Here is a 144,179-nt window from a genome sequence, read left to right as displayed (position 1 = left end):
TCACATTGAATAGCCTTCATTTCTCAGAACAAGAATAAACTGACAAGATTCAGAAGAAAGTTATTTGTTTCTGACCATTTTAAGCCTGTAATCAAACCCACAAATGCTGATGCTCCAGATACACAACTAATCTAAAAAAGGACAGTTTTATTGCTTGTTTACTCAGAACAAACATTTTCAGCTGTGCTAAAGTAATTGCAAAAGGTTTTTCTAATGATCAGTTAGCCTTTTAAAATGATGCACTTAGATTAGCTAACACAACTTGCCATTGGAACACAGAAGTGATGTTTGCTGATAATGGGCCTCTGTACGCATATGTAGATATTCCAGAAAGAAATCAGCCTTTTCCAGCTACAATAGTAATTTACAACATTAACAATGTCTACACCGTATTTCTGATCAATTTGATGTTATTTTAATGGACAAAAATGTTTGCTTTTCTTTCAAAAACAAGGGCATTTCTAAGTGACCCCAAACTTTTGAACGGTAGTGTATAAAGAGTATTCAGACCCCTTTACTTTTTCCAAATTTTTATGTTACAGCCTTATTCTAAATGTATTTATTTTTAATTCTCATCCATCGACACACAATACCCCATAATGACAAAGTGAAAACAGGTTACTAGACAGGCGCACACCTGTCTATATAAGGTCCCACAGTTGACAGTGCAATTTTTCAGTTTTTGATTTGTTAAAAAAGTTTGAAATATCCAATAAATGTCGTTCCACTTCATGATTGTGTCCCACTTGTTGTTGATTCTTCACAAAAAAAATACAGTTTTAAATCTTCATGTTTGAAGCCTGAAATGTGGCAAAAGGTCGCAAAGTTCAAGGGGGCCGAATACTTTCGCAAGGCACTGTATATTACAGTTGAAGTCGAAAGTTTACATACACCTTAGCCATATACATTTACATTTAGTTAGGATCTCCACTTTATTTTAAGAATGTGAAATGTCAGAATAATAGTAGAGAGAATTATTTATTTCAGCTTTTATTTCTTTCATCAAATTCCCAGTGGGTCAGAGGTTTACATACACCCAATTAGTATTTGGTAGCATTGATTTTAAAATGTTTAACTTGGGTCAAATGTTTGGGTAGCCTCCCACAAGCTTCCTACAATAAATTGGGTGAATTTTGGCCCGTTCCTCCTGACAGAGCTGGTGTAACTGAGTCAGGTTTGTAGGTCTCCTTGCTCGCACACACTTTTTCAGTTTTGCCCACAAATGTTCTATGGGATTGAGGTCAGGACTTTGTGATGGCCACTCCAATACCTTGACTTTGTTCTCCTCAAATCATTTTGCCACAACTTTGGAAGTATGCTTGGGGTCATTGTCCATTTGGAAGACTCATTTGTGACCAAGCTTTAACTTCCTGACTGATGTCTTGAGATGTTGCTTCAAGACTGTTGGAAAAGCATTCCAGGTGAAGTTGGTTGAGAGAATTCCAAGAGTGTGCAAAGCTGTCATCAAGGCAAAGGGTGGCTATTTGAAGAATCTCAAATATATAATATATTTGGATTTGTTTAACACTTTTTTGGTTGCTACATGATTCCATATGTGTTATTTCATAGTTTGATGTCTTCACTATTATTCTACAATATAGAAAATAGTTAAAATGATGAAAAACCATTGAATGATTAGGTGTGCTAAAACTTTTTACTGGTAGTGTATATTCACATATTTTTTAAATATATTTTATTTTATTATTTACCACTAACCATACCACCCCTCCCCTAATTGTAGTAAACTAATTAACCACAACGCTTATGCTTCTACTTCCAGCTTATACATACCATATACATTTTACGTACACAAGCTATTTTGCAATAGTTGTCTTTTGTTTGTTTTTAACTCTCCAATCCTTCCGCTACCCTCAACCCCTCCCATCTATTTTTGAAGACCATCCAGTTTGACTTCTAACTGTACTGTTTCAAAAAAGTTCTGAACCTACAGTATGTGCATTTTATGGACACATTATATTTTACATTAGTTATCTTGTTGTTATTAGTCCCACCCTTCAGCCCCACTCAACCTCTTCCATCTATCTCTTAACACCATACACATTGGATTTCTATTTGCCATATATTTTTCGACTGTGCTGTGATGTTTCACATACATTCTGAACCTTCTATTCTCATGGTTTCTACAGATTGTAAATTAAATATTTTTTTTGTTGCTAAAAGTGTTATTATATTATTGATCGATTGACTATGACTTTTCAAATGACCCATTAGTGCTATCTTCAGCGTTAACTCCAAGTAAATGTTGCGATTATTCAGCCATTCCTGGATCTGTGACCAAAAACAAGCTACATATGGATGATACCAAAACAAATTATCTAATGATTCTGTCTCTTCGCAGCAAAATCTACAGAGCTGGGATGGTTGTATCCCCCAAATATATAACATTCTATTGATTACAAGAATTGTGTATAATAATTTCAATTGAAAAAGTCTGTTTTGAATCCAGTATCTTTTTGCGTTTCGGTTCATAAACCATGTGCCATGGAATCGGTACATCGAAAATCTCTTCCCGAATATTTTGCAATATACAGTGGGGCAAAAAAGTATTTAGTCAGCCACCAATTGTGCAAGTTCTCCCATTTAAAAAAGATGAGAGAGGTCTGTACTTTTCATCATAGGTACACTTCAACTATGACAGACAAAATGAGAAAAAAATCCAGAAAATCACATTGTAGGATTTTTTATGAATTTATTTGCAAATTATGGTGGAAAATAAGTATTTGGTCAATAACAAAAGTTTATCTCAATACTTTGTAATATACCCTTTGTTTGCAATGACAGAGGTCAAACGTTTTCTGTAAGTCTTCACAAGGTTTTCACACACTGTTGCTGGTATTTTGGCCCATTCCTGCATGCAGATCTCCTCTAGAGCAGTGATGTTTTGGGGCTGTTGCTGGGCAACACGGACTTTCAACTCCCTCCAAAGATTTTCTATGGGGTTGAGATCTGGAGACTGGCTAGGCCACTCCAGGACCTTGAAATGCTTCTTACGAAGCCACTCCTTCGTTGGCCGGGCGGTGTGTTTGGGATCATTGTCATGCTGAAAGACCCAGCCACGTTTCATCTTCAATGCCCTTGCTGATGGAAAGAGGTTTTCACTCAAAATCTCACAATACATGGCCCCATTCATTCTTTCCTTTACACGGATCAGATGTCCTGGTCCCTTTGCAGAAAAACAGCCCCAAAGCATGATGTTTCCACCCGCATGCTTCACAGTAGGTATGGTGTTCTTTGGATGCAACTCAGCATTCTTTGTCCTCCAAACACGACAAGTTGAGTTTTTACCAAAAAGTTCTCTTTTGGTTTCATCTGACCATATGCATATTCATCATCCAAATGCTCTCTAGCAAACTTCAGACGGGCCTCGACATGTACTGGCTTAAGCAGGGGGACACGTCTGGCACTGCAGGATTTGAGTCCCTGGCGGCGTAGTGTGTTACTGATGGTAGGCTTTGTTACTTTGGTCCCAGCTCTCTGCAGGTCATTCACTAGGTCCCCCCGTGTGGTTCTGGGATTTTTGCTCACCGTTCTTGTGATCATTTTGACCCCACGGGGTGAGATCTTGCGTGGAGCCCCAGATCGAGGGAGATTATCAGTGGTCTTGTATGTCTTCCATTTCCTAATAATTGCTCCCACAGTTGATTTCTTCAAACCAAGCAGCTTACCTATTGCAGATTCAGTCTTCCCAGCCTGGTGCAGGTCTACAATTTTGTTTCTGGTGTCCTTTTACAGCTCTTTGGTCTTGGCCATAGTGGAGTTTGGAGTGTGACTGTTTGAGGTTGTAGACAGGTGTATTTTATACTGATAACAAGTTCAAACAGGTGCCATTAATACAGGTAACGAGTGGAGGACAGAGGAGCCTCTTATTAAATAAGAAGTTACAGGTCTGTGAGAGCCAGAAATCTTGCTTGTTTGTAGGTGACCAAATACTTATTTTCCACCATAATTTGCAAATATTTTTTTTCTGACATGGCTAATTGAGTAACTAACTGTCAGTAACTGCTGATGCACAACCACATGTTTTAATTGCACCTTGTATTCTACTATTCTTATTGTCAATAGTAACTTGAGACCCTGACTGAGTTCCTAAAAATGTTATTTTTTTGTCGGGGACCTGTTATGCCAAATAAGTGTCCCCCTTGCCTCACAAAGGGAAATCGATCAACTATTAGTGTCTGTCGCTATATCAACGGTGTGATGACCTAATGTGTCACATTTTGGAGATATTACAGCCTAAATTACGTTATTTTCATCCTCGTTATGCAAACAAGGCTGATTTCCGCAACAATTTACGAGTTTTGTTTCGCTAATAAGATGAAAACATTACTTCAAACTACTTTTGGGTACCTTGCTAACATGAAATCCATGTCTTAAACGTTGCTATGTTTTGGAAATAGCAAAGAAAAAGTGTAATCTGCTTGGCACATTACTGTTACTTACCTTAATAATCAAAGTCAGCAAAGCCACTCCCTTCATATGCAAATGAATTTGATTCATACACTGGTTTGCCTGGCTAGCCTGTTTTTATTTTAAGCTGTCCTTCCCTTATTCTCTGTCAAGATGGTGCTGACAGAGATGGTCGCCTCGCTTCAAGTCCTTAGGAAACTATGCAGTAGTTAATTTTTATGTATTATTTCTTACATTGTTAGCCCAGAAAATCTTAAGTGTTATTACATACAGCTGGGAAGAACTATTGCGACGTCAACTTACCAACATTACGACCAGGAATACAACTTTCCCGAAGCAGATCCTTTGTTCGGACCTCCACCCTGGACATTAGATCTAATCCCAGAGGCGAACCCAAAACAACGTTGGCACGGCAGGAGAGGCAAACGGAGCGGCCTCCTAGTCAGACTTCGAAGGCGAGCACAACATCCACCAGTTCCGAGCATATTACTCGCCAATGTCCAGTCTCTAGACAACAAGGTGGACGAAATTAGGGCACGAGTTGCCTCCCAGAGAATATTGTAACATTCTCTGTTTCACGGAAACATGGCTCACTTGGGATATGTTGTCAGAGTCGGTACAGCAACCGAGTTTCTTCATGAGTCTCGCCGATAGAAACAAACATACATCTGGCAAGAAGAAGGGCGGTGGTGTATGCCTCATGATTAACAACTCATGGTGTAATACACCTAACCCAGAATTCCTTACAATCAGATGCCGACCGAGAATTCTCTTCGACTATAGTCACAGCCGTGTATATCCCACCCAAACAGATACCTTGATGGCCCTGAAAGAACTTCACTGGACTCTATGTAAACTGGAAACCATTATTCCTGAGGCTGCATTAAGTGTATGTAGGGGTTTTAACAAAGCTAATTTGAGAACAAGGCTACCTAAATTCCACCAATACATTGACTGTAGTATCCAATCAAGCAAAACACTGGACCACTGCTACCCTAAGGCCCTCCCCCACCCTCCCTTCGGCAAATTTGACCATGACTCCATCTTGTTACTCCCCTCCTATAGGCAGAAACTAGAAACTAAAACAGGAAGCGCCCGTGCTTAGGTCTATCCAACGCTGGTCTGAAAAATCGGATTCCACACTTCAAGATTGCTTCGATCACGTGGACTGGGATATGTTCCGGGTAGCCTCAGACAATAACATTGGCGTATACGCTGACTTGTGAATACGCTGACTCGGTGAGTGAGTTTATTAGGAAGTGCATTGGAGATGTTGTACCCACTATGAATATTTAAACCTTCCCTAACCAGAAACCATGGATTAATGGTAGCATTTGCTTAAAACTGAAAGTGCGAACAATCACATTTAGTCATGGCAAGGCGACTGGAAACATGACCGAACACGAACAGTGTAGTTATTCCCTCGGCAAGGCAATCAAACAAGCAAAGCTTCAGTATAGAGACAAAGTAGAGTCGCAATTCAACAGCTCAAACACGAGGCATATGTGGCAGGGTCTACAGACAATCACGGATTACAAAAAGAAAACCAGCCCCGTCAACATTGAGGTCTTGCTCCCAGACAAATTAAGCAACTTCTTTCCACGCTTTGAGGACAATACAGTGCCACCGACACGGCCCGCTACCAAAAACTGTGGGCTCTCCTTCTCCATGGCCAATGCAAGTAAAATATTTACACGTGTTAACCCTCGCAAGGCTGCCATCCCAGAAGGCATCCCTAGCCGCATCCTCAGAGCATGCGCAGACATGCTGGCTGGTGTGTTTACGGACATATTCAATCAATCCCTATCCCAGTCTGCTGTCCCCACATGCTTCAAGATAGCCACCATTGTTCCTGTTCCCAAGAAAGCTAAGGTAACTGAACTAAATGACTATCGCCCCATAGCACTCACTTCTGTCATCATGAAGTGCTTTGAGAGATGAGTTAAGGATCATATCACCACCACCCTACCTGACACCCTAGACCCACTCCAATTTGCTTACTGCCCCAATAGGTCCAAAGACAATGCAATTGCCATCACTCTGCACACTACCATATCCCATCTGGACAAGAGGAATACCTATGTAAGAATGCTGTTCATTGACTACAGCTCAGCATTCAACACCACAGTACCCCCCAAACTTATCATTAAGCTTGAAACCCTGGGTCTCGACCCCGCCCTGTGCAACTGGGTCCTGGACTTTCTGACGGGCCACCCCCAGGTGGTGAAGGTAGGAAACAACATCTCCACCCCGCTGATCCTCAACACTGGGGCACCAAAAGGGTGTGTTCTCAGCCCTCTCCTGTACTCCCTGTTCACCCATGACTGCGTGGCCATGCACGTCTCCAACTCAATCATCAAGTTTGCAGACGGAACTACAGAAGTAGACTTGATTACTAACAACGACGAGACAGCCTACAGGGAGGAGGTGAAGGCCCTCGAATTGTGGTGTCAGGAAAATAGCCTCTCACTCAACGTCAACAAAACAAAGGAGATGATCGTGGACATCAGGAAACAGCAGAGGGAGCATACCCTCACAAACATTTACAGATGCACAATCAAGAGCATCCTGTCAGGCTGTATCACTGCCTGGTACGGCAACTGCACGGCCCTCAACCTCAAGGCTCTCCAGAGGGTAGTGCAGTCTGCATAACGCATCACCGGAGGGAAACTACCTGCTCTCCAGGACACCTACAGCACCCAATGTCACAGGAAGGCCAAAAAGATCAACAACCACCCGAGCCAATGCTTGTTCACCCCGCTATCATCCAGAAGGCGAGGTCAGTACAGGTGCATCAAAGCTGGGACCGAGAGACTGTAAAACAGCTTCTATCTCAAGGCCATCAGACTGTGAAACAGCCATCACTAACATAGAGAGGCTGCTAACAATATACAGACTCAAATCACTGGCCACTTTAATAAATTGATTTAATAAAGGTATCACTAGTCACTTGAAATAATGCCACTAATGTTTACATATCCTACAATACTCATCTCATATGCATATACTGTATTTTAAACCATCTATTGAATCTTGCCTATGCCGCACGGCCATCGCGCATCCATATATTTATATGTACATATTCTTATTCCATCCCGTTACATTGTGTGTGTAAGGTAGTCATTGTGAATTTGTTAGATTACTTGTTAGATATTACTGCACTGTTGGAACTAGAATCACAAGCATTTCGCTACACTCGCATTAACATCTGCTAACCATATGTATGTGATCAATAACATTTGATTTGATTTGATATTATGATTAATTTTTTAAAAATCTGTCATAGCTCATTAGTACACATTTGTTGTTGAATATTTATGTAACTATTGTAGGTCCTAGGAAACAACAATGAATAATGTTGAAATAACAAGGTATACCTTACAATTTAGAACAATGAACACCACGTTAAACAGCTGTGAAAACCAACCTGCCAATATTTAAGATTTAAATATTTTTACTTTGATATTTGTATTGGTTCAGGTGTGTCAGTCATTTATTTTCACTGGAGTCATACACCTTAACAGCACCTACCTGTCAGTGGAGGTTACTCAACATGACCCAGTGGTTAGCCTTTAGATTTACTATCTGGTCAAACCCCTGGGCCAGGTCTCGCCTTCCTTTGATCCTTCTTCCAAACCAAGTCATTCGCCCGGATGTCGAAGCACTTGGTCCTCTTCTTGATTCTTCTCTGGTAGCTCCCCTGTTTCTCCTGCACCTTGTCGATGTTTAGTCTCACCTTGATTGATAACAGAAATAAATATTTCATATTATTACAAATGCATCTCTTACATATATCTCTGCCAGCAAATGTATTAAAAGCGGACAATCATTTTTACTTGCTCAAAAACCTCCACATCCTTTTCAGCCCATGCCTGAAGGTGGTCCTAGAAGGCGTTCTGATCTTCTTCGACAACTTCCACCACATCAGGTGGAGTTTCAGTGATCTGAATGTACTGTATGTTATACAAAAATAGGAATAGTCAAACAACAACACTAAATCAATCACACATTTTAAAGACATACAATTGCATTGTTTAGCTCAGTCAACAGCTGCGGGTCCCGTCCGTACAGCAGGCGAGTACTTGGTGGAGGCCTGAATGCTGCTGTTGTGTGCAAAAAGTATTACCTTCAAATAAAATTGTATTGGTTACATACACATGGTTAGCAGATGTTAATGCGAGTGTAGCGAAATGCTTGTGCTTCTAGTTCCGACCATGCAGTAATATCTAACAAGTAATCTAACAATTTCACAACAACTACCTTTTACACACAAGTGTCCTCCCACCGTTCCCGGTACCCATCAAGGGACTTGCCCATGGCAGCTGTGAGGGTCTGGTTGGTCCGTCCATCCAAACCTGAAGGAAGGGGTAGGAAGGGTATATCTATTGACAATGTAAGATATAGAAATATGTCTGATTATGTACCATGGAAAAACAAAAACAAATTGTAAAAAAAATACTAAAAAACATTGGTGTCAGAATATAACCTAGAACATCCATACCTTGATCCAGAGTTCACAACCTCTGTCACTCAAGATGACCTCAAGAGAACCGCGGGTGTTGAAGATGTCCATCATCACCTTGGTTGTGGCCTCGCCAGTCTTGTCCTTGATGGGTATCATACAAAACAAAAATACATTTTTGGTTCCAAGCGTCCTTTTTAATGGGTTACAAAATGGAATTCAGAGTAAAGCATGTACTCTTCCTTTACTGACCTTAATGGTATTGCCCCCACCCACTTTGGTAAAGTAATTGGTCACCGTCAGACACCAGCTGTTGCCATTCCTGGATTTCGTGAAGGGTCCAATGAGGTCCACTCATAACATTTAAAGTGTCAGAGAGAAGACTCAATTATTACCCGTATCTGTCATACAGTATCCAGAATTTCATATTTGTAAGGATACTGACACACATACACACATTCTATAATATTGAACTCTGCTCTGGTCAAATGAAGTGACATTTGAAACATTGTGTGCTCTCTGATATGACATTCATTGAAGTCATAATAATTTCAGATATGATACAATGTGATTGATAAAGAAAAGGTTATTTCATTTGCCCAGCTGTCCACATCCTTGACAATCCAACACCATAAGAAGCATAGGTTGATTTTGGCAATCATGATGGCCACCCCAAAATGGCCATCATGCATCTTGGTCAGCACATCCTCCTTCTCCTCAGTGAAAATCACCCTATTGTGTGGCTGGCCATCCTTTCCCCATAGATACATGTGATTCCCTAACAAGTTGAAAGACAAGAGTTGTTGAAATACTTGAGTCTAAGTAAATTTGCACTGCTGTCTTTCTCTCTGTTTCCCTGTGTCTTTCACTCTTTTCCCACGTCTCTCTCTCCCTCTCTCACGTTCATCCTTTCTCACCCCCCCCTCTCTGTCTTCTTCTCTCTGTCTAGCAAAGACAACTAGTTAAGGGCAGTTTGAATTACCGTAATTGCTTATGCCAGGAAATTCGGCACTCATTCATCCCGCTATGATTGTGTTGTCAGCCACCGGTAGTTTGTAGGTGCAATCATGATTGCATGTCTACTTATTAACTATATAATTATTAATATACACCTACAGTGTGATAGCTAGCAAATTAATTAGCTAACTAACATTAGCCTGTCTAGCTGGAACTTCTGAAGAAGGAAACATTTTTATTTCTACAATATCCAAAAGCTAACCAAGCAAAAACATCATTCATTTTACTAGACGTGTTTGTGCTTTAGCAGCACAATTTCTAACTTATTTAAATTAGTTTTTACTTACACTTGTATGTTGACTCCATATTGACAATGAGGTTTTAAGCTATGCCTGACTTTTCTTAGCGGATGTACAACCATCGCAAATTGAATTATTGGGCGTTTAAGGCCCCGAAGTGAACATAATTCTACACTCGCAAACTCCATTAAAAACGAGGGCTGAGGGGCTTACGTTGCAAACTTCCCGTGCTTGGCTATTCATTTGGACGGACAACAAATATGGCTGTGGGGATTCCCCCAAGGGCATAAGGCAAGGGTAAGTGGACGAGGGTGTGTCTTTTTTGAGTTTGAAACACAGCCAGTGTTTCATTGACCCCCTGGTGGTAATTGCGGTTTAAGATGCGGTGCCTGGCCAGAATGTTGGGTCTTACAGAATGACGCCAAACACGCTCTCCTCTATTAGGAGCACTTATACTTTATTTTACAGCCTATTTCAGCAGATACAGTGGGGCAAAAAAGTATTTAGTCAGCCACCAATTGTGCAAGTTCTCCCACTTAATAATAATAATGTAATTTTAATCATAGGTACACTTCAACTATGACAGACAAAATGAGAGAAAAAAATCCAGAAAATCACATTGTAGGATTTTTAATGAATTTATTTGCAAATGATGGTGGAAAATAAGTATTTGGTCACCTATAAACAAGCAAGATTTCTGTCTCTCACAGACCTGTAACTTCTTCTTTAAGAGGCTCCTTTGTCCTCCACTCGTTACCTGTATTAATGGCACCTGTTTGAACTTGTTATCAGTATAAAAGACACCTGTCCACAACCTCAAACAGTCAAACTCCAAACTCCACTATGGCCAAGATCAAAGAGCTGTCAAAGGGCACAAAGGAAACAAAATTGTTGACCTGCACCAGGTTGGGAAGACTGAATCTGCAATAGGTAAGCAGATTGGTTTGAAGAAATCAACTGTGGGAGCAATTATTAGGAAATGGAAGACATACAAGACCACTGATAATCTCCCTCGATCTGGGGCTCCACGCAAGATCTCACCCCGTGGGGTCAAAATGATCACAAGAACGGTGAGCAAAAATCCCAGAACCACACGGGGGGACCTAGTGAATAACCTGCAGAGAGCTGGGACCAAAGTAACAAAGCCTACCATCAGTAACACACTACGCCGCCAGGGACTCAAATCCTGCAGTGCCAGGCGTGTCCCCCTGCTTAAGCCAGTACATGTCCAGAGAGCATTTGGATGATCCAGAAGAAGATTGGGAGAATGTCATATGGTCAGATGAAACAAAAGAATAACTAACTCAACTCAACATGTTTGGAGGACAAAGAATGCTGAGTTGCATCCAAAGAACACCATACCTACTGTGAAGCATGGGGGTGGAAACATCATGCTTTGGGGCTGTTTTTCTGCAAAGGGACCAGGACGACTGATCCGTGTAAAGGAAAGAATGAATGGGGCCATGTATCGTGAGATTTTGAGTGATAACCTCCTTCCATCAGCAAGGGCATTGAAGATGAAACGTGGCTGGGTCTTTCAGCATGACAATGATCCCAAACACACCACCCGGGCAATGAAGGAGTGGCTTCGTAAGAAGCATTTCAAGGTCCTGGAGTGGCCTAGCCAGTCTCCAGATCTCAACCCCATAGAAAATCTTTGGAGGGAGTTGAAAGTCCGTGTTGCCCAGCAACAGCCCCAAAACATCACTGCTCTAGAGGAGATCTGCATGGAGGAATGGGCCAAAATACCAGCAACAGTGTGTGAAAACCTTGTGAAGACTTACAGAAAACGTTTGACCTCTGTCATTGCCAACAAAGGGTATATAACAGAGTATTGAGATAAACTTTTGTTATTGACCAAATACTTATTTTCCACCATAATTTGCAAATAAATTCATAAAAAATCCTACAATGTGATTTTCTGGATTTTTTTTCATAATTGTGTCTGTCATAGTTGAAGTGTACCTATGATGAAAATTACAGGCCTCTCTCATATTTTTAAGTGGGAGAACTTGCACAATTGGTGGCTGACTAAATACTTTTTTGCCCCACTGTATGTACCCAGTGTTTACTGAGAAATGATACGGTAACTAATAACATTTTCTTATTATTGAAAATTATTTAAGATGATTGGTAACTACCTGGAATTTGTCCTGGAATGGTGCTTGTTTGAATAACTCAAAGAATTTACAATTTAATTATTAAATATTCACTATGCAGAAATCGCACCGCCATTTCCTGGTTGCTATAATTCTAATACTTCACCAAATTTCAGTTTATGTGACAAAACAAGCAATTACAGTGTAGAGAGTCATTGTATCAAAATCAAATCAAATTGTATTAGTCACATGCGCCGAATACAACAGGTGTTGTATTCACCTTACAGTGAAATGCTTACTTACAAGCCCCTAACCAACAATGCAGAAATAAAATGAACAAGTAATTAAAGAGCAGCAGTAAAATAATAATAGCCAGACTATATACAGGGTACCATCTAAACCGCTGTGAAATATATACTTCAGCTGTTTGACGCTGGCGTTCAAAACCAAAAGTAAAATACGCAAAAAATAAAACTTAAGAGGGGGGAAGTATAGAAACAGTGCACATAGAACATATATACTGCTTCTTAGACTTCCTTCCAATGACAATGACAGATCTATAACACATTTATACTGTATGTGAATTTGCTCACGTCGCCCAAAAAGTTACATATTGCAGCTATAAATCAATATTCTGAAATTATAATTTTACAATGTAATATCCCTACACAGGCAAGAAGTTAGTTGACTGTTAAATAAAGCATACCCAAGTTATGCAAGCTCTAGACTTTCACCCTTGTACCAATTTCCCACTGGGCACAGACTTCAATTCAATGTCTATTCCACGTTGGTTCAATGTAAATTCATTGAAATGATATGGAAACAACGTTGATTCAACCAGTGTGTGCCCAGTGGTTTGTGCGTATCTGGAAAGGTATGGACTGACAAAAATGACAGTGAAAATGATGACGAAGATGATCATCATGATACCGTCGATGATGACGATGATGATGATGAGGAAGATGATGATGATAATACCGCTGCCTTCAATAATAGCAATGATGATGATGCTAGTCGCTATCATCATAGTGCAATAGTCACCTCCTCACCCAATCCCAATGCTTTCAATTCAGCTACCATACTCTCTTGGGGCCTAGACTCCTGTTGGAGCTGCTGCTACCAAATACACATCACTACTAATTATCATCAGAGCCTCTGAGCGCTGAGAGAGAAGCCCTGCTCTAAATCTAGAGTTTCAGCTCGGCAGCCACGCTTCCCAAAAGTCCAGCAGCTTTCCCTCCGAACTCTCCCTCTCTCATCTCCTGGAACCTCCTGGAATGTTTGCCATTTCCCTCTAATGAGATGGAAATTGTGAGAAAATTGGAAATCATATGAAAAACATGGCAGGATAATAAAAAGGAGGTGCATGCATGATTTTCAAACTTTTTTTGATGGCCTATTTACTCTGGTGGGCTGTTGGGTGTTTCGCCAACGAGGGCCTCAAGTAGGCCTCAAGCTCTATTCTCTGCTATAATTTGTACTGGGCTGAGATTTTCCTGACGCTGATGGTTTGTAAATATGACCGACTGCAGACACAGAGCTACAAAATGGTATATCATACACTGCATTATTTGTATTTATTTTTTACCACTTTTTCTCCACAATCCAATTGGTAGTTACAGTCTTGTCTCATCGCTGCAACTCCCGTACGGACTTGGGAGAGGCAAAGGTCGAGAGCAGTGCATCCTCCGAAACACAACCCAACCAAGCTGCTTCTTGACACAATGCCCACTTAACCCGGAAGCCAGCCACACCAATGTGTCAGAGGAAACAACGTGACCTGTCGACCTTGTCAGCATGCACTGCACCCGGCCCACCACAGGAGTCGCTAGCGCGCGATGGGACAAGGACATCCCTGCCGGCTTAACCCTCCCCTTACCCTGACGACGCTGGGCCAATTGTGCGCTGCCCCATGGGCCTCAAGGTCGCGGCTGGCTGCGAAAGAGCCTGGACTCAAACCCAGAGTCTCCAGTGTGCACAGCTAGCACTGCGATGCAGTGCCTTAGACCATTGCGCCACTCAGGAGATAATACACTGAATTTAAGGAACAATGGCTAAGTAATTCTGCTGTGAAAGTTGATAAACTTGTAACCTCACTTTTGAGATAATGGCTGTTGAATGTTTTGGTACCTACTGGAGAGCTCTTCTTTGTCTACACCCATTCAGCATCGTTCACACCCTCTTAAGCATTAGCTCCACCAATCTATTTAAGGGTTAATCCAAGCGTTCTGTCCTAACAACAGCAGTCAAGCACCCAAGCTAACAGGCTAACAGTTGTCACAGTGACATTGCAGTAAAATGGACACTTGCATAGTCTATTGTTAAGACATGTAGCTAGCTAGCTAGCTAAGCAATGAACAATAATCCCAACTCATGACATTACTACCCTGCATGAATTTGCAGGTAGCTAACCAACCAGGTTCAATGTTAGCTAGCTAACACTAGGCTATAACTAGCCAAGCAAATGGCGAATAATAGAGACGAATAATAAGATCATATGTTAGCTAGCGTGCCAGCCAGCTAATGTTAGCTAGCTAGCTAACAGTACACTTAAACTGGAAATTAAAATGTGTCAAAAAAACGTTGTCAAATTAGAAAAGTGTAATATCTGAAAATGTAGCTAGCTAGACTATCTTACCCATATACATCATGGTTGGATGCTTCTCCCTGTCACGGAAGCCATGGTTGCCCTTAGTTTGAAGATGTATTCCGGAGACAGGCATTTTCTCCATCTCCTTAGTTATCATACTCGAACTTCACTGATTTCAAAACTCTGTCCCCCAGAAAGTGGAGAGCAACACTTACCAGTTCTACTAAGCAATAAAAACATTTAAAAGCCGCCTTGGACAGGATTACCTACACATACTAACCAGCTCAAATAGACAGAAGTGTGCTATATGGCAGACCAATCCAAACTCATCTCTCGGCATGTCCAGCCCACTCATTATCTCAGCCAATCTTGGCTAGCGGGAAGGTTGCTTACTTTTTCTGTGGCTAAACCAACTAGGTCGTAATTTAACAATTTTATACATATTTACAGATTTACAGACAAGTTTGTTCTTAAGGCACATGAAAGTTAACATGTTCCAGAAGGCATTTCTGCAAAAAAAACGCATTTGGATAAAAAAAAAAGATTACATTAAAATGGCTCTCGTGTGAAGTAGTGACCCATGACATACGCCTAGTTTCCTGAAAAGGGTCACAAATGGGGCTGTCCTGTTGTGACATGAACACCATGCAAAATGGCTGAAGTGTGTCATTTCTCATTCAGCACTGTACCTCAATGTCTCATATGTTTGTTCCATTCCTATTTTTTTGTTTTGTAGTTTCAGGGAGAAGAGACTGGGTACCGAAACGTTGGTTTAACAATAAATAACTGGGAAGATTATAGAATGTGAAAAAGTTTAGTCTGCATCTTGTCAACTTTTCAAGAAGATCATTATAAATTTGTACAGCTATAGCAGAGCTTCAAATGCTCTCGTCTAATCAGATTGCATGGCCGGAACTATCTGTTTTATATTATTGCTTATTGGACGTTTGGATCAGAACTGGGTCACAAACCGGCAGACAACTGATAAGCTGTCGCTTACCTTTAATGAGCTTGCAGCCCCAGACCAAACGTAAACAGGTTGGATTCTGAAAGGAGAAATTACCATTTGCATGTATTGTTTCCTCCGCCCTCTCCCCCCTGACCTTTGAACCCTGTGTCTCCTGGACTCATTGTGTATGCGCCCCGTGTTCATCAATTAACAACCCACTTGCTATTCAAAAACAAACAACGGCAACTTCCCCAGGAATCCCAGTCAAAACAAGCACAGCCTAGCGTGTCCACAGCACCCCTCCAAATCAAATCCAGATGTCCTCCTCTTAACCATTTAACCTCTCTTTCCTAAACCACTCCCCCTTTCCATTCCTCTTCTCTTTTTCCCCCCTTTTTCCTGTCTGAGATTCCACATGTCAAGTGGACTGGACTGGTCCTCGGCGGTCGTGATTTGGCCGCCCGCGCTCGCTCTCTCTCTCTCGCCGAGAATTGGCTTCCTGTCGAGGAAGCACGAACCTCCGACCGACCTCCCTGAACAGTCACAATCATTTGGGGTGAAAAATTAGGCCTACATGGGCGAGTCACTCAAGAAAAACAGAAATACAACGTTTGACTAAATAAGCACCTCCAAATGTGATAGTCCTCTTTGAGTTTGTGCCACGGACCATCCGTCTTGGTGTGGACTGAGTTGTGTTTCCATGTTCACCATAGCCCCATCTAAGATCAGTGCAACTCTGTGGCTGTCAGACCATTCAATTTGTTGCCAGAGCCAGGGGGAAAACTAATTTACTTTTCCACCTCAGTGCTGAGAAAAAACACTTGGCCTAGAGTAACTAAACAATGTGGGCATACCTTGTGCGCTAATGGTTCTATAGGGAGAGCAGGTCCTTACCTAGCTATCTAGGAAGGAGTCTTTAATCTCAAGGCAAATAGCTCCCAGTGTTGTCTTAAGAGCTCAGGCACAACTCAGGCTTGCCGAATGGGTCCTGTGAGAGTAGCAACAAAAAAGCATGAGTCAGTGCATTTGAAGTCTAGCTCTTGATGGGCAGTCCTTTATGGCTTAATTCCCCATTTTTCCTCATTCAACCATAATTGAGTCTGTCTCTACGTTGCCAACTAGAATGGTACAGCCAGAATGTCTCTTTCTTTTTCAACTGTTGACGGAAATTCAATGGTTGAGTTGAACTCTGAAGCGCTTTACTATCATATGCATGGAACCAATAAATTGTTGTAGAGAACAGCCGCCTTTCATTTCATTTCATCTCTCTCTCTTTCTCCCTCTCTGTCTTTGATAAATGTGTGAACTACCTGTCTATCTATATCTCTAACTATGTATCTAACTTTAGAAATTTGATATACAACTACAACATCAACCATTCCACATGAGGTATTTCACAAAGATCACTTTCCAGACTCGTTGGTGTATTCACTGTAACACTTCTCCATGATGTCAATATGACGTCTATCATTCTGTTTACCAACCAGCACTCCCAACCTACCCACTCCCAACCCAATGCACCCCCATGCACCCTCAGTGGCGCTCAACAGCCCACCACTGAGGCAAAGGACTGAAGGTTGTGGTGATGGTGGTGGTAGTGGTAGTGGTGGTGGCGGGGGGAGACTTGAAGGGGACACTTGTGGGAAGGAAAATATATCATTGCGAGAGATCACCTTGTGTAAACATTCAGGTTAATGAAGCTCAGTGCGCCTAATCCTCCCCTCGTCCTCCATAATCCCCCCGGAGGACCCAGCCCTGCCAATCAGACTGCCTCATGGGAAAGGCCCGGTGGACGGGAGTGGCGGGTATGGGGGTTGGGAGATTTGAAGGGGGAGATGGTTGGGATCAAGGGAGATTTTCAGCATGGGCTTGTGCTACAAACCATATTAAGGGAGAAGGGGTGGTGGTGGAAGCCCTTGGTCTGGAGTCTCAGGACAGACTTGGAGGTAATGAACAACACATGATTGTGAGGACGTTTGGGGTTTTCTGGGCGAAAGCTCAGTAAACACTGCCATCACAGAGCACACACGGAATATCAAATGTGAGACATGAAGGTGGAATTTATGTTGAATAGGGGCGGGAGGCCTGTTACACTAAATTACAGACATAGCAACAACAACGTTAAACATAATATTAGTACAGTAAATATACCTTAAGTGAAGTATTATCTGCTCTTAGGTTTTTACCTTTGTATTTATTTTCACGAAACTAATATCACCCAAATTCATCAACTGCTCCCTGCGAGTTGTCAATACAAAATGTTTTCACACTGTAAATAGTTTTACTCTTTTCAACAGCTTGAAATGAGCTGTTCTACAGTAAGTGCCCCGTCAACTTTAAAATACAGCAGTGTAGGTTGTGCAGGGTTTCCTAGTGAATAAACTACCACCGCCCTTGCCAGTTACCCTGCAGATGAACAGTAGTATGCCTCCTCTTCCCCCTGAAGTGTTTACAAATCAGCCGTCTACTTAAACTTTAAAAGATCCTTGAGAGTATACCGTAGCTCAGCTATGGGCTAAATGTAAACCCAGTGAAATTGTAGCATTTACTTCCTCCTCAACCGCCTCCTTTCACAACAACAACAACAACAGTCCCCTTCAGGGCAGTCTGAGGTAACCATTCTCGAAAGTTGCCATATCAATTCCGTCTCAATGGCGAAGTGGTCTTTCTTTGTAGCGGCTCACAGAACATATACAGTACTCCCTTGCCATTATGTTATACCCAGGAAATACATGGCTAATACAGAAAACCATTTTATAGTTTCGCAAACTTAGTAAGGTATTCGCACAACTAGAAAGGGTTAAGGTTGTAATTCAGCAGAGCAAACAGGTAAGTAGGTACACACAGTTCTACCGGACTATGCCATCATTTGAAGCTGGGGAAATAAGGGACGTTTTCCAGGCCATCAAAGGCATGACTAATTCTACCGGGTTTGGTTTACTGGACATATCTGTCCTCTTCTCTGTTCTCACACTTCTCCCTTTTCTGTCGACTTCACGGTTTTCCCCCCTTTCTCCTCTCTCTCCCTCACTTCTTTGCGCATGAAAGGTTGAGCTGGTGTTTTATTATAGCGTCGTTATTGTGATGATGGTGATTTATGTTCTAAAAGTCTCCCCTCTGTTTTTTTATTCCTGTTCCCTGGGATACTATAAATCACAGGGAAATAGTGAGCTTGGCTTCATGCCACTCATGCCACAGACATACCTCGGGGGAATTACAGAGGCCAAAAGCACAAGGTATAGGAGGGGAATTTAATAAATACCTTGCTATTCATTTCAGTGTCTATTCACGACCGTGTTGATAGACTTTGTGACAATGGCCAATGGGCTGATGTTACTTGTAGTTTTTCCTTTCCCTATGATCGTGTACTTTTTCTCTACAAATTATGAAATCTTCAACTATTTATTGCCTCCTTATTTCTTGGGAGAGAGATATTGGCCCTAGTGATTCAGCGTTGAGATTTTTTTTTTGGGGGGGGGGAATAAAATAAGCCCTCTTAACACCACATAGACCCATATGACTGGGGTTGTCTGAGCGCTTCTGTCAGATGTCTATTTACTGGAGCCAGATGGCAGAGAGAGCGAGAGAGAGAGAGAGAGAGAGAGAGAGAGAGAGGTGCATCTTAGTGTGAGTGCTAGAGAGAGGGAGGGAGAGAGCGAGGATTATCCCTGGCATCCTGGATGCCTTGACACCAGGGTTAAGGACCCCCTCCTTTTTCTCTGCACACACGCGTACAGATGCTGAAGCATTCAGGATCGTTCGGGGCTCGGCGGCTGCTGCTGACGCCATGCCAATGTCAACATGGCAGAGCCTACCTCCACGTGTGGCACCATAGAGGGACAGGGCGGGGAGGGTACGATATCCCAGGCTCCCCCTCTGTGGTGGATGCTGTGGAGAGGGGTGCAGCAGTGACAGGGGAATCTGGGATGCTGGAGGCCCTTCACTCACTGAATTATCTCATCAGGGGCCTTTTATTATGAGTTCTGCCAGTTATTATTTTTTATTAAAGGCATGTATTTTCATCCCAAATGCCAACGTTCATTGCACACAGCTGTTTCTCCTCAGACCCAATGTTTTCTTAACTTAAGAGGTGCTTTGCAAAATGCCGTTCCGATATTTTTCTTTGGCATCCCCCCTCCTCGCTGTCTATCTTCACTTTCTTTTGTTTGATTCTTTTTCTTCTTGCGATTACGCCAAGTCTAACAATCATGTCTCACTGCTGGAGAGAATGGGGAGTACTAGTTCTTAATACAAAAGCACGATAATCATTACATTTAATATCAAAGAGCCAACATCTAGTCTCAGTCCAAAGTTACGGAGATAAGTGAAGTGAGTATATATATACAGTACCAGTCGAAAGTTTGGACACACCTACTCATTCTAGGGTTTTTCTTTATTTTTGCTATTTTCTACATTGTAGAATAATAGTGAAGACATCAAAACTATGAGATTACACATATGGAATCATGTAGTGACCAAAAAAGTGTTAAACAAATCAAAATATATTTTAGATTTTTCAAACTAGCCACCCAGCTTTGCAAACTCTTAGCATTCTCTCAAACAGCTCAACCTGGAATTATTTTCCAACAGTTTTGAAGGAGTTCCCACATATGCTGAGCACTTGTTGGCTGCTTTTCCTTCACTCCGCGGTCCATCTCATCCCAAACCATCTCAATTGGGTTGATGTCGGGTGATTGTGGAGGCCAGGTCATCTGATGCAGCACTCCATTTTTCCTTCTTGGTCAAATAGCCCTTACACTGCCTGGAGGTGTGTTGGGTCATTGTCCTGTTGAAAAACAAATGATAGTGCCTCTAAGTGAAAACCAGATGGGATGGCATATCGCTGCAAAATGTTGTGGTAGCCAAGCTGGTTAAGTGTGCCTTGAATTCTAAATAAATGACTGACAGTGCCACAAGCAAACACCCCCACACCATAACACCTCCTCCCCCATGCTTCACGGTGGGAACCACACATGCGGAGATCATCCGTTCACCTACTCCACGTCTCACAAAGACACGGCGTTCTGAACCAAAAATCTCATATTTGGACTCATCAGACCAAAGGACAGATTTCCACCGGTCTAATCTCCATTGCTGGTGTTTCTTGGCCCAAGCAAGTCTCTTCTTCTTCTTTGCAGCAATTCAACAATGAAGGCCTGATTCACACAGTCTCCTCTGAACAGTTGATGTTGAGATGTGTCTCTTACTTGAACTTTGTGAAGCATTTATTTGGGCTGCAATTTCTCAGGCTGGTACCTCTAATGAACTTATCCTCTGCAGCAGAGATAAATCTGGGTCTTCCTTTCCTGTGGCGGTCCTCATGAGGGATGGTTTTGCAACTGCACTTAAAGAAACTTTCAAAGTTCTTGAAATGTTCCGTATTGGCTGACCTTAAAGTAATGATGGACTGTCATTTCTCTTTGCTTATTTGAGCTGTTCTTGCCATAATATGGACTTGGTCTTTTACCAAATAGGGCTATATTCTGTATACCACCCCTACCTTGTCACAACACAACTTATTGTCTCAAACGCATTAAGAAGGAAAGAAATTCCACAGATTAACTTTTAACAAGGCACACTTGTTAATTGAAATTCATTCCAGGTGACTACCTCATGAAGCTGGTTGAGAGAATGCCAAGCGTGTGCAAAGCTGTCATCAAGGCAAATGGTGGCTACTTTGAAGAATCTCAAATATAAAATATATTTTGATTTGTTTAACACTTTTTTTGGTTACTACATTATTCTACAATGAGTAGGTGTGTCCAAAATTTTGACTGGTACTGTATATATATTAATCTTCTTTCTGCTTATTGTATCAATGATCAGTCTGGCAGGAATATTTTGTAAACAAGTAAACATTAAGTTAAACAAAAACACTGTCCATGCAGAAAGTCAGAGACTGAAAGCAAGTGGTCAAGTGGTGATTCAATAAGTACATTTAGAGAAAATCTATGTTTTCTCAGAGGGCACACATTGTCTCCTCTCTCTCCTCTCCTCTCGAAGGTAAAGTCAGTCTCTCCTTTCAACATTGTCTAGTACCCACCACCAGCTCTCTTAGGCAGGACACCAAGTGTAGAATGGAGCTAATGACCCTAGGTCCAATCAATAAGGCTGCTCAGGTTTCCCAGCCTCAGATGGGGGCCAGAGTAGCAGCCTGTGTTTAAGGAGACTTGAGGTGAGTGCTGTGATCTGGGTCGAAGGAAGTGATGATAGTGGACGGAGGAGTGGGGGAGGGCCCCTCTGGATTCACTTCAAATGGAACGCTCTGGGGGAAGAAAAAAAACTCTGACATCGATATGTGAACTCTTCTCCAAATTCGAAACCATAGCCTCCGCTCGTAGCTCAATCTTCGGGGCGAGAAGGAATCGAAAACATGATTCACACATTGAGACATTCAAAACTCTCTGACGTAATCTAAATAACACAGCAAGTATAGGCGCAACATTATGTTGCTATTATTCTGATTCAAATGAGAACCATATAGACTACATTCCTATCTCAAAGTTTGGTGCAGGAAGGAGTCGAAAACATGATTCACACATTGAGACATTCAGACACCATTGGTGCAGTCCGGCAAGGCTTTATGACTCCCTGAAGTCCCATTAGCACAATCCGGGAGTCTGAATAGGCTTTAGACTCTCTCTGTCTGCTTTGTCATCAAGCCCAGCCGCAAAATATCTACGCTAGTATTCCTCGAGCTCCAAATGTTCCAATATGTCAAATTCACTTTGTGGTTATATACATGGAAGAGATTCCACACAGGCAGCGCTTGGAATTGAATAGAGTATTCATTGTGTGGTGACGGGCTGGGATTGGAAGAGGGGGAGAGGAGGAATAACAGCATGGATCAGAGAGATGAAAAGGAAAGATAAGCATGAGAGAAATGAGGACAACGCCACTCAATGGCAGTTCAAGCTGATGACCCTCTATTGGGAACTTACATTAGAAACTACAAAAAAAGCATGACCAATATTTTTACAATCCACAAAATGTGATGCAGCTTTGTGAAACTAGCACAGCTAAGTCGGCTAGCTAGTTCATCAAGGAGAGCAATGACAGATCGAACCATTTAAGGCAGACATGTGGTGTTGTGTAGCTACCAATCAAAGCCACCTTGAAGACAACATGGGATGTGTCTCAAATGGCACCCTAGTAGGCCTATGAGCCCTGGTCAAATGTAACGCAATATACAGGGAATAGGGTGCCATTTGGGATACAGCCATGATAAGACTAGAAAGGGAGTGGGAGGGTCGTAATGGACACTGTTCGCTATGTCATTATGTTTTTTAAATCACTCAGTGTCCGTCAATGAATCCCGGCCCCTGGCGATTAGCCTAGCATCGATAGGCCTACAGTAACCATCCCCTATGGTTCATCAATAAAGGGATTAGCCTAATAGAAAGGCATGGCCCTTAAAACCCTTTTTACTTGTCAGGTAATTTAATTAGCCAATAGAGGAATCTGTTACTGATCGGAGATGAATTATTGATAGGCTACTGGAACCCATGGGGGCTTTGGGGGTCTTCAATAATAGATAGAGTCCATCTGCTTAAGGGAGGAGAATCCACCATACTGTCGGTTCAACCGCCATCGACTCGTATTCTGAAATAGTGGGGTATCCGACCGTCCGTTCACCCACCCATCCATCCATATCCATATCCATCCATCCATCCATATCCATATCCATATCCATCCATCCATCCATCCATCCATCCATCCATCCATCCATCCATCCATCCATCCATCCATCCATCCATCCATCCATCCTTCATCCATCCTCCATCCATCCATCCATCCATCCTCCATCCATCCATCCATCCATCTATCCATCCATCCATCCATCCTCCATCCATCCTCCATCCATCCATCCACCCACCCATCCATCCATATCCATATCCATCCATCCATATCCATATCCATATCCATATCCATCCATCCATCCATCCATCCATCCTCCATCCATCCATCCATCCATCCATCCATCCATCCATCCATCCATCCATCCATCCATCCATCCATCCTCCATCCATCCTCCATCCATCCATCCACCCACCCATCCATATCCATATCCATATCCATCCATCCATATCCATATCCATATCCATCCATCCATCCATATCCATATCCATCCATCCATCCATCCATCCATCCATCCATCCATCCATCCATCCATCCATCCATCCATCCATCCATCCATCCTCCATCCATCCTCCATCCATCCATCCATCCATCCATCCATCCCTCCATCCATGAACTCATCTATCCATCCATGCATCCATCCATCCATGAACTCATCTATCCATCCAGTTAGCTACATCTACCTGAGCATATCAGAAATAGCTTAGAAGTTAGGTCACACTGGGTTGTACTGTATTCTCAGTAAAGTGACTTTTCAAGAACTCGGTCTAGTCTACAGCAGAAGTAATCACTGGTAATGCAGTAAGTCCCACAATCTTGTTTTAATTAGGTGTGGTTTTGCAGTGTTCCAGCGTCTGCGGGTCGCTCACAGACATGGTCATAAACACGTTCACCGTGTAACAGCCCACAAGACAGGGATGGAACCAATAAGGCCTGATACTGCTGTGAGGCTCTGGCGTGTTCGCCAAAAAACACAAAAGAAGGTCAGTGCAAAACAAATGAGTGTGAGAGACGATACAGAGAGTGCTGGATGGAGACTTGGGTTTTCATGAAAGGGAGTCAGAGGAAAACGTTGACCATGGTGGGAACACTTTAGTTGAACCCTCTGTTGTAGATTGGGCTGTTATAAATATGACAGTGAAGTTGCTATAGACATTTTGGTTGAGTTTGTGGCAATGGAGCAACAGTGAGACTTTCATGTGGGCTCTAGTCTGACAACATGATAAACCTATCCTACACCAAAGCATGAGTTATGACCATTCAAGACCATTTGTCAGAAATCACAGTAATATACAATAATGACTGCCTACGACAGCCATCATGTCACGCCTGTGTCAGAGCACCGACAGCTACATGATGCGTTATGTAAGGTCTGCACTCATTGACGAGTGAGAGAAAACACTTTCATTAGAGTCACTTTAAACAACCTTGAATGTTTGAAATGGTACACATTTTCCTAATGGTTCAAAGTCTACTAAGTCCTCTGTTCTTCTATACCAGGGATATTGAATTCTTATTATATGAGGTCTGGAGCCTGCTGGTTTTACGTTCTACCTGATACTAAATTGCACCCACCTGGTGTCCCAGATCTAAATCCGTCTTTGATTACAGGGGAACAATGAAGAAAAGCAGTGGAACCAGTCCAGAGTTTTTAGTTTGAGGGTTTTATACGTTACTTGACTCGTCCTGAAAAGGAAGGAGATTTCTCATAGTTCAGAGTGACAAGACAATGAGGAACAAGACGAGGCAGTGAAAATGTAGAGCCTGGAGCCACTTGGCAAACAGGAGAGGAGGAAATGAACATATCGCAAAAAAAAAATTCTCACCTTTGACGCTCTCTAAACTCTCCAGCCACCTCAGGCATAGAAGAGCTAAAACAAAAGGTCACCTGGAGACTCCCTCTGTGACCCCGCCCATCCCTTACTCTTCTAAGACAGACAACAAAAAGAAAACAACCTGCTGGGGTTCTGCTCCAGATTGACCCAGTGGCATGGGACTCTAAGAAGTCAAACAGGTGTCTTTCTTTTTGTTACCTGGCTCTTCTTTTTTCTTTACCTAACTTCCACGTTCAATTGGCTCCTTTACTCTTGGACTCAGGCTCTCTCTCTCTCTCTCTCTCTCTCTCTCTCTCTCTCTCTCGCTCTCTCTCTCTCTCTCTCTCTCTCTCTCTCTCTCTCTCTCCCCAACTCCCACTGTTACCCTTCCAACTCCCTCTGTCTCGCTCTCTCTTCCTCCGTCCGTCCGTCCGTCTCTCTCTCGCTCTCTCTCTCTCTCTCTCTCTCTCTCTCATTGATTTGCAATGAACCATTTTAACTTGTGAGCATCAGGGGTGGTAGAGGGGTAAAAGTCATAAGGCTAGGCCTCCCTCCCCCAATTTTGTTCAAAAACGATCAATGGCACTGCAGTCAAAGCAGATTGGTAAACCGATGACACCAAAATGTCCTCCCCACCTCCGTCCGATATCCAATCCATAAAAACATATGTACTTCATGCTGCGTATTGACCAAAAATCACTTAAGCATTTTCCCATCATCTCCAATAACTTCTCAATATCAATAACACATTAACAACTGCAACTCGTCAAAGGAGGTATCATATTGCCAAATACATTTTTTTGTCATCTTCAAAGACATATTTATGGGACATTCATGTCTGGTAATGTTATAGCTCATCTTTTGTTTTGAAACATTTATCTTTAATGTTAATGTTTTTTACATATAAATATAATACTTATTTTGATATTGTGAAGACAACAGGTACGGTATATTTTTACTCAACTAATGAAGTTGATCGAATGAGACCCTGCCATTTGACTACACTGGCCCAAATGTGTTGTCCTGAAGAAGTAATAGGATCAGCCGATCAATGTGTTTGAGGGGATCAGTTTGAGCAAGGCGAGGCAAATAATCTCTACTCTTGATCACATAATGAGTTGTGATTTAGGACAGGGTGATATATATATCAGAGATTCTGTGCAGTCCGACTGCAGTCGGTCAGTCAACCAGTCTGTCTCATTAAGAATTACCTCATTCAGGGTTTGCCCTTCTTCTGGCCTTACATTAAAAGGGTTGTTTAATGTCCTCAATACAATAAAGTATATTTTAATATTTGAAGTCAGACATAACAATACAATTCAACATTACATATGTCCCCGATTAAGTGTAGCCTTAAAACAAGTTTTTAATTGTATATTTCAAATATGAATGTGGATGCAGTGGAACGACCTCAAAGCCACAAGCAATTGGAAGAGAGCCCTCAAATGTTATCCACTGTGTGTTTTTTGAGCATTGTTGGATACTAAGAGGAAAACAATATTGTTTCCATCATACACCAAACGTTGGGCGGCAAACATAGCCCAAAATAGCAACCGAGCCAGGACAGACAGGAAACATGTCAACATTTCAGCACATCATTATTAAAAAAAGGTGCATTTTGGTGTACCTCAAGGTTGCATACCTTTATACAGTATGACCTGCTGGAACAGCAAAGGGAACTTCTGAGTGACTGATCCATGGCCTCTCCTTCGCTCTCTCTCGTTCTGTGATGCAAATCTGTTTCAGATTGTGAGTCTGAGGGGCTTCTGAAACTCAGGAAGCCGAGCAGAAGTACCCAACATTGTTCTCTTTCATAAAAAACAAGGCTACCTCTCTCTCTCCCTTTTTTGGGGCGTTTAAGATTTAAAGTGTAATCAAAGCAGGCCCCAGGAGTAGTATAGACAGGCCAGATAGCCGGAGGCTGGTGGAGAGATGTGTCTCCAGTGAAGAGTGCGTTCTGACAGGAAAGCCTAGAGCAGGTGAAACCAGAAAGAGAGGAGAGGTGCTGTAAATCAGCTATTTTGCTCTGTCTCTCTCTCTCTCTCTCTCTCTCTCTGTCTCTCTCTATCTCTCTCTGTCTCTCTCTCTCTCTCTCTCGCTCTCTCTCTCTCTCTCTCTCTCTCTCTCTCTCTCTCTCTCACACACACACACACACACACACACTTTCTGTCTCTCCGTTTCTCTGTCTCCCTTCCATTTTGTTGCTCTCTATTTCCCATTGTTTTGAGGACTGATAAAGGAATAACACTAAGAGACATGCACACGCAGAATGCCAATAGCCCTCTGCTACCTCTAGACACAAGAACTCTGCAGCACAACAGACAGAAATCACAATACAGAATAGTTCCAATTAATAAGATACCAGCTTTTCAGATATAGTATTCATTAATATAACAATGCAACCTATATATAGTATGGCTGTCTGGTGTTTTGGTCATGCACTGTTAAAACAATACATAAAAAGGAGTATCTTGTTGTTTGATAGTCAAAAAGATAGTACATCTACAACCTCTAATTGTTGATGCAATATCTTTCATTAAGTTGGTTGGCTGTAACCCCAGAAGGGGAATTCCTTGTTTTTGATTGCATTGTTACAGTATGTTGCCACAACACTGCATGGGAGGGAGCTTGTTATTCATGTGGGCAAAAAAATCATATGATTAAATTTGGCAATAAGTATGGTAAGTTTATTATGATCATGCTCATATCGTTGCTGGTGATTTTATTTTTATATTTTTTTTAATTTTAGCCCTTTTTCTCCCCAATTTCATGGTATGCAATTGTTGTAGTAGCTACTATCTTGTCTCATCGCTACAACTCCCGTACGGGCTCGGGAGAGATGAAGGTTGAAAGTCATGCATCCTCCGATACACAACCCAACCAAGCCGCACTGCTTCTTAACACAGCGCACATCCAACCCGGAAGCCAGCCGCAGGAAACACCGTGCACCTGGCCACCTTGGTTAGCGTACACTGCGCCCAGCCCGCCACAGGAGTCACTGGTGCGCGATGAGACAAGGACACCCCTACCGGCCAAGCCCTCCCTAACCCGGGCGACGCTAGGCCAATTGTGCGTCGCCCCACGGACCTCCCGGTCGCGGCCTTTGCTGGTGATTTTAATGCACGGAAACTGAAATACGTTGCACCTCAATTTTATCAGCATGTCACCTGTGCAACTAGAGGCTACAAAACCCTAGATCACCTTTACTCTATACACAGAAATGCATTCAAGGCCCCCCCTCGCCCTCCCTTTGGCAAATCAGACCATAACTCTATCCTCCTGCTTGCAAGTAAGAACTCAAACAGGAAGTACCATTGGCGTGCCCAAAACGGATGTGGTCCGATGAAGCGGATGAGAAATTACAGGACTGTTTCGCTACCACAGACTGGAATATATTCCGGGTTTCATCCGATAACGTTGAGGAGTTTACCACATCAATCACCGGCGTCATTAATAATTGCATTGATGTCGTCATCCCGACAGTGACCGTACCCTAGCCAGAAGCCATGGATTATAGGCAACAGCCGCACTGAGCTAAAGGCTAGAGCTGCTGCTTTCAAGGAGTGGGACACTAATCCTGACACTTATAAGAAATCACGCTATGACCTCCGATGAGCCATCAAACAGGCAAAGCGTCTATACAGGACTAAGATCGAATCCTACTACACCGGCTCTGATGCTCAACGGATGTGGCAGGGCTTGAAAACTTTGAAGGATTACAAAGGGAACCCAAGCCGCAAGCTGCCAAGTTCCGCAAGCCTAACAGATGAGCTAAATTACTTCTATGCTCGCTTCAAGGCAAGCAACACTAACCTATGCACGACCTTTAAACAGGTTTACATTTGCAAGACCGTGGGGTCAGATGCAATACCAGGACGCGTACTCAGAACATGCGCTGACTAGCTGTGAAGTATCTTCACTGACCTTTTCAACCAATCCCTGACCTGGTCTATAATACCAACTTGTTTCAAGCAGACCACCATAGTCTCCGTGCCCAAGAATGCCAAGGTAACCTGCTTTAATGACTATCACCCTGTAGAACTCACATCAAGTTATGAAATCCTTAGAAAGGCTGATCGTGGCTCACATCATCACCATCATCCCAGAAACCCTAGACCCACTCCAATTTGCATACCCCAACAGATCTACAGATGACACAATCTCTATTGTACTCCATACTACCCTCACCCACCATGCAAAAGGAATACCTATGTAAGAATGCTGTTTATTGACTACAGCTCAGCTTTCTACTCCAAGCTCATCACCAAGCTCAGGATCCTGGGACTGAACACCTCCCTTTGCAATTGGATCCTGGGCTTCCTAAATGGCCTCCCCCAGGCAGTGAGGGTAGGCAACAACACATTCGCCGTGCTGACCATCAACACGGGGGCCCCTCAGGGGTTTGTGCTTAGTCCTCTCCTATACTCCCTTTTCACCCTAGCATGACTGCAAAACATCAAGTTTGCTGACGACACGACGGTGATAGGACTGATCACAGAGAACAATGAAGCAGTCTATATGGGGAGGTTAGTGTGGTACCAGGACAACATCCTCTCCCTAAACGTCAGCAAGACAAAAGAGTTGGTCGTGGACTATATGAAACGGAGGGGCGATCATGATGGGGCTGTGGTGGTCCAGAGCTTCAAGTTCCTTGGTGTCCACATCACTAAGGAATTAACATGGTCCACACACACACCTACACAGTTGTGAAGAGGGCACGACAGTGCCTCTTCCCCCTCAGGAGGTTGAAAAGATTTGGCATTGGATCCTCAAAAGTTCTACTGCTGAACCATTGAGAGCATCTTGACTGGCTGCATCACCGCTTGGTACGGCAACTACAAGTAATCTGACCGCAAGGCGCTACAGAGGGTGATGTACATCACTGTGGCTGAGCTCCCTACCATCTAGGACCTCTATACTAGGTGGTGTTAGAGGAAGGCCTAAAGAATTGTCAAAGACTCCAGCCACCCAAGCCAAAGACTGTTCTCTTTGCTACCAAACGGCAAGCGGTACTAGTGTACCAAGTGTGGAACCAACAGGACCCTGAGCAGCTTCTACCCCCAAGCTAAAAGACTACTGAACAAAATGTTGTTGTGTTACAGCCTGAATATAACATTTATTAAATGTAGATGTTTGTCACTGGACTATACACAATACTGCATAATGTCAATGTGATATTTTTTACAAATTAATAAAAAATGATAAGCTGAAATGTCTTGAGTCAACAAGTATTCAACCCCTTTGATATGGCAAGCCGAAATAAGTTCTGGAGTAAAAATATGAATTACACTTTGTAATTTAACTTGGATGGTGTATCAATACACCCATTCACTACAAACATACAGGAATCCTTCCTAACTCAGATGTCGGAGTGGAAGGAAACCGCTCAGGGATTTCACCATACTGTATGGCCAGTGGTGACTTTAAAAGAGCTACATGGCTGTGATAGGGGAAAACTGAGGATGGATAAAAAAAACTGTCACACCCTGATCTGTTTCACCTATCTTCGTGATTATCTCCACCCCCCTCCAGGTGTCGCCAATCTTCCCCATTATCCCTTGTGTATTTATACCTGTGTTCTCTGTTGGTCTGTCGCCAGTTCGTCTTGTTTGTTTGAGTCAACCAGCGTTTTGTCTCACCTCCTGCTTTTTCTAGTCTCTCTTTATTTGCCCTCCCGGTTTTGACACTTGCCTGTCCTGACTCTGAGCCTGCCTGCCTGGCCACTCTGCCTGTCCCTGACCCTGAGCCTGCCTACCGACCTGTACCTCTGCCCCCCTCTGGATTACCGACCTCTGCCTTACCCAGACCCTGAGCTTGCCTGCCGTCCGGTACTGTTGTGGCAAATCCAATGTTATACATTACTGAGTACCACTCTCCATATTTTCAAGCATAATGGTGGCTGCATCATGATATGGGTATGCTTGTAATCATTAAGGACTGGGGAGGTTTTCATGATAAAAATAAATAGAATGGAACTAAGCATAGGAAAAATCCTAGAGGAAAACCTGGTTCAGTCTGTTTTCCAACAGACACTGGGAGAATAATTCACATTTCAGCAGGACAACACATAAACACGAGGACAAATGTACACTGGAGTCGCTTACAAGACGACAGTGAATGTGGAATAAGTCAAGGGGTATGAATACTTTCTGAAGGCACTGTATATGTACATAGCTAAGTCAATTACCTCGTACCCCTGCCCATCGACTCGGTACTGGTACTCCCTGTATATAGTCATGTTATTTTTACTCGTTATTGTTATTTGTTATTCAATGTGTAATTTATTCCTCGTGTCACTATTTCAATTTTTGTGGTTGTTTATTTTTATTTTTTTTACTCTGCACCGTTAGTCTACACCTGTTGTTTACGAAGCATGTGACAAATAACATTTGATTTGATTTGATGGTCTTGGAAGATCCTTAGTCACGCAACTGCCCCTGGCCATTCAAGTTGATTTAAGCCTAATTTACAATGCGCTACATATTTGCAGAAAATGAATGTGTGTGAGATGTGTTTTTCACTATATTTAAAGAGACAGGAGGGCAAAACTGACGTTTTCCTAATTTTACAGGAAAGCAACTACAAATGTCATGCCACAAGGATGTAAGCTCATGGAACTATCACAATAAACTATCATCTCTAACACATTTTTTGAATATTGCCCCAAACATATGTCGACCTCATCTCAGTTCACCCATGTCATTGGCCAGGAGATAAAGACGGAAACAAACTGTAGTTGTTATGATGGCAACTGCTTTGCTCATATAACCTATGCTGTTGTATTATTTCCAGAACAATACATTCTCCCACTAGCAACTCCATCATATTTTCCCATAGCTACTCAACAACAGCAGTACAAGCAGCCTGACCAGGGTGGAAACCATAAACATAAGTCAAAAGCTACCTCACAAAGCCCTATTATCCCACCAACACTGCTGCCTTTGCCTAGAGCAGGATTATTCTCACTGTTCCAACAAACCATTATCTCAGGTGGCTTGCTCAAAGAGACGTCGTCACCCAAGTATGTCTGATGCCATGTCACCGTCAGTACACACACTGCGTATTGTCAATGTAAACAGAGCCCGTGTGTGTGAAACTATTTCACACTGTCTTTCTGGCCTATAGAGAGTTCTTCAGAAAGGTTATACGTTGACACACCTTGTCCCTTTAAGAATAAAAAAAAAAATCCCCACTCATTCTAAAATATGCATGGGCCCTGCAGCCTGATGCATTTTTGACTGCCGTGGGAACCTGAAAATCTATGTGGGAACGTATCTTTCTCACCTCTGCGCCGACGTGGGAAATAAAAGTTGCAATTCTTGCAGGAGGTCATTAGATAGGGTGACTGGCTGGATGTGGCTAGGCTTTATAAGCATTCATGCGGGGGTTATAAATCTCTTGAGGCAAGAACAAGTGTCAATCATGGCCATCGGCCAGAGAAGCCCCTAGATTGCAACAGACCTCACACTTTGCCATAAAGTACTAACAGCGTTTTATGACTTCCAAGGTGCTCATAACCTCTTACATTGTTGTTTACATAGCTTATAGTGGAAAGTACCATCTAATTGTTATTGTTGATAATAATTTAAACATATTAGTATATACCGTAAGTGTTTTTGGAAGATTTTATTGTGAATAAAATATTGGGGAGTAGTATCAAGTTGTTATTGTTGATATAACATACAGCATCAAATTGTTGCTTGTTTGCTGATTTATATGTGATATGACAGGTATGTAAACAATTTTAACACAAGTTGACACAACTGGTGTAATGTGTGTTTGCATTCGAAAGCGAGCACATTTATTAAATGAGTACCTGCCTCAAGGACATTCAATTCTACATTTCCGCAGAGACCTTCCTGTACATTTATGATGATGTATCATGGTTCATGTACTTGGTGAGACGTGTGTCTTGTCTTTGGAGCGCCCATTTTCACAGGGTTGAACAAAGAAACAATGGCTGGCAAGGAAGGTGTACTTAGCTCAGAGGAACAGTAGGGTGAACACGTATTATTATATTATATATATTTTCTTTGTGATTACTGGTCAATTAATTTATACATTTATAATTAGAAGGTTTTGTTATCTGTGTAACAAACCTTTTTTTTTATTTTTGATGGTGTGGTTTTCATATAAGTCCTTGTTCTTCCAACCACACCTGCACACTTTTTTTTTTTTTAAATGTATTCGTTTTTTTCTGTATTGGTTCTTTATCGCTTGGTTTCTTTGGTGCAAATACGTTTTACTTAAACTAAACTTAATCTTAACAAATTAAGTGTAGAATTAGATAGGATAACTTATAGATAATAGGCCAAATAAATGTAATAATATAATGTTGTTGAAATTCTCGAAAAGCCCCAAAATCTAAAAGTCTAACCTACATAATTCTAACAGTAAATACTGAAAATATGACATTGCGTATTTCACTATAATTATATTTTCAGAATATATGAGATGAAAAGGCACAGAACCAGTGGCAAGAGTTTTTAATGTTTCGCATACATACGCTCCATCGTTTTATATAATTTAACATTCATTCTCACTCTTTTTTATTACTGCACATGTAAAGTAAATTGTGGTACATACATCAGAAACCTGTTGTGTCTAGGTAAGTGGCAAGGGTGGCCTCACTCACAGGTTAAGAATTCCTCCCGAGAAACTGGCTCTATTGGAGGTTTACAGCCTGAAACATCTGTTGTAATTTTTGTCAAATTGAACTTTTATTACCTGGTCATTAAAGCCGTGGCAATGACAAAACCAGATGGGCTCCGCTGCTCTTACAACTGCTGTGTTTTTATGGTGTTGGTGAAAATTGAACCAAAGGGAGCCCTCTGCATTATAAAATTAAGGCAATCATTCTCACATTCCGCAGACAAGGGGATCAGTATGGAGATTCGCAGCGTGGGGGCGGTCGGGGTGGTGGGGCCACTCGGTACTGGGGTAAGAGGTGGGGGTCGGCTGGGTAACACACGCATCCAGAACCACCCTGAGAGAAAGTGCTCCCGTTCACTGGGAGGGAGGGAGGGAGGGAGGGAGGGAGGGAGGGAGGGAGGGAGGGAGGGAGGGTCGATCCAATGATGGGGGGGAGGAGGAGGGATGGACTGGGAGTCTCTTGGGTGTTTATTAGGTAACATGGAGGCAAAAAGTTAGAGGGAAGGATGGATGTAGGAGGAGAGAGATTTGGCCTAAAGAGAGAGGGGAGAGCAAGTTTGGGGGTTTGGAGGGTGATGGGGGAGTGGTAGGGGGGGACACAGATGTGGTAGTTATTACAGGACAGCTTCCACTGTGTAAACACCCTGTGAGGTGTACTATTACATCCGTCTTTCCCTGTTTACGTTCTCAGCATAGGCCTTATAAAAGCGTTTCAAGGCTCAATTGAGTATTTTATGCACATTTTACTTGATGTAGAAAAGTATTTTGATACTTAAAAGGAGAATAGGTTTTCTGAGGGAGCGAGACCATCATCAGTGCCATTAAGCCTTGTGACATTGCGGCCATTGCAGTGAGCCAACCAATCTCTTTAGAGGAAGACGAGACAATGGTTGCTTTTATTTCTCCGCCGCACATTCCTATGGAAGAATGGAACTTGCCCACCCGCCTTGCAAATGAATCAGAAGCAGACAAACTCCATGTCTGGGTCACATTACATCCCAGAGTCAAAGGTAATGTTACGGAACTTTTCCATATTTCTCCCCCCACCACTTCCCTCTGCTCTTCTCTTTTGTTTTGAGTTCCAGAATAAGTGAGAGAGTATCAATATAGGAAATGTACACATTTGTCAAAGGGCTATTGGAATTCATCATCAACGCATCAAAGGCGATGGTGAAATGGGAAAATGTACACACGGTTATACTCCTACTCCGTGTGCCAAAAATAGCAGTAATTGGGGATAATTTAACCCTATATTCCTTGTTTTCAGTCTCTAAATAGGATCTAGCATGCATGAGAAACTACTGCCTGCATTCCTGCTGGTTGACTTTATCATTCTTGAGGTGTCAAAAGGGTGTCAGAGAGATCTCTCTATTGGAAACGCACCAGGAGACCCGTTTCCTCTTTTGCTAGGCCTGCAGTTCGCAGGTTCACAGCGACGGACTTGCTCATGTTACAGGATGTACATCCAGACTGGGGAAGGACACGACTCCGACACGACTCCCAGACAACCGCCTGCCCCTATTCTAACGTAGTTTACATTATGTGGCTTAGGTTTTGTGTCTGTGATATAAAATATATGCTTATACTTATGTGATATTATATGCACTATGTAGCCTAATATCGGTGCAATTGGTTGGAAAATGTTCTGTTGGTATATTCCTTATGCAAATTTGCTGACACTGTATGTGCCTTGGCATGTTTCTGTGCTTATTGTAGCAAATGTTAGGCTACACATAGGCCACTTGATGTTAATGCACACAAAGCATACTGAAACTGCGGTGGAACATGTTCCTTTATGTGACATAATATCTATTATATCTTTAGAGTCTAAGACTTGGATGGTCATACCATTTGATTAAAAAAGTATTTGATAAAATATTGATTTTGGCCCATAGATTTTAAAGCCCATAGAAACGTATTGAATAACACATTCATAAATGGCAAAAAGTACAGTCAAAAATTCAATAATGAGAAACATAGTTTTGAAGTGTTTGTCCTAACTCTGGGAGATATTTTTTTTTAAATCAGGAAATATCTATACACTACTGGTCAAAAGTTTTAGAACATCAACTCATTCAAGGGTTTTTCTTTATTTTTACCTTTTTCTACATTGTAGAATAATAGTGAAGACATCAAAAATATGAAATTATACATAACCAAAAAGTGTTAAACAAATTAAAATATATTTTATATTTGAGATTCTTCAAAGTAGCCACCCTTTGACTTGATCACAACTTTGCACACTCTTGGCATTCTCTCAACCAACTTCACCTGGAATGCTTTTCCAAAAGTCTTGAAGGAGTTCCCACATATGCTGAGCACTTGTTGGCTGCTTTTCCTTCACTCTGCAGTCCGACTCATCCCAAACCATCTCAATTTGGTTGATATTGGGTGATTGTGGAAGCCAGGTCATCTGATGCAGCACTCCATCACTCTCCTTCTTGGTCAAATAGGCCTTACACTGCCTGGAGATGTGTTGGGTCATTGTCCTGTTGAAAAATAAATGATAGTCCCACTAAGCCCAAACCAGATGGTATATCGCTGCAGAATGCTGTTGTAGCCATGCTGTTTAAATGTGCCTTGAATTCTAAATAAATCACAGACAGTGTCACCAGCAAAGCACCCCCACACCATAACACCTCCTCCTCCATGCTCTACGGTGGGAAATACACATTCAGAGATCATCCGTTCACCCACACCGTGTCTCAATTTGGTCTGGAGACAATTTTGGCTCCAGACCAAAGGACACATTTTACTCCGGTCTAATGTCCATTGCTCGTGTTTCTTGGCCCAAGCAAGTCTCTTCTTTTTATTGGTGTCCTTTAGTAGTGGTTTCTTTGCAGCAAATTGACCATGAAGGTCTGATTCACAGTCTATTCTGAACAGTTGATGTTGAGATGTGTCTGTTACTTGAACTCTGTGAAGCATTTATTTGGGCTGCAACTTCTGAGGCTGGTAACTCTAATGAACTTACCCTCTGCAGCAGAGGTAACTCTGGGTCTTCCATTCCTGTGGCGGTCCTTATGAGAGCCGGATTCATCATAGCACTTGATGGTTTTTGCGACTGACCATGTCTTAAAATAATGATTGACTGTCGTTTCTCTTTGCTTATTTGAGCATGAAGCTGGTTGAGAGAATATGTGCAAAGCTGTCATCAAGGCAAAGGGTGGCTATTTGAAGAACGTCAACTACAAAATATATTTTGATTTGTTTAACACTTTTTTGGTTACTACATGATTCCAAATGTGTTATTTCACAGTTTTGATGTCTTCACTATTATTCTATAATGTAGAAAATTGTCTAAATAAAGAAAAACCCTTGAATGAGTAGGTGTTCTACAACTTTTGACCGGTAGTGTATATCAATTTTTTTTTTAACACATTTAACCCTTTTTGGGGGGGTAGGCACAAAACTACCTTCATACGTCCATTCGTTTTTAAAAATCCGATACTGGTTACCTTCAAATGAGTCCCTTGATACTTGTGGGGGTCATAGAGCAAAAAGGAGAACACCATCATTTGTAGGTCAAACCCTTTGTAGGTCAAACCCTTTGTAGGTCAAACCGTTCGGACGCTACAGACGTTTTTGTGATTTGACAAACACCGCTGGAGCTCTGCCACCTTTCACCGCAGATGTGGACGTTCGACACTGGTGGATGCGGTGGATTGAGACGCATCCAATGCAAAAAAAACAGATATCTCTAGCTTAAACGGATGGATTTTGATGGGGATTTTTTGTTATACAACCAGTGCATCAATCAACTCTGGGGGGATATAGCCTTATATATTTGCAATTGGTTGGGAAATGTTTCGTCGAAATACTTTCCATACAGGTCCTCTACTGGGTAGCAAAGCCAGGCATGGAAACCCCAGAAATAATTTTTGCCGCCCCGCCCCCAGTTATGTTTCTCAATTAACATAACAAATGGTATATGATTAACCATGCCAATATAGCGCTGCCGGGCCTGCCAGTAGAGCAGACTGGGACAGAGGTTATATGCCAGGTGTGTACTCATGATATGAGGAGGTGTGAGGGAGATGTAATAATGTAATACTTAGTAGTTAGAATCCCAAAATGCATTCTGATTGGGCACCTAGCCATGCAATATAAATATATATATTTTCTTTTTATCTGCCAGGTGGTGCTGAAACAGTGACAAGTTGAAATAGTTGAAATTGTTGCATGTTGCATTTATATTTTTGTTCATTGGGCATGTATAATATAAGCCAATTATTATGGAAATACACTATTTTTTTCTAGAGTGTATAAGCAGGTTATATCAAATGAAATTAAATGAAATCGTTTTTGTCACGTGTGGACTAACAGTGAAATGGTTACTTACAATGCAGAAAGAAAGAAAATACAGAAATAATAGAAAAGCAAAGCACGTAATAATAAAAGTAATAATAGATACACAATTAGTAACGATAATTGGCTATTTACAAGGACTACCAGTGCTGAGTCGGTGCAGGAGTACGAAGTAATTGAGATAGATACAGTTGAAGTCGGAACTTTACATACACCTTAGCCAACTACATTTAAACTCAGTTTTTCACAATTCCTGACATTTAATCCTAGTACAAATTCCCTGTCTTAGGTCAGTTAGGATCACCACTTTATTTTAAGAATGTGAAATGTCGTAGAAAAATAGTAGAGAGAATGATTTATTTCAGCTTTTATTTCTTTCATCACATTCCCAGTGGGTCAGACGTTTACATACACTCAATTAGTATTTGGTAGCGTTGCCTTTAAATTTTTTTACTTTGGTCAAACTTTTCGGATAGCCTTCTACAAGCTTCCCACAATAAGTTGGGTGAATTTTTGCTCATTCCTCCTGACAGAGCTGGTGTAACTGAGTCAGGTTTGTATGCCTCCTTGTTCGCACATGCTTTTTCAGTTCTGCCTAAAAAATGTCTATAGGGTTGAGTTCAGGGCTTTTTGATGGCCACTCCAATACCTTGACTTTGTTGTCCTTAAGCCATTTTGCCACAACTTTGGAAGTATGCTTGGGGTCATTGTCCATTTGGAAGACCCATTTGCCACCAAGTTTTAACTTCCTGATGTCTTGAGATGTTGCTTCAATATATCCACATAATTTTCCTACCTCATGATGCCATCTATTTTGTGAAGTGCACCAGTCCCTCCTGCAGAAAAGCACCCCCACAACAAGATGCTGCCACCACTATGCTTCAGGGTTGGGATGGTGTTCTTCGGCTTGCAAGCCTCCCCCTTTTCCCTCCAAACATAACAATGGTCATTATGGCCAAACAGTTCTATTTTTGTTTCATCAGACCAGAGAACATTTCTCCAAAAAGTTTGATCTTTGTCTCCAAGTGCAGTTGCAAACCGTAGTCTGGCTTTTTTATGGTAGCTTTAGAGCAGTGACTTCTTCCTTGCTAAGCGGCCTTTCAAGATATGTCGATATAGGACTTGTTTTCCTGGGACTATAGATACTTTGTGCCTGTTTCCTCCAGCATCTTCACAAGGTCCTTTGCTGTTGTTCTGGGATTGATTTACACTTTTCGCACCAAAGTATGTTAATCTCTAGGAGACAAAACGCGTCACCTTCCTGAGCGGTATGACGGCTGTGTGGTCCCATGGTGTTTATACTTGCGTACTATTGTTTGTACAGATGAGCGTGGTACCTTCAGGTGTTTGGAAATTTCTCCCAAGGATGAATCAGACTTGTGGAAGTCTACAATTTTTTTTCTGAGGTCTTGGCTGATTTATTTAGATTTTCCCATGATGTCAAGCAAAGAGGCACTGAGTTTGAAGGTAGGCCTTGAAATACATCCACAGGTGCGCCTCCAATTGACTCAAATGATGTCAGTTAGCCTATCAGAAGCTTCTAAAGCCATGACATCATTTTCTGGAATTTTCCAAGCCGTTTAAATTCACAGTCAACTTAGTGTATGTAAACTTCTGACCCACTGGAATTGTGATACAGTGAAAGTGAAATAAGTGAAATAATCTGTCTGTAAACAATTGTTGTAAAAATTACTTGTGTCATGCACAAAGTAGATGTCCTAACCAACTAGCCAAAACAATAGTTTGTTAACAAGAAATCTGTAGAGTGGTTGAAAAACGAGTTTTAAAGTCTCCAACCTAAGTGTAAACATCCGACTTCAACTGTATGTACATATAACTAGGTATAAAGTGACAGATAGTAAACAGTAACAACAGCATATGTGAAAATTTGACCAAAAGGGGTCAATGCAGCTATTTCGTTAGTCTTATGGCATAGGGGTAGAAGCTGTTCAGGATCCTTTTGGTTCCAGACTTGGTTCATCATTACCGATTGATTTGCGGTAGCAGGGAGAACAGTCTATGACTTGGGTGGCTGGATTCTTTGACCATTTTGTAAAGCCTGCTTCATATATCAAATCGTTACTTTATATAAGCAGGTTATAAGTGTTACTTTAAAAGTAGAAGCCTAGAAGATCTCAAAATGTACACACATTAACGACCTATAGAAACCAGCCAATAGCCTAGGGTCATTAGAATTGAATGATCCATCCACACATCTGAAGTAGCCTTCTGTCAACACCATCACAGACTTTCGGAGAGAAGCCCTTAGCTAGTGAGCTCTTCTTCTCTTTTTTGTGTAAACAACAGTTGTCTTTGTGTAAACAACAGTCGAGAGAGGCACTCTTGACCAAACAAAGATGTAAATGTGAGATAAAGAGATAAAGGAAGAGCTCAACTCTGCTTGAGCTATTTTGTTAACTGAAGAATAAAGAGAGCCAATTGAAAGCAACTCCTGCGTAATGGAACACGCACGGTCGCGCGCGGGGATCACAAACACACACACACACACGCACACACAAATGCATTGTACAGCACTCGGCTCGTGGGTATTGAGAACACCCTCAGGAGGAGGAACCAAGATTTTTCTATTTGCATAACATCACTTCCCTACCAGCGTCAAAGAAAACACGCTCCAGAAGGTGTATATGACACTAATCGAGAAACGGCGCAATGTTTTGGATGAAAACGTACCCTTAGATTTGGTTGATAGCTGCCATTTCGGGTTTTTCGACCATACACGAACGATTCAAGAGGGCCAAACGAAGTGCGCATACAATTCTAAAATCTACAGTCATCACTTTGAAGAAGATATATGCATAGACAGTGAGAAAGGACGTGCTGTGACTCCAGGTTGACCATTGAGCGTTCCAGTTTCATCTGTGGAAGACGTTTTGCTCTAGAGTGTTGAACATACTACGTGATATGGAGAGACGACACTGTTGAAAAAAATACTGGCATTTTATTTTTCCTGACCTAGACACAAATCATGGTAAGTGCATTAATAGCATATGATTGAATGTAACATGTCATGCTGCTTTTCAAAAGTCTTATTGCCTGTTCATAAAAAGTGTTATAGCATGTGATCATTATGTGTGGAATTAAACGATTTTTATGAGCGCTTGAATTATCTGTAGGCCTATAGGTCAGGCTACAATGCTACAGAACAAGTTTTAATTTAACTTAAAGTAGGCCTGTATTGTTTTTGTTGTTGTCACAGTACACTATAATAAACTATACAAACAATACTTTACTAGAGCGAGGCAATGCCATATCAACATTAGTATAATACATAATGTAACGATAATATGGGTTGCGCTTGTGCCTATTGTATTTTTAAACCAACTCCAATCAGCAATTTTTAGCAATTGAGTTGATGACAATTCATGTCCTAGCCGCATCAACTGACGACTACGTAAGCCACCTGTATCCTGTTTCAGTAGCCACAAAATTTCAAATTTCATTTGGAACATTATTGGTAAAAATGTACAGCAGTTTTGAATCATTCTTTAATAATTATCGCCAATACCCATTTGACTTTATAGCTCAAGCGCCAGTAGCCTACAAGTTTACCCGCTTGAAAACCTAACAAATTCACGGCCTATAAATGTGGCTACAGTATATGAGACAGTGACTGATATTTCTTATCAGCATTTTCCTTTCTCTTACATGTTTGTATTTTTATTTACTCTAGTTAAATTGGAATGGAATTACAGCAAATTACTATGCATTTAATGAAGTAGCCCATCAGACAATTTCAAAGACATTTCAATCCTATTTCCAATGAGTAGCCTATGTACAGTAATCTATATTTTCCTAATTTAAAACTGAAATATATTGCACTGCAGGTTAAGGCCTAACGTTACTTGACAGCCAAATATTGTAATAAAAAACAATAGCTATGCTCTATGAGTCGTGATCAGTATACTTCTATGCATACATTACCCATTGCGCCATTGTACATTATATTATAGACTACAGTTAAGTTTCCATGGAATCCAACTTTTACATGCACCCATAATCTATTACCTAACATTGCCTTTTTACTCTATGGCAGCAATTACAGTTTAAGGCAACATAACTTGGTGTGAGTTGTCCAGTTACTGCCTTGTAAGTTTAGAAAAATATACATTTCACAGTTAATTTCACAGTTATTCTAAATCGCGTAGTTTTTGTCTGTGTTTTTTTCTGTGTGTGTGTTTGAGTAAAGTGTCTGTCTGTGTACTACGGGGAATGTTGGGGGAGTTTACCATTCTGTCCTACTTTTCGTTAAAGTTCTTTGTTTTCCTTAGTGGCAGTTGAATCTTTTCAACACTTGTTCTTGGCCTAAGTACTGAAGATTACACCTAAATAATGGAGGCCCTTCCCTTGCCAGGAACCTAATTAAGTCATTTAAGGGAACCACGCTAAGCATTTTTCATAGACGGGTATTCATATTTCTCAAGGACCCCTTCATAGCTCCAATCTAAAATCGCCTCCTGTGTTTTGGTAGCCATTCCAAATACCTTTAAGCACTCATAGATCATGAGAGCTTCAGTCAGAAGTAGCCATGTCTGGATCTCTCCTTCTTGCTCTCAGCACAAAAATAACAAAACCATTATTCGGTGTCTGAGAAATGCAGACAATGGTTCCATTGACATCTTGATCCACACATAATAGTGCATGTGGCAAATGTTCAGTCATTGCTTGCATATGGATATTAAATTTACTTGACTTGTTGAGGTGATCAAATATGCATACCTTTCCATCGGAATAATAAAAACGCTATTACAATACCCTTATTTTATTAAAATGAATATAATCTAGTGCTTCGCACTAGTAGACCTACTTAACTTAATCAGTTAACTGAAGATACAATTATTCAGCTGCTTTGGCTGAAATTGTACTCAATTATGCCCTAATTCATATATATGCATGTGGTGTAGATCCAGGAAGAGTATTAGTTTTGTATCTAACCGATTACAAAGTTTTGAGCAAATTTGACATTTTTCATGTAACTGAATAGGCAGAAAGACGACAACCCACCATTTTGTATTTCAGCAAACAACCAAGTATTAAATCTAGTAAAATATGCCTCATATCAACTATTTTCCCCAGTTTATAAAAAAAATATTTGACTTATCAGCTCTCGTCCAAGTCAATTAGTTATCTGAAATATACTTGTGGAGCAAATATCAGCTCAACCAGTACATTTTTTTGTATCAATGCTGAATATAATAAATACAACTGAATATAAATGATCAGGTACTTGCTCCATATCTGAATTTCTACCCACACGAACAACATCTGGGGGGAAAAAAAGTGGACCACATACCATACCGAAGGCAGTGTGTACTGGGGTGTGTTTGATTTAACACTCTGTTTCGTATCCTAATGATATTAGGCCCCATTTTTGGAACGGCCTTCTGCTTCGCGGGACCCTCTCCCTTCATGGTTCCTATTACTTGAGTCTAAGAAATAGTGAATAAGCAGGAGCCCAAAGACCTGGATCGAGGAGAATTCCTCATGCTGTACCGCGAGGCACCCCCTCTTAAGAAAACACAAATTAATTCAAAACTCCTCTGGAGCCAAAAGTTTGTGGAATTATACATATTTTCATAGGAAGCTCTGCTCTTCCTGACTTTATCTCCACTAATTTCATTATTTCACAGCTAGCACGTTTGTCTCTCACTGGGAGTCAGGGGGCTTGAATTCTGGGAAACAGCCTGTATGGTCAACCAATCCTCTGTGCATTAGAGCCACTCGGGATAAATGCAATTGTTCCACTCGGGATAAATGCAATGGCTTGGCACTGTCCTAAGTGTGTGCACTAAAGCAGCACATGCAGATATCCTGAATAAGTCAAAAGATTGTGTTTTCAAAGGGACTCGTGAACTGCACTTTATTTGCAAAATCAATCTGTCAACTAGAATTATAGTATTCTCTTCTATTCACTGTTCATCAATTCCAAAGCATTTGACACTGTTTCAATAGGGTTCTCAATAATCAAATTATTGAAATTACAGCAGCATCTCACTGTTTTGGTTGTTAACCCTCAACCCAGATGTCTTAATATTTATTTAGTAGTTCATAATGTATTTAATATTCTGTTCACTGGGGGACAGCTAATGGCCATAAAAGCAGCAAGCTAAATGTAACATACAGCTGTTTTGGTCACTTTCACTTATCAATTTATTTCCTCTAAAAATGCATTTTAAATCACGAGGCAGGTTTAATGCAACTCAGTCAAAGCATTGAACTGAACTGTGTGTAAACTTTCCATCAACAATACGCCTCTGGATTTAAGCCTTTGGTCAATAGGCTGCAACCAAAGAACTCGGACCACAACGCCCGTCTGTGGAACTATGATTTTAGATTTCACTATGAATAATTAGAACAAGAACAGCGTTTGAAATAAAACATTTGAAGGAAATTGTTTCTTGGGTTTTAAATATAACTATTCCTATTGTAATTGTACAATCAAATGATTGTTCTCCTTTAAAAAAAACAGAACCTAACTTCCATCTGTTGAGTTAAAACCTTAGTAACACTTTACTTAAAGCTTGCAATTATATTGCCTGATGATGCAGAAATAATGCATTATAAGACTTATCATATCACTTATCACAAATCAACCCTTTTAGTGTCTCATAAAAACCTCATACCTCCGTGTCTCACTGTCTCTTTGCTGTGACCATTTACCCAATAACCCCTACAATGACCATTTCATTTAAGGCTTTAGAGAGAGAGGCGAATGCAATACAGGTTCACAGTAATCCTTGATTACCACGAGCAATGGAGCTATTGTGTTGGATGAATATGGGGAGTGTGAGGAGGGAACACTGAGTGAATGTGGTGAAATGAGGAAGGGAGATTTGAAGGAGAGGGTGGGTCTCATTGGCTCTGCTTGAGCAGTTTGTGGAGAATCTTCCATATTACCCCCCCTCCCCACACACACACATATGCATGCAGAAACACACACACACACCCACAACAAGCACACACACGCACGCATCACACCCACACACATAAGGAACACACACACACAATTCCTTTAAATACACCTTGGGAGGCCTTCACATTCTAACTCTGACAGACCAGGAAAGAGGACACACACACATGCACACACAAACACACCAACACACCATGCTGTTGTGTTCAACCTGTTTACACCTGTTGCTTTACTCTTTCACAATTTCCACTAGAGCCTAGCTCCAGATTTGAGGATATTCACATATTCTGCTCTGTATCGGGAATTCTGACCCAGCTAACAGACATCATACATGATTCGTTTTTATAGAGTAGCTGTATCATTGACACCTGTGTTATTACATTCAGTTGCACTGGGCTGTTTACCATGGAAAAAACATTCAAAACATTCAGATCTTAAGTTTAAATGGATGAGTTTCCCCTACAGAGAGTAATTTAGCTGTTACTCCTAATGTGGTGGAATGGCAAGTTCTGTCACGTCAAGTATACTACAGGTAAATCATTCAGCCAGGCACTAGCTAATGTTGCCACGTCTTTGGGTAATGCCTGTATGCTTTGCTCCAGTGTGTGTGTGTTTGTGTGTGTGCTGGTGAGCTCTGGACAGCTGCTGGCAACTAGGGCGGGCGTTGTCATTGGCTGTGTAGACAGAGGGGAAAGGGTGGAGGGCAGCGCTTTTTGTCCAAATGACTAATAAAGAGGCCTGCTCAGTCTGTGTGTGTGTCTGTGTGTGTGTTCCTAGGTGCCTGCCTGCCTCCCTGCTTTTTGCATGCATGTATGCCTGACTGTGTGTGCGTGTGCCTGCGCGTGTGCATGTGTGTGTGTGCCTACCCCCTTATCCCATCAGTAAACCAGATGTTTTACCTGAGAGCAGACCACCATCTGACTGGGGTCACCCACCGCTCTGGCCCACACCTCGTTTTTAAGGGGACGTCCGGTAGGTCTGCCAGCTGTCCCTCTCCCTGACCCTTGTTCCGGGGCACTGATTCTGGGCAAGAGATGGTGGGGGGGATAGGAGGTGGTAGTGGTGGAGGTGGAAGGGGCTGTATTAGGACGGGGTATATTAGGGGTGGATAGATAGCAAGAGAGCGGGGGGGGGGGGTAGAAGGACAGACAAAGAGAGAGAGAGGGAATGAGACAGAGATAAAAGAGGGAGAGAGATCCATGGTAGCTTGATTGAATGAAAGGCGGCTCGATTACGCGGGATAAGGGGGGCGCAGACCCCCGTGCAGCTGGCATAAAAGCAGGCTTGTTGGTTGGAGTCCACCATGTGGAAAGGAAAAGGCCACCAAGTCTCTCAGCTAGTGTTACACACACACAAACGTGCACACACACACAAAGCACAAAGCCACTTAATTGGAATTTCTCTTTTCTTTTGAATTTTAAATATAATTTTATTGGTTAATTTGTTGTTTTTGATGGACAATGGAGCGTAGTAGCAGCTTGTTTGAGTTGAGTCCGTTTGTCACATTTATCCCTGGGTTCATTATTTAAACTTTTTAAAAGATTTTTTCGGTGAATACTTTCAGTGTTATTGGCCATTTCATATGATTTGTTATGCTTTTAAAAAAAATGTTCTTCCACTTAGGAATCTTTATCTTTCCTGCAAGTATCAGCATAGGCCTAGTCAGTTTGATAGTACATTACTGGGGCAAATTCAAGCTCGGAAATTAACTTAAAACTCTCTCACCTCACACATAGCCTGACTTGGCTTGCCTTGCTCCACTCAGCTGTATCCGTGGACGTATAGAGCAGCTTTTCCAAAACAGGAGATGATTTTGAGCCATAAAGGTGGCCTATATGTATTTATTTGCTTGTCCTCATCATATGGTTAAATCACTGAAAACATGAATCAATAAACACATCACATTAACATTATTGTCATCAACACTGATGTCCTACCCCACACCAACAGTGATGGTTGTCTCATAGCAGACTTGCTAATTACACTAGCAAAGATTATCTGACCATCTGACTTTTGACAGAATCAACTTTTTAAAGATTGTTCACCTCTTAAAAGAGAATTTCAATGACTTGTCGTTGACTTAACTGGCAAAAAAAAAGTTAAATAAATGTACAGCATTCACAATGATTCAAGTTATTTGAATTGAATTTTAGGAGCAGGGATTAGGACTGGGGAAACTAGGGTACATATCTAGGTACAGATCTAGGATAAGCTTTCCCTCCCAAAATCCTAAAATTAACCATTAGTGGGAATGCACAAAAATGACCCAAGATCAGTGTATAGGGGCTACTTCCTCCTACTGCCAACATGGGGGGGGACTCTTCAAGTGTGTGTGTTTGTGTGTGTTCAGTGTTCTAGTGTTAATGAAATCCCTGGGCTCTGAGGTCATCCCTGTGTAAGAGTCTTCTCTCTCAGGAGCCCATTACTGGACTCTAATCGCCCCTCACATCTGCTCACAGCCTCAGACACACACACACACAAGCACACACACAAGCACACACACACACACACACACACACACACACACACACACACACACACACACACACACACACACACACACACACACACACACACACACACACACACACACACACACACACACACACACACACACACACACACACACACACACAGTGTGGCAGGCAGCCTTATTTACTAGCCATGCGGTTCAAAGGCTGCAGACGGGGTGAAGCCGCAGGCCCTGTGTGCTCTGAGTGGGGACAGGCCCAGTGAGCATGTGTGTGTGTGTGTGTGTGTGTGTGTGTGTGTGTGTGTGTGTGTGTCAGTTCCTAGGGTATAATATATAGAATTACATTTGAGTGTCCATGTGGAAAGTTGCCTGTGTGAATAATAATGGTAATTTTCTAGTCTATTGTGTTCTATTATATTCTATTCTATTGTGTTCTATTCTATTCTATCGTGTTCTACTGTACTCTACTTATTCTACTCTAGTCTGTATGTGGTTTGGCTATGCAGAGCCTGAGAGGATTGTTGGGGTATGACAGTTTTGTGTTGTGTTTATATGACTCCCTTGGCAATGGCATACCCAATACAGTGACTTGACTGTACACTTTGTAAACTCTCTGTGATTATGTTGTCTCAGCTGAACATGACCTTATTGCTTGTACGCGCCTCTCTAGTTAATGTCAAAATAAGTATTGATGCCCAATTACTCCCTAATGTACTGTAGACTACCTAGAGGATGCACACTTATTACAGTACATATTTTCAGATAGGCTTATCTCTTTGTACTATTCTTAGTGTTTTTTCTATCTAATTGCTCTGTAGTTCTGTGCCAAAGGGCAGACACAAGGTCATAGAGGTTATTACTGGCAGATGGCACTAACGTCCAGAATGGAGTCTGTTTAGCCATGGCAGGACTACAATACTAAAGTCTTGTTCAGGGGCCTTTGTTGAAGAGAGAGCGGGGGCCTGTCTGTGTGAGACAGTGTATTCAGTACCCCCAGGCAGTCAGTGGGGCAGAATTTAGGGTTCCAGGTGGAGGTCCATATGGTGTCATTAAGAGGTATTCAGTCACCTTCTCCACCTTGTAATGCATGTTACATGGAGCCATTATGCTGCAGGGAGAGGTCAGCTCATTTAGAGTTCATTGCCATTGTGCGACTTGCCTGCCATCCATCACACTGGCGCACACGTACAGACACACGCGCACACACACACTAATCCACCCATGCATGGATGCACGAAAGGACACGCACACACACATTTTTTCAGACTAGACTGGATGCATAGTTTAGTATAGTACCTTAGGATATACTGTACATACACATTTTTAAAACAAAAGTAACCACACTTTCATTTATTCAGGCAATGAACCATTCCGAAGGAGAATTTAGAAATATCATCCATTGTCATTCCAAACGTCAGAGAGAGATAGATATATATGTATGATGCAAAACGTCATACAATGTACCAGAACCCGATATCCGTGAAAAAAAAACAGCTCTTGCAAAAATGAAGTCGGAAGGTGAGCCAAGGCCGACCGAGGCCAATGGGGCCATGGCCTTGTTGAGGTTTGTTTTATCTTCGGTTTCAATTGGAACTGTCCAGATCTCCTCGTGTTCCCATGCCCTTTTGCTCCGCTGCTGGGCTCCTCTGGACTCTACCAGGAAGCACCCTGCACATCACAGGGATGAGAGGGGAAGTCAGGGGGCTTGGACGGGGCTGTCACCGTTTACTTTCCCATGTTCAATTCCCCACTAGCATGGTCAGTCTGTTATGTAGTGCGTACTGCTTAGTATTATATCCTCTTTGTACAACCGTGAGTCAACAAGTGTGTTTTCCTTGTACTGTGTGGTGGGATTACTTTTTACGCTTACGAATCAGCTGACTGGAAGAGGTCAGATTTGGGCATGATGATTCACTGCTAAGGCTTCTAGTCATTGTTTCTGGTTATTATTTTATCCCTAATGTTTATCTGGTGTTTACTGAGAAATTATATAATAGAATGGTAATGACTCAACAATGTTTTAGGATTAAATTCAAACAAGCACGAATCATTTTATGATTCATTTTGTGCAAGTAGTTTGGCTCAAATAATGTATACTTTTTTTTAAGTAAGCACCAAAAAGTACTCATAGTTACCAAATACTTTCTCCGAAAACACAGAGAAGATACCAGGTGAAATGGAGTTGTAAACTAAAGTGTCACCTTTCTTACAGTATATGCTTCAATGTGTCTATCCAGCCTTGCGGCTTCCCTGTCCAGTGACATCAGTCTACTATATATATCTACATTTAAAAAAATACAAATATTTCACCTTTATTTAAACCAGGTAGGCTAGTTGAGAACAAGTTCTCATTTGCAATTGCGACCTGGCCAAGATAAAGCACAGCAATTCGACACATACAACAACACAGAGTTACACATGGAATAAATAAAACATTGTAAATAATACAGTAGAACAAAAGAAAACAAAAAGTCTATATACAGTGAGTGCAAATGAGGTAAGATAAGGGAGTTAAGGCAATAAATAGGCCATGGTGGTGAAGTAATTACAATATAGCAATTAAACACTGGAATGGTAGATGTGCAGAAGATGAATGTGCAAGTAGAGATACTGTGGTGCAAAGGAGCAAGATAAATGAATAAATACAGTATGGGGATGAGGTAGGTAGATAGATGGGCTATGTACAGGTGCAGTGATCTGTGAGCTGCTCTGACAGCTGGTGCTTAAAGCTAGTGAGGGAGATATGAGTCTCCAGCTTCAGAGATTTTTGCAGTTCGTTCCAGTCATGGGCAGCAGAGAACTGGAAGGAAAGACGACCAAAGGAGGAATTGGCTTTGGGGGTGACCAGTGAGATATACCTGCTGGAGCGCGTGCTATGAGTGGATGCTGCTATGGGGACCAGTGAGGCGGGGCTTTACCTAGCAGAGACTTGTAGAAAACCTGTAGCCAGTGGGTTTGGCGACGAGTATGAAGCGAGGGCCAACCAACAAGAAAGTACAGGTCGCAATGGTGGGTAGTGTATGGGGCTTTGGTGACAAAATGGATGGCACTGTGATAGACTCCATCCAGTTTGTTGAGTAGAGGGTTGGAGGCTATTTTATAGATGACATCACCGAAGTTGAGGATCGGTAGAATGGTCCGTTTTACGAGTGTATGTTTGGCAGCATGAATGAAGGATGCTTTGTTGCGATATAGGAAGCCAATTCCAGATTTCATTTTGGATTGGAGATGCTTAATGTGAGTCTGGAAGGAGAGTTTACAGTCTAACCAGACACCTAGGTATTTGTAGTTGTCCACGTATTCTAAGTCAGAGCCGTCCAGAGTAGTGATGCTGGACGGGCAAGCAGGTGCAGGCAGTGATCCGTTGAATAGCATGCATTTAGTTTCACTTGCGTTTAAGAGCAGTTGGAGACCACAGAAGGAGAGTTGTATGGCATTGAAGCTCGTCTGGTGGTTAGTTAATACAGTGTCCAAAGAGGGGCCAGAAGTATACAGAATGGTGTCGTCTGTGTAGAGATGTATCAGAGAATCACCAGCAGCAAGAGCAACATCATTGATGTATACAGAGAAGAGTGTCGGCCCGAGGATTGAACCCTGTGGCACCCCCATAGAGACTGCCAGAGGTCCGGACAATAGGCCCTCCAATTTGACACACTGAACTCTATCAAGAAGTAGTTGGTAAACCAGGCGAGGCAATCATTTGAGAAACTAAGGCTGTCGAGTCTGTCAATAAGAATGTGGTGATTGACAGAGTCGAAAGCCTTGGCCAGGTCGATGAAGATGGCTGCACAGTAATGTCTCTTATCTATGGCAGTTATGATGTCGTTTAGGACCTTGTGCGTGGCTGAGGTGCACCCATGACCAGCTCTGAAACCAGATTGCATAGCGGAGAATGCACGGTGGGATTTGAAATGGTCGGTAATCTGTTTGTTAACTTGGCTTTCGAGGACCTTTGAAAGACAGGGTAGGATAGATATAGGTCTGTAGCAGTTTGGGTCTAGAGTGTCACCCCCTTTGAAGAGGGGGATGACCGTGGCAGCTTTCCAATCTTTGGAAATCTCAGGCGATACGAGAGGTTGAGAGGTTGAACAGGCTAGTAATAGGGGTTGCAACAATTGTGTTACCTGGCTGATTTGTAGGGGTCTAGGTTTTGCAGCTCTTTCAGAACATCAGCTATCTGGATTTGGGTAAAGGAGAAAAGGTGGGGGCTTTGGCGGGTTGCTGTGGAGCGTGCCAGGCAGTTTACCGGGGTAGGGGTAGCCAGGTGAAAAGCATGTCCAGCCGTAGAGAAATGCTTATTGAAATTCTCAATTATAGTGGATTTATCGGTGGTGACAGTGTTTCCTAGCCTCAGAGCAGTGGGCAGCTGGGAGGAGGTGCACTTATTCTCCATGGACTTTACAGTGTCCCATAACTTTTTTGAGTTAGTACTACAGGATGCACATTTCTGTTTGAAAAAGCTAGCCTTAGCTTTCCTAACTGCCTGTGTTTATTTGTTCCTAACTTCCATGAAAAGTTGCATATCACGGGGGCTATTCGATGCTAATGCAGAACGCCACAGGATGTTTTTGTGCTGGTCAAGGGCAGACAGGTCTGGAGTGAACCAAGGACTATATCTCTTCCTAGTTCTACATTTTTTGAATGGGGCATGCTTATTTAAGATGGTGAGGAAGGCACTTTTAAAGAATAGCCAGGCATCATCTACTGACGGGATGAGGTTAATGTCATTCCAGGATACCCGGCCAGGTCGATTAGAAAGGCCTACAGTGCCATAACAAAGTATTTATACCCCTTGACTTATAGCAGAAATGCCTTCTAGAACATGTGAACTTTCATGTGCTTTAATAACAACCTTGTATGCCATTTGTAAATACGAATAAAATTGTTAAATTACGAGCCAAGTTGGTTTAGCCACAGAAAAAGTCAGCAAACTTCCCGCTAGCCATGATTGGCTGAGATAATGAGTGGGCTGGACATGCCGAGAGATGTGTTTGGATTGGTCTGCCTATTTGAGCTGGTCAGTGTGTCTACGTAATCCTGTCTAATGCGGCTTTAAAAAAAAAGTATTGCGTAGTATGCATAAGCGTTGCTCTCCACTTGGACGCGTCCATCCATGATGTATATGGGTAAGATAGTCTAGCTAGCTACATTTTCAGATATTACACATTTCACACTTTGACAGAACGTGGTTTAATTTCCAGTTAAAGTGTACTATTAGCTAGCTAACGTTAGCTGTCTGGCTCGCTAGCAAACGTTACATGTATGATCGTATTATTTGTATCTCAGAGACATTGCTTGGCTAGTTATAGACTAATGTTAGCTAGCTAACATTGAACCTGGTTGGTTAGCTACCTGCAGATTCATGCAGGGTAGTAACGTCATGAGTTGGGATTATGGTTCATTGTGTACCTAGCTAGCTAGCTATAGTTAGCTAACGCACTTATGTACATTGCGCTGTAATGTACAATTTACCTTATTTAAGCACCCATACGTAATACTTCCAGGTCAACTGTAATATGAATCCCATTGTAAAGCACAGTTTTTCCCCTTCCCAGCAAAATCACTGACGAAACCTTCATGCTGCCCGTCTCTGTATGATTGAAGAAGGCAATCAGCTCCGTCGGGTCTTTTTAAAGATGTTGGGTGGAGAAGCGAGACCTGCTGCATGATAGAGAAAGGGGGAGATAAGCTGTGTGGGGAAATTACTTTTTTCACCCGATCTGTCCAACTTATCACCTCTAAAATAAAAATAAACACTATAAAGAGTTCATATAATGTGTCATTACACACCTACTGTATTTGAAAGTTTGTGTCGAATTTGAATCAGGCTTTTAGGGCGGTGCTAAAGTTATCTTCAGAAGTTAACAGCGGCTGTCGCGGCTTTTGAGAGTCATGATGGCTTGCAGTGATGACACAAAAAACGAATGCATTCAGTTGTACAGTTGACTAGGTATCCCCCCTTACCTTGTCCCTGCCTTGTTTTTAATCTGCGTGAGAAGCGCTACACCTCGTGGAGAGAGGCTGTACAACACAGAATGAGTTGCATTATGCGTGGTGTACGTTACGTCACTTCACAATTTAACGTACAACGTCAGAGGGGTCAGTTTTTTCAACTTTTCTCATAAACTATCGGGCCATTACCATGTCAATAAATGCTTGAATAGAAACGTAGTTCAAGCTCCAGATTTTGATGCCAACACATTCGCTACAGTCCCATTAGTTCTCATTGCAGTCTCGTTTGATAGCTGTGGTTGCGCAAATTTGTACGGAATGGAGTTAGTCAACAGTACATGTCTTAACAAAAGACTCCACTATGCAAGTAACCATTTTGGGTGCGCTCGTAAATTCAGTTTTGTGATCTACTCCGATGAGCATTCTCATCTGAGTGTGCCAGAGTGCAGAATAACTGATGAATTGCGAATGCTCAACATCCGTTGAGTATGGCCGGTGTCAGTAAGCGTTGGCAAAAAAACATAGTTAAATTGTTGCCAGCAGCACAGTTACAGTCTCCAACGCTCTGGATAACATGAAAACAGCTCTGCAAGGGCAAGTAAAATGTTCGGAGTGGGGTGTTCTCTCATTTGTGTTAGAAAGTAGCTAGCAAGCTAGCCAATGTTAGCTTGGGTGCTTGACTGCCGTTGGGAGGTGAGAACGATCGAATCAACCCTACTCATCGGCCAGAGCGTCTAGTGTTTTCTTCTAAATTTACGAACAGACAAAAGTGTGCAATGCTGTCATCAAGGCAAAGGGTGGCTGCTTTGAAGAATCTAAAATCTAAAATATATTTAGATTTTTTTAACACTTTTTTGATTCCATATGTGTTATTTCATAGTGTTGATGTCTTCACTATTATTCTACAATGTGGAAAAAAGGGAAAAAAAAGAAAAGCCTTTGAATTAGTAGGTGTGTCCAAACTTTTGACTGGTACTGTATATAAACACTACCGTTCAAATGTTTGGGGTGACTTGTCCTTGTCCTTGTTTTCCATGAAAACATACATGAAATGAGTTGCAAAATGAGTAGGAAATATAGCGAAGACTTTGACAAGGTTATACATAATGATTTTTAATTGAAACAATAATTGTGTCCTTCAAACTTTAATTTTGTCAAAAAATCCTTCATTTGCAGCAATTACAGCCTTGCAGACCTTTGGCATTCTAGTTGTCAATTTGTTGAGGTAATCTGAAGAGATTTCACCTCATGCTTCCTGAAGCACCTCCCAAAAGTTGGATTGGCTTGATGGACACTTCTTACGTACCAGAGGGTGAAGCTGCTCCCACAAAAGCTCAATAGGGTTGAGATCCGGTGACTGTGCTGGCCACTCCATTATAAACAGAATACCAGCTGAGTGCTTCTTCCCTAAATAGTTATTGCATAGTTTGGAGCTGTGATTTGGGTCATTGTCCTGTTGTATGAGAAAATTGGCTCCAATTAAGCGAAGTCCACAGGGTATGGCATGGGGTTACAACATGAAGTCATAGGCTTCCTTCTTCAAGATCCCTTTGACTCTGTATAAATCTCCTACTTTAGCACCACCAAAGCACCCCCAGACAATCACATTGCCTCCACCATGCTTGACAGATGGCGTCAAGCACTCCTCCATCATCTTTTCATTTTTTTCTGCATCTCATGAATATTCTTCTTTGTGATCTGAACACCTCAAACTTAGAGTCTGTCCATAACACTTTTTTCCAATCTTCCTCTGTCCAGTGTCTGTTCTTTTGCCCATCTTAATCTTTTATTTTTATTGGTCAGTCTGAGATATGGCTTTTTCTTTGCAACTCTGCCTAGAAGGCCAGCATCCTGGAGTAGCCTCTTCACGGTTGACGTTGAGACTGGTGTTTTGCGGGTAGTATTTAATGAAGCTGCCAGTTGTGGACTTGTGAGGCGTCTGTTTCTCAAACTAGACACTCTAATGTACTCGTCCTCTTGCTCAGTTTTGCACCAGGGCCTCCCACTCCTCTTTCTATTCTGGTTAGAGCCAGTTTGTGCTGTTCTGTGAAGGGAGTAGTACACAGCGTTTTACGAGATCTTCAGTTTCTTGGCAATTTCTCGCATGGAATACCATTCATTTCTCAGAACAAAAATAGACTGAAAAAAATTCTTAGTTTCTGGCCATTTTGAGCCTGTAATTGAACCCCAAAAACTGATGCTCTAATTGTTAAGATGACGCCAGAGAGGATGGCAGATGTTTTACGTGGCCCCAGTTGATTGTGTTTTTTTGTTCGTTTATTTGCGTTGTTTGTAACTTATTGTTTAACTTATTTACCTACCATGTCTTATAACCCGAAAATAACTTCTAGACATCAGGACTGTGATTACTCACCACAGACTAGCAGAATCCTCTTTTTCCTTTCACGACTCTGATGAGCCCAACGCAAAGGATACACTATTTCCTCTGGAACAGGCCCCGATCCCTGTGATTCTTGCCTACAAGCAAAAATTAAAGCAGGAAGCACCAGTGACTAGATCAATAAAAAAGTGGTCAGAGGAAGCAGATGCTAAGCTACAGGACTGTTTTGCTAGCACAGACTGGAATATGTTCCAGGATTCCTCCGATGGCATTGAGGAGTACACCACATCATTCATTGGCTTCATCGATAAGTGCATTGATGACGTCGTCCCCACAGTGACCGTACGTACATACCCCAACCAGAAGCCATGGATTACAGGCAGCATCCGCACTGAGCTAAAGGCTAGAGCTGCCGCTTTCAAGGAGTGGGACTCTAACACGGAAGCTTATTAGAAATCCCGCTATGCCCTCCGACGAACCATCAAACAGGCAAAGCGTCAAGATCAAATCGTACTACACTGGCTCTGATGCTGGTGGAATGTGGCAGGGCTTGCAAACCATTACAGACTACAAAGGGAAGCACAGCCGTGAGCTGCCCAGTCACACAAACCTGTCAGACGAGCTAAACTACTTCTATGCTCGCTTCGAGGCAAATAACACTAAAACATGCATGAGAGCACCAGCTGTTCCACAGCCGATGTGAGTAAGACCTTTAAGCAGGTCAACATTCACAAGGCCGCAGGGCCAAATGGATTACCAGGACGTGTATTGCGAGCATGCGCTGACCAACTGGCAAGTGTCTTCACTGACATTTTCAACCTCTCCCTGTCTGAGTCTGTAATACCAACATGTTTTAAGCAGACAACCATAGTCCCTGTGCCCAAGAACATTAAGGTAACCTGCCTAAACGACTACCGACCCGTAGCAATCACGTCTGTAGCCATGAAGTGCTTTGAAAGGCTGGTCATGGCTCACATCAACACCAATATCCCAGAAACCCTAAACCCACTCCAATATGCATACCGCCCCAACAGATCCACAGATGATGCAATCTCCATTGCACTCCACAGTGCCCTTTCCCACCTGGACAAAAGGAACACCTATGTGAGAATGCTTTTCATTGACTACAGCTCAGTGTTCAACACCATAGTGCCATCAAAGCTCATCAATAAGCTACCTCCCTCTGCAACTGGACCCTGGACTTCCTGACGGGCCACCCCCAGGTGGTAAGGGTAGGTAACAACCCATTCGCCACGCTGATCCTCAACACAGGGTCCCCTCAGGGTTGCATGCTCAGTCTCCTCCTGTACTCCCTGTTCACTCATGATTGCGCGGTCTGGCACTACTCCAACACCATCATTTAATTGGCCGAAGACACAACAGTGTTAGGCCTGATCACCGACAACAACGATACAGCCTATAGGGAGGAGGTCAGAGACCTGGCTGTGTGGTGCCAGGACAACAACCTTTCCCTCAACGTGATCAAGACAGAGGAGAGGATTGTGGATGACAGGAAAAAGAGGACCGAGCACGCTCCCATTCTCATCGATAGGGCTGCAGTGGAGCAGGTTGAGAGCTTCAAGTTCCTTGGTGTCCACACCAAGACAGTCGCGAAGAGGGCACGACAAAACCCATTCCCCCTCAGGAGACTGAAAAGATTTGGCATGGGTCCTCAGATACTCAAATAACTACTCAGACCCTTTACTCAGTACTTTGTTGAAAGTACCCTTCCCCAGATCTGTGCCTCCACACCATCCTGTCTAGGAGCTCTACAGACAATTCCTTCAACCTCATGGCTTGGGTTTTGCTCTGACATGCACTGTTAACTGTGGGACCTTGTGCAAATCATGTCCAAACAATTGAATTTACCACAGGTGGACTAAAATTAAGTTGTAGAAACATCTCAAAGATGATCAATGGAAACAGGATATACTTGGGCTCAATTTCGAGTCTAATAGCAAATGTTCTGAATGCTTATGTAATGAAGATATTTCTGTTTTCTATTTTATATATATATAAATATATATACACACACACACACACAAACACACACACACACACACACACACACACACACACACACACACACACACACACACACACACACACACACACACACACACACACATACATACATACATACATACATACACACTTACACACTTATATATACATATACATACATATACATATAAATACAGATACATATATACAGTATATGTGACCGACGGCCTTGATTCAGTCTTATGTAGAAAAATTTGAAATTGTGTTTGGATAAAAGCAGAGTCAAAATGGTATATCATACACTGCATTTGAGGAACAATGGGAAAGTAATTCTGCTTTGAAAGTTGAGAAAATGGCATTTGACGGTTTTGGTTCACACCCTCTTAAGCTTTAGTCTGACCCATCTCTTTAAGGGTTGATCCGAGCGTTCTGTACTAACAACAGCAGTCAAGCACCCAAGCTAACTAGCTAACTTGCTAGCTACTTCCAGACACAAATGAGAGAACAGCTCACTGAACATTACTCTCCCTAGCAGAGCTGGTGACTGCAACTGTCCTATCAGATTGTCTGAGAGCGTTTCACTCTCAGAGCTTTCAGAGCACACACTGGACACTCTGGCCAATGTGTAGGGTTGATCCGAGTGTTCTGCACCTCACAACGGCATTCAAGCACCCAAACTAACTGGCTAACATTGGCTAGCTTGCTAGCTACTTCCAGACACAAATGAGAGAACACCCCACTCTGACCATTTTACTTGCCCTAGCAAAGTTGGTTAGGCTGTTTTTATGTTATCCAGAGCGTTGGTGACTGTAACTGTGCTGCAGGCAACAATTTAATTACGTTTTTTGCCAACGTTTACTGACCCCGGTCATATTCAACGTCATTGTTTATATACAGTGCATTCGGAAAGTATTCAGACCCAATGACCTTTTCCACATTTTGTTACATTACAGCCTTATTATAAAATGGATTGACAAAAAAATGTCTTCATCAATCTAAACACAATGCCCCACAATGACAAAGTGAAATCCATTTTTTTTATGTTTGCATATTTATATATTTAAAACAGAAATAACTTATTTACATAAGTATTGAGACCATTTGCTATGAGACGCGAAATTGAGTTCAGGTGCACCCTGTTTCCATTGATCATCCTTGAGATGTTTCTACAACTTGATTGGAGTCCACCTGTGGTAAATTCAATTGATTGGTCATGATTCAGAAAGGCACACACCTAAGATCCCAGAGTTAACAGTGCATGTCAGAGCAAAAACCATGCTATGTCTGCAGCATTGAAGGTCCCCAAGAACACAGTGGCCTCCATTGTTCTTAAATGGAAGAAGTTTGGAACCACCAAGGCTCATCCTAGGGCTGGCCGCCTTGCCAAACTCAGCAATCGAGGGAAAAGGGCCTTGGTCAAGGAGGTGACCAAGAACCTGATGATCACTCTAACTGAGCTCTAGAGTTCCTCTGTGAAGATGGGAGAACCTCCCAGAAGGACATCCATCTCTGCAGCACTCCACCAACCAGGTCTTTATGGTAGAGTGACCAGACGGAAGACACTCCTCAGTTAAAGGCACACGACAGCCCACTTGGAGTTTGCTAAAAGGCACCTTAAGGACTGTCAGACCATGAGAAACAAGATTCTCTGGTCTGATGAAACCTAGGTTGGCCTGAATTCCAAGAGTCACGTCTGGAGGAAACCTGGCACTATCTCTACAGTGAAGCATGGTGGTGTTAGCATCATGCTGTGGGGTCTTTCAGTGGCAGGGATTGTGAGTCTAGTCAGGATCGAGGGAAAGATGAACGGAGCAAAGTACAGAGAGATCCTTGATGAAAACCTGCTCCAGAGTGCTTAGTGCCTCAGACTGGGGCGAAGATTCACCTTCTAACAGGATAACGACCCTAAGCACACAGCCAACAACACAGGAGCGGCCTCGGGACAAGTCTCTGAATATCCTTGAGTGGCCCAACCAGAGCCCGGACCTGAACCCAATCTAACATCTCTGGAGAGACCTGGACATAGCTGTGGAGCGACGCTCCCCATTCAACCTGACAGAGCTTGAGTGGATCTGCAGAGAAGAATGGGAGAAACTCCCCAAATAAAGGTGTGTCAAGCTTGTAGTGTCATATCCAAGAAGACTCAAGGCTTGTACTCGATGCCAAAGGTGTTTCAACAAAGTACTGAGTTTTTAAAATGTATAAACCTTTGTAAACATTTCTAAAAATGTGTTTTTGCTTCGTCATTATGGGGTATTGTGTGTAGATTGATGAGGGAAAGAAACAATTTAATCCATTTTAGAATTAAGGCTGTAACAAAATGTGGAAAAAGTCAAGGGGTCTGAATACTTTCCGAATGCACTGTATATATACTTTATTTCACCCACCCCTACCATCCCTACCCTGATTGGAATAAATTAACTGACAACAATACGTACAGCTATTTTCGCTTACATATACAGCACATGTAGTTAAATAACTATACATATACTCCTAATTTCCTTTTTCACCAGTAGTGGCCAATCCACCATTCATTTTGATCTTAACTCCAACCCTCCAATAGATTAACCCGTCCTTCCCAATATAATGCCAGTTTGTTATTTCCTTCTGCAATGCATCCCTACATTTTGCTGCGATGTCTTACGAGGGTCCTGAAGCTCCCTATTTGTAACATTTCTACCGGTATTCTCCTAAAAATAAATACTTTACCGAAGACTATAATGACATTTCCCATTGACTGATCATGTTTTTTCAGATCCCTTAACAATACAGTATACAGGTCTGAACCCTGATATTATGACATAACAACCATTCCCGGACCTGACTCCAAAAGCGAGATACCGATGGACAGTACCGCTCTGTTGATTATTTTTCCTTGTGGCAAAGGCTGCACAAGGCTGTTTCCTGTAAACAATTATTTTTGTAGCAAGTCTTTTAGATAATATCTCAAATTGGAACGAACGGATTGAAGTGTCAATTTTTGTTTTTTATATCAGTTCATAGACCCGATGCCAAGGTATTGGGAACTATTCCCAACTATCTTGAATTTTATATGGCATTGCTGTCAGACCTTTTACATATGATTTTTAATGGGTGACTAATTCTGTAATTTCTTCTTTAAGTAATTGTCTCTTTCATTTTTGTGGCAGTGTCACGATGAGTTGGTTATAATATTGTATTTAGCGTACACCTCCATACACTTTTGTTAGTTGCTTAAGTGACGTAATTTTACCGTCCTTGTTTACAATATCATTCATAAATATTATCCCCTTCTTGTACATTTTTTCCAAGAAAATGTGTTTTTTTCTCTATCAGTACATTGGTGTTTAGCCATATTATTTGCTGTAATATTAGAGTTGCCCTTTCTGGAGGATGAAATTAAAATTGTATCAAACTGTGTGACTTTAAACAGCGATCCATTATCAATCCCCCAAAAATGTAAGGTTTTAATCTGAAAAAAGGCAAAGAACCCACTCTTAAACATAGGATGAGACTCTCTTAATAGCTTGCTAGAAAACCAGTTTGGATTTAGATACAATTTCAGTACAATGGAGCCTGTAAGAGAGAAGTTTAATGCCTTAATGTTTAATAGTTTAACGAATAAATATATATATTTTTTTACTTTATCTGGTTTGCCATTCCAAATAAAGTGAAATATTTTTTTCTCGCATTATTTGAAAAAGGATTCTCCAGGAGTCGGTAGACCCATGAATAAATATCTAAACTGCGATATCACTAGAGAATTAATCAGGTAATTTTCCCATAAATGATAGGAGTAAGTGTTTCCCTCTCCACGGTTTCAAGATTCTATCTAAACTCAGCGAAAAAAAGAAACGTCAGTTTTTCAGGACACTGTCTTTCAAAGATCATTTGTAAAAATGTAAATAGCTTCACAAATCTTCACTGTAAAGGGTTTAAACACTGTTTCCCATGCTTGTTCAATGAACCTTAAACAATTAATGAACATGCACCTGTGGAACGGTCGTTAAGACACTAACAGCTTACAGACAGTAGGCAATTAAGGTCACAGTTATGAGAACTTAGGATACTAAAGAGGCCTTTCTACTGACTCTGAAAAACACCAAAAGAAAGATTCCCAGGGTCCCTGCTCATCTGCGTGAACGTGCCTTAGGCATGCTGCAAGGAGGCACGAAGACTGCAGATGTGGCCAGGGCAATAAATTGCAATGTCCGTACTGTGAGATGCCTAAGACAGTGCTACAGGGAGACAGGACAAACAGCTGATCATCCTCGCAGTGGCAGACCACATGTAACAACACCTGCACAGGATCAGTACATACCAACATCACACCTGCGGGATAGGTACAGGATGGCAACAACAACTGCCCGAGTTACACCAGGAATGCTCAATCCCTCCATCAGTGCTCAGACTGTCTGCAATAGGCTGAGAGAGGCTAGACTGAGTGCTTGTAGGCCTGTTGTAAGGCAGGTCCTCACCAGACATCACTGGCAACAATGTCGCCTATGGGCACAAACCCACCGTTGCTGGACCAGACAGGACTGGTCGGTGGTGATGGCCGGATTCGCGTTTATCGTCAAAGGAATGAGCGTTACACCGAGGCCTGTACTCTGGAGCGGGATCGATTTGGAGGTGGAGTGTCCGTCATGGGGCTGTGTGTCACAGCATCATCGGACTGAGCTTGTTGTCATTGCAGGCAATCTCAACGCTGTGCATTACAGGGAAGACATCCTCCTCCCTCATGTGGTACCCTTCCTGCAGGCCCATCCTGACATGACCCTCCAGCATGACAATGCCACCATTCATAATGCTCATTCTGTGCGTGATTTCCTGCAAGACAGGAATGTCAGTGTTCTGCCATGGCCAGCGAAGAGCCCGGATCTCAATCCCATTGAGCACGTCTGGGACCTGTTGTATCGGAGGGTGAGGGCTAGGACCATTCACCGCAGAACTTGCAGGTGTCTTGGTGGAAGAGTGGGGTAACATCACACAGCAAGAACGGGCAAATCTGGTGCAGTCCATGAGGAGGAGATGCACTGCGATACCTAATGCAGCTGGTGGCCACAACTGTTACTTTTGATTTTGACCCCCCTTTGTTCAGGGACACATTATTAAATTTCTGTTAGTCACATGTATGTGGAACTTGTTCAGTTTATGTCTCAGTTGTTGAATCTTGTTATGTTCATACAAATATTTACACATTTTAAGTTTGCTGAAAATAAACGCTGTTGACAGAGAGAGGACGTCTCTTTTTTTGCTGAGCTGAATTGCTAAGTTTTCTATCAAAGTTCAAATTTGCAAGATCGCTCAACACATCCCTATATATACAGTGCCTTGCGAAAGTATTCGGCCTCCTTGAACTTTGCGACCTTTTGCCACATTTCAGGCTTCAAACATAAAGATATAAAACTGCATTTTTTTGTGAAGAATCAACAACAAGTGGGACACAATCATGAAGTGGAACGACATTTATTGGATATTTCAAACTTTTTTAACAAATCAAAAACTGAAAAATTGGGCGTGCAAAATTATTCAGGCCCCTTAAAACCAGTTGCATCTCTAGGGGCGCTATTTCATTTTTGGATAAAAAACGTTCCCGTTTTAAGCGCGATATTTTGTCACGAAAAGATGCTCGACTATGCATATTCTTGACAGTTTTGGAAAGAAAACACTCTGAAGTTTCAGAATCTGCAAAGATTTTGTCTGTAAGTGCCCCAGAACTCATTCTACAGGCGAAACCAAGATGATACGTCAAACAGGAAATTAGCAGAATTTCTGAAGCTCTGTTTTCTAATGTCTCCTTATATGGCTGTGAATGCGACAGGAATAAGCTTAGACCTTCTGCCGTTTCCCCAAGATGTCGGCAGCATTGTGACGTATTTGTAGGCATATCATTGGAAGATTGGCCATAAGAGACTACATTTTCCAGGGGTCCGCCCGGTGTCCTTTGTCTAAATTTGTGCGTAATCTTCAGGTGCGGGCATTTTCTCCTGGGATTCAGGAGAGAAAGCACACTTCCACGAACGATATATCATCAAAGAGATATGTGAAAAACACCTTGAGGATTGATTCTAAACAACGTTTGCCATGTTTTCAGTCGATATTATGGAGTTAATTTGGAAAAAAAGTTTGCGTTTTGAGGACTGAATTTTCGGGTTTTTTTGGTAGCCAAATGTGATGTACAAAACGGAGCTATTTCTAATACACAAAGAATCTTTTTGAAAGAACTGAGCATCTGCTATCTAACTGAGAGTCTCCTAATTGAAAACATCAGAAGTTCTTCAAAGGTAAATTATTTTATTTGAAGGCTTTTATGTTTTTGTTGAAATGTTGCGTGCTGGATGCTAACGCTAAATGCTACGCTAGCTAGCTACTTTTACACAAATTATTGTTTTCCTATGGTTGAGAAGCATATTTTGAAAATCTGAGATGACAGTGTTGTTTACAAAAGGCTAAGCTTGAGAGATGGCATATTTATTTCATTTCATTTGCGATTTTCATGAATAGTTAACGTTGCGTTATGGTAATGAGCTTGAGTCTGTATTCACGATCCCGGATCCGGGATGGGGAGATCAGAAAGGTTAAGTTAATACTTTGTAGCGCCACCTTTTGCTGCGATTACAGCTGTAAGTCGCTTGGGGTATGTCTATCAGTTTTGCACATCGAGAGACTGACATTTTTTCCCATTCCTCCTTGCAAAACAGCTCGAGCTCAGTGAGGTTGGATGGAGAGCATTTGTGAACAGCAGTTTTCAGTTCTTTCCACAGATTCTCGATTGGATTCAGGTCTGGACTTTGACTTGGCCATTCTAACACCTGGATATGTTTATTTTTGAACCATTCCATTGTAGATTTTGCTTTATGTTTTGGATCATTGTCTTGTTGGAAGACAAATCTCCGTCCCAGTCTCAGGTCTTTTGCAGACTCCATCAGGTTTTCTTCCAGAATGGTCCTGTATTTGGCTCCATCCACCTTCCCATCAATTTTAACCATCTTCCCTGTTCCTGCTGAAGAAAAGCAGACCCAAACCATGATGCTGCCACCACCATGTTTGACAGTGGGGATGGTGTGTTCAGCTGTGTTGTTTTTACGCCAAACATAACGTTTTGCATTGTTGCCAAAAAGTTCAATTTTGGTTTCATCTGACCAGAGCACCTTCTTCCACATGTTTGGTGTGTCTCCCAGGTGGCTTGTGGCAAACTTTAAACAACACTTTTTATGGATATCTTTAAGAAATGGCTTTCTTCTTGCCACTCTTCCATAAAGGCCAGATTTGTGCAATATACGACTGATTGTTGTCCTATGGACAGAGTCTCCCACCTCAGCTGTAGATCTCTGCAGTTCATCCAGAGTGATCATGGGCCTCTTGGCTGCATCTCTGATCAGTCTTCTCCTTGTATGAGCTGAAAGTTTAGAGGGACGGCCAGGTCTTGGTAGATTTGCAGTGGTCTGATACTCCTTCCATTTCAATATTATCGCTTGCACAGTGCTCCTTGGGATGTTTAAAGCTTGGGAAATCTTTTTGTATCCAAATCCGGCTTTAAACTTCTTCACAACAGTATCTCAGACCTGCCTGGTGTGTTCCTTGTTCTTCATGATGCTCTCTGCGCTTTTGACGGACCTCTGAGACTATCACAGTGCAGATGCATTTATACGGAGACTTGATTACACACAGGTGGATTGTATTTATCATCATTAGTCATTTAGGTCAACATTGGATCATTCAGAGATCCTCACTGAACTTCTGGAGAGAGTTTGCTGCACTGAAAGTAAAGGGGCTGAATAATTTTGCACGCCCAATTTTTCAGTTTTTGATTTGTTAAAAAAGTTTGAAATATCCAATAAATGTCGTTCCACTTCATGATTGTGTCCCACTTGTTGTTGATTCTTCACAAAAAAATACAGTTTTATATCTTTATGTTTGAAGCCTGAAATGTGGCAAAAGGTCGCAAAGTTCAAGGGGGCCGAATACTTTCGCAAGGCACTATATATATACACCAAGCACATTGATTTCATCATCCGCCCATTTAATCGGGGGACCACAAGGCAATTGAAAGTTTGATTTAAAGTTTTAAAGTTTAAAGCTTTTATAGACCCTATCCATAATATAGTATATTTATCATAGTTGGGTTTTAGTCCGGAGAAACTGGATAAATGATCCAGGTCCTCAACTTGAATCATCGGCGTACATTGATAAATAAATGTTTAGCCCCTTATGTTATCATTGCATTTTTAAAGCTAACAGTTCAATGGCCATAATGCATAGGTATGGTGACAGAGGGCAATCTTGTTTTACTCCTGTTGACAATTCAAAGTTCTCAGAGAATGAACTGTTATTTATTATTTTACATGAAGGATTGTTGTACATGAGGTAAACCCATCTAATGAGAGATTCTACAAAGAAAAAAAAATCCAGGCACTTATAAACAGATTCTAGATATACTGTATCAGATATATTTCTAGATATACTGTATTTCCCTGCATTCTCAAATTTTGTAGTAGTTGTCTAAAGTTGTCTCCAATACATCTTCCTTTTATGAATCCCATCTGATCGTGATGAGTAATGTCCGGTACGATCTTTTTTATTCTTTGAGCAATAAATTTTTTCAATATTATTTTTCTTTGTATTGCCCCCCTGGCTCCTGGCTTCAGTAGGAGAGAAATTAGCCCCTCTTTTTGTTTGTCCAACAGTTTGCAATTTATATGAGTAATTAAAACATGATAGTAATGGCTCTTTCAATATTTCATAAAACGTTTGATACATTTCCATTGGAATGCCATCGAGACCAGGTGTTTTCCCCGTCTGAATGGAATCAATCGAACCATAGTTCTTCATGTGTAATTAGGCCTTCACAAGATTGTGTTTGTGTCGCAGATAGTTTCATTTGTTTTTTGGGGAGAAGGATATCACAAAACCCATCGTCAATTGAGGAACTTTGTTTATGAGATAAGGATTCATTTTGGTAGCGTTTCTATATTGAAGGTTTAGGATTTTTTTTGCCAATTTGCTCAGTTTTTTTTTTTAGATAAATGAAACTCGATCATTCCTGAATAAGTTCCTCAAACTCCTTTTGTTTTGTGTCTAGATGATTCAGTGCTTCTGTATTACATGTATCTACACCATTCATGTTTAATGTTAGATTTTCTTTTTCTGTTGTAATTCTTTTCTCTGTTGACCGATACTGTTTTTGTTTCTATGATGAAAATTTAATTGAATGGCTTCTAAAGGCTGATGTGGGTCCGCTGAACCTGTATTATGCAAGAAAAAGTCTTAGGATTTTTATTTTTTTTAAGAAGGTAGTGTCAGTCAATAAACCCTGGTAAAATGTCCAATATACCCATCCTTGTGGAAAGTCTGTCATAGCTATATGGAGGGATATATGTTGATCATTGATCACATTTGATCGTCAAACAATACCATTTTCACTTTTGGCACCATAGAAAAAGATCCCAGAAAAGAATCAATCCGACCTGCTTGATTATGCCTCCTCCATGTATATCTTATGAGATGCAGGTTTTTAAGCCTCCAAATATCCATCAATTCCAACGTGTCCATAATATTTGTAATCTCTTTGAGCGCCAGAGGTTGATAGTTGGTAGTAGGGTAACATGGGGTAAGACAACCCTCCCTAAGATCAATGTCTAATTGCTGACATAAAAAAGCTTAGTTTCGAAATACCAATTGTAGCTGGAAGATGGCCATGCTTAGGGTAACCAACTATAAAGGAAAGTAAATGGCTACAGTTAACAGATTTGTAGTTATTTAATAAAATGTATTTTTTAGGAAAGGGGCGTTTTGCCCAGATTACCGGGGTAAGGTTAATTCCACCCCAGTTAAATTTGAGCATAGCTCGTGAGCCCACCTCTGACACTGCTCACACCGTTTCCAGTCCCCACCGGTAACAGAGAAGAGCTTGTAACAGAACAAGCATTCTGCATCCCCTTCTTTTAGGGTGTTTGTTGTGGTTTTGGAACCTGGAACAACCTTTTTCAGTATCACACGTTTCTTTCTCCCTTTGCGTTCTTCCTTCTCTCTTATTTGTTTGCCTTGTTCTCCAGAAACCTCTTGTTGGGTGAGGCTATTAGGACTGTAGCCGACTCAGCCTTTCTTTTCCTAGGTCTCACGTCCTGTATCCTTGGCCTAGGGACAACTATCTTTGGCCTAGAGACAACTCCAAGATGACCTTTGCCGCAGTTTGTTGTTGTAAAACTGGTACTTTAAACAAAATCAAACAAACAAACTAACTATCAAGTAAACAACTACAAGAACTCATGCATATTGGTTTAATAAACAAGTATTTGTAATCACTCTATATGCTACTATATATTTCCTAAAATAAATGCTGATGTTTTTTCTTACCAACATTTGGAGCAAGGTCACTGGAGACCTGTGGGTGCTGGGCAGGCTGTGGGATGGAGGTTGTGGCGGAGGTTGATGTTGTTAGCAGAGGTTGTGGCAAGGGGTAGAGGTCATGGTGGGGGTGAAGCCAAAAGCTCGAGCCAGACTGGTTGCTTGTGGGATACGGATGGATACTTCTGGGTGCCGCTTCATAAAACTGTAAAACCAGGCTATGCCTGCCAACCGCCTTTCTTTATTGAATGTGGATGTGGATTCCAAACAGCACATTCAAAGGTATGTTTTCGGACATCCCAAGATGTAGTCCGAAAAAGGCTCGTCCATTTTGGGATATGACACACCAGATCACATTTGAAAGACACATTGGAGACTGGTAACCCACCCAAATGGTTGTAGCCTGGGGTTTTGGGTTGCTTGTCTCAGTTTTGGGTGGCACATTTAAAGCATGGGCAGCTGCCTTAATGTCCTGCCCATTTCATTGTCAAATAGACTGACTTTTCTGCCATCTTCAAATATCAATATTCTATCATTAAGAAGTTGGGGAAGGACAGAGAAGTTGATCCTGATTCGATAACCCTCACAGCTATCCTCCAATTACAACAATAATCCAAATATTGGAAGTCTATCACTAAGCAACTGTTTTTGTTTGTCCAGACGAAACTAGTCTGTCAAAAGTTGCTAGCTCACATCTAAATGCTCAAACTAAATACATACTGCAATTCCAACCCAAAAACCTTTTTTCAATCCCAACCTGAATCAAGATCCCTGTTTTCTAAATTGTTTTGTGCGCCCCTTGTGTGCATTTCTGGTAATACTGTATACCCGAATATGGTACAGAAATGGTATGACGGGATGAAAATCTGGATACCACCCAACCCTAGCTCCAACTGGCTCTAAGTAAACCTCCAGTTGTCCTGCAATTTCCCTCCCACAGAAACCTCCACCTCTCACATACACATGAACCCTAGGGCCCTTAAAAATGTCTTAGGGCTGAGATCCGGCTAACGGGATCGATATGACAACAGCCAGTGAAAGTGCAGGGCACCAAATTCAAAACAACAGAAATCCCATAATTAAAATTCCTCAAACATACAAGTATTTCACACCATTTTAAAGATACACTTCTTGTTAATCCCACCACAGTGTCCGATTTCAAATAGGCTTTACGGCGAAAGCACCACAAACGATTATGTTAAGTCAGAGCCAAGTCACAGAAAAACACAGCCATTTTTCCAGCCAAAGAGAGGAGTCACAAAAATCCGAAATAGAGATAGAATTAATCACTAACCTTTGCTGATCATCATCAGATGACACTCATAGGACTTCATGTTACATGTACATGTATGTTTTGTTCGATAAAGTGAATATTTATATAAATAAATCTCAGTATACATTGGCGCGTTATGTTCAGTAATTCCAAAAACATCAGGTGATTTTGCAGAGAGCCACATCAATTTACAGAAATACTCATTAAAATGTTGATGAAAATACAACTGTTATACATTGAACTTTAGATACACTTCTCCTTTAACCTGTTGAGTGTAGGGGGCAGTATTTAGATTTTTGGATGAAAAACGTTCCCAAATGAAACTGCCTATTTCTCAGGCCCAGAATCTAGAATATCCATATAATTGTCAGATTAGGATAGAAAACACTCTAAAGTTTCCAAAACTGTAAAAATATTGTCTGTGAGTATAACAGAACTGGTATTGCAGGCGAACCCCTGAGGAAAATCCAACCCGGAAGTGCTGTTTTTCCTGAAAGCTCTGTTCCATTGCCTGCCTTCGCTCCATTTAAAGGGATATCAACCAGATTCCTTTTCCTATGGCTTCCACATGTTGTGTACAGTCTTTAGACATAGATTCAGGCTTTTATTTTGAAAAATGAGCAAGAAAGATCACATCGCGTCATTGCATGGCTGGGTGCCAGCAGCATTTTGCATGCACAACAGCTTGGAGGAGACAATTTTTCTCTCTCTCCTATTGAAGAAGGTACAGTCCGGTTGAAATATTATTGATTATATATTGTAAAAACAACCTGAGGATTGATTATAAAAAACGTTTGACATGTTTCTACGAACTTTACGGATACTATTTGGAATTTTCGTCTGCCCGGTCGTGACCGCTCGAGCCTGTGGATTTCTGAACATAACACGCCAACCAAATGGAGGTATTTTGAATATAAAAATAATCTTTATGGAACAAAAGGAACATTTATTGTGTAACTGGGAGTCTTGTCAGTGCAAACATCCGAAGATCATCAAAGGTAAGCGATTCATTTTATTGCTTTTCTGACTTTCGTGACCAATCTACTTGGCTGCTAGCTGTTTGTAATGTTTTGTCTGCTGAGAGAGATAGATGTCCTTACATAAATGCTTGGTATGCTTTCGGCAAAAAGCTTTTTCGAAATCTGACATGCCAGGTGGATTAACAACAAGCTAAGCTGTGTTTTGCTATATTGCACTTGTGATTTCATGAAAATGAAATATTTTTAGTAATTTAATTTGAATTTGGCGCTCTGCAATTCAGCGGATGTTGATGAAAATTATCCCGCTAACGGGATGGGTGCATCAAGAAGTTAATGCAACTGCTGTGCAACTGCTGTTTCAAAAAAGTTTTACGGAAAAAGCAAACCATGCAATAATCTGAATACGGCCCAAACAAGCCAAAAAGATATCCGCCATATTGTGCAGTCAACAGAAGTCAGAAATAACATTATAAATATTAACTTACCTTTGATTATCTTCATCAGAATGCACTCCCAGGAATCCCAGTTCCACAATAAATGTTTGTTTTGTTCGATAATGTCCATCATTTATGTCCAAATAGCACCTTTTGTTAGCGCGTTTGGTAAACAAATCCAAACTCACGAAGCGCGTTCACTAGGAGCAGACAAAAAGTCTAAAAGTTCCGTTACAGTCCGTAGAAACATGTCAAACAAAGTATAGAATCAATCTTTAGGATGTTTTTAAGAGGTTGGGACCCATCCCTTGAAAAGAGCACAACTGGAGGGCAAACTACCTGCCCTCCAGGACAACTACACCACCCGATGTCACAGGAAGTCCATAAAGATCATCAAGGACAACAACCACCCGAGCCACTGCCTGTTCACCCCGCTATCATCCAGAAGGTGAGGTCAGTACAGGTGCATCAAAGCTGGGGCCGAGAGACTGAAAAACAGCTTCTATCTCAAGGCCATCAGACTGTTAACCTGATGAGGATATGGCAGACAAACGCCCCCTTTGGAGAGATTGGGTACCCCTAGTAAACTGGAAAAAAAATCTTTCAAAAATTGTTAATATATGCAAATAAAAATTATTATTGGATAGAAAACACTCTAAAGATTCTAAAACCGTTGGAATTATGTCTGTAAGTATAGCAGAACTCACAGGGCAGGCATTCTTCCAAACTAGTTTCTGTGGCCATGAAAGTTGGAGCAACTTTGACGTCATGCCCCCACCCCTCCCAACCAGCTATGATTCTGGGGACACTTTCTATCTCTTCCGCTAGATGTCCTCTTTCATTAGAGCTTCAAACCGTTCAAATCGCGCGAGAATTGACCCTATGGGAGTGAAATTAGTGCGTGCCACGAGAGAATAGGCTGTGCGTATGGGCGCGAATTGGTCACAGTCATTCCTTTGTTTCCAGCACTGAAGAGAAGGGCAGACGATGGGCGATTGAATTGAAGTTTGTTTTGCACGTCTAAAACATCATAAAGCTTGCTTCTGCACTTAGTTTGACCTGTTTAGTCGACATATAATGTGTAATTTTGAAGTTTTGATGCGCAACTTATCCGGACCAGAGGACGTTTTGGGTGCATTTCAGCTGATGTTATTAGCAGTAGCTAATACAAAGACGCAAGACTTGAAACCAAACGATGTATTGGGTAAGTATGAAGCCTTCTAAGACATTCTGAACGAAGACCATCGAAGGTAAGGGAATATTTATGCTTAAATCTGTGTTTCTGTTGACTCCAACATTACGTGGAAATGTAGCTTGGAACTGAGCGCTGTCTCACAATATGGAATAGTGTGCGATTTCTGTAACGTTAAAAATAAATCTAACACAGCGGTTGCATAAAGAAGCAGTGTATCTTTCTAACTATATGTAGAACATGTATATTTAGTCAAAGTTTATGATGTCTATTTTACGTTATCTTGCCGCGCTACATAGATTTCCTGCGGGCGTTTTTGAGTAATTTCTGAAGGTGAACTCACTGTAAATGGACATTTATGGATATAAATGGCATATTATTGAAAAAAAAAAATATGTACTGTGTAATATGTCATATTACTGTCATCTGATGAAGATTTTCAAAAGGTTAGTGAGCGATTTATTTTTTAATCCTGCGTTTGTTGATTGCATGTTTTGGCTATTGAAATGAGCTGTGTCTGGTGGTGGTTTTACATATATATGTGCTATGTTTTCGCCGTAAAACATTTTAGAAATCTGACTTGCTGGCTAAATGAACAAGATGTTTATCTTTAATTTGAGCTATTGGACTTGTTAATGTGTGGAGGTTAAATATTTTTAAGAATATTTTTGCGTTCCATGCGCCACCGTTCCAGCTGCACGTGGGAGGGTTGATTCCCAATTGGGAACCAGTATCGTAGACAGGTTAAACAGCCACCACTAACATTGAGTGGCTGCTGCCAACACACTGACTCACCTCCAGCCACTTTAATAATGGGAATTGATGGGAAATTATGTAAAATATATCACTAGCCACTTTAAACAATGCTACCTAATATAATGTTTACATACCCTACATTACTCATCTCATATGTATACGTATATACTGTACTCTATATCATCTACTGCATCTTTATGTAATACATGTATCACTAGCCACTTTATCTATGCCACTTTGTTTACATACTCATCTCATATGTATATACTGTACTCAATACCATCTACTGTATCTTGCCTATGCCGCTCTGTACCATCACTCATTCATATATCTTTATGTACATATTCTTTATCCCCTTACACTTGTGTCTATAAGGTAGTAGTTTTGGAATTGTTAGCTAGATTACTTGTTGGTTATTACTGCATTGTCGGAACTAGAAGCACAAGCATTTCGCTACACTCGCATTAACATCTGCTAACCATGTGTATGTGACAAATACAATTTGATTTGATTTGATTTGAAGTGGCATTTACAGAACAAAACCAGGTTAGCAGCCATAAGTGTTTTGCTTCGGTTGTAGAATATAATTATAAAATGTTTTATCCGCATACATTAATTCCTTTCCACAATCCACATTTAAGCACACAGATATGATTTATTTTATATTACAGCTTGTGATTCCATCCTGTATGGTTCATTACCCTACCCTAGCAACAACAACTGTGGGATGCATACACGTACACACCCCACCCACAAATACACATCTATACCTCTTCCCGTGTACCATACACCCACCCGCACGCACGCACGCACGCACGCACGCACGCGCACACACACACACACACACACACACACACACACACACACACACACACACACACAGGTCAGTTGTTCAACAGTTGTCCCATCCCCTAGCCCAGCTAAAGAATAGATTTTATTTGTGAATGCTTTTACCGGTGTGGCTGTTTTGAGAAGTGTACCAACATTTTGCAGGGATGGGAAGATTTGTCTAGTCCTGGCTGATGGAACTCGGACCTCTCCCCTCTCCGCAACACATACACTGGTCCCCATAGAGACACTTCTTCCCCGGCACCTCTGTGCACCTATGTGCAGTCAGACCATTATTATTATACTGTGCCACCAGGGCCACAGTATTCTGCCACCTCTCTGATTGTCCGAGTGCGACCCTCCCCCAATGGGTTGCTGCAGCCAGTGTTGCCAGCACTGCCATGACCTGGGTGGGGGTACTCCACCAGAAATCTCACCGGCTAGGTACGAGGTCATCAAGGTTCTCTTGGCAGCTTTAAGAATTTCCTTGTATATTATGGTCACCCATACGGGGGCTTTGGTTTAGACTGGACCAACCCTGCCATGCAGGCTCAGAGTCGTGAGGGGGTGGTGCTGCTTTAGTGGGTCTCTGACTGGATTAATCTTTCTTTCTTGGCTATGTAGGCTTACTTGCAGTAAGCCTATCAAACGGGTAAAGATGTCTCAGTAGTGGGTGTGGGTGTAATTAAATTTCCCGGCAGCATACCCCTTGTGTGGCCGTAATGCCCCCTTAAAAACGACATGCCTTTTGTGGCCAGTGGCTGTTGTGCCCTTGGAATGAATATAATAATTATTATTCCCCTCGTCGGGCTGTGTGCGCTGAAGCACCACTCACTCACATGGCTCTCTCAGATATCTACATTCTTGAAAACCTGCTCAGGACCTCAAACTGGGGCGAAGGTTCACCTTCGAACAGGACAATGACTCCCCAAATACTGTTGTTCTGAGCTTGTACCCAAGAAGACTCAAGACAGTAATTGCTGCCATAGGTGCTTCAACAGAGTACTTAGTAAAGGGTTTGAATATTTTTTATAAATGTGATATTTAAGTTTCAATTTTTTTATACATTTGCAAACATTTCTAAAAACCTGTTTTTGCTTTGTCATTATGGGGTATTGTGTGTAGATTGATGAGGAAAAAAATATTTTATCAAACTTAGAATACGGCTGTAACGTAACGACACGTGGAAAAGTTTACAAAACATTATGAACACCTGATCTTTCATGAAATAGACTGACCAGGTGAATCCAGGTGAAAGCTGTGATCCCTTATTGATGTCACTTGTTAAATCCACTTCAATCAGTGTAGATGAAAGGGAGGAGACAGGTTAAATAATAATTTTTATGCCTTGAAACAATTGTGACATGGATTGTGTATGTGTGCCATTCAGAGGGTGAATGGGCAGAACTAAAGATTTAAGTACTTTTGAACGGGGTATGGTAGTTGGTGGCAGCTGCACCGGTTTGTGTGTATCAAGAACTGTAACACGGCTGGGTTTTTCGCGCTCAACAGTTTCCTGTGATTATCAAGAATGGTCCACCATCCAAAGGACATCCAGCCAACTTGACACAACTTTGGGAAGCATGGGCCAGCATCCCTGTGGAACGTCTTTGACAACTTGTAGAGTTCATGCCCGATGAATTGAGGCTACATACAGTGCCTTCAGGAAGTATTCAGACCCCTTCACTTTTTCAACATTTGTTACGTTACAGCCATATTCTAAAATAGATTAAATAAATACAAATCCTCAGCAATCTACACACAATGCCCCATAATGACAAAGCGAAAACAGGTTTTTAGAAGAAGAAAAAATAAGCAGAAAAACCTATTTCACGTAACTATGGGTTCAATTCAATTGATTTGGAAAGGTACACACTTGACTATACAAGGGTCCACAGTTTACAGTGCATGTCAGAGCAAAAGCCAAGCCATGAGGTCGAAGGAATTGTCAGTAGAGCTCCGAGACAAGATCTGGGGAAGAGTACAAAAACATTTCTGCAGCATTGAAGGTCACCAAGAACACAGTGTCCTCCATAATTCTTAAATGGAAGAAGTTTGGAACCACCAAGACTCTTCCAAGAGCTTGCCGCCCGGCCGATCTGAGCAATCGGGGGAGAAGTTCAGGGAGGTGACCAAGAACCCGATGATCACTCTGACAGAGCTCCAGAGTTCCTCTGTGGAGATGGGAGAACCTTTCAGAAGGACAACTATCTCAGTGGCACTCCACCAATCAGGACTTTATGGTAGAGGGGCCAGATGGAAGCCACTCCTCAGTAAAAGGCACATGACAGCCCGCTTGGTGTTTGCCAAAATGCACCTAAATACTGTCAGACCATGATAAACTAGATTCTCTGGTCTGATGAAACCAACATTTTACTCTCTGGCCAAGAGCCGCCAGAGCCGCCAGGAGCGGCCAGATCCGCCAGTCAGCCAGGAGCTGCCAGAGCTGCCTGTCACGCCGGCGATGCCGGAATCGCCCTTCACTCCGGAGCTGCCGGAATCGTCCTTCACCCCGGCGCTGCCTGAGTCTCCCGCCTGTCCGGCGCTGCCGGAATCTCCCGTCCACTCGGGACCCATTTCCAGAGTCCCCAGTCCGAGGTCGGCGGCAAGGGTCGCCGTGGTTAGGAGGCCACGGAGGCGGACAATGAGGCGGAGAAAGACTGTGGTGAAGTGGGGTCCACGTTCCGCGCCAGAGCCGCCACCGCGGACAGACGCCCTCCCAGACCCTCCCCTATAGTTCAGGTTTTGCGGCCGGAGTCCGCACCTTTGGGGGGAGTGGTCTGTCACGTTCTGACATTTATTTCCTTTGTTTTGTCGTTATTTAGTATGGTCAGGGCGTGAGTTGGGGTGGGCAGTCTATGTTTGTTTTTCTACAATTTTGGGATTTCTATGTTTCGGCCTAGTATGGTTCTCAATCAGAGGCAGGTGTCGTTAGTTGTCTCTGATTGAGAATCATACTTAGGTAGTCTGGGTTTCACTGTTTGTTTGTGGGTGTTTGTTTCCGTGTCTGTGTTTGTCGCCACACGGTACTGTTTCGCCAAACCGGTCATGCTGGAGGATGTTGCAGGCAGCAGAACGTTCTCCACGGCGTCTCCAGAGTGTCACGTCTGTCCCATGTGCTCAGTGTGAACCTGCTTTCATCTGTGAAGAGCACAGTGTGCCAGTGGCGAATTTGCCAATCTTGGTGTTCTCTGGCAAATGGCAAACGTCCGGCACGGTGTTGGGCTGTAAGCACAACCCCCCACCTGTGGATGTCGGGCCCTCATACCACCCTCATGGAGTCTGTTTCTGACCGTTTATGCAGACACATGCACATTTGTGGCCTGCTGGAGGTTATTTTACAGGGCTCTGGCAGTGCTCCTCCTGCTCCTCCTTGCACAAAGGCGGAGGTAGTGGTCCTGCTGCTGGGTTGTTGTCCTCCTACTGCCTCCTCCACGTCTCCTGATGTACTTGCCTGTCTCCTGGTAGCGCCTCCATGCTCTGGACACTACGTTGACAGACACAGCAAACCTTCTTGCCACAGCTCGCATTGATGTGCCATCCTGGATGAGCTGCACTACCTGAGCCACTTGTGTGGGTTGTTGTTACAGGAATTAAATTGCTCTATGTTTTAATACCCTATTAAAATTAAACAAGACCCTTATTTTATAATAATGGACAGAGCCCAGTCTTAAAGTCAAACAGCAGAGTTTATTCACGAGAGTACTGAACACGATACAGTTTACCACAGGTTATAAACTGAAAATTACGTCATTAGTTTTCGAACTGTCCCGTCTCTTCTCCCACCCTGGTACAAAGACAGTATCTCAAGCCTTCTCACATCGTCTCCCTACCAATTTAATATTATTTATGACCGGGCCAAGGTCTTCTTGTGTAGATAAGCATTCTAGCCAGTCTGAAGATATAGTTCATTCATTTCTACCAAGGAACAGACAGTCATTGTTCTAATTATTGATTATATTTACACACATTATATTCAGTACTAGGATTAAGAAAGAATATTCATACATATACAGTAACATAATAGTATTCTGATTAGTACATATACAGTAACATAATAGTATTCTGATTAGTATATATACAGTAACAATCGTATTCTGATTAGTCAGTCCTGATTGAAATGTATACATAATTAGTCATTATTGATAAAAATTCCCTTAACAGTTGTAGACTCCGTCTCATGCTACCATTAGAGTGAAAGCACCGCCAGCATTCAAAAGTGACTAAAACATCAGCCAGGAAGCATAGGAACTGAGAAGTGGCCTGTGGTCACCACCTGCAGAACCACTCCTTTATTGGGGGTGTCTTGCTAATTGCCTATAATTTCCACCTGTTGTCTATTCCATTTGCACAACAGCATGTGACATTTATTGTCAATCAGTCTTGCTTCCTAAGTGGACAGTTTGATTTCACAGAAGTGTGATTGACTTGGAGTTACATTGTGTTGTTTAAGTGTTCCCTTTATTTTTTTGAGCAGTGTATATACAGTTGAAGTCGGAAGTTTACATACACCTTAGCCAAATACATTTCAACTCTGTTTTTCACAATTCCTGAGATTTAATCATATTAAAAATCCCTGTCTTAGGTCAGTTAGGATCACCACTTAATTTTAAGAATGTGAAATGTCAGAGTAATAGAATAAAATTATTTATTTCAGCTTTTATTTATTTCATAACATTCCCAGTGGGTCAGAAGTTTACATACACTCAATTAGTATTTGGTAGCATTGCCTTAAAAATTGTTTAACTTGGGTCAAACATTTTTGGTAGCCTTCCACTATCTTCCACAATAAGTTGAGTGAATTTTCAGTTCTGCCCACACATTTTCTATAGGATTGAGGTCAGGGCTTTGTGATGGCCACTCCAATACCTTGACTTTGTTGTACTTAAGCTATTTTGCCACAACTTTGGAAGTATGCTTGAGGTCATTGTCCATTTGGAAGACCCATTTGCGACCAAGCTTTAACTTCCTGACTGATGTCTTGAGATTTTGCTTTAATATATCCACATAATTTCCCTCCCTCATGATGCCATCTATTTTGTGAAGTGCACCAGAGCCTCCTGCAGCAAAGCACCCCCACAACATGATGCTGCCACCCCCGTGCTTCATGGTTGGGATGGTGTTCTTCGGCTTGCAAGCATCCCCCTTTTTCCTCCAAATATAACGATGGTCATTAAGGCCAAACAGTTATTTTTTTGTTTTGTCAGACCAGAGGACATTTCTCCAAAAAGTACGATCTTTGTACCAATGTGCAGTTACAAACCGTAGTTTGGCTTTTTTTTATGGCGGTTTTGGAGCAGTGGCTTCTTCCTTGCTGAGCGGCCTTTCATGTCGATATAGGACTCATTTTACTATGGATATAGATACTGTTGCACCTGTTTCTTCCAACATCTTAACAAGGTCCTTTTCTGTTGTTCTGGGATTGATTTGTACTTTTCGCACCAAAGTACGTTCTTCTCTAAGAGACAGGACGCTTCTCCTTCCTGAGCGGTATGACGTCTGCGTGGTCCCGTGGTGTTTACACTTGCGTGCTATTGTTTGAACGTGGTACCTTCAGGCATTTGGAAATTGCTTCCAAGGGTAATTTTCTGGAATTTTACAAGCTGTTTAAAGGCAAAGACAATTTAGTGTATGTAAACTTCTGACCCACTGGAATTGTAATTCAGTGAATTTAAAGTGAAATAATCTGTCTGTAAACAATTGTTGGAAAAAAGACTTGTGTCATGCACAAAGTAGATGTCCAAACCGACTTGCCAAAACTATAGTTTGTTAGCCAGACATTTGTGGAGTGGTTGAAAAACCAGTTTTAATGACTCCAACCTAAGTGTATGTAAACTTCTGACTTCAACTGTATGCAAAAACAAATTATTTCAAAACATTCCCAGACTTGAACTGTATAGCATATTTTTGTTTATATCTTCATCAGATGTTGTATTATATCATTGAATTTTCTCATTTTTAAAGACAATCCTAGACATGGATAGTGAAGGGTGTTACTTTATTCATTCATTTTATGGGAACGTTCTATTAATTAAAACAGTAGTTTTGGTGTCCAGGAACATTTGGTAATATACAGTTTATCGACTACGAGAGCTACTATTGACCATACATCACCCTGGCTCCCTGACACATTTACGGTCTGACCGTGTTTATGTTTTCCTTTCGGTCATTAACACAGGCACATAAGTGGTTTTCTAGAGTCCTTTGCCCTCTCCACAGTAGGAATACTATGATTTACTATGAAAACAGCCTGTACTGCAATGACTCACGACGCCGTGTTTGGAGAAGCTGGGAGGTCGGCTGCGTCAGCAGGAGTTGCCAAAACATATGTTTCATCATTATGTGCAATGTATTTTTTGGACTAATGTGCTAATGTGAAAAGCTTTAGCCTCTGTAGATATAAAGTAGACCCTACACAGACTTTTTTTGTCAAGTCTGCTGTTTAATATTGTGCGTCATAACCTATGTAACTCCAATCCTCTTTCAAATGTTCTAGTTATAAGAATTGTTATTCTCTTTCTACGTGATGAGATGTCTTAATTGAGCTTTTTTCCATTCTCTCTCTCTCTCGTGCGCGTGACCTCTATCTCTCTTTCCCTCCCTCCTCTTTCTCTCATCCCCTGGGGCCCTATCTCGTTCTGCTGTGCGGTTGCTAATGTCCCTCTTGTCCCTATCTGTCTTGCCTCTCCTCTGTCTCTGTCAGTCTTATGTCGGTGATGAGGCCACAGTGAGCAGAAGTGTTCTGCATGGCCAGATTGAGGTGCCCTAAAGGCACTTATAAACCGGGTGGTTTGAGCCCTGAATGCTGATTGACTGATAGGCATGGTATATCAGGCCGTATACCACAGGTATGACAAAACATGTATTTGTACTGTTCTAATTACATTGGTAATCAGTTAATAATTGCAATAAGGCACCTCACAGGTTTGGGCTGAGGGCTGTGTTGAGACGTTGTGTCATGTCCGCGCTGCGTCGTGCCTAAGAACAGCCCTTAGCTGTGGCATATTGGCTGTATACCACACCTCCTTGGGCCTTATTGCTTAAATAGACCACTGTCAACATCAGGGGAGTGGAAAGAGCTGTTGCTTTTTGTCCTCAACCATGACGAACCCCCTTACTCGCTCTTACTTTCAACCTTTCTTTCACTCTCAACCTTACTCTCTCCTACTCTCTTCCTATATATATACATCTCACTCTCTCTTACTCTTCATTTTTGTTGTTCTTTCTCTCTCTCACCGTCAGTTATTCTCAGTTAATATCTTAACTTAATTGCCACACACAGGTTGAACAGTTGTAAGTGCTATGTACCAACACGGATATGTCTACATTGAAATTCCACTTTATCCACCATTGTAATTGCTTTGTAAATAAAACAGTTTTCAATCCACTTATTGAAAAGTGGGTCTTGAAACTTACGGGAAAAAGTGACAATTGTTATATTTTATTTACAGTTACATAATATGTCAAATCAAGGCAGGAAAACTAATGACTGAAAACACATTGGAGGTAGTACTCTGTCGGGAGGATAGCGCTACATCACATTTTTAAGTTAGGTCATTCAATCTTCTTGAGCTGCAAGATGAGAGCATGTTCAAGTTGTTACGCAGTGAGGTTCTGGCTACAGTCCAAACACTTAAAAGACACACCCTATCCCCTCAGCCCTCAAATTAAGTGGACACTTTTGATGATGTATCATGACGTCTGATGAGTATACACTTGCAGGACAAGGGGCAAGGGAGGAAGGAATGATTTTTTAAATGGGCCGGAAATGCAGCACTTACTCATCCCCACCGGTAGCTTGATATGCGCTATAGTTAATTATGATTGCATGTCTACTTATATTAACTACATAATTATTAATATATGCCTACTGTATAATAGATAGCAAATGAATTAGCTAACTAATGTTAGCCTGCCTACCTGGATCTTCTGAAAAAGAAACATGTTTAATTCATACAATTTCCAAAAGAAAACCAAACAAAACCATATTTACGGGACGTGTTTGTGCCGTCATGTGCATTAGTAGCACAATTTCTAACTTATTTGTATTCGTTCTTTCTTACACTTGCATGTTGACTTCTCCATTGATGTTGTTTTTAAGTTTTGGCTGACTTTTCTTAGCGGGAATACAATCGTCGCGAATTGAATTGTGGGTAGTTTCAGGCCACGGATTGAACATAATTGTACACTCGCAAACTCAACTAAAAACGGGGGCTGAGGGGCTTACGTTGCAAACTTCCCTTGCTTGGCTATTCATTTGGACGGCCCTTCAAGATGGTGACGGGGATTACCCCAAGGTCATAAGGTGAGGGTAAGTGAACCGCAGCCTCTATTTCTTTCAGACAGTAATTACATGAATCCAAACCCCTTTTCACTATGTTTGTTTATTTATTTTTTCTTACCAAGGAAACCTGGACACAGGTATTAATACCATTTAAATGTATATGTTTTTTGCATTGGATATATTTACCTTCTCATAAGTAGACATAATTGCAAATGATTAAATCCTTCCAATAGAAAAAAAACAAAAAACTATTTAGTTACGAATTTAACTTTAAATAAATGAGTTGACTCTTCACATGGGATAATTTCACGGAACAACAAAAGAAATGGAATATTGAATGATCCCCAATGATCCATCACAACTCCCAAAAACATTTTCAACATCTGTAAAATGATAGTCTAGAAACTAAAACTTTGGTTGTCTTCCTCTCAGGCTTCCATGTCTTCTCCCTGGACATCCTCAATGTCCACCTCTTGAACATCAGACTCTGAGGCCTCATCTTCACTGTCACTTTCCAACCATGTTGAGGATGACTCGTTGTCAGGCTCAAAAAGCCTCAAATTTGCCAAACAAGGACCAGTTGCACTCTGAGGCGGCTGATGTTGGTGGGATTTGGAGGATGACGGAGGCAACCGGGGAAAGAACTTCAGAGCCACAAAGTCCCTTCCACCAGGTGGCTGATGAGATATGTTGGCACGACTGCCGTATAGCATCTCATCCCAAAGCCCTTGCTTAGAAGTGTACTTCGCCAGACTGCTAAAAACCTTGCCCTCATTCAGGCCAAGGTGGCGAGGCACAGTAGTGCACCAGACAGGATGCTCTTGCCAGCATACTTGGGGTCCAACATGTGCTTCATGCTTCCAGCTTTTTTATATATTTCAGAACTGCAGTTTCCTCTACTTGGAGTAACAGTGAAGTGGGCAGGGCAGTACGGATTTCTTCTCGAACACCTGTAAGCAGAGTCCGGACATCAGACAGGATGGCATTGTCTCACTCAATCCGTGCAATGGCTACTGCTATAGGTTTCAGGAGTTTCAGGCTGCTTACCACTCTCTCCCAAAATACATCACCAGGAGGATCCTCTTGATGGGGCTGTCCATATCGGCAGACTGTGATATGGCCATTTCTTGGAGAGACTCCTTCCCCTCCAGGAGACTGTCAAACATGATGACAACACCACCCCAACGGGTGTTGCTGGGAATTCTTCTCACTTTGCTTGGTGAGGTAGATTGGTGCTGTAACTTGATAAACCTTCACATACCTAACCATTTCCTTGGCTCTCTTGTAGAGTGTACCCATTGTTTTCAGTGCCATGATATCCTTGAGGAGCAGATTCAATGCATGAGCAGCACAGGCAATGGGTGTGATGTGAGGGTAGGACTCCTCCACTTTAGACCAAGCAGCCTTCATGTTCGTAGCATTGTCTGTCACCAGTGAAAATACCTTCTGTGGCCCAAGGTCATTGATGTCTTCCTTCAGCTCATCTGCAATGTAGAGACTGGTGTGTCTGTTGTCCCTTGTGTCTGTGCTCTTGTAGAATACTGGTTGAGGGGTAGAGATGATGTAGTTAATTATTCCTTGCCCACGAACATTCGACCACCCATCAGAGATGATTGCAATACAGTCTGCTTTCTCTATGATTTGCATGACCTTCACTTGAACTCTGTTGAACTCTGCATCCAGCAAATGAGTAGATAAAGCATGTCTGATTGGAGGGGTGTTTGCTGGGCAAAGAACAGTCAGAAATCTCTTCCAATACACATTGCCTGTGAGCATCAGAGGTGAACCAGTTGCATACACAGCTTGAGCAAGACATTCATCAGAATTTCTTTGACTACGTTCCTCTATTGAGTAAACAAGTAGAGGGCCTTTTGTCAGATGTTGCTTGTTGTGAGCGTTGAGGGAACTTGATGCACATGGCCAGATGATTCTGCATCTTTGTTGCATTCTTCACATGTGATTTGACACAGTATTTGCAAATGTACACAGCTCTTCCTTCTACATTAGCTACAGTGAAATGTCTTCACACATCAGATAGTGCCCATGGCATTTTCCTGTAAAGATTAGAAACAATTTGTAAAAACAAAAATCAAATACAATTGTGTAAAAAATAAAATAAAAGTACAGATAAATAGTTAAGCAGTTAGATAAACAACTCCTTTGTAAGATAAATGTTTTAAAATGAAACATGTATGGAAACAGGTGAATAAACACTCCTCAGTTAGCAGGCTCAAACCAGCTAAAACCTACATGGTAGCAAAAACTATCTAGCAGAAATTAACAAGTTAGAAATTATTTAAACACACTTTGCTGTAGGCTACTATTTACTAGTTAACAAAAAATAATGTATGTCATAAAATATATTCACTCAACCCAGTATTGTAATCAAAACTTACCAGAAAGCATGTAGTCCTTGGCTCAGACAGTGTAGTAGTGTGGGCTCAACAGCGTCTCATTAGTGTGCAAGATCTTGAGAATCAGCTATACATGTGATGGTAGAGTGCACTGCACATGTGATGGAAGAATGCACTGTGCATGCAGAGGGTTGCAATTCCATTGAATTGGGAATAGTTTAACCAAAATATGCCACAAGACCTAGAATTGCCTTATGTGTAACTTTTTTGATGAATTTAAGCAAAATTCCCCTAATTCCCGGGCTTAACGTCCCATGGAAGATTTCCCAAAAATTCTGGAAATTTACCCAGAAAGTTGCCAACCCTTTGCAGCCCTAAGCGCTGGTTGGTATTCAGACTTACCTTATGCAGGCCTGTGATGTGCTCTGCAGGTATGGTTCCCTTGCGCACACTGAATACATTTAATTCAACCGCTGAAACCCTCCCAGTTGCTGGCCATCAGATTTTCTCGTGGAATTTAATTTGCTAGGGCTTTCAGTAAATGTGTCTAAAGCCATCCCTTCAAATACGGTGTCCCTTTAATACTGTATATAGTATCAAAAGAATGGGTTGAGAATATTAGGGCTCAATGAAAGAAATCCATATATGCATATTCGTCTCCGTTACAGCAGCAATTGGTAGACTTAAAAATACTCTGATCTTGGAGATTATTTAGGTTTCGAAAATATTTATGAATAATACATTTTAAAAAAACAGGTTTGGAGAGTCTTTATGCACAAAATATATTCATGAAACAAAAATACAGTGATTTGATTCATCCTGAATGTTACCATATTCAATTGTTCAATCCGTGAGAAAAGTGTACCATAGGGGATGAACAATAGTCCTATAAATCTACCCTAATAATCCTCACTAATCATGGAATGGAATGACAACGGTCCAGTCGTCTTCAACCATGCGCTAGGCTCCAGGTTTAAACGGCTATGTGTGATCTGCATTCCATAATAATTCAAAGAGGCTACATACATGTACTGTATGTCTCAAATTATTGATAGAGGAAAGAAAGGTAAAAGGAATTGAATGATGCAAAATGTACAGGCTAGAAATGGAAGAAAATGAACACTAAAATGACAGTTATGAATGTATGTGAGTATTACTGACGGTGGCTACCAATAATGGATACTATTTAACATGATACAAATTGTAAAAATAAATCAATAAGAAAAGTGAAGCACTGTACTGGAAAAAGGGCCAAAATACATGTTGATATGATTTTCAGTTTGCTTCCATATGACTGGTTTCACATTTGTATCCAGCGATCACAAGGAAAAATAATCTATAACTATTTCTATTTGTATTTACAAATCTGCTTCTCCAAACGGATTACTCATTTGTCTAGCTCTTATTAGTTTTTAAATTACAGTGCATGGAGAATGGTGTTATTTCTATCAGAAAAAAAGGTGTTTTTCCACTTGGGACCTACAGGTACTCGACCTTATTCATTGTTTCCTCGCGTGTAAAGGTTGTGGAATTATGAGGGAATTAAGTCAAGGTCAGAACATGTGTATCTGAAGACATACCTCTGTCACACCTCCATTTATGTGATCTCCAACCCAAATGTATAGCTGGCTGGTCCATGCTTAAGTTCAAGGTCAGAATACCTGTAGAAGGACAGAGAAAGAAGGGGTTAGGGAGATAACAGTAGGGACAGGACGACTCCAGGAATAGCTTGTTGGCTTCAACTCCGTCCCTCCCTCCCTCACTCTCACTCTCACACACACACACTCCCATCCTTATCTATTGTAGTCCATTTTACTGCTTGTGTATTGTTATTTGTTTATTAAATATATTAGGATAGCTATATATTAAGGTAAAGGTGTTATTATGCTAAACTGAATTGGGATATATTACCAGGCAAAAGTTTGGGCACACCTACTCATTCCAGGGTTTTTCTTTATTTCCTACATTGTAGAATAATAGTGAAGACATCAAAACTATGGAATAACACATATGAAATCATGCAGTAACCAAAAAAAGTGTTAAACAAATCTAAATATATGTTCGATTTTAGATTCTTCAAAGTAGCCACCCTTTACCCCGATGACAGCTTTGCACACTCTTGGCATTCTCTCAACCAGCTTCATGATGTAGTCTCCTGGAATACATTTCAATTAACAGGTGTGACTTGTTAAAAGTTAATTTGTGGAATTTCTTTCCTTCTTAATGCGTTGAGCCAATTAGTTATGTTGTGACAAGGTAGGGGGGTATAGAGAAATTCAGCCTATTTGGTAAAATACCAAGTCCATATTATGGCAAGAACACCTCAAATAAGCAAAGAGAAAGACATGAAGGTCAGTTCATCCAGAAAATGTCAAGAACTTTGAAAGTTTCTTCAAGTGCAGTTGCAAAAACCATCAAGCGCTATGATGAAACTGGCTCTCATGAGGACCGCCCACAGGAACGTAACTTTTGACTGTTACTGTATATTGGTACTTAGTGTATATTAGCATTTCACACTTCTGTACAACATAAATGTGACAGTATGCCTGAGTTTACGTGTGCTTCTAGGTCATTCTAAGTAAGTGCTTTTCATGCAACTCTGCTCTGTCCGATTATGCAGTTAACTTGACCTAGTTTACCTCTCCGCAGTCATTGTGATGTGGCACCTCTGTACAGGTGCCACGGTGTTGAGACAGAGAGAGAAGCAAAGAAGTGGGGAATTCTTCTGTGCTTTTCCAGGAAACTATGTAATCCGTCAAGCTCTTACTAACAAACAGCCATTTTGACTGACGAGGAAGAAGAAACGGGTGTAATTTGACTGTTGTCTGTCAGTGGCATATCTTATGGTGCATTCTTATACTGTATCAACCTCGTCAGCTCTCTCCGACTTGTAGCATGCCTGTCTGTCAGCCTGTCTGTCAGTCTCTTTTTCCCTGTCAAAAACTCCATTCTTTCCTAAACCTAAATCACTCTGTGAACTCTCCAAGTACGATAATTATCCCCCTGCTCTTTTGGCCCAAATTTGAGTTCTGTTCCAACTTTTGAGTAAGTCAGTGCCCGAGGCATGTTGCTTTGTGTCAGTCAGCCGCATACTTCTAATGCTTATTCACTATTGTTTCCACAGGAAAGCTGACGGCGAGGACCTTGAGTGACACCCTTGCCAGGGAAGAAAACCCTCTCTTTACTGAGTCAAGTAAGTAGACATTTGCAAAATATACAGTGCCTTCAGAAAGTATTCATACCCCTTGACTTATTCCACATTTTGTTGCGTTACAGCCAGAATTCAACATGGATAAAAAAAATTAAAATCTCACCCATCTACACACTATACCCCATAATGACATGTTTTTAAAAGAATTTGCACATTTATTGAAAATGAAATACAGAAATATCTCAAAAGTACAATCAACTGGACAGAGTTTTAGGACATTTTAAAATAATAATGTGCAAATATTGTACAATCCAGGTGTGCAAAGCTCTTAAAGAATTACCTCGAAAGACTCAAAGCAGTAACTGCTGGCAGAGGTGATTCTGTTCACTCAGGGGTGTGACTTGTTAAGCACTATTTAATTTACTCTTGAACTTATTTAGGCTTGCCATAACAAAGGGGTTGAATACTTATTGACTCAAGACATTTCAACTTTTTATTTTTTATTAATTAGTAAAAAATTCTAAAAGCATAATTCCATGTTGACATTATGGGGTATTGTGTGTAGGCCAGTGACATAAGACCTGAATGTATTTTTTTTTATATATTAAGGCTGTAACACACTGTATTTTCTTTTAAAGAAACAGCAGGTATTTAACATAACTTAAACAGTGGAATCAAAACAAATCATTTGTATTGGTCACATGCGCCTTAGTGAAATACTTACTTACATGCCCTTATCATCCAACAATGCAGTTTTAAGAAAATATTTTTTTTTTAAAGTAAGAGCTTCTTATAAGCTTCTGGGTTGAGTTTCACTCCTTGAAAGCGGCAGCTCTACCCTTTAGCTCAGTGTGAATGTTGCCTGTAATCCATGGCTTCTGGTTGGGGTATATATGTACAGTCACTGTGGGATCAGACTGGTTTTATCAAATGTCATACTATGGCATTATGGTTAAGTGTTGAAATTGGAATGGTATAAAGCCTTTTATCACTGTGAAATCATATCTCAAGTTATTTATTACCCTTTTCATTTCTCAGTGAGTATATCTTTTTTATTGGTATTTATACATGTTTCTCTGTTTCTTTCATTTGTTTTCTATTCTAGGGACACTACGACTCCATACCAGACTCTTCCTTCATCTGCAAGTGAGTGTTGTTGAGATTTTAGTCATCATTGTCTTACGTTAGATAGCACGTTGATTTCGCCTGCACTGATCTGTCTTGTATCTTGCAAATGGTAATAGGATAGCTCAAAAGTAGTTATGCTACAAAGTGCTGTCTACCATTTGAAAATATTACCAAGGTGACATCATCTGCTGAACCCCATTTCTGCATCAAAACTGTTTGAAATAATATAAGCTAAAACAATAAATATGCCAATAAGGTTGATGCTTTTGTGGTGAGGAAGTCTTTTACATATAGCTAAGAACTTATAGTGCTTCAATGAGCAGTATTTCTGAAGTTTGACTATGGCACAAAAGCTAGCATAAAATGTCCAAAATTAACGTTACCTTGATAACTTTAGCTGAGCCAGTCACTGAAATCATCTTTGACTGCAATGATGCTGCTAACCAACCAACCAGCTACCTACTGCACTCACAATGCTGCACACACAATGTTGAATCTTCCAACAAAAGCTAGCTAGCAAGCTACTGTAGCTAGTAGTGCCAATGCTTACAATATTATGAGTTTTCATGAAGCAGCTGTTCTTCTGCCATGAGTCATTGCAGTAGCCTCCCGAATCAGCTGCTGACTGTGCTCAGCTGACCTAACGATACGATCGCGGAGAAACATGCTGATCTACGGGCTGATTTCTGATAATAGTCAGTCCAGCTTAATTGTGGGGCTACATGTCTACAACTTCAGGGTAATTTAAACAGGCTAAGCAAGCTTTTTATGTAAGTGAAGGAAGTGCTAGCTAACTAGCTAGCTAACTGTGTCAGTAAAGTAGCTAACTACAACAGTTAGCAACACAGCGGATCAAGTCACTGCACTGGTGACCAGAATTTGTGCCGCAAATCGACACCTGCTTTTTTTTTATATTCACATGCAAACTATTAAATCACTGCCACAGCGTTTGTAATAATTTAGCTTGCTAGTTATTTTGTCTATTTCATGGAGAGTCATACGAGAGTGCAGTGATATTGTGAAATTTGGAACTATGTTTTACTTTTTTGAATTGTCAATATTCGATATGTGGTTCCAGGTCCTACAAGACAGATTGGTTGAGGGACGAGCGTCCTGTAGGAGTGACGCCATCTGATGTGTGACAATTCTTAGTCATAGCTTAGCATAGCATAGGCTAAGCAGCCAACATGGCAATTTGGACAATACATATTGTCCCCATGTTGCTTAGCAACTTACCAGTCTTTAATTCCTCCTTCTAGATCAGCTGACCTAAGAGCTGTCATGGCGGCGTACGGACAGACCCAGTACAGCCCTGCCCTCCAGTCTGCGGGACCCTACACACCGTATACATACCACACCCAGGGCTACAGCATGCCCTCATACAGTAAGTACTGTCATATCATTCAATACGGGGGGTGAAGAGGTGGGGATATGACTGTTTAAAAGTTGTCTTGAAAGTATGCATCTAAGGCACCGTGAATAGGAACCATAACTCCGCATCCATTTACACCAGGGTCTCCAACTACAGGCCCGCAGGCCAAATGTGGCTCGCAAACTGATTTAATGCTGCCCGCATTTTACAACACACCCAGTTTTACAGCATGTCTCTCTGTAAAATACAGTGTAACCAGTTTCAGTAACTGAATCCAGTGTCGATCATTTATCTCCTTATGTCCTTTCCTCTGCAGACATTAAGACAGAAGATGGCCTCAGCCACTCTCCAGGACAGAACAGTCTGCTGAGCTACTCCAACTTCAGTAGCACTCCCCCCAGCCAGGGCCTCTACAGTTACTCCACACCCGGTCAGTCACACACACACACACACACACACACACACACACACACACACACTAGGGTTTAATATCGGTAACCGGATTACCAAGTTTTACTGGGATATCCTCCCCAAACCCATTCTCGTTTCCCGAGATAAATAATGTTGAGAAACTAGTCAATTATAATACATTATTTCTATGAACAGCCGGGGAAATGGAACTGTTAAATGATATACAATGTCTAAATCTGACTTCTCTGCTTTGCTATCTGCATAATTAACGCTCAGTGTGAGTGTGTGTGCTGTTGTAGCCTACCGTTTTTACTTGCACAAGGTCGGTGCGTCCTACAGGTTCTCCTACCATGCCATTGCAAACAGATGTAGGCGTACAGGAAACATCAGATCAGAGCTTAAAAAAAAAAAAGGATGGCCATAGCCTACCCTCCCCAAGAATCCCTTGAACACATCACAACTGGTGAGAGGATATGCCGAGAAAGAGAGGAGCAAATTAGCTGATGGAAAAATACAAAATATGCATGTGTGACATAAACTCTCTGGCTTCATTCATAGGTTACATTAGACCAGTCATCACAACGCTAGCAGCCTACCATATTTACTCAACATAAAGTCCCCAATAGAAAACATCATTTAGGCTACTTGCATGGCTTCTATAAATGTGTATGCTTACTAAATGCCCACATAAAAAAAAATACTATAGTATGCTATAAATACTATAGTATAGTGTTTTTGCGGACTTTACTGTAGTATTCACTGTAGTGTTTTTGTTTTATTATATTTGACATTGAAGTAGAGGCTTTCTCCTTCAGGAAACCAACTGGAGAAATACTGAAAGAGCAAATTTTCCATAACCTTTAGGTAGGTTGGACTGAGGTTGAATTGCGATATAGGGAGGGAAATGAGTATTGTACAATGCATTCAGAAAGTATCCAGACCCCTTGACTTTTTCCACATTTTGTTATGTTACAGCCTTATTCTGAAATGGATTCAATTGTGTTTTTTCCCTCATCAATCTACACACAATTCCCCATAATGACAAAGCAAAAGCAGGTTTTTAGAAGTTATTTTATTTATTTAAAGTATCACATTTACATAAGTATTTTAGACCCTTTACTCAGTACTTTGTTGAAGCAGCGATAACAGCCTCGAGTATTCCTGGGAATGGCGCTACAAGCTTGGCACACCTGTATTTGGGGAGTTTCTCCCATTCTTCTCTGCAGATCCTCTCAAGCTCTGCCAGGTTGTATGGGGAGCTGCACAGCTATTTTCATGTCTCTCCAGACACTGAGTGTATAAAACATTAGGAGCACCTGCTCTTTCCATGACATAGACTGACGACCAGGTGAAAGCTACAGTATGATCCCTTATTGATGTCACTTGTTACTGTAAATCCACTTCAATCAGTGGAGATGAAGGGGAGGAGACAGGTTAAAGAAGGATTTTTAAGCCTTGAGACAATTGAGACATGGATTGTGTATGTGTGCTTTTCAGAGGGCGAATGGGCAAGACAAAAGTTTTCAGTACCTTTGAACGGGGTTTGTAGTAGGTGCCAGGCGCCCCGGTTTGATTGTGTCAAGATCTGCAATGCTGCTGGGTTTTTCACAGGTTCCCATGTGTATCAAGAATGGTTCACCGCCAAAAGGACATCCAGCCAACATGACACAACTATGGGAAGTGTTGGAGTCAACATGGGTCAGCATCCCTGTGGAATGCTTTTAACACATTGTAGAGTCCATACCCCAACAAATGTAAACTGTTCCGAGGGCAAAAGCGGGTGCAACTCAATATAAGGAAGATGTTTTGTACAGTCAGTGAATGCTTTCAAATAGCACTGCTGGTTACCAGGATGTCTGGTAATTTCTCTACATTTTCTCAGGAGGAAGAATGTGTTGATTATCTGGAAAATATTAAACCCTAACACACAAACACATGAAAACTTGCACACACACACAAAAACAATTACCCAGCACTGGGCGGGAACTGGTGATGCTTGGAGCCAAAGTGCGCTGCTCAGACCACTGCGCTACGGCAGTTCAGAATACTCTAGCAAGCCGTGAGAATACTTGATGATACTTGATGGTATGAGGTCGGTAGTTTTGCAGAGCCTTCCCCAAACCAGAGCCCTTGCCTTAACCACTCTGAAATAATGCCTAAACTGTTAACCTTTGAATTGTTTTAACCATCTAACCAAGCAGAATGAATGGGTATTAAATAGACATGCGTACTTCGAGTTTCAAATGAAAAACAATGAGATCTTGATGAATACAGACGGACACAGACGATTGCATGCACACATACTGGCACACAAACACCCAAATACACACACATACAAGGTCAGTACTCCACCTCTCTTTGTGCCTTTCGCTCTGATCTCTTCTCTACTTTACAAATGGCTAGCCATCCTACCCTCTTTCATTCCTACTTACTGTCTCCCTCCCTCTATTTCTCACTCTCACACATACACACTCACTTTACCTCTCTCTTTTGCTGAGATCTATCCTTTTTTCAGTGGCCAGTCCTTTCTCCTAGAGTGCCTTACAAAAGTATTCACCCCTCTGGGTTTTTTTCCTATTTTGTTTTTGTTGCATTACAACCTGTAATTTAAATTGATTTTTATTTGGATTTCATGTAATGGACACACACAAAATAGTCCAAATTGGTGAAATGAAAACAAAAACAATAACTTGTTTCAAAAAAATGTAAAACGTTAAAGTGGTGCGTGCATTTGTATTCACCCCCTTTGCTATGAAGCCCCTAAATAAGATCTGGTGCAACCAATTACCTTCAGAAGTCACATAATTAGTTAAATACAGTCCACCTATGTGCAATCTAAGTGTCACATGATCTGTCACATGATCTTAGTATATATACACCTGTTCTGAAAGGCCCCGGAGTCTGCAACACCACTAAGCAAGGGGCACCACCAAGCAAGCGGCACTATGAGGACTAAGGAGCTCTCCAAACAGGTCAGGGACAAAGTTGTGGAGAAGTACAGATTAGGGTTGGGTTATAAAAAAATATCCAAAACTTTGAACATCCCACGGAGCACCATTAAATCCATTATTTAAAAAATGGAAAGAATATAGCACCACAACAAACCTGCCAAGAGAGGGCCGCCCACCAAAACTCACGGACCAGGCAAGGAGGGCATTAATCAGACAGGCAACAAAGAGGCCAAAGATAACCCTGAAGGAGCTGCAAAGCTCCACAGCGGAGATTGGAGTATGTGTCCAAAGGACCACTTTAAGCCATATACTCCACAGATCTGGGCCAAAAGGCATGTGGGAGACTCCCCCAAACATATGGAAGGTAATCTGGTCAGATGAGACTAAAATTGCACTTTTTGGCCTCCCGGGTGGCGCAGTGGTTAAGGGCGCTGTACTGCAGCGCCAGCTGGCTCTGTCGTAACCGGCCGCAATCGGGAGGTCCATGGGGCGACGCACAATTGGCCTAGCGTCGTCCGGGTTAGGGAGGGCTTGGCCGGTAGGGATATCCTTGTCTCATCGCGCACCAGCGACTCCTGTGGCGGACGGGCGCCGTACGCGCTAACCAAGGTTGCCAGGTGCACGGTGTTTCCTCAGACACATTGGTGCGGCTGGCTTCCGGGTTGGATGCACGCTGTGTTAAGAAGCAGTACGGTTGGGTTGTGTATCAGAGGACGCATAACTTTCAACCTTCGTCTCTCCCGAGCCCGTACGGGAGTTGTAGCGATGAGACAAGATAGTAGCTACTAAAACAATTGGATACCACGAAATTGGGGAGAAAAAGGGGTACAAATTTAAAATATATATATATATATATATATTTTTTTTTTAAATTTGCTTTTTGGCCATCAAGGAAAACGCTATGTCTGGCGCACGCACACCCAACACCTCTCATCACTCTGAGAACATGTTTTTCATCAGCAAGGACTCGTAAACTGGTCAGAATTGATGGAATGATGGATGGCTCTAAATATAGGGAAATTCTTGAGGGAAACCTGTTTCAGTCTTCCAGAGATTTGAGACTGGGAAGGAGGTTCACCTTCCAGCAGGACAATGACCCTAAGCATACTGCTAATGCAACACTCGAGTGGTTTAAGGGGAAACATTTTAGGCAGTTTTGCCTTGAAGAATGGGCAAAAATCCCAGTGGCTAGATGTGCCAAGCTTATAGAGACATACTCCAAGAGACTTGCAGCTGTAATTGCTGAAAAAGGTGGCTCTACAAAGTATTGACTTTGGGGGAGTGAATAGTTATGCACGCTCAAATTTTCAGGTTTCTTTGTCTTATTTATTGTTTGTTTCACAATAAAAATATTTTGCACCTTCAACGTGGTAGGCATGTTGTGTAAATCAAATGATACAAACCCCCCCAAAAACAATTTTAATTCCATGTTGTAAGGCAACAAAATAGGAAAAATGCCAAGGGTGGTAAATACTTTCGCAAGCCACTGTACCTCCCTCCCTCTCGCTTTCTTTTTCTCTCTGATCTCTCCATCATGATGGCCCTCTGACTTGGAGCCCAGTGAGTGGGGTCCTGTCATTTCCAGGTGGGTGTCCGTAGCAGTGCCCGTCTGTCCTCCTCCACGCCTGTTCTCCATTAGCTGCGGTCTGGGTGCCTGGCGTCAGCAATCTCTCTCTCTCCTCCTCTCTCTCTCCTCTCTGGAGGTCAGGCCCCTTCCTCCTACCCACACACCCACACCGCGGCCCGAACCAGCACGCTCTTGTGTGTGTTTGTGTGTGTCTGCACGTGTGCGTCCGTGTGTTCCATGTGTGTGCGTCTGTGCTCCACACATTCCCCAGTTCTTCGGTACCCAAAGTATGCTTGACTCAGTAGGACTTGATGGCTTTCAAAGCAGCGTGAAATTGACCTTGCTCTGTCAGAGGTTAGAGGTTAAGGTGCATGTTGTGGTGCTGGGAGGGGGGGCTAATGAAGGAACTGCATGGACTTACTGACAGGGGAATGCAGGACCACTGTTAAGAGTCATATTCATGAGTATGCATTGTAGCAATGGAAAACTGAAATGAGCGTTTCTTATTGGATTCTTAAGTCCAGTTTTCTTCTGTTTGATCCTAATGAATACGACCCAAAAGAGGAGACTCAAGATAAAAACTTGAGAGATGAGAATATGGCCCTATAGCAAAGCAGGTTTATAGAATCCACATTGAACTTCAAAGAGAGTTTTGTATATTTGTTATATTTATACTTTCTTGCTCTGTATTTTGTAGCAGAATCATTCCTCTAAGCTTGGACGAAATGTCAGTCTGTTCCAGCTTCAGCCTGCTACCGTTGTTGTCAGAAAGTAAGACTGAAACACTGGTATTCTAACAATGGAATACATGTGACGACTCTGTTTTCTTTCATGTGTTTCAGTACAGGTAAACAAAAACCTAGAGTGGCTTGAAACAAACCCCCATGGCAACTCCATGTACAAGACCACCAGACCTTTCCTCCCACATACACACGCACACACACGCACACACACCACACACTACACTACAAAGGACAGACCAAATCAAAACCAGAAACTCCACTGTTTATTTGGAGACCTTCTGATTTCTTTGTGTTGTTGCTTTGAAGACTATGTTTTGTTGTCCTGGGAGACTCCCGGGTGGTTCTGGGTAGTCATTCATCTAAGGTTAGGTTTTGGGTGGTGGGATGGAGGGAAAGAGGGATGTTGAGGGGTAACACACGAGTGTGGCTGGGGGAAAAGAGCCCAGAGGAAGGCATTCCTTCAGCAGAGTTGATAACACTGATGGAGTAGCTAGCTAGCACACCAGGCTTCCCCCCCAGCTGCATTGTTCTTGTTGGGACTCATAAATCAAGTGCCATACTCCCTGGAGGGGTTGAGGCAAGTCAGTGTTTTGAGGCCATGTTGTGAAGCTACTTCTGTGATTAATGTTGATTTGATTGCATTACAGTAGGTGTTGTTTCCTGCTTATTCCCTTCTTATTCTGGAAATCTTCCAACCAGGATTTTTGGAAAACCTGTGAGTTTTACCAGAAGGTTACCATCATTTTGCAACTCTAAGGGCTAATGCTGTCTCACGATCCACTTAGTACACATAGTTACAAATGCCTAGTTATGCCCATTAATGAGGGGTAATTGACTGATATACTTGTACGATAGGTGTGCAATTTCTGTTGTTACGTTTAACTACCTTGCATTCTTAAATTTGCCTGTTTATATTTCCATTTGTTAAATGTATTGGTATTACAATACCAATAAAAATATATTTTCAATGAAGCTTTCAATGCAAGTCCAACTTCTGTAAATGTCAGTCAATGTGAGTCTTTTTTTGATGTTGGTTTAATGTTGTTTTCCAGGTAGCAGTATTTCTTCGGGGATTTTCCAGGGAGCCAACCCCATCACAGGCGCAACTCCATTCAACCCCACACAACAGGTCAGTACAGGATGTAATACGCACACCATTATGGACGACGATCTTTTATACAAATAAAAACAGCTCTCGCAGTACAAAAAGTTTCCAAATGGCTGGGATGGCATTAAATGGGTTTGGAATACTGCAACTTACAATTGAATGTGCCACTCATCTGGCTTCAGTGATAGCCTCTTTCACGACATAGTAGATATATATATTTTTATAAATCTGTGAAGAAAGGGTGAAGCCCAATATGTAATCATTTGTAATATTCTGTGTATTTTTCTTTCATACATCTTAGGAAGTCTTTAATATTCTTCCTATTCCCTCTGTCAGGACTTCTCAGCGTACTCTAGCTACAGCCAAAGCCAGTACTCGCCATACTACAACACACACTACAACAGCCCGTACCTCGCAAGCAGCAACATCAGCCCTAGCGCCATCACCACGCCCATACCCTATCAGCATCCAGAACACCCTCCCGTGGTGCCCAATCACAGCCCCGAGTCCCACCCAGGTACAGATGGTTGGCCCGCCTCTTCTCTTTATTGGAGAATGATTTATTATCCTCTTAGCATTCTATTTATCTTTCTGTCGTGTTCTTTGGTGTTTTAGACATTTTCATTGACGGGATGTGTGTGTGTGTGTTCCAGGAGAGTACCATCCGCCCCCTAGCCCCCCCACCCCAGGGAAAGAGCCAGAGGGGGTGCCAGCCAGACGGAGCTCAGACGGGAAACTGAGGGGCAGGAAAAGAGTCAGTGACCCACAGCCTCCCCTGGACTCAGATATAGAGGTAATGTTACAGTCCATGGAAGTCACAAACACACACACGTGCACACACACATACACACGCATCCCGTCAATGGTAGCCATTGACACACTGAGCTACAATATGACCACAGGCACACTGTTATTAAAATGTAAGAACACAGGTTACTGACAGTTAGACAGATGGTTTAAAGTGAAGTTGCACTTCCATAACTGTAAAGAAATCATCAGAAGTGTCATTTATAGATCTCACTCAGTAAAAGTCATAAAAGAGTTCACAACATTTACAAATAATGGTAGAACAGTTTAGTAGCTCTTGGTGGTCTTTTATGATTTTCCAAGTAATTTTTCTACTGATTGATCAGTTTGTATGTGTGGCCCGCACTGTCATTTTCTCTTCAACGTAGAGATAGAAAAATAACAATTTGGCTAAATATGTCTTTGTCTTATTTTCCAGCGTGTGTTTGTGTGGGACCTTGACGAGACCATCATCATTTTCCACTCTTTGCTCACAGGGAGCTTCTCCACACGATTTGGCAAGGTAGAAAAAATGGACTTATATGACTTAAAACACTCTCTCCATATCACTTTTCAAATTAAATAACCATGAAAGTATTTGACGGCTTATTTAAACTAATCCTTGATAGTTGCAAAGCTACTGGTAATTTAACAAAGTAAGCGGAATCATCAGTAATTTTGGTGAATAACAGGTCATTTATGGTCATTTGGTCATTTATACTTGATTAAAATGTATTTATATTTACCATAACATTAGCATAACATATTCTTATTTTGTCATTTGTATATACAGTATGTTTTTTTTTTTTTTTTTTTCATTTAACCCCCTTTTTTGTGATATCCAATTGCGATCATGTCTCATTGCAACTCTCCAAAGGGCTCGGGAGAGGCGAAGGTCGAGTCATGCGTCCTCCAAAACATGACCTGCCAAACCACGCTTCTTAACACCCGCCCGCTTAACCCAGAAGCCAGCTGCACCAATGTGCCGGAAGAAACACCGTTCAATTGACGACTGAAGTTAGACTGCAGGCACCCAGTCAAATCAAATCAAATGTATTTATATAGCCCTTCGTATATCAGCTGATATCTCAAAGTGCTGTACAGAAACCCAGCCTAAAACCCCAAACAGCAAGCAATGCAGGTGTAGAAGCACGGTGGCTAGGAAAAACTCCCTAGAAAGGCCAAAACCTAGGAAGAAACCTAGAGAGGAACCAGGCCAAGATGGCCAAGATGTTCAAATGTTCATAAATGACCAGCATGGTCAAATAAGAAAGGCAGAACAGTTGAAACTGGAGCAGCAGCACAGCCAGGTGGACTGGGAACAGTCCACCACATGGAGTCGCTAGAGCGCGATGAGCCAAGTAAAGCCCCCCCCAGGCCAAACCCTCCCCTAACCCGGACGACGCTGGACCAAATGTGCACCGCCCTATGGGACCCCTGGTCACGGCTGGTTGTGACACAGCCTGGTATCGAATCCCAGGCTGTAGTGATGCCACAACACTACGATGCAGTGCCTTAGACATCTGCACCACTCAGGAGACCTATTAGTATATATTTTACATTTGATACACACATTTGCCACACAGAGGGCCAGAGATAATTACAGACACCTGTGATCATCTGAAGTACCCAAAAAGGCCACTAGATGTAATCTGATAAAATAAAAATAAATACTTGAAAGTTACCCAAATTCTGGTGGTTTACTAGTAAACTTAAAATGTTCCCAGTAATATTCTCTCCCTTTGCAAACCTAATACTTGATTATATAAACTATGCAATATCAGTTAAGGGTGAATCCTAACTTCCAGTGGAATTGTGTGCGTTGATGTCAATGGGACTAAATTAATATTCTACTGGAAGTTAGGATTCACTCCTTAAAGCCTAACTTTTTAAGAAGTGTTTTTGTCCTTTGCTCTCTCCTTGACTTTTCACACGCTTGGTGTTTTCCTTCTGTGCCCTCTTGTCTCTTTATATAATCCAGGGGACTTGTTTGGCCAACCCACGTCCCACTGTTTGATTGACAGCTGATTAACCTTTACATAATAGACAGGCAGCTGATGAGGGCAACAATAGTCATGTTTCTTTTTTTTGGCCACAACAGTGTTTTGAATTCTCACGGTCCCGCTGCGGTTTGACGCGATGTAAACGTGGAGTTGGAGAGAGAGAGCCAGAGCGGGAGAGAGTAACAAGTATTAGGCCTAAGCGCTCCACCATTTTGGCACTCTGTTGTTTCTTTTTCAACATATTGTCGGGGAGAAAGGAGAGGATGGAAGTGTTGACATTTGACTGGTGTGCCAAATTCCTGATTCCACCCACCCAGCTTCCCCGCTGAAACGGCAAACTTCAATCTGACATGCTCTGACATCAAAACTTAGACATGCCAGAGAGAAAAAAAGGTTTTGGGTGGGGGGAGGTAGAATCCTCAAATCCCCCAAAAAGATTCCGACCAAAGGCCTAGTGGGATTATTTACGAGCCAGGAATTGGTTTTCAATTAGGTAGGAGTGAGTTTGATATGTCTTCTCACAATAATGCTCACTGTCAGGCAATGACCAATGTTTATGTTAGCTTAGGTTTCCCTATATTAAAGAAACAGGATCCCAACTTTTCTTTAAAAAAAACATGATGCTGTGTCTAGACCAGACAGACTATATAGTAACTCCTTCCTTATGACAGTCATTGTATTATGACCAAACTCATTGAGGTAAACAAGTGTTTAGCCTGTGTTGAGGCAAGCAAGGGAAGCCTGGACCCAGGAAGGGGCAGAAAAAAAATGGTTGTGATGAAAAACTCTTGTTTTCACTGCCTTTGAAAAACCAAGGTAAACTCTAGAGCGCATGAGGATTTTATTCCCTACATTATTGGTTCAATGGCCTTTTATTTATCACACGTAGGCTACAGTGCCCGTGCCATCTCTCTCTCTTGCTATCTCTCTCTCTCTTTCTTAGAGTGTGAATTTCCACTCTGCATGAACGATTTGAAAAGTCCACCACTGAAGGCATCAGTGAAATTGTCTGGATTTTTTTGTGCTTTCTGATATTTTCTTGTTCTCTGTGAATTCCTGCCTGTGATTAGGAGGAAGAGTAAGTTGGACCTCTTTCATTTTTATTTCTACCTCACTCCGCATTGAAGAAGACTTGGCAGGGAGTGTGATTATGGATAATTATCTCTATTTAAACTAAACACTCCCTCCCTCTCCTCCCCTCATTCTCATCATCCCAACACTCTCTTTCTGCCCCCCTTCTTCCCTCGCCCCCTCATTCACCAAATCCACTTTGCTGTGGATCAATTGGAGGTGGGAGGAAGGCTGTCATTTTTCAAAATCTAACACTCCCCTTTGGCTGACGCCTCACTCCTCCAATTTTGTCACACTGCCAAGATGTAGAACCACCACTACAGCCACAGCGCCAGTACAGTACAGCACACAGCCACCTGCCCTGCTGGTGCCTAGCCACTCCCCACAACAACAATGTACTGGACTGTTTTCTGACAAACTGTGATTTCTCTGTTGTCTGCGGAAGATTTGTAATTCTCCCATCATTAGAAAAGTGTATCTTCTTCATTCCTGAATTCTTCAATAACTGTGTGTATGTGTGTGCTTGTGTGTGTGCTTGCGTGTGTGCGTGCGTTTGTACATTGTGCGAGTGTATGTGTGACAGAAGGAGGGGTAAAGAGAAAGAGACAGAAAGAGAAAGAGCAGGTTGCAGTTTGGTGGAAAGAATGATTGACAGAAAGGTAATCAGACTTCCTGCTCAGGTGATAGAACCTGTCCTGTCAATCTGAGAGAAGGGCTGCCAGTGTCTTTAGAAGGCTGTTTGGACAGGGAGAAAATAATGACTGTTAGGGGGGTTGGAGTTTGGAATGGCACCTGGTGCGCACGCGACCCAATACAAGCGCATCTACAAGTATTTCTTCTGATTACAGTCTATATACCATAGCAGTATACAGTTGAAGTTGGAAGTTTACATACACTTAGGTTGGAGTCATTAAAATGCATAATTCACTGTTTCACAATTCCAGTGGGTCAGAAGTTTACATATATTAAGCTGGCTGTGTCTTTAAACAGCTTGGAAAATTCCAGAAACTATGTCATGACTTTAGAAGTTTCTGATAGGCTAATTGACCTAATTTGAGTCAATTGGAGGTGTACCTGTGGATGTATTTCAAGGCCTACCTTCAAACTCAGTGCCTCTTTGCGTGACGACATGGGAAAATCTAAAATCTAAATTTTTAGACCTCCACAAGTCTGGTGCATCCTTGGGAGCAATTTCCAAATGCCTGAAGGTACCACGTACATCTGTACAAACAATAGTACGCAAGTATAAACACCATGGGACCACGCAGCCGTCATACCGCTCAAGAAGGAGACGCGTTCTATCTCCTAGAGGTGAACGTACTTTAGTGCGAAAAGTGTGAATCAATCCCAGAACAACAGCAAAGGACCCTGTGAAGATGCTGGAGGAAACAGGTACAAAAATATCAATATACACAGTAAAATAAGGCCTATATCGACAACCTGAAAGGCCGCTCAGCAAGGAAGAAAGCCACTGCTCTAAAACCGCCACAAAAAAATCTAGACTACGGTTTGCAACTGCACATGGGAACAAAGATTATACTTTTTATGGAAATGTCCTCTGGTCTGATGAAACAAAAATAGAACTGTTTGGCCATAAGACCATCATTATGTTTGGAGGGAAAAGAGGGATGCTTGCAAGCCGAAGAACACCATCCCAACCGTGAAGCACAGGGGTGGCAGCATCATGTTGTGGGGGTGCTTTGCTGCAGGAGGTACTGGTGCACTTCACAAAATAGATGGCATCATGAAGACATCAGTCAGGAAGTTAAAGCTTGATCACAAATGGGTCTTGCAAATGGACAATGACCACACGCATACTTCCAAAGTTGTGGCAAAATGGCTTAAGGACAACAAAGTCAAGATATTGGAGTGGCCATCACAAAGCCTTGACCTCAATCCTATAGAATATTTGTGGGCAGAACTGAAAAAGTGTGTGCGAGCAAGGAGGCCTACAAACCTGACTCAGTTACAGCAGCTCTGTCAGGAGGAATGGGCCAAAATTCATCCAACTTATTGTGGGAAGCTTGTGGAAGGCTACCCGAAACGTTTGACCCAAGTTAAACAATTAAAAGGCAATGCTACCAAATACTAATTGAGTGTATGTAAACTTCTGACCTACTGGGAATGTGATGAAAGAAATAAAAGCTGAAATAAGTCATTCTCTCTACTATTATTCTGACATTTCACATTCTTAAAGTGGTGATCCTAACTGACCTAAAACAGGGAATTTTTACTAGGATTAAATGCCAGGAATTGTGAAAAACTGATTTTAAATGTATTTGGCTAAACTTCCAACTTCAACTGTATATTGCCACTTCTTTTCATCTGCAATTATTTTCATCTAATTCCTGTCTAGCAAGCAAACTTCACTTGGGAGAATACTAAATCCATTTCAATTTACCATTCTGGATCCCTGAGATATATCCCTGATGCTAGCTGGCTAGAGAAATGCTTGCTACTGTAACTACCAAGGCGCTTTCGCTCTGTGTCAGAGACGTGATGGGGGTCCAGTCCGTCCAATTAGCATGTGTTGTGAGTGTTACTATTTTCACAAAGATGCTGTAGGGAGTAAGACATGCACTACTGGCTCACAGAATGGGCAGAACCGAGTGAATTGAGTACCCATCCTGTGGGCTAGGGAAAGAAATATAATTATGCCAAGGCAGCCTGGTAGCAAACTCTCTGCCGGGGCCCGGTGGTAGGGAAACCCAGTGTTAGATAATCAGACTAAACACTTTGTCATAATTACATACCAAACCTCTTATGACATCTCAGTCAGGTCTATTCAACTGAACTTCAATTCTATCTGTGTGGATATAGAGTCAAGTTCATTTGCTATTTGAAGCTTGGCTGTGTCCTGCTGATTCGACGGTGTATCGTGCAGAAGATCAACATTCATTATATATTCATAAATCCTTTACCACTGTGCGTCCTACCTGTTTTATAACCAATAACATCAAGAGAGACAACCTTTTCTTTCCTGAGATGAACAATGACCTATGCAAAGTAATGTTATGAGAGTAAGTCCTCTTAAACACATGTGAACAAGTGGTTCGTGAAGGGGCGAAACCTAACTTCCACTTTAGTCAAATGTTCACCGAGTTATGCATTGGTGTCAATGGGAGAGTAGATGACAACTAAGTCCATCCTTGTATAAAACAGCTGTATTGACCTTTGTAATGTCTTTGTGTCTCCTTTTCAGGACTCGTCCAAGGCAGTGTCGCTGGGGCTGTGGATGGAGGAGATGATCTTCAACTTGGCCGACTCGCGGCTATTTTTCAACGACCTGGAGGTGAGACTCATTTACCTGATGGATTCGATCATATATTATCCATCCTCCGTTATCCATACTGTTGCTCATCCATCATCTAACATTCACACTTCTGTTTATAATCTATCATCCATATTTGTGCTTATTATCCATCATTGAGCGTCCATACTGTTGTTATTATGAATCACATACATCATCCATCCTCTTTATTATGCATCATCCATAACGTTGCTTATATCCATCATCCTCAATTGATACTATCAGCAGGGCCAGGAGTTTTCCCAGGATTTAGGTGACAGCCCTCATGACAATACTACATCACGTTTAAAAAAGATTCCCTTTCATATTGTTAGGGTTATTCTGTCATATTCTCAAAAGATTTGAGTTGAAAGCCTAACTGTTTAAGTGGGCTAGGGTTAAACTGGAGTATTTTTAACATCATGAATAACAGGTAGGTTTTTCTCTGTGCATTCCACGGCCTTGTTCTAACAAAGACCAGGCTTAAATTTGGTTTGTGGTGAGAAGGAACACTGAGTTGTTAATTATAGGTGTGTGTCTGTCTCTTAAAGGGAGATTAGTTGTGGGGAGGAGGAACAGCTGAGGGAAAGAAGGCAGAAAAAGCAGTTTTCAAACCCGCTTTTTAAGTTCCTTCTATTTGTCATCCTCTGTTGTTAGTTCCCCATTCAAACAGTAGACTAGTGGCGGCCATCTTTGTTAGTCATATGCTGTGGTTGATTTATGAAGTCATTTTCCATCAGGTTTGTCAGCAGCTAATAGAGCGGCAATAGATGCCACAGGCTGAGTAACCTGTACGCGATGAAGAGATACGAGCTAGGAAAAGCTCTATGATAACCAGGTTATAGAGAAACATGCTTTTAGAAGAAATGGAGGCTAATTTAACTAGCTCCAACAATGTGGTGGTCTTGTGCTTTGAGAATAGCCTAAAATCTGCCATATGTTACTGTTAATTTTGCACGTCAGATATGTACTTGTCCTTACATGCCAATTCATGTCATTAAATCACTTTAGTTGGAGAGGTGTTGAAATGACTGCTGCGGGGTCTAGAGCTGCCTATAAAAAAAAATGAGCTTAGCCTATTGGGTTCTGTGGGTCGTGTTATCGATTCCCTCTGTGTCTGTGGGAGCTGGGTCGCAGCACTGGGAGAGTGTCAGGGGAGCATTGGGGGAATGAGGGATGCTGATATGTAAGAGTGTGATGAGTTAGCGTCTTCCTGTGTCTCAGTCCGGTGTAGCTGTGTGAGAGAAGAGATTGAAGTCTGTAGTTACTGAAGTAGGTTTCAGGGGATAAAAGAAGGGAAGAAATGAGAATAGCAGATCAGAAGTGGATATTCAAAGGGATTTGGTGGAGAGGAGGTGGGAGGATAGTGCATGTATTATATAGTAGCATCATGGGAAATTCGTTTTTAGGATTTTTTTGAGGAAGCAACTTTTTGCACAGTAGTTCACTACCCTGCCTTATATCTACTATAGACCTTACTTCCAATATATCAAAAGTCCAGAAATCTTAATAATTTAATAATAATACATTAATACTACACAAAATACTGTTCAGTGGATCTTGTTTTTAGTGGGCATATATCTGAAGGTTCTTTGGCAGTTGGCAAAAGGTGTTGATGTGGTATAAATCTTAGTGGGGTTTATTAGTGGAGTGTGGTGGTGTCAAGTAGAGCTGGTACGCTCCCATATTCCAAGTACATTTTTTTCTTCTGGCGCCTGGATGTCCCAGCAGCCTATTTCCGCCTCCCTGTTGTCTTTTGTTTAACATTTTTTATTTTGTTCTATCGCTCCCCTAGGCTCCCTTAAGAAACCTGCCCGTGCACAGCTCTGAAACGGATCTCCCTCTCTAATATATCCGCTTTCTTTCCCTCTCCTTTCCCAGGAATGTGACCAAGTTCATATTGATGACGTGGCGTCAGACGACAATGGGCAGGACTTGAGGTACTGTACAGCTTTTCCTCTTGAACTCAACTCGGCCCCACACTTAAACCAGCACTGAGTGGGTTTAGTAAAGGAGGGGGTGGGGGGGAATATGTCCTGCTCTCTTTCTTGAAAACGTCTCCCACTGGGCAGACACTGGTTGAAAAAAAAACATTGTTTCCTCGTCATTTCAGTGAAATTACGTTGAACCAACGTGGAATAGACGTTGACTTGACATCTGTGCCCAGTGGGCTGTCTCTCTCTGTCCCTTTTTGTTTGTGTGTTTTCCTGTGTGCGTGCGTGTATGCGTCTCTCGCTCTCTCGCCATGGCAATTTAATAACAGTATCATCATTCTTCAACGTCTCATCAGAACAGTACTGTCATTCTCTATGTCTGGCTTATTCCAGACATGTTACTACATAAAGTGATGAAGAATTTTAGGATAGATTTCAAAGAAATAGTTGAAAAAGTGCAAGATGTTGCTCAAATGCCTATGTGCGTTCCTTACCATTTAAGTGCTTTTGGGCATGTTACCCTTTTCCACACAAAAATATTTATGAACCTCATTACATTGGATTTGCAAACTGCATGTTCTCCCACTTAAATATAACGCACTTATAATATTGATGTATTCTATATTCAATTTGTTTGATTTATTGTGTCATTTATACTGTCAGCTATTGGTCTTAAATCCAAAGGCCTCTCTCTCATGGTTGGCATCTTTCTTTTTATTATTGGTCTCACCCTTGCTCTTTTTATAGGATTTTTTTTTGAGGCATAATGCATTAATCCATTATTTCGTTACCTTACTTCAGTTATTATATTATACTAGGCCTACTCCATGTAACTAAAGGTTCTGGTCTTAGGCAGCACTGGTCAAATCCCACCAAACATCAACTAAATGTGTACATTGATTAGACATGGTTGTTGTCTTGCAGCATGTATAACTTTGGCACAGACGGATTCCAGAGCCCTGCGGGTGCCGGTACTCTGTGCCTGGGCTCAGGTGTCCATGGTGGGGTGGACTGGATGAGGAAACTAGCCTTCCGCTACCGGAGAGTAAAGGAGATCTACAACACCTACAAGAACAACGTGGGAGGTGGGTTCTGACAGGAGCTAGAAGAGGGTGTGTGTGTGTGTGTGTGTGTAAAATATTCTCTCGCGGTTAACAAATCATACAAATACATATACAAATCACAATGTCAATTTAAATTGGTTCATTCTGTAGAATCATGATCATAATAACTAATTAACATTGCATCTTCATATACTGCTCAGCTATCAATTTGTGTTTTGTTTTTGTATACCAATCTATGATGAATAATGTGTTAGTGTGTGATTGTGATTGTTGTCAGGTTTGGTGGGCAGTCCCAAGCGGGAGGAATGGCTGCAGCTGCGGAGGGAGATGGAGGTCCTGACAGATCTGTGGCTGACCCAGGCTGTCAAGGCCCTGGCCCTCATTAACTCCAGGTCAGGACACACCCCTTCTCAACTGCCTAGCTACCCTATGGTGGAACTATTTAGAAAATAATAAACAATGTAAAGTGATATTAGCGTATGTAATCCATAAAAATGAAATGGACAGTTTTTCCTTGTTGTCACTCTTTTTTTGTCCCATTCAAACTGACACAAGGCAATTATCGTACTTGTTTGAACATGACACACATATTGACATCATGTGTTGACATCTCTCTGTTTCCAGACCAAACTGTGTGAATGTGCTGGTGACCACCACCCAGCTGATCCCAGCCCTGTCCAAGGTCCTGCTCTATGGTCTGGGCTCAGCGTTCCCCATAGAGAACATCTACAGTGCCACCAAGACAGGTGAGGTAGCACACAGCACTCGATATGGCGCAGAACACTTGTTAGGGTTAAAAAGCCCAACTCATCGTGTCAAGGAAGGAATATTATATTTACAGTTGGGCTGATTGTGCACAGATAGTAGTACCCGACAGAAAATGTTTCCCAACCACGGTGCGAAAACAATCTAGTACTAGCAGACTTTCGTTTTGTGCGATCCTTGTTTATGTTTGGGAAATTTTCATTAAGTGTTATTTAAACACTTATTTGTTAACACTTACGTTTAACACTTTTAACCCTTAATTTGTAAAGAATTTGAACACTTACATATGTTTAACACTTATTTGTTAACTGTCACTTTTAACACTTTTAAACACTTAACATTTTTAAAAGTAACACAACACTTATTTTCCAGGGAAAGAGAGCTGCTTTGAGCGTGTGGCCCAGAGGTTCGGCCGGCGAGCAGTGTACGTGGTCATAGGGGACGGAGTGGAGGAAGAGTCTGTAGCCAAGAAGGTGAGACTCACATGTAACCAGGAAAAGGGGTGGGGGTACACAAGATATTACCCCCGGCCTTATTTTTCATGCTATGAAGTCCGATTAAATTGAATATGCACCCACACATATTATTTCATGCGTTTGCTTGTTATTATTTGAAAAAACAAAATAATGTTTATATCCTGCAGGATGAAATTGTGTTCGGTATTAGTTTGACTGAACCCTCTCCAACACTGTCTAAGATTGTATTAGCTCGCCAAGCTTAGGCAACTTGACTGTGGTTAACCGAACAATAATAGCCAGCTAGTCACATTAGTCAGTGTTCAGCTAGTTACATTAGCTACCTAGTTTAGCCAGTGTTCAGCATTTAAAACATTTCCGTTTGTGTCTTTCAGTATCTAGTTTAGCCAGTGCTCCACATTTTAAACATGTCCTTTTGTACCTTGCAGTAGCTAGTTTAGTCAATGTTCTAAACATGTCTGTTTGTGTCTTGCAGAAGAACATGCCTTTCTGGAGAGTGTCGTGTCGGCCTGACCTGGAGGCTCTAAGTCATGCACTGGAGCTGGACTACCTCTAGTGGGCGCTATAACAATCTCATCATGCCTTTAGCCAGTTCCTGCCTGGTGATGCCGCTTCCTGTCCAATGGACCAATTGGGTTGAGGGCAGCGACGATTCACCACCATACAAAAGCAAAGAATGACGGACCAATCTTTGTATCAGCAGGGAAACGCAATTGTTACTGGAAATTGTACATGTGCTTTCACCCGTTCACACAGGGACTTTTACATGTGAAAGGTATCCCACTTTGGAACTTTAGAGCGTTGCACTGAAAATAATGACCAAGGTCAGGGATGGGCAACTGGTGGCCTCAGCAGTTTTTCTCTTGTTATGTCAATTAGGCCATATCAGCTAAAATGTTTTAGATTGGTAAATTTGTCTATCGGTCAGCTATCTAAACCAGCAATCATGGTTGAATTACCGGCCGGGGGCCACCATTGATTTTGTTAGTCAGTCTCACTCAGATATCATATTAAATACTGCAAACATTTCTCTCCAGCCTATGGCAAAATGTGTAGAATTACAAAAATGTCGCTGTTAAACAGCAAATGTTCTTCACCGCCCATGGCAAAATGAGTAGAATTGCAGGAAATGTGCTACAAAATTGCTAAATCTTCTTTCCGCCCCATGGCAAAATGTGTAGAATTGTAGCAAACTTTCTTTAAAGCTCCACATTTTCTCTATGCCCCATGGCAAAATGTGTAGAATTGCACGAAATAAACTATAACATTTTAAAACAATGTCTCTCCGCTGTCAAGAGGAGGGCTGCTAAAATGCTTTGCTCTCAATGTGGTTGGTGTGACCCGCAAGCAACTACCATCCCTCATAATGAGTTCAGTTTCTTGTGGCCCCCAGACCCATCAAAGTTACCCATCCCTGACCTAGGTGATCTACAGTTGAAGTCGGAAATTTACATACACCTTAGCAAAATACATTTAACTCAGTTTGTCACAATTCCTGACAATCCTCGTAAAAAATCACTGTCTTATGTCAGTTAGGATCACCACTTTATTTTAAGAATGTGAAATCAGAATAATAGTAGAGAGAATGATTTATTTCAGCTTGTATTTCTTTCATCACATTCTCAGTGGGTCAGAAGTTTACATACACTCAATTAGTATTTGGTAGCATTTCGGGTAGCCTTCCACAAGCTTCCCACAATAAGTTGGGTGAATTTTGGCCCATTCCTCCTGACAGAGCTGCTGTAACTGAGTCAGGTTTGTAGGCCTCCTTGCTCGCACACGCTTTTTCAGTTCTGCCCACAAATGTTCTATAGGATTGAGGTCAAGGCTTTGTGATGGCCACTCCAGTACCTTGACTTTGTTGTCCTTAAGCCATTTTGCCACAACTTTGGAAGTATGCTTGGGGTCATTGTCTATTTGGAAGACCCATTTGCGATTAAGCTTTAACTTCCTGACTGATGTCTTGAGATGTGACTTCAATATATCCACATAATTTTCCTACCTCATGCTGCCATCCATTTTGTGAAGTGCACCAGTCCCTCCTGCAGCAAAGCACCCCACAACATGATGCTGCCACCCCCGTGTTTCATGGCTGGGATGGTGTTCTTGGGCTTGCAAGTCTCCCCCTTTTTCCTCAAAACATAACGATGGTCATTATGGCAAACAGTTATTTTTTTGTTTCATCAGACCAGAGGACATTTCTCCAAAAAGTATGATCTTTGTCCCCATGTGCAGTTGCATCCCGTAGTCTGGCTTTTTTATGGCGGTTTTGGAGCAGTGGCTTCTTCCTTCCTTAGCGGCCTTTCAGGTTATGTCGATATAGGACTCGTTTTACTGTGGATATAGATACTTTTGTACCTTCTTCACAAGGTCCTTTGCTGTTGTTCTGGGATTGACTTGCACTTTTCGCACCAAAGGACGTTCATCAGGACACGTCTCCTTCCTGAGCGGTATGACGGCTGCGTGGTTCCATGGTGTTTATGCTTGCGTACTATAGTTTGTACAGATGAACGTGGTACCTTCAGGCGTTTGGAAATTGCTCCCAAGGATGAACCAGACTTGTGGAGGTCTGCAATTTTTTTTCTGGGGTCTTTCTTTTGATTTTCCCATGATGTAAAGCAAAGAGGCATTGAGTTTGAAGGTAGGCCTTGAAATACATCCACAGGTACACCTCCTATTGACTCAAATTATGTATATTAGCCTATCAGAAGCTTCTAAAGTATTGACATCATTTTCTGGAATTTTCCAAGCTGTTTAACCTTTCTAGCGCAGGGTCCTCGACAACATTCCGCTGAAAAGGCAGCGTGCGAAATTCTAAAATATTTTGGGGAAATATGTAACTTTCACACATTAACAAGTCCAATACAGCAAAGGAAAGATAAACATATTGTTAATCTACCCATCCTGTCCAATTTCAAAAATGCTTTACAGCTAAAGCACAACACATGATTGTGTTAGATCACCACCAAGTCGAAAAAACACACAGCCATTTTTCCAGCCAAAGATAGGAGTCACAAAAAGCAGAAATATAGATAAAATGAATCACTAACCTTTGATGATCTTCATCAGATGACACTCATAGGACATCATGTTACACAATACATGTATGTTTTGTTCGATAATGTGCATATTTATAACCAAAAATCTCAGTTTACATTGGCACATTACGTGCAGTAATGTTTTTATTCCAAAACATCTGGTGATTTTGCAGAAATACTCATAATAAACATTGATAAAATATACTAGTGTTATTCACAGAATTAAAGATAGACCTCTCCTTAATGCAACCTCTGTGTCAGATTTCAATTTTTTTAACGGAAAAAGTATAATCTGAGAACGGTGCTCAGAACCCAAAACAGCCAGAGGAATGTCCGCCATTTTGGAAACAACAAAGTTAGAAGCAACACCATAAATATTCACTTACCTTTGATGATCTTCATCAGAAGGCACTCCCAGGAATCCCAGTTCGACAATAAATGACAGATTTGTTCCATAAAGTACCATAATTTATGTCCAAATAGCCACTTGTTGTTAGCGTGTTCAGCCCAGTAATCCATCTTCATGAGGTGCAGGCACTTCATCCAGACAAAAACTCGAAAAGTTACATTACAATCCTTTAGAAACATGTCAAACGATGTATGAAATCAATCGTTAGGATGTTTTTAATATAAAACATCAATAATGTTCCAACCGGAGAATTCCTTTGTCTTCAGAAAAAGCACTGGAACGCGAGGTAACTCTGTCGGGAGCGAGCGTCATGAGACCAAGGCTCTCTGCCAGACCACTGACTCAGAGATCTCATGAGCCCCTCCTTTACAGTATAATCCTCATTCAAGTTTCAAAAGACGGTTGACATCTAGTGGAAGCCGTAAGAAGTGCAACCTCATCCATATCTCAATGTGTATTCGGTAGGCCAAGCTTTGAAAAACTACAAACCTCAGATGTCCCACTTCCTGGTTGGATTTCTCTCAGGTTTTCGCCTGCCATATGAGTTCTGTTATACTCACAGACATCATTCAAACCGTTTTAGAAACTTCAGAGTGTTTTCTATCCAATACTAATAATAATATGCATATATTAGCATCTGGGACAGAGTAGGAGGCAGTTCACTCTGGGCATGCTTTTCATCCAAAAGTGAAAATGCTGCCCCCTATCCCAAAAAGGTTAAAGGCACAGTCAACTTAGTGTATGTAAACTTCTGACCCACTGGAATTGTGAAACAGTGAATTGTAAGTGAAATATTCTGTCTGTAAACATGTACAAAGTAACTGACTTCCCAAAACTATAGTTTGTTTACAAGAAATGTGTGGAGTGGTTGAAAAATGAGTTTTAATGACTCCAACCTAAGTGTATGTAAACTTCCAACTTCAACTGTAAGTGCATTTAGTCCTTACGTGGGGGATGATTAGTTTTATTTAGTTTATTTGTTTGTTGTGTGCTCACTTTTCTTATTAGGAATGGGATAGAGGAAATTGTTAAGAGACCTTCTAGTAGACACTACCAGCAAGTTATTAAGGATAAATCCTACCTTGACTTGATCTTTTCACATGGCTTTTTTGATACATTGTACATTTCTATTATAACTATGGCCCCAATAGTAGCTCTGTCTCATTCAGCAGGTTATTGATTCATTCATAGTCTGAATATTTATATTTTTTTACCTATAATTTGTGACCTACGGTATTTCAGTTATGCCTGATCAAAATGATATTGTAGATAAAAATACAAATCAGTCAAGTGTCCAATCACAAAATTATGAGCTGAGACCTAAAAGAAAGAAATGGGAGAGGATTTTCGCAAAACCTACCAGCGACAATTATCTAAAAATGAAGATGGAGATAGCAACCATTTTCGGATTTTACCATAACATTTGATTCATAGTCCATTGACCCATGATATGTCATAAATCATTTAATTGAATATTCTATTGATTTGAAACAAACACACTTATGCAGTCAATCTAAACCGGACAAAATACTTCCAACCCTACTGGAGATGACTGTTTAATGTTGTTATCTAATATACCAAAGATTAATACTCAAATATCTTATCCATTCCATGCCACACTTTGAAAAATAATTATTAAAAGCCAACTCTGCATCCTTCATTTGCAACTAAGCAAAGAGGTTCAGACAGACAGACAGAAAGACAAACAGTCAAAGCACAAGGAAATCATACACTTAACTTAAGAAATACCAATTCCTTGTGAAACGTCTTTTTAGCGTATACATTTGTCATGGAGAGGACTTAGGGCTCTATTCAATCCGCATCGCGGAAGTTCAGCTTTAAAGCGTGACTGAAATGTAAAGGCAATGTTCCTGCTTTAGCGGGGATTGCATTCACAATGGGTCGGTTCAATCGTAAATTGCCTTTACATTTCTATCCCAGAATATGTAACACTTCAGGTTTACAGATTGAATAGAGCACTTAGTCTGGCGATTGAATCTTATTCTGTTTCATGAATTGATCGGTGTACAATTGGTGTTATCTTTCTCCATGAATGTTTATATAGCCTGTATGTAATGAAAATGGTATGATTGTCTTTGGACATGCATGTGCCTATTACAGTGCCTGTCAGCTTAGCTATGATTTGTATATAAGGTTTTATTGTTGATTTGTTTTGACGGACAATTATAATAGATTAATAAAGATAAATTAATTACATTCTGAGAAAAGTGTATCTTATTTCAAATTGAATTGCTCACTGACTATACATTGTAACTATATTCCAGAATTTTCACCTAATAGGTCATTTGACGTCTACTTTTGCCTTCAGAACAGCCTCAATATGTCAGGGCATGGACTCCACAACGTGTCAAAAGCGTTCCACAGGGATGCTGGCCCATGTTGACTCCAATGCTTCCCACAGTTGTGTTCTTGAGACACTCAAACAGGTGTGACTCCCACCTACTACCATATCCCATTCAAAGGCACTTAAAATATTTAATCTTGCCCATTCACCCTCTGAATGGCACACATACACAATACATGTCTCAATTATCTCAAGACTTAAAAAAGACATCTTTAACCTGTCTCCTCCAATTCATCTACACTGATTGAAGTGGATTTAATAAATTACATCTGTCACACCGTGATCTGTTTCACCTGTCTTTGTGATTGTCTCCACCCCCCTCCAGGTGTTGCCCATCTTCCCCATTATCCCCTGTGTACTTATACCGGTGTTCTGTTTGTCTGTTGCCAGTTTGATTTGTTTCGTCAAGTCTACCAGCGTTTTTCCCTCTGTTCCTGTCTCTCGGTTGTTCCTGGTTTCCCAGTGTTGACCTTTACTGCCTGCAATTGACCTGTCTTTTGCCTGCCCCTGTTGGATTAATAAACTGTTACGGCACAGTCGATAGTGCGCTGGACCTCGGGCTCGAACATCGAGGGTTCGAGACCTGCTCCCTGCTGTTTCATTACATTGGTGTCAGAAGTGATCGGACCTCGCATTCACGACAGTGCGTGTGCTTGGCCGGTGAGCGTGTTCCTGTAAGACGAGTCGCAAGCTAGCTCGAGGATGCACTCTTTGAAAGGAGGGAGTAGTGTATCAACCCTGTGTTTATAAGCGCAGAAATCGTCCCTTCCGCACGAGCATGCTTTTACGGCAGAGTCGATAGCGCGCCGCATCTCGGGCTCAAAGGTCGAGGGTTCGAGACCTGCTCCCTGCTGTTTCATTACAATAAGATCATACACATAACATCGGCTAGCGACAGCTAACGTTAGCTAGCTATCAGTACACTTGAAATGAAACCATTTTCTGTCAAAATTAGATATGTGTAATATCTGAAAATATAACCAGTATACATTGTGGTTGGACACATCTCCTGTCTGATGCCATGCATGGTTGCTTTAGTTTGACAAAGTAATCCAGACTGGTGTTTTCTCCATCTCCTTAGCTATCATACTCAAATTCCAATGATTTCAAAACTCGGTCCTCCAGAAAGTGGAGAGCATACACATAACGTTAGCTAGCGAGCCAGCCAGCCAGCTAACATTAGCTAGCTAACAGTACACTATAACTTGACATTAGGTTTATGCAGTTTTACTAAGCGTTTTTTTTTTTAAGCCGCGTTCAACACGATTACCTAACATACTGACCAGCTCCAATAGACAGAATAAACCAACTAGGCTCGTAAATTTTTAATTTTTATTCACATTTACAGATGGCATATAAGTTTGATATTAAGGCACATGAAAGTTCACTAGAAGGCATTTCTGCCAAAAAACGCATTTTGCTAAAAAAAAAATGCTCTCCTGTGAAGTCGTGACTTGCGACATACGCCTAGTTTCCCGAATCGGGTCACATATTTCCATGAAATCTGTACACCACCAGGCTACCAAAATTGTCTTAGGGTCATTTTTGACCCGGCAGTTCTAAAATAATTTACACACCACAAAAAAAACAAAGAAACACACACACATACAATAAGAATTTGAGATTGTGTGCTACTGATTGAACTCAGCCAACAGCTCCTGAAGAGGAAGATCACCATGTTTGGCACAGTTAGAAAGAACAAGCCTGAGCTCCCCCCTGCACTCCTCGCAACAAGGGGGAGAGAGGCCTTATCATCAAAGTTTGCCTTCACCCCCACCACCACTCTAGTTTCTTACCTCCCAAAGAGGAACAATAATGTGGTCCTCCTGAGCACACTGCACAAAACAGCTGAGATCAGTGATCATGAGGACAGGAAGCCAGCAATCATCCTGGACTACAACCACAATACAGGAGGCGTGGACAACCTGGACAAGGTGATGGGAACTTACAGCTGCAGGAGGATGACTGCCCGCTGGCCCCTGGTCATCTTCCATAATATCATTGATGTGTCCTCATACAATGCCTTCGTGATCTGGAACAAGATCAACCCTACCTGGATGCCTGATCGACGGAACAAGAGTAGGGTGTTCCTGGAGCAGCTGGGAAAGGCACTTGTAACCCCACACATTCAAAAAAGGGAGCGCTTCCCCCACACAGCAGCATCTGCAGCGCTTGTGAAAGCTGTTCAGGGGGCTGAATCTCATCCTGATCCACCTGAGGCTGGGGCAGGCAAGAGGAGGAGATGCCAATTCTGTCCCCCAAAGAAGGACTGTAAAACAAATACTATGTGCTGCACATGTGAGAAATACATCTGCAAAGTCCATGCACCCACACCTGCATACTGTCCTACATGTGCTTATTAGAGATGATAGATTTATGTTCTTCACGTTGTTGTTTAGTATCTATTAACTTGTTTTATTATTTGTTGTTGCTGTTTATACAGCTTGTGGGTGTGAGCAATGGTTTAAAAAAACGGGGGGAGAAGACTCGTATTTTGTAGTTCAATTCCTCATTGTACAGTAAATAAGATTATATCACTATGTTGCCAAAAAGTTCAAGACTGTTATCGTTTCCCTTCAATAAAATGCATTCAAAACTACTTCCTGCACATTTCTGCTACTTTCTTAGGCTATACAAGTGCTATCTCTTGCTATAAAATTTATGTTTACACCTATGAAGTACCTTTAGCAATAATAATAATAATAATAAACCTCTACTTTAGTAAATAAAACAATTATGACAGGTGTGTTGTAATAAAAACAAGTGGTGTCCACTGATTAAATGCAGACTTTCTGCATTGGGAAGAGGGAAAACCCAGATATTCACAAGGTTTGTGATGAATGACAGGTTGTGTCTTCATGCAAAATAGATTTGGAGTTTAAAAGTCAATTAAGCTGCTTTATTTTAGGGGTTTAGTGAAGGTGGGGTACATTTCTACTACACAACGTTTAAGTTTCTATCGCACAATCTGTAACATTTCAGACCTTAACTGAATGTACATTTTTCTGACATTGCACGATCCCATGAGAATACAGCACAATAACTTTTATTTCAAGATGCCATGACAAATAGAAAAAAATAATGTACTCATATTCAACCAGAACGCATTCAAACCAAATAATAATTTTGGAGAGGAGGTTAGCATACAGATACCTCAAGCAAATAAAATGATTAGGTCATGTATTTAACTAACTTAGATTTTTAGATTGTCGGGAATACAAATTAGAAAATGTGGGCCAATAGCACCCTCAAGTGGATGCTTACTGCACTGATCTCAATCAATCAAATGTATTTATAAAGCCCTTCTTACATCAGCTGATGTCACAAAGTGCTGTACAGAAACCCAGCCTAAAACACCAAACAGCAAGCAATGCAGGTGTGAACTCAATAATGTTAGGAATATTTTTCAAATAATGCCAACCACCAATTGTCTAACAAGATATAAACCCATTTAAAAGTACAAGGAGTAAAAGAGAAGAGCAAAACATAAAAATGTTGTAAACATTTAAAGGTAATTTCTGATTAAGCCGACATATGGGTGCTTGGAGAGAATTAGTCGGGGAGTGGATAATGTGCCTTTACCATCCATCCTACTGGCGAACGTACAATCACTGGAAAATAAACTGGATGAGCTTCATTCGAGACTATCCTACCAACGAGACATTAATTACACTAAGATTTTTATTCTAAGAGAAATATTCAATTATATTCCATGATATTCTTAAAATATATGTGTTGACTGAATATAAGGAAGTGATGTCTGCTAAATAATCAAGTTGGCAGCGCAGTCATATAGCCTCGGCACCTACATAAAGTTGAGTGACTCACTCATTCATAATACAGCAGAGTGGCGCAGCGGTCTAAGACACTTTCTTTGGTTGTAGATCTGCATCTACAAAGCGCAAACATATTGACTCCTGCTCAACTCCTGATATATCCTGGGTACCATCAATGATAAGTGTGAACTGGACCGCTGGCATTGATGTTATTTCCGACACAATTTCTTTGACGATTGTATTGCCCACCAGCTTCAAAATTTTGTTTTGCATTTGGGGACTGGTGAAATCAAAGTGACCTTTCAGCCAGGTGGTCAGCTCTGCATCGCCCTCTGCCTTGTACTTTAGAAGCTGGCTGAAATTCCCACTCTCCTTATCAACGCCTTGAAAAGCCTGACCTTGCCATGAAAAGTACTTCACAACCCCAACAATCTTCAGAAGATTTCTCCTTGCTTGTTGCTGCTGTCTTTCAAGCTCATGTGAAAGTTGCACATTAACAGGCTTTGGCTCCTGAATCTGAGTCATCACAGGTAATTTGTGACACTGGCTGTCTTCATGCTCACTAAATTTCTCCAGTGGCTTCTTCCAATTTTAAAAGCCAATCTATACAAAAGCTGAATCTGCTTTTGATGGAAGCTTAGACTTTTGTGTTGCTAAGTATTTAGCACAATAGAAACAGAGGACCCTCTTTTAAGGAGGAGCTGTAATGGAGCCAAGTATAATCTTTAAAACTTTTTCTCCTGAAAGTAGAGTGTCCCATTTAAAAGGGTTTGACCTAGTTATGACATTCAAATATGGCTGATTTGGACAAGGTCCAAGCTCCTCCCATCCCTCTCCTGCACCTTAATCTTCGCCTGCCTGTCTGCTCTCTCTCTCTGTCTGTCATTGTCTCAAACCCACTCTCCCTGCTTGAGTGTGTATCTGAAATACACATGAGAAGTCATACTTAGAGGAATTTCTCATCTTAAATTAACATTAGGATTAGATTGTTGTGATGTCATTATTCGGTCTTAACCATCAATATCCTTTTCTCACTCACCTGCTCTCCCTGCCCTGTCGGCATCCTCATGCTCTCTCTCTCTCATCTTTACTCTGAATGCACCAGAATGAATATGAAAGAAATATTATCAGTAAACAAGTGGTGTTTCTTGCAATGATGTTCAGGAATGGATTACTAACCATTTCTGATCTGAATGGCAATGATTATTATATCAAGAAAGTGCTTGCACTTTAATCAAACACAGTATACTATACGAATATGCAATAAATGAACGCTACTAATGTCTACATAAATTACACATGTAGCATAACATAAATGATTGACACTTTACTCAGACTTAACGTGGGCTTTCTGACAAGCACGATTGTTGGTCGCTGGGTCAATGTGTGGCTAATTAACATTCCAGGTAACTTAGCTATGATAGCTACTGTTGGTGATGGTTGATTGATTAGCACTTGCAAATCGGCCCGTTTTCACCAAAAACGTTTGTTTCCACTCCATGCAATTACTGATATTTTTTTGCAAAATATGATTTATTTCCACAATTACAGTTCCTGCGAAAAATGACGTGTTTCCGTTAAAACTATCATAATCGACAGTGATATAGCCTAGGTAACACTCATATTACATTCTAGTTTTCCACTTTTTAATACATGTGAAAGTAATGAAATAGAGAGACAGTACAGTGTTTGACATTGCTTGTACCTACCTACAGCCGTTGAGTAACGGCTTCTGCTGGAGTACGGCAACTCCACTTGCACACACAGAACTGCAGTACACCGTAATAATATAACCGGTAGTAATAATAATGCCAATGGGTTACGTTTAGTCATGACTATGATTACATTTGCTAATGATTATTTCGGATGGCAGTGCTTGGTTGGCTGTCGTAGCATAGCAATTTATTTATTTATTTAAATTGGGTGCGGGGAGTCATTTTGAGCATATTAAATACCTATTTTTTGGGGCAATTTTTAATGTGTCTTGTTTGGTAAATTGTTTTGTAAATATTAATTCATATGACTTACTAAAACTGTTGTTATACTAAGGTTTTCATTCTAAGATAAATCAAAATTACCTATTATAGTCTCTAAAAGGAAAAATATTACCATCGTCTCTTGAGCATGTCCTTTTCCTTTCATAATGCATCCTTATTTACAAAGCGATTATTATTATTATTAGATATTCTCACAGCGCACATTTGTAAATCCCAAACTCTAAAAGTAATTGGAAAGGTAGATACAAATTATTTGTGACATTGTGGTTACAGTTGTGCACAGGGGCCTCCCACTCCTCTTTCTATTCTGGTTAGAGCCAGTTTGCTCTTCTGTGAAGGGAGTAGTAAACAGCGTTGTACGAGATCTTCAGTTTCTTGACAATTTCTCAGATGGAATGGCCTTCATTTCTCCGAACAAGAATAGGCTGATGAGTTTCAGAAGAAAGTACTTTGTTTCTGGCCAGTTGGAGCCTGTAATCGAACCCAAAAATGCTGATGCTCCAGATACTCAACTAGGAGTGATGGTTGCTGATAATGGGCCTCTGTACGCCTATGTAGATATTCCATAAAATATCTGCCATTTCCAGCTACAATAGTCATTTACAACATTAACAATGTCTACACTGTATATTTCTGAAAGAAAATCCCCAAAAATATTTTCTTTCAAAAACAAGGACATTTCTAAGTGACCCCAAACTTTTGAACGGTAGTGTACATATCCCAACTAGAAGCAATGAACTACAGGCAACATCCAAACTGAGCTAGAGCTATCGCTTTCAAGGAGAGGAACACTAATCCCGTGATGACCTCCAAAGAACCATCAAACAGGCAAAGTGTCAATACAGGACTAAGGATGAATCCTACTACACCGGATCTGACGCTCGTCAGCTGTGGGAGGGCTTGCAAGCTATTACAGATTACAAAGGGAAACCCAGCTGCGAGCTGCCCAGTGACACGAGCCTACCAGACGAGCTAAATGCCTTCAATCACATTCTCCGTAGCAGATGTGAGTAAGACCTTTAAACAGGTCAACATTCACAAGGCCGCAGGGTCAGACGGATTACCAGGATGCGTACTCAGAGCATGCGCTGACCAACTGGCAAGTGTCTTCACTAACATTTTCAAGCTCTCCCTGACCGACTCTGAAATACCTACATGTTTCAAGCAGACCACCATAGTCCCTGTGCCCAAGAACACTAAGGTAACCTGCCTTAATGACTATCGCCCCGTAGATCTCGCATCTGTAGCCATGAAGTGCTTTGAAAGGCTGGTCATGGCTCACATCAACACAATCATCATAGAAACCCAAGCTCAGCTTTTAACACCATAGTACCCTCAAAGCTCATCACTAAGCTAAGGACCCTGACGGGCCGCCCCCAGGTGGTAAGGGTTGGCAACAACACATCTGCCACGCAAACAAACTATCATGGTCCGAACACAACAAGGCAGTTGTGAAGAGGGCACGACAACAGCACGGTTACCCGGACTATTTGTATTGACCACCTTTTATGCTGCTGCTACTCGCGGTTTATTATCTATTCACTTTACCCCTACCTATATGTATAGTAGTTCAGTGAAGGCTGCTGAGGGGAGGACGGCTCACATTCAATGGAATGATACCATTCCATTGACTCCATTCCAGTCATTATTATGAGCCGTCCTCCCTTCAGCAGGCTCCACTGTTATAGTTACATTGCCATTCAAAAGTTTGGGGTCACTTAGATATGTCCTTGTTTTTGACATAAAAGCAGATTTTTTATCCATTAAAATAACATCAAATTGATCAGAAATACAGTGTAGACATTGTTAATGTTGTAAATGACTATTGTAGCTGGAAACTTCATCCCCGTTGATGTTAATGGGGGCCTGTTTGGCCCTTCTTTTCCTATAGTCCACGATCAGCTTGTTTGTCTTGCGAACATTGAAGGAGAGGTTGTTGTCCTGGCAGTCTCTGACCTTCTCCCCACAGAATGTCTCATTGTTGTCGGTGATCAGGCCTACCACTGTTGTTCTGTCAGCAAACTTAATGATGGCGTTGGAGTCGTGCTTGGCCACACAGTCATGGGTGAACAGGGAGTAGAGGAGGGGATTAAGCACGCACCCCTTAAGGGCTCCAGTGTTGAGGATCAGCGTGGCAGATGAGTTGTTACCTACCCTTACCACCTGGGGTCGGCCCGTCAGGAAGTCCAGGATCCAGTTGCAGAGGGAGGTGTTTAGTCCCAGGGTCCTTGGTGTTGAATGCTGAGCTTTAGTCAGTGAACAGCACTCTCACATAGGTGTTCCTTTTGTCCAGGTTGGAAAGAGCAGTGTGTGGTGCAATTGAGATTGCGTCATCTTTGGATCTGTTGGGAGGGGTATGAGAATTGGAGTGGGTCTAGGGTTTCTGGTATGATGGTGTTGATGTGAGCAATGATCAACCTTTCAAAGCACTTCATGGATACCAATGTGAGTGCAGGTTACCTTCGCATTCTTGGGCACAGAGTTGGCCTGTTTGAAACATGTAGGTTATACAGACTCAGTCAGGGAGAGGTTGAAAATGTCAGTGAAGGCACTTGCCAGTTGGTCTGCGCATGCTTTGAGTACACGTCCTGGTAATCGGTATGGCCCCGGTACTTTGTGAATGTTTACCTGTTTAAAGGTCTTGCTCACAGCGGCAACAGAGAGCGTGATCACACAGTCGTCCGGAACAGCTGGTGCTCTCATGCATTCTTCAGTGTTGCTTGCCTGGGAGCGAGCATAAAAGGCATTTAGCCCGTCTGGTAGGCTCTCGTCACTGGGAAGCTTGCGGTTGGGTTTCCCTTTGTAGTCTGTAATAGTTTTCAAGCCCTACCACATCCGATGAGCGTCAGAGCTGGTATAGTAGGATTCAATCTTAGTCCTGTATTGACACTTTGCCTGTTTGATGGTTCGTCTGAGGGCATAGCGGGATTTCTTAGAAGCATCTGGATTAGTGTCCCGCTCCTAGAAAGCGGCAGCTCCAGCCTTTAGCTCAGTGCCGATGTTGCCTGTAATCAATGGTTTCTGGTTGGGAAATGTACGTACTGTCACTATGGGGACAATGTCGTCGATGCACTTATCAAGGTGTAATACTCCTCAATGCCATTGGATGAATCCTGGAACATATTCCAGTCTGTGCTAGGAGCAGCACTTCTGGATGAACATTTTCTTGTTGGCTTATGGCCATAAATACAGCTGTCATCAAGGCAAACGGTGGCTACTTTGAAGAATCTAAAATATAAATATATTTTGAATCGTTTAACACTTTTTTGGTTACTACATGATTCCACATGTGTTATTTCATATTTTTTGTCTTCACCATTATTCTCCAATGTGGTACTGTATAACATAATTGAAATACTCTAAGTGAAGTTAAAGACTTTCTGAAGAGATGCCTATACCAGTATGGTGATATTGAACTCTTCTGAGGCCAGGAATTTCTCCTGAGTGGACTCGTCCTCCATGACCACAACCAGGTTGACCAGGTCATCTCCCATCAGAGACTCACACTGGTGATGAATGGCCTTAGCTGGAGGGAAGGAGAGAGATAGGGAGAAAGAGAGGGGGGAACAAATGCATGAATACATGAGGTAGGTTCAACAGAATGTTATGGTGTCCCTGAAATGTTCTATATCAACAAGGAAAATTAAAACTTTTACAGTATGTGGTACAGATTATATGTCAAGAAATATAGCACATATAATGCCATCAGTGCAGAGGGAGATACAGTATCTTCAGGGTGCTAGACATTTGAAATGATGCGACAATATTAACGTTAGCGTTCGTGCGGCGCTATACGTATGATATTGCGGGCCTCCCAGAAGGCATCTGAGGGACTGTGTTGGTACTCCTTGGTCTGAGCGTTGACGTTTTCCACAGCCACAGGATTATGGAGCACACAAACATGGCTTATTATATACACACATAGGCACATAATAATAGATGGGGTGATAGGTTGTTGGGCCCCTGGTGGATAATTTTTTTTTTTTTACTATGTACATCCTTCATGTCACCTGCCATGGCAACCACTCTGATGACGAACATCGTTGGCGCTGGGCTGGGAGTCTGGAATCAAAGCTGGAGCTGACCTCTCCTGGGTAGGACAAAGAATTATGGAGCACAGATTTAGAACACAATTCAAAAACCATTCAGCAATATAATTTAAAAGTCAGTTACACTAAAGTCCCGAGTGTGGGAACAAACATAGTCTGTCCCACAGTAGGGTAAACAAGAAAGTTCAAGTCAACAAAGCATGCAGGAGTCATAAGACAAATAGCAAAATGCACAATAAAAAAATAAAAAATAATGACTTGGGACTAGCCATTGTAAGTTGAGTCACTCACCCCAACAGTGCCTGTGTGCTCGAGGCGAGTGAAAGCTCGGTAGAGAGGGGGGAGTGTGGTGGGGGTACTTGTACCAGACAGGGCAGACGGTGAACAGATCGCCAGGTGAAATCCAAGCAGCAGTGCAGCGGAAGCAGGTGTCACACCCACTTGGGAGAAGCTTTATTTCTGGAGGCAGATTTCGTTGGAACATTAATGAACCCCATAAAGTGCTCTTCAATGGCAACACCATTGTATTGCACACACAGTGTATGATACATAATACCACTGACAGCTGTTCAGTGTGGTTTATATCTGGCGTGCAGTCCATGACTTATTTTACTAAATTAATCTTCTCAATTCCCTCTATGGTTTTATTTTTGATACTCTTGCTAAGATAACAGTCACTTATTTCCTGATTTTCAAACTTTCTCAAATGTTCACTCGTTACAGGGTCAAATTGTGCAATTAACTCCACTTGCCAGTGATTTACCTCAAGTGCCATTAACTCTTGCTTGATTGCGTCAATGGTTGTGCATGTTTTCAATCTTTCCGCAAGGTGTCGCCAACTCTCCATGTTTTGTAAATGCTCAGTATACCGCTCATGTGCTTTAAAATTGGTCCCGATATTCTTCCAGTAGCAAAAACCATCACTGCTCAAATAAGTCACTTTTTCCCCCAAAAATGCGACAACAAAAACAAAAAGCTGCATCAGCTCTACTTGAACACAGAAACCATGTCTGTGCGAAAAAAGTGGGTCCCCACTTTGAGGGAATACAATATCTCTGATCTGTTTTGGTCCCTTTTTGACAAGATCACACCTATGTTTGTCAGACAGCACCTCCGGCCACAGTGCCTCAGGCTTCTAAATACCTAACCCTGGGATAGAGTTGTATTTTTCAGTGGGACAATTACACTCATTTTAATGCCAAAGACTCCACAGAATGTTTTTCCAAGAGGTGTTGAGTGTTCCTGAGGAGACTAGTCTGTCCTGTTTTAAATTGGCTTGAAAGTGTGAGACAAGGTATGGATATGGCTGTCCGGCAATGATTCCTAACCACATTTACTGAGCTTAAGCAATTTTGAGAAAAACAATGGACAAAAGTATGTGGACACCCCTTCAAATTAGTTGATTCGTCTATTCCAGCCTCCACCGTTGCTGACAGGTGTATAAAATCGAGCACACAGCCATGCAATCTCCATAGACAAACTTGGCCTTACTGAAGCGCTCAGTGATTTTCAACTTGACATCGTCATAGCATGCCATCTTTCCAACAAGTCAGTTAGTTACATTTCTGCACTGCTGGAACTGCCTCGGTCAACTGTAAGTACTGTTATTGTGAAGTGGAAACATCTAGAAGCAACAATGGCCCAGCCGCAAGGTGGTAGGCCACAAAAGCTCACAGAACGGGAAGGCTGAGTGCTGAAGCAAGTAGCTCGTAAAAATCGTGCACAAAGCGAGGGCCAGACATAAATGATCGGTGTGAAAGAACTTGACTGGCCTGCACAGATCCCTGACCTCAACCCCATCGAAAACCTTAGGGATGAATTGTAACGGCGACTGCGAGCCAGGCCTAATCGCCCAACATCAGTGCCCAACCTCCATAATGGTCTTGTGGCTGAATGAAAGCAAGTTCCCACAGCAATATTCCAGCATCTAGTGGAAAGCCTTCCCAGAAGAGTGGAGGCTATTATGGCAGCAAAGGGGGGGACCAACTCCATATTAATGCTCATGATTTTGGAATGAGATGTTCAATGAGCAGTTGTCCACATACAGTACTTTTGGTCATGTAGTGTATGTTGCCCTAAGATTTGGGCAGAGTTGGTAGTATCTTATTCAAAATTATTTATTGCAACCATACCTCGTTGCCCACCCAAATAAAATATTTAAATATTGATAATTTATTTGACGAGACGCTCGCTGACAGAAAGACACATCAATCTCATTTAAAGCATCCGAGTGAGCGAAATAGCGCCCCTCTGTTTCACTACATGTAGACCATGTATTTGATACTGTCTGAACCAAAAGAGTATTGCATGTCATACTATTTCTGTCCAGACAGCGTCAGATACATGGGCTACATATACTGCCCTACCAAGCAAAAAGGCAGTAACTGCTCATTTGGTAGAAAATGAGTTAATGTCATATTTGCTACATTAAATACATGCTTAATCATGTGGACAAGTATCTTGCCTCTATTGTATTGTGTTTTGGAGAAAATGTGGGTCATGTTAGCAGTTACTGCTACTTGTGAAACCAAGGTAAATAAAAGCCATTTTTCTCAGTTCCACGCTATGAGCAATTACTTCCTTTTTGCTTGGTAGGGCATTATAGAGGGGCGCTGCTTCGCTCACTCAGATACTTTCTCCTGCGATATAGTTTCAGTAGAGAGGAAGAGGCAAAGCGAGAGGGCTTACACTCGCCAAAATCTGTCCAGTATAAACCCAATGCGTTTCTATAGGAATAATATACAGACCTAAGCTTGTCTCCTGCCTTTCCGCCTCTGGGACAAAGACTCCCATTGTCAGGGCGGAGACATGAGCATCTCGTCATTACATACGGACCTCTAGTTTCCACCTCTTGCGAATTGGAAAGGAAAGTTGGCACTGTTAGGATGCTGGATTGACCTAAAGTAAATTCATGATTTGCCAACATTCTATAATTACTCCTGTCCAGGGTCAAAAATCTGATATCAACTTTGGAGAGGACAATTACATGAAATTTTCTCAAGAGCAATTCCTGAGGGGGACGTGCGATCTCATCTAAAATAATCTCTGTTGAGAACCATCACAAAGTTGGTCTCAGTATTGAATTTATCTTTTTATTGGACTTTTTCTGGTACATTTATATAGTCATTAAATATGTACCACTGGCCTGAGTCTACTACAATAGCTTTACAAGAACAAAAAGTGAAAAAACTACTTAAATTAAATGAATAACCCAAATAAATCAACTCAAATATCATTAAAAAAAATATTTATTTATTGTTCAGTCAGTGTCTCAACTCTTCAAACAACAGCTATGGACAAGTATGTCACACAAAGAATGCAATTTTAAATAAAAAAAAACATAAAATAAATCATTAGTAAGTGTACTGTCATGTACTAAAAACTGAAAACTACGAAACAAAATAACAAATATAATATTATACACCAGGGGTTCTCAAACAGGGGTCCCTGGTGTAATTGCAAGGAGTCTGTGAAATAAAAAAGTGTAATGAACGTATTCAATAACACAAGGTTTGCAGTAACTTTACATATAATATAGATGGGGTGGGGGTCCCTGAGGACTGCTCAAAACCTTGCCCCAAAATATGCAGGGGTTCCAGTACCCAAAAAAGGTTGAGAACCACTGTTATACACACTACTGAACTAATGAACAAAATAACTGAACATAAGTTTGTGGGTTTCAATAGATCCAACAAATTGCTGGCAGATATTTTCCCTCTTGAGACTGTCCAGCCTGTCTTTATGTACATTACAGACAACTACGCCATTCATTCTCTCTTGGCTCATGCTACCGCGTAGCCAAATCTTCAACCTGCGGTGTGCACTGAAACTCCTCTCAGCCTCACATGAAGACACCTGCACCACAAACAAAATTCTGATCAGCAACTCAACTTGGTCAAACAACCCCAGCACCTCCACTGGAAGACTCCTGGTGACCTCTGCTGCCTCTCCACTGCTGCTACAGGGGTATTTGTTGCGAAAGAGAGGCAACTGCACTGAAAGAGAATATATGTTCAGCTCAGGGTACTGATCTAGAGACTCATCCAACTCCCCCGTGAGAAGCGCTCTTTCCAACTTTTGCAGGACGTTTAGACTGTCCTGGTCAAAATGGTCGCCAAACTGAACCTCCACACCGTCCAAAACTTTTAAAAATCCTGCCCTATTGTGATCCACTACTTTGTCAGCAAATCGTCTTGAGTGTGTCTCAATGTATTCAATGGAGACAATCAATGTTGTTGCTTTCTCATACAGCGCAAGCAGGCTTTTGTCATTTCTCTTGCCCCTGCGAGATGACCGCACACAGTCGACTGCAGCCAGCAGAGGCAAGTGTGAGTCCCAACACAGTCTTGCCTTTGCTGAAGTGCTCAAATAAGCCACTGGCAGTTGAAGCTGTCTTGGATGCAGTTTTTGCCATCTCCTCTAGGCTGTTTAGTACCCGCTCATACTGCCCTAGCACAGCTCTAATAGCAGTATTCTGCACAGTCCACCGTGTTGGACATAGGGGTTTCAGGGTGGTCAGATGTGTATCTTCGGATATGGCAATTGATTCAAACATGCTCTTCAACTTTCCTGACTGGACATAGAGGACACCTAACTGATGGACCCAAGTAAGGGAATCCCGGATCAGTGGAGAGGCTGAGCAGCCAGCCTGTGTAATCAGATTTTCACAGTGTGCTCCACAACTCTGCCCACGTAAGCCAGACATGGGCAAATTTAGCCTCAACAACCCACCAGTTGCCACTTTTGTAACGCCCTCGCCTGTTGTCTCTGACACCCTGTATAGCCCAATAACCTCCTCGTGAGGGACAAGGTTATGGTCAACATAACACAGGCAGACACTCTTCTGTTCAGCACCAGAGACATATTGAGTACCATCAACAATTACTGAAAATTGTACAATCGGAAGAGACCTCATCTCAGCTGTGATGCCTCGAATGACTGTATTGGCCATGATGTTCATAATTTCATTCTGTGCTATGGTGCCTGCGTACATTGTGGTACGGTCTGTTAACCACTTCAGTAAAATGGAATCATCCTCTTCTGCCCTGTGTTTCAAAAGCTGGTATAAATTCCCACTGTCATCCGTGTGGCCTCTAAAGGCTTGTCCCTGTCTTGCTACATGCCGCACCGAACTAACAATTCAACCATTGTGAGGTAAAGAGGCGGGGGAATGCAAACTTTTGAAACTTAAAAACGCACTATTAAGTGTCTGTAATCAGCACAAGTGCTTTCATTGCGTATTCTTAATATTATTGAAATTGTATAGTTATGTTTACAATTATATATTGGGGGGGACAGATCATATTGCCCCGTCCCCTCTGGGATTTCAGCGTACGCTATTGTCTACATAAAATCATTCAAAATAGGCTAGTTGATACAATGTTGGAAGTTTGTTAGTGACATCTTCGGGTTGGACCCTCTGCATTGGCCTATAGGCAATCTCTGAGTTCTATGCTCTCATTTCTTTAGCCGCCAATGGATCACAGTTTATCCATATGACAGAGGCTAGTGCTCTAGCCATAGTGGATTTTTAGCATTTTACTTCAGATTTTTATGATTAACCACATGCCAATGATTTTGAGAAACAAAACATTATTATTGAAATGAAACTTCCATAAAAATGTGCAAATGCAAATAATCAGAACTGGCACGCAGACCGGTAGAAATTGTAGAATACATTGTAAGCTTCCCCAAACTTGAAACTCATGAGCAGCCTATGGTCTTACACCCTGATGAAAAAGCTTGGCTGTCGAAACGTTGGTAATTTCATTTTTGCATCTGAGCTCCTAGAGTGTGCGGCTCTCTTTTATTTTCAAGTGTTCTACTCTGCTAGCCAGCACCTCGCCTAAATAGGTGTGTGTTTCTTTTCTTCTAGATCAGCCTATGGTCTTTACCAGAGGGGCAACTTTGGTTTTTAGAAGTAACTATATATTTTTTATTAATCCAGTCATATACACACTCCAAACAGCCTACCCGACCGCTCGGAGGCGTCGCATTATCCTAAAGCACACCGTTGCCTCATTGTCATTGTCAAGCCTTTTTATGTCTCTATTTGGTTTGGTCAGGGTGTGATTTGGGTGGGCATTCAATGTTCTGTTTTCTATGTTTTCGTATTTCCATGTTTTGGCCGGGTATGGTTCTCAATCAGGGACAGCTGTCTATCGTTGTCTCTGATTGGGAATCATACTTAGGCAGCCTTTTTCCCTTTTTGTCATTGTAGGAAGTTGTCTTTGTTAGGGGCACTATAGCCCTTGTAAGCTTCGCGGTCATTTTTGTAATTTCTTGTTTTGTTGGCGACATTTTACTAAATAAAATAAAATGTACACGCTCACAACGCTGCACCTTGGTCTTCCTTGAACGACGGCCGTGACACTCATTTTGTATCACATTCCAATGATACAACTAGGGGGTTTCAAAAGTGATTCGTTCAACTGATTCGTTCTGGCGCCGGGTCTGCAGTAATTGTTGCCAAATGTGCTTCCACCAAATATTAACTCTGGTGTTTGATGACCATACGCAATCAAGGCATGTTATTATTATTCATTTAGAAAATGTGGAGCAGGTTGTGTAGATCTGTAGGAAAAACAACTAATTTAATACCTTTTTTAGATACAATTTTAAGGCAGCAAAATATGACAACTGCGCAAGGGGTATGTAGATTTTCAGTAGGCACTGTAGGCCTATCAAGATACCTTATCACTGTTTATCAAGTCCTTCCGTTTCAACCTTTTGTCTTTATGTGTTTTTCTCATATTTAGATTTTTTCCATGTTACAAATATAATTTACAACTTCGGTCCAGTGTCTCAATGTTTTTCATCTCACAGCAAGTTTCTAGTGAGTGGGCAATCCTTGTTTTTAAATAGGTCTGGAGACAGGAAAACACAGACTGAGGTTGCGTTGTAGTGTGGGTTTATTTTTTGATTAGGGGTTTTTGATTTTCCCAGTATTTTTCTACTGCTGCACGTGTGATAAAATATTATAATTTCGCCACATTTTCTCCAGTAAATTGATGGCAAGCTACAGTGAGGGTATTTGAGTTAGAAACAAATAATAAATAATGTTTTTCAACCATCTACAGAAGGCCTAGCTATGCACTATAGTTTTGGGGTTTCAGCCAGGAGAGTACACAGGAAGTGTCCAAATACTGACTAGCTGATGTGGTTATGGTAAAAAAAAGTGTTTAAAAAATATTTATTACATATGACTGTATTAAAATACCTGTGTTGTAGAAATACTAAGAAGATATTGAGGGAATGAGGATGTGGTTTCAATTATTGAAAATAATTTAAGTGATCTACAATACAGGACAAAGATGAAGACTTCAACTTGTAAGCTTTGTCACTCAGAATTCATTTATCTGATTTGTATACATATTTGTATAAAAAGTGGTTTCATTTGATAAAAACTCAATTCAAAAGACTTGAAACAAACTAAATGAAACAAACTCCAGAAACTTTAACTTGTTCACAGGCCAATGTCAATTGACTAATTAAACCTAATTTTATGTAAAGTCACAAGTGACTATTCAAGTAGTGATTACCAATCATACATTAAAATTAAAAAATAAATACATCTATATCATAAACATCAAACAACAAAGTTATTATGAGAACGAAAGAAATACATGTTTTAGTTTAAAAAAATTACATAAATATAAATAATAGATATAATACTTAAGTTGTACATGAAATTCCTACCTTATATACAATTATATTTATTAGCACCACCTGAATCATTGCAAAATGACTAAGCTGACTTCACAGAGATCATTCTGTAGCCTACAATTTTTGCAGAGTTGTTTTTGAGGACTAGAGTAGCCTGCAACATTTTTTTCCCCACCATCCTCGGAATGAAACTGAAGCTCCTCTCCATAGTGCACCCTGGGTTGAAGAGTTGAATCCTGCAAGATAGGAAGGCATTTTTATGTTAGGTAATTGTCTGAATGACGCAACATACGAATTGACAAGACTGGTTATTCATGTGAAGGTTAGGGGAATGGGGATTAAAGGGGTAGTTCACCCTGTAAGCAGTCTATGGACAAGATAAGACACTGGCAGCAATCCAGGCTTTGGTTTTGTTTACCTCTTTCCATGTCAATAGACTGCTTACAGGATAAGAAAATCAATATGTCTTTTTGTCATTTGAGTGAACTGTCCCTTAGAATCTAGTGAAGTTCATCTACTGCGTAACATCTCATAATGAAAATGTTGAAGTGCAAAGAGTTTACAGAATGTAGTTTTGCCTCTAAATCTTGTAAAGTTCCCCTGTGGATATCACTCACATTGCCATGGCTCACATTGCAATGGCTCACATTGCCATGGCTCACATTGCCATGGCTCACATTGCCATGGCACCAAGTAACCATGTACAGCATAGTTACAGCCTTTATATAAGAGTTTCAATTGTTTCTCCAAATGATCTTATACTGGCGCTTAGTGCCATGAAAGTTTACACAGTGTTACGTTCTGTCCTTGACTAACCACACAAATATTTCAGGACTTATACCGTACAACTATGCCACTCCTTGTGTTTACCCATGCTTTTGCCAATACTCAATGGAATCCACATTTTTGTTGTTGTTAGCAGTTGCCAACACTGCCTTCCGTCACTCCTTATGTAAGAAATGAGACGCCAAAGAAGGAAACACATTCAACCCGAAAAGAACATGTCCTTACCTTGAGTGCATTTCCCCCTCGATCAAACCAGAGCCAGTCACGGTTAGTAGGCCGCTCACAGGTACAGAGAAGGTGTTGCAGAAGACTACGAGGGCAGTGTGCTCCTTGTGTAGCATGACGGAGTCTTCATCTGCAATCTAAAGAATAAAAAGGTTAAAGCTATGTCCTTCGTCTGCACACATAGTACACAGTATGTTATCAACCCATTTGTTTAGATATAAAACAAGTAATGGACCTATTTCACATAGCACATCACTGTCTAAACATAGCTATATTGTTTAGTCTAGGAGTTAATTGCGTTGAGTGTTGACGCAAGATGTGTAACGGACGTGTGAAGTTAATTCGGTGTGTAGAGACGTTCTGAAGAGATGCCTGTACCTGTATGGAGAGTTGAGGGCTGGTGATGTTGAACTCCTCTGAGGCCAAGACTCTCTCCTGAGTGAACTCGTCCTCCATGACCACAGCCAGGTTGACCAAGTCATCTCCCATCAGAGACTCATACTGGGCATGGTCGATCAGGTGATGAATGACCTTAGCTGGAGGGAGGGCGAGGGAGAGGGAGAAAGAGTGAGGGGGGAACAAATTAGTGAATACATGAGGTAGGTTCAACAAAATGGTACGGTGTCCCTGAAATGTTCCATAGGACCAAAGACAGAATTTTGAAGGGAAAGTACTACTTTTAAGTGGTATAGAAGGTGTGTCAAGAAATACAACACATTTCATTTCATATATCTGTGTGGAGGGAGTACAGTATTTTTAGGGTGCTAGCCATGTGACATTATGCGGCCAATATTAACGTTAGCGATGCGTTAAGGTTCCTACCTTCATGCGGCGCTATCCGGACGACGTTGTGGACCTCCCAGAAGGTGCCCGAGGGACTACGGTTGTACTTCTTGGTCTGAGCGTTGACATGCTCCCTCAGCACCTTGGGGATGCTCTCCGTGTTGGTGACCATGACTGTGAAGGTTATGTTTTCACCAGCCACGGGCACTTTAAGGAGGCTCAGAGACACTGAGAGGCCCCGGGTTGACCCTAATGAGACACATATGAATGGCACATTAAATGAAGCGTATTATGTCAATGACTCAAAGAAGTGTAAGATGTCAATGACTCAATTAAATGTATGATGTCAATTACTCAATTAAATGTATGATGTCAATTACTCAATTAAATGTATGATGTCAATTACTCAATTAAATGTATGATGTCAATTACTCAATTAAATGTATGATGTCAATTACTCAATTAAATGTATGATGTCAATTACTCAATTAAATGTATGATGTCAATGAAATTTGTGGACAGATGGAATACAGACAGAACCATATAGAAGATCAAGTAAATCAACACCCACCTCGCTTATGTGTTGATTCTCTTGAAAATGCTAGAGAGAAAAAAAACATTGTTAGACATTTGGAAATAGGAATTTGCTTGTAATAAATACTGTTGAATAGTGATATTTTTTTGATACACTGAATGAATAATGTAGCTAGTAAGTTAGCACTTACTTGCACTCTTTGATCTGTGTAAGGACATGGCTGCTGCATATGAAACAAAAAAGGATTTAGATATAAAGACGATCGTTACAGTATGAACACAATGCTGTGACATTGAGACTCAAAAGAGATCACTATTCTTGAACCAACATTCACAATCATTTTATGGATTCATAACAACCACTCAACGGCCACTTTGCTCATAGTATAGAGAGGTAGTGTAGGGTTATGGTGAATCACTTTATATACCACATATATATACAGTAAATATACATACATATATATACATATATATATATCTATATATATATATATATATATATATATATACACATACAGACAGACAGTGTATTCGGAAAGTATTCAGACCACTTAACTTTTTCCACATTTTGTTACCTTACAGCCTTAATCTAAAATGGATTCAATATTTTCCCCCCTCATTAATCTACACACAATACCCCATAATGACAAAACAAAACAAAAAATCAAAATGTTCGAAGATATATTTAAAATAAAAAAACTAAATATTTTATTTACATAAGTATTCAGACACTTTGCTATGATACTCAAAATTTAGCTCAGGTACATTCTGTTTCCATTGATCATCCTTGAGATGTTTCTTCAACTTCATTGGAGTCCACATGTGGTAAATTCAATTGATTGGACATGCTTTGGAAAGGCATACACCTGTCTATATAAGGTCCCACAGTAGACAGTGCATGTCAGAGCAAAAACCAAGTCATGAGGTCAAAGGAATTGTCCGTAGAGCTCCGAGACAGTATTGTGTCAAGGTACAGATCTGGGGAAAGGTACCAAAACATTTCTGCAGCATTGAAGGTCCCCAAGAACACAGTGGCCTCCATCATTCTTAAATGGAAGCATTTTGGAACCACAAAGGCTCTTCCTAGAGCTGGATGCCCGGCCAAACTGAGCAATCTTGGTCAAGGAGGTGACCAGGAACCTAATGGTCACTCTGACAGAGCTCCAGAGTTCCTCTGTGGAGATGGGAGAACCTTCCAGAAGGACAACCATTTCTGCAGCACTCCATCAATCAGGCCTTTATGGTAGAGAGGCCAGAAGGAAGCCACTCCTCAGTGAAAGGCACATGACAGCCCGCTTGGAATTTGCAAAAAGGCACTTAAAGGACTGCCATGAGAAACAGGATTCTCTGGTCTGATGAAACCAAGTTGAAACTATTTGGCCTGAATGCCAAGCATCAGGTCTGGAGGAGACCAGGCACCGCTCATCACCTGGCCAATACCATCCCGACGGTGAAGCATGTTGGTGGCAGAATCATGCTGTGAGGATGTTTTTCAGCTGCAGGGACTGGCAGACCAGTCAGGATCGAGTGAAAGATTAATGGAGCAAAGTACAGAGAGATCCTTTATGAAAACCTGCTCCAGAGCGCCCAGGACCTCAGACTGGGGCGAGGGTTCACCTTCCATCAGGACAACAATCCTAAGCACGCAGCCAAGACAACACAGGAGTGGTTTCAGGACAAGACTCTGAATGTCCTTGAGTGGCCACGCAAAGAGCCTGGTCTTGAACTCGATCTAACATTTCTGGAGAGACCTGAAAATAGCTGTGCAGCAATGCTCCCGATCCAACCTGAAGAGCTTGAGAGGATCTGCATAGAAGAATGGGAGAAACTCCCCAAATAGAGGCATGCCAAGCTTGTAGCGTCATACCCAAGAAGACTCTCTGCTGTAATCGCTGCCAAAGGTGCTTCAACACAGTACTGAGTAAAGGGTCTGAATACTTATGTAAATGTAATAATTCCGTTTTTCTAGATACCTGTTTTTGCTTTGTCATTAATACATTTTAAAGGCTGTATCGTAACAAAATGTGGAAAACGAGCCTCCCGGGTGGCGCAGTGGTCTAAGGCACTGCATCGCAGTGCTAGCTGTGCTACCAGAGACTCTGGGTTCGCGTCCAGGCTCTGTCGCAGCTGGCCACGACCAGGAGGTCCGTGGGGCGACGCACAATTGGCCTAGCGTCGTCCGGGTTAGGGAGGGTTTGGCCGGTAGGGATACCCTTGTCTCATCGCGCACTAGCGACTCCTTCTGGGTTGGATGCGCTCTGTTAAAGAAGCTGTGCGGCTTGGTTGGGTTGTGTTTCGGAGGACGCATGGTTTTCGACCTTCGTCTCTCCCGAGCCCGTATGGGAGTTGTAGCGATGAGACAAGATAGTAACTACTAACAATTGGATACCACAAAATTGTGGAGAAAAGGGGGTAAAAATATAAAAAAATATATTTTTTTTTAAATGTGGAAAAAGTGAAGTGGTCTGAATACTTTCCGAATGCACTGTATTTATATATGTATATACGTGTGTGTGTGTATATGGTGTGTCTTCATAGTCTACAAATAGTTTATTAACGCTTATTCACGATAGTTACTACAAAGTCTTACCGATTTGATATTAGCATTTGATTCATGACATCACTTCCTGTTTGACTCACCTTTGGTGGGTTTGTAGTTCCCTGTGATGTTCTGGGGCCTTGGTGAGCCTATGGTCTGGGTGACGATGAGGGAACCAACTCTCTCTGTGTCTGTGCTGGAACTCAGCACCTGGCCCTGCTTCACAATGACCGTGTGCACGTCAGCATTCACCTCAGCATACACAAAGGGGATGTCGTAGACCAGGTCCACACGCCGGTCTCTGATAGCCTTCACTGGGGCTGGGCCACAGCAGAAGATTCCTAGGAGGGGGAAATATATGGTGGAGCTTTAGAACTAGAAGCAATAGTAGCCATACTTTTGATTGATTCCAGTCTGGATGATGTAGAATGTGTCATAAAAATAATATAAACAGGTAATAGACATATATTCATTTTTTTGTCTGGTTATCAGTGTCGGTGGCTTGTGACAAGTGCAGTGTCTAAATATCATAAAAAACTAAAATAATAGTTTTTTGTTATTTATGAATGGACTTTCAGTTTTTTTTAATCTAACTTGTATTATGGAGTTTCTATTTAGTCTGTTTCGACTCTGACCTCCGCTCCTCTCCTGCGGGGTTGGATCCAAAACCTGCCATCCGTCAAATCCTGCACCCAGGTCTGGCCGGGTCATCCAACACTCCACCCATACATGGAAATTCCTGAAATGGAGGACAAAACAGCACATTTTAATACCAAAGACTGATTGATTTTCACATGCAATTACTTACATGTTACTTAAAATACTTCTTGCTATCATATAATCCACTTTCGTATTATTTCATCGACAAATAATATTTAATATTCATGGTGTGGTAATGCTGTAGACTAGATATCTGCTTACCATATGCTGTCTTTACTGTGAGGTAGTTTCTTGCCCGTCTCAGAGTAAAACTCCTCGATGACCAGGTTGCCGTTGGTGTCATGGGCTGAGTTGAAGTTGGTGATGACACGGGATGGAATACCAAGAGCTCTCATGACTAGGAAGAGATAGAAATACAAGGATGAAGAATTTGTCAATGATTTGACCAATGATTTTCTAACTCTTTATATTCCTAACATAAATTAAATCTTGTTCAAATATTCCATTACGATGGTGCCATGATGAACTTATACAGAAATTCAGCTGGGAGTGATATTATTCCATATGCATTGATAAAACATTTTACAATGCATACATTTCCAACATATTCATTACCTGTGCACATCACAGCAGCAAACACCCAGCACTGGCCGTACATCACTGGGCTGAACTTGGACTTGGCCCACTGTCTCAAAATATCCGCACTTCCTGTCCACTTGGAGGGGTTCACCCCGTTCTTGAAATCGCCCAACCAGTTCCCTCTCAGGACTCCTCGGTCGTCCTCGCAGTTGATCTGACAGAGAATGACACAATTATCTACCCAATGTTCCCTCTAGGGATCAACCATGTTTATTCTGTAACCATTTATTTGACATTTCTTAAATACCTTGTAACAAGGTACTTACATGGGATTTTTTCTAGTCCAAAAATTAAAGTACAAAGTACCATTTATTCAATTCAGAGTGAAATAATTTAAGAAAGGTTAACATAGTAAGATGAAACAATATTTTTTTAATGGCCTTATCACGTAACCTCACTTCAACCCTCATTGCTTGAACTGAAATATAAACACATTGCGTGAGTGTATTATCAGTACTATAGACTGCCAGACATTTCAAGCCAGGACCTGTTTTGTGAGCTCCAGAGCTCCTGAGCTCTTATTCTAATTTCCACACATAAAGCGTGAGAGATTAATTTACTATCTGAGGGATCTGAGGCATTGTCACTCACCATGGCAGACACCACCCTACTGAGGTAGATAGGATCGGAGTGCAAGTTCCTGCCGTACTGCGGGCTGACCTGGAGCAGCTTCAGACAAATATCCAGAATCTCTGGCTCGTACTGCATAGAGATAAACAAAATGGAATATTTATTTATTTACTTTTTTCATCTATGTTATACATTTTTCATTTCTGTAATTATTTTGTCAACTTATGTCATTATTTATTCATTTATGGAATAGATTTTTCATTTATTCCTTTATTTATCTTTAGTCATGTATGTTGTCATGTCCAGCCTTTTTGTAGACGTCTCTGGAAAATGCGGTAATTGACTGTGAATGGTATCGTAAAATGTTTTGAAGCTGGTCAGGAGATGCTCACCTGATCGAACGACCAAGGTCTTGATTCAAGGTTTTTAGGGGTCCCCATGTACAATAAACCAGAGTCATTATTTACATATTCCTCTCTCTGGTCTTCGAAGGGAATGTACACTGCGTCCTCTGGAGGGAGAACACTTTGATTACTTTAACATCAAACATGTTTGTATCTTATATAATTCGTACTTACTTTGAGAATGGATCGATGTAGAAATGTGCCAATATGAACCCTTACCTCTCCACCGCAAAAACTGAGGTTTTGCGGATTTTGAGGATTCAAAATAGCTGCCATGCATCACCAACGTTATCACACTTAGTAAAGCACTTTTGATGAAAGGCACTGTATTAATGCAGTGAACCATTATCATTTCCAGAAATCTTATTATCCTATCTAATCAAAATTAAAGTTTGCATTAGACTCAAGGACAATCTGTGTTGGGATTCCATTTCCTTTTGTGTCTTGAATCAGAATTCCTATTCACTTCTATATTGCTATGAAGCAAAATGGACTTGACCCCAAACCCGGCTACAATCAATACATTTAATCATAGGAGCGGGTTTAAGTCGTTCTGTAGATTAACTCACCGCTGCACCAGGGGTTGCAAAGGAGAACAAAGTCTCCCACCACGTATCCCTTCTGACCGTGCTGTGTGAGCACGTGGAGCTGAACACTGTAGCGCCCTATGGAGGAAGAGGCAGGGCTGGATATGTACAGAGAGGGAGAGTTGGGGTTCAGGCCTTTGGGGGTGAAGTAGGCACTCCATCGGGAGGGGGATCCCTGCTTGGAGAAGGTGACGGGGAACTCTGCATACAGCCGACCTGTTGGGAAAAAGGAATGAATATGGGTCAGATAACGCAATGCACACCACCACTATTGTCTCCTTAATTCTCATGAATGGGTATACTTAAGCTTTCTACAGAGTTAAATACATCATCCATGCTATGACAAATGTCCTAACCAATTATTGACAAAACAAATATGACTTGAACAGTATGTATCACAGTGTACCTAGGAGGATTCTGAACATCAGGGTGTCAGTGTGTGGGTTGAAGGCTCGTCCCTTCAGGAGCAGGGTGATTTTGAAGGGTGCTCCTCTCCGCACCACCAGGGTTTTAGAGCTGAACCCCTGGGTATAGTGGCTCTCATGGTTGCCCTGAAGTTCCAGATTGACATATTGGATTCTCAATTCTGGAGGGAAAGAAACACTGGGCGTTTGTCAATGGAATACTGAAGACTTTAATGTGAGTCAAATGCAGAGATCGGAAACTATATCAAAATGCGGAAATACCAAGATGTTCCTTTTTGCTATTCAATAACATATCTAATCTGAAGTCAATTTTGCTTAGCAGTGCTAATAACACATTTAACAATTCCATCTAGAATATAAGGATTTTTCTTCTTTTTTTTTTTTTTACAGATAATAAAATCATTCCGTTGTGCGTGATGATTTACACTAGCATAATTTCAAGCATTATAAAAGCATACTGATTCAATTGTGGTGTCAAGAGCTCATGGGTGTGCAGTGTTGAATTGCCTCGAAAGTGTTATTGCGGATTGACCATATGACCACAAAACTACAGTTTGACAACTGAGTAAACCTGAGTTGTGATATAACCCACCAAAGAATCATACCAGTAAACTTGTAATGTCACAGGACAACAAATTGAGTAGTCTAAAAATAGTCATAAGACATTGCCTAACGATAAGCAGTATCTCACCTTCCATCTGTGTGTGATCCGGTTCGAAAGGCTCACTGCTTTAGTGATATGGGGAACACTTTCAATCTCTACCTATTTAAACAGTCTCCTCTGCCCCACCCACTGGAGTGTCTGAAGAATTACTGTACTGGGTGTTTGCAAGCGGATTAACTGGTTTCGCCTATGATCACTGACAGGTTTTTAATCTGACTTATAACCTTTATGTGATCGCCTAGGGAAAGAGTTGTACAATAGTCAAGGACATAGGTGTGTTCGTGCGCAGATGTCTTACCAACGTGCATGTTTAGAATGTGAGTGACTAACAGGACCAACCCACTCAAAAGGTACAGTACATCCCAGATAGCAAGATATGTCCCCTGCATGCTATTTTCCGCTGGCACAACGCCCAAGGCTATACATTCGAGTTAGCCACTCAAGACATGATTTGCATTTCTGGCTGGTAGCCCCCATTCAGAGGACCACTATAAGCCCTTGGCAGACCGCTTTTGCATCTCTGGTATTAAGCCTCCGCTCAGAGGACAGCTATTTAGCCATTTAGCCATGAATTAATTTGAAAGATAATAGCAAGGAATTTCTCTCATCTCAAATTCGGCCTGACACCCTCTGCCTCCTATAGCCAGCCAGAGGCTGCAAGCTGTTTTGTTGTTTCCATAAAATCACAACAAATACAAGGTATTTATTTAGATTTCATTTATTTGCCAATTTAAAAACACAATACAACCACACCTGGGGACATAATCCATTACAGATTACACAAAAAGTGATAGGCCTACATCTAAACATGTACAGTTTAGGTTAATGATACAATTATTATGTCCAATAATAGCCTACATTTTTACCATTGATTTAATATAGGCTACTATATACTAGAGGCACAAAAAAATGGTTCATTTCTAGCAATAAATGCCACTTCCTAAACTGCCTCACCCACTTGAAGAAAAATGTTAATCACAATGTGACGGCCCTTCTTACACCCACAGAAGAAATAGCTACCATCCTACATGGTCATCACTAGTTACCACACCCCCAAAGTCATAAACCCCACCTATTTCTATAAACTATACTGAACAGAAATATAAACCAACATATAACCATTTCTAAGATTTTACAGTGTTACAGTTCACATAAGGAAATCAGCCAATTGAAATAAATTAATTAGGCCCTAATATATGGATTTCACATGACTGGGAATACAGATATGCATCTGTTGGTCACAGACACATAAAAAACAATGTAGGAGCGTGGATCAGAAAAATAATCAATATCTGGTGTGACCACCTTTTGCCTCAAGTAGCTTGACACATCTCCTTCACATAAAGTTGATCGGGCTGTTGACTGTGGATTGTTATCCCACTCCTCTTCAATGGCTGTGCGAAGTTGCAGGATATTGGCAGGAACTGGAACAAGCTGTCGTACACCTCGATCCAGAGCATCCCAAACATGGTCAATTAGTGACATGTCTGGTGAGTATGCAGGCCATGGAAGAACTGGGACATTTTCAGCTTCCAGGAATTGTGTACAGACCCTTACGACATGGGGCTGTGCATTATCATGTCGAAACATGAGGGAATGGCGGTGGATGAATGGCACAACAATGGGCCTCAGGATCAAGTCACGGTCTCTCTGTGCATTCAAATTGCCATTGATAAAATGCAATTGTGTTTGTTGTCTGTAGCTTATGCCTGCCCATACCATAACCACACCGCCACCATGGGACACTGTTCACAAAGTTGACATCAGCAAACCTCACACCCACACGGTGCCAACAGTCTGCTAACAAGCTACTAGCTAATGTTAGCTAGCCAGCTAATGAATGGCTTGAAAACAATCAAAACAAGTACTCGAAAGTATTACTTGCATAGATATTTACAACGAAATAGCAACATTTCACTTTATATCTAGCAAGATATATTACATACAGTGAGGGAAAAAAGTATTTGATCGCCTGCTGATTTTGTATGTTTGGCCACTGACAAATAAATTATCTGTCTATAATTTTAATGGTAGGTTTATTTGAACAGTGAGAGACAGAATAACAACAAAAAAATCCAGAAAAATGTTATAAATTGATTTGCATTTTAATGAGGGAAATAAGTATTTGACCCCTCTCAATCAGAAAGATTTCTGGTTCCCAGGTGTCTTTTATACAGGTAACGAGCTGAGATTAGGAGCACCCTCTTAAAGGGAGTGCTACTAATCTCAGCTGGTTACCTGTATAAAAGACACCTGTCCACAGAAGCAATCAATCAATCAGATTCCAAACTCTCCACCGTGGCCAAGACCAAAGAACTCTCCAAGGATGTCAGGGACAAGATTGTAGACCTACCCAAGGCTGGAATGGGCTACAAGACCATCACCAAGCAGATTGGTGAGAAGGTGACAACAGTCGGTGCGATTATTCGCAAATGGAAGAAACACAAATGAACTGTCAATCTTCCTCGGCCTGGTGCTCCATGCAAGATCTCACCTCGTGGAGTTGCAATGATCATGAGAACGGTGAGGAATCAGCCCAGAACAACAGGGGAGGATCTTGTCAATGATCTCAAGGCAGCTGGGACCATAGTCACCAAGAAAACAAATGGTAACACACTACGCCGTGAAGGACTGAAATCCTGCAGCACCCGCAAGGTCCCCCTGCTCAAGAAAGCACATTTACATGCCCGTCTGAAGTCTGCCAATGAACATCTGAATGATTCAGAGGACAACTGAGGGAAAGTGTTGTGGTCAGATGAGACCAAAATGGAGCTCTTTGGCATCAACTCAACTCGCCGTGTTTGGAGGAGGAGGAATGCCGCCTATGATCCAAAGAATACCATCCCCACCGTCAAATATGGAGGTGGAAACATTATGCTTTGGGGGTGTTTTTCTGCTAAGGGGACAGGACAACTTCACCGCATCAAAGGGACGATGGCCGGGGCCATGTACCGTCAAATCTTGGGTGAGAACCTCCTTCCCTCAGCCAGGGCATTGAAAATGGGTCGTGGATGGGCATTCCAGCATGACAATGACCCAAAACACACGGCCAAGGCAACAAAGGAGTGGCTCAAGAAGAAGAACATTAAGGTCCTGGAGTGGCCTAGCCAGTCTCCAGACCTTAATCCGATAGAAACTCTGTGGAGGGAGCTGAAGGTTCGAGTTGTCAAACGTCAGCCTCGAAACCTTAATGACTTGGAGAAGATCGGCAAAGAGGAGTGGGACAAAATCCCTCCTGAGATGTGTGCAAACCTGGTGGCCAGCTACAAGAAACGTCTGGTTTTGCCACCAAGTACTAAGTCATGTTTTGCAGAGGGGTCAAATACTTATTTCCCTCATTAAAATGCTAATCAATTTATAACATTTTTGACATGCGTTTTGGGGGATTTTTTTGTCATTATTCTGTCTCTCACTGTTCAAATAAACCTACCATTAAAATTATAGACGGATCATTTCTTTGTCAGTGGGCAAACGTACAAAATCAGCAGGGGATCAAATACTTTTTTCCCTCACTGTACCTAGCATTGTCTTTTCCAACAGAAAAAAAATGCTAATTCTGGGTTGCTATTGAAGTCCTTAAACTCGTTAGTTCTCTCTACTGTAAAAATTGAAATCTGAGGTTTACTCTGATTGTGCCTCTATCACTTTCCATTTTTGCCTGTCTGCTCTCCAAATTTCTCTGTTTCTATTGCTTAGATGGAGGAGTAGTTTCTGCTGGGTCAGGTCGCTTGCCTATCACGTCTGCCATATCTATGCTAGCTAAGTGTTGGCCATGGGCTCAGCTAGCTAGCTATCATACCTAGGACTGTGGCGGTCACAACATTTTGTCAGCCGGTGATTGTCAAGCAAATAATTGTCGGTCTCACAGTAATTGACAATTAATTAACATAAACACATTTAGCATCTCCTGGCGTCCACTCA

The 144,179-nt window shown here is 41.5% G+C and overlaps 2 protein-coding genes and 1 non-coding gene across 4 annotated transcripts; 1 reads left to right on the top strand and 2 right to left on the bottom strand.

The window, feature by feature from the left end:
* The first annotated feature begins 40,687 nt into the window (after positions 1-40,687).
* On the top strand, positions 40,688-113,818 carry LOC110493897 (protein phosphatase EYA2). Its single transcript, XM_021568477.3, has 16 exons — positions 40,688-41,185; positions 87,449-87,517; positions 88,581-88,621; positions 89,863-89,987; positions 90,292-90,405; positions 96,700-96,776; positions 97,092-97,272; positions 97,409-97,548; positions 97,981-98,064; positions 103,818-103,907; positions 105,786-105,844; positions 106,763-106,923; positions 107,180-107,294; positions 107,527-107,648; positions 108,040-108,140; positions 108,619-113,818. Exons 4-16 carry the CDS (start codon positions 89,885-89,887, stop codon positions 108,697-108,699), a joined length of 1,428 nt encoding a protein of 475 aa, XP_021424152.1. The 5' UTR covers positions 40,688-41,185; positions 87,449-87,517; positions 88,581-88,621; positions 89,863-89,884; the 3' UTR covers positions 108,700-113,818.
* LOC118940655 (U7 small nuclear RNA) lies at positions 91,184-91,238 on the bottom strand. Its single transcript, XR_005037242.1, has one exon. It is a non-coding gene; the product is annotated as a U7 small nuclear RNA (small nuclear RNA).
* A 17,289-nt stretch (positions 113,819-131,107) lies between the features above and the next one.
* Positions 131,108-140,456, bottom strand: tgm5l (transglutaminase 5, like). 2 transcript variants are annotated; one of them, XM_021568478.3, is made up of 15 exons: positions 140,286-140,456; positions 139,576-139,755; positions 139,152-139,385; positions 138,571-138,689; positions 138,200-138,310; positions 137,585-137,762; positions 137,231-137,366; positions 136,945-137,048; positions 136,411-136,650; positions 133,962-133,994; positions 133,808-133,837; positions 133,276-133,485; positions 132,832-132,989; positions 132,454-132,590; positions 131,108-131,678 (listed from the first exon to the last, which is right to left on the bottom strand). In XM_021568478.3, exons 1-15 carry the CDS (start codon positions 140,290-140,292, stop codon positions 131,525-131,527), a joined length of 2,031 nt encoding a protein of 676 aa, XP_021424153.2. In that variant the 5' UTR covers positions 140,293-140,456; the 3' UTR covers positions 131,108-131,524. The 2 variants fall into 2 exon arrangements, with proteins under 2 accessions (XP_021424153.2, XP_021424154.2); XM_021568479.3 differs by having other exon boundaries at positions 133,962-133,991.
* Between the last annotated feature and the right edge of the window lie 3,723 nt (positions 140,457-144,179).

Source organism: Oncorhynchus mykiss, chromosome 17, assembly GCF_057628025.1.
Source record: "Oncorhynchus mykiss isolate SJ-2025 chromosome 17, ASM5762802v1, whole genome shotgun sequence".
Taxonomy (NCBI): Eukaryota; Metazoa; Chordata; class Actinopteri; order Salmoniformes; family Salmonidae; genus Oncorhynchus; species Oncorhynchus mykiss.
This window is presented reverse-complemented; position numbering and strand designations above follow the sequence as displayed.

Coding starts and splice junctions, on each gene's coding strand:
- LOC110493897 (XM_021568477.3), top strand. CDS start 89,885: ATGGCGGCGTACGGACAGACCCAGTACAGCCCTGCCCTCCAGTCTGCG. Junction 98,065..103,817: donor TCTCCACACGATTTGGCAAG/GTAGAAAAAATG, acceptor TCTCCTTTTCAG/GACTCGTCCAAGGCAGTGTC. Junction 107,649..108,039: donor CTACAGTGCCACCAAGACAG/GTGAGGTAGCAC, acceptor CTTATTTTCCAG/GGAAAGAGAGCTGCTTTGAG.
- tgm5l (XM_021568478.3), bottom strand. Junction 137,049..137,230: donor CACAGTAAAGACAGCATATG/GTAAGCAGATAT, acceptor CCTCCATTTCAG/GAATTTCCATGTATGGGTGG. Junction 132,591..132,831: donor GCCCTCAACTCTCCATACAG/GTACAGGCATCT, acceptor TTTATTCTTTAG/ATTGCAGATGAAGACTCCGT.